Source organism: Tamandua tetradactyla, chromosome 8 (assembly GCF_023851605.1).
Source record: "Tamandua tetradactyla isolate mTamTet1 chromosome 8, mTamTet1.pri, whole genome shotgun sequence".
In the NCBI taxonomy this organism is placed as follows: Eukaryota; Metazoa; Chordata; class Mammalia; order Pilosa; family Myrmecophagidae; genus Tamandua; species Tamandua tetradactyla.
The window spans coordinates 61,232,164-61,354,059 of record NC_135334.1 but is presented as its reverse complement, the minus strand read 5'-3'; the positions used below and the strand labels follow the sequence as shown (position 1 = coordinate 61,354,059).

General features: G+C 37.8%; 1 protein-coding gene and 3 pseudogenes across 2 annotated transcripts; 2 read left to right on the top strand and 2 right to left on the bottom strand.

Annotated features, from left to right (window-relative positions):
• Positions 1-7,324: 7,324 nt before the first annotated feature.
• Positions 7,325-71,887, bottom strand: CCDC90B (coiled-coil domain containing 90B). 2 transcript variants are annotated; one of them, XM_077113422.1, is made up of 9 exons: positions 71,279-71,855; positions 68,555-68,674; positions 66,159-66,262; positions 13,694-13,795; positions 13,080-13,121; positions 12,916-12,987; positions 12,761-12,814; positions 11,395-11,509; positions 7,325-7,790 (listed from the first exon to the last, which is right to left on the bottom strand). In XM_077113422.1, the coding sequence occupies exons 1-9, from the start codon at positions 71,376-71,378 to the stop codon at positions 7,735-7,737; spliced, it is 765 nt and encodes a 254-aa protein (XP_076969537.1). In that variant the 5' UTR covers positions 71,379-71,855; the 3' UTR covers positions 7,325-7,734. The 2 variants fall into 2 exon arrangements, with proteins under 2 accessions (XP_076969537.1, XP_076969538.1); XM_077113423.1 differs by lacking the exon at positions 12,761-12,814 and having other exon boundaries at positions 71,279-71,887.
• On the bottom strand, positions 30,794-30,859 carry LOC143645388 (U6 spliceosomal RNA; annotated as a pseudogene).
• Positions 71,888-83,467: 11,580 nt separating the features above from the next.
• On the top strand, positions 83,468-83,879 carry LOC143643433 (ATP synthase F(0) complex subunit f, mitochondrial pseudogene; annotated as a pseudogene).
• A 36,834-nt stretch (positions 83,880-120,713) lies between these two features.
• The window catches only part of LOC143643431 (unconventional prefoldin RPB5 interactor pseudogene), a 1,453-nt pseudogene continuing 270 nt past the window's right edge, over positions 120,714-121,896 (top strand).

Sequence of the window (121,896 nt, the reverse complement as noted above, 5' to 3'; positions counted from 1 at the left end):
AAGCTACCCTAGTGCATGGAACCTTTGTGGAATCTTACATATTGCCCTAGGTGTTCTTTAGGATTGGCTGGAATGGTTTTGTTGGGGTTTGGCAAATTATGATAGGTAGCAATGTCTAACTGAAGCTTGCATAAGTAAGAGTGACCTCCAGAGTAGCCTCTCAACTCTATTTGAACTCTCCCAGCCACTGATACTTTATTAGTTACACTCTTTTCCCCTTTTGGTCCGGGTGGAATTGTTGGTCCCATGGTGCCAGGGTCCCTGAGAGTCATCTCCCATGCCACCAGGGAGACTTTCACTGTTGGTTGTCATGTCCGATGTAGGGGATTGGGCAATGATTTATCTTGCAGAGTTGGGCTTAAAGAGAGTAAGGCCACATCTGAGCAACAACAAAAGAGGTCCTCCATTAGTAACTCTTAGGCATACCTATAAGTAGGCTAAGCTTTTCCAGTACATACATAAGCTTCACAAGAGTAAGCTTCAAGATCAAGGGCTTGGCCTATTGATTTGGGTGTCCCTAATGTTTGACACAGTATCAGGGGTTTTGATTTGCATTTCCCTAATGGCTCAGTATAAATTTTGAGTTAGGGCTAACTCTGGTTCAGTTCACAACACTTTAATGAAAACTAATTTCTCCTAATGTTCTATTTACAATGGGTTCACACCCACAGGGATGCAGATGCAGTTTAAGCATATGTGTTTGTTGAGGTACATAATTCAACCTACCACATGTACTAAATTTCCTATGCTTATTGGGCATCTGTATTTTTTTTTTTTTTTGAGAAATGTCTTTTCAAATCCTTTACCCATTTTTTAATGGGGGTTGTTTGTCTTTTTGTTGTTGAGTTGTAGGCATTCTTTGTATATTCTGGATATTAAACCCTTATCAAATATATGGCTTTCACATATGACTCTATTTTGTAGGTTTGCACTTTCATGCTAATGTTCTTTGATGCACAAAAAATTTTCATTTTCATGAAGTACAATTTATCTGTTTTTTCTTTTGTTGCTCATGCTTTTGGTGTAAAGTCTAAGAATCTGTTGCCTAATAACAAAGTCCTGAAGATGTTTCTTTATGTTATCATATACTTTTATAGTTTTTAATTTTTGTATTTGGTATGAGGTAAGGGTACACTTTCATTCTTTCACATGTAGATATCCAGTTTCCTAATACTATTTGTTGAAGAGACTATTCTTTCTCGTTTGAAGATACTTGGCATCCTTGTCAAAGATTAATTGGCCATAGATATATGGTTGTATTTCTAGTCTGTTAGTTCCACTCCTTTGGTTTATATGTCTGCCAGTTCCACACTTTTTGTATTTAAAAAAAAATTTAGTACATGTGGTAGGTTGAATTATGTACCTCAACAAACACATATGCTTAAACTGCATCTGCATCCCTGTGGGTGTGAACCCATTGTAAATAGAAATTAGTTTTCATTCAAGTGTTGTGAACTGAACCAGAGTTAGCCCTAACTCAAAAAGCCCAATTTCGAAACTTTCTACAAAGCTACAGTAATCAAAGCAAGGTGGTACTCTGCCTCTCATGGGTTCCTTAGCTTGCATCTCTCTGCCTCTTATCACATGGCAATGACCTTTGCTTTCTCACTGCTGTGACTTCCAGTTTGGCTTTATAAGGCCACCAATAATCCAAAGTAATCTAACAAATTCTATTTGTTGGTATTTTGTTAAATAATTTTGTTGAAGAATTTGCACCTGTATTCCTAATAGATAGTTGTCTGTTTGTTTTCTTGTGATGATTTTATTTGGCTTTGGTATTTGAATGAATGATGCTGGCCTCACAGATTGTGTTAGTAAATATTCCCTCCTCTTCAGCTTTCTGAAAGAGTTTAAGGATTGGTGTTAATTCTTATTTGAATGTTTGGTAAAATTCACCAGTGAATCTGGTCCTGGGCTTTTCTTTGTTAGGAGGTTTTTCATTACTGATTCAATCTCTTTACTTGTTATTGTCCTGTTGAGATCTTCTATTTCTTCTCAAGTTGGTATAGGCTGTTTGTGTATTTCTAGGAATTTGTCTATCATCTAGGTTTTCTAATTTTTTGGTGTACAGTGGTTCATAGTATCCTCTTATAATCATTTTTATTTCTGTGGGTTCAGTAATATCCCCCTTTTTTCATTTCTGATTTTAAGTTATTTGTACCTTCCCTCCTTTTTTCCTTTTCATTCTCCCTAAAAAATTGTTCATTTTAATTTCAAAGAACTAACGTTTGGTTTTGCTGAATCTATTATTTTTGTGTGTGTGTGCTTGTTTTTTTTTTTTATTAGAGAAGTTGTGTGTGTGCTTGTTTTTTTATTTATTACAGAACAATTGTGCTAATAAAGAAAAATTAATCCCCCTTCCCCCCCAAAAAGGGCTTTTATCATTTGTAATAAATGTTCCATACCATTGTAAGGTGTTAATAAGGTAGCCTCTTTTGTTTTGTACATCTTTTTTATTTATTTTTGCTCTAATCCTTCTTTGGATTAGAATTCTGCTTGCTTTGGATTTAGTTTGCTCTTCTTTTTATAGATCCTCATTTTGAAATTAGGTCTGTAATTTTGTGATCTTTCTTCTTTTTTAATGTAAGCATTTAGAGCTATAAATTCCCCTACAGCACTGCCTTTATTGCATCCTATAGATTTTACTTATGTTGTGCTTTAACTTTCATTTGCCTCAAGATATTTCCTAATTTCCCTTGTGATTTCTTCTTTGACCCATTGGTTTTTTAAGAGTATGTTATTTAATGGCCATATATTTGTGAATTTTCCAGTGCTCCCTCTGTTATTGGTCTCTATCTTTATTTCTTTATGGTTGGAGAGGATACATTACATGATTTCCATATTTTTGAATTTTGAGACTTTTTGTGACCTAATATATGGTCTATTCTGGAGAATGATTGATGTGTACTAGAGAAGAATGCATATTCTGCTGTTTGGCAGAATAGTGTTTTATATATATATTTGTTAGTGTAGTTGGTTTTATAGCATTGTTGAAATTCTCTGTTTCTTTGTTCTTTTGTCTAGATGTTCTATCCAATTTTGAAAATGGTGTATGGAAATCTCCAACTATTAATGTAGAAACCCCATTTCTCCCTTCAAATCTGTCAATATTTGCTTCATATATTTTGGTCTTGCCTGTTAGTTGCATGTATATTTATAATTGTTATATCTTCTTGTTGAATTGATCATTTCTCAATATATATTGTCCTTTGTCCCTAACTATTTTTGTCTTAAAGTCTTTTATTTGATAGTAGTATTGGTACCCTGGTCTCTTTTACTTGCTATTTGCATGGAATATATTTTTCCCATACTTTCACTTTCAACCAACTGTGTTTTTGAATTCAAGATGAATCTCTTGTAAACACCTGTAGTAGGTTGAATTATGTATCCTTATGAAAAACATGTTCTTAATCCATGTATCTCTGGGTGTAAACTTGTGTAAAGAGGATCTTTTGAAAATGTTATTTTTCATTAAGATGTGGCCCACAGAATTAGGGTAGGTCTTAATCTGTATCATGGAGGCCTTATAGAGAAGAAACCTGAAGCTAGAAGTCAGAGGTCAAATAGGAGAAGTTTGATGTCAACAGAAACAGGAAGAACAGACACAAGGGGAGCGAGATCACTTTGTAACAGGAGACAGAAATACAAGCCAAGGAACCCCACAGCTAGTGTCAGAAGACTTTGTAGTGCCTTACCTTGATTTGAACTTCTAACCTCAAAACCATGAGGCAATAAACTCATACTGTATCAGCCAACCTGTTGTTTGGTATTTGTCATAACATCCTGGCAAATTGAGACCAGTTTTGGTACTGGAAATTTGGGTACTGCTATTACAAAACCTAAAAATGTGTAAGCAGCACTAGAATTAGGAAATCGGTAGAAGCTGCAAAAAACAAACATCAGGGTTTTGATTTAAAATGCTTAGATTGGGGTGGGCAGAGTTCTTGCCTGCCATGTTGGAAACCTGGGTTTGATTCTTGGTGCCTGCCCATTCCCGCCCCCCCCCCCCCCCCCCCCCCCCACCAAAAAAGCTTAGATTGCTTTGAAGAAACTATCAGTAGAGATGTGGACATTAAAGGCTTTTCTGGTGAGGGCTCAGAAATAAGAGCTGTCAGAGTTTCTGTCATCTTAGAGAATACAAAATTTGTCTCAAACAAAGCTCATAGAAATGTGGACATTAAAGGTATTTCTAGTGAGGCTTTAGAATGAAATTCTATGTTATTGGAAATAGAAAGACATCAGATAGAAATGCAGAACTTGTAAGTGATGAACTTGGAATGTTAGCAAGTTTCTCAAGTTAAGTGTGAAAGGTGCACCCTGGCTTCTTGTTATTTATAATGATAAATAAAGTGATAAACAGAGGACTGAATTCAAGCACCAGAGAACCAGCAACTATGGTTTAGAAAATTCTTAACCTATTCAGAATAGTGTGTGTGATAGTTAATACGATTCAGTTGTCAACTTGGCCAGGTGAAGGCATCTACTTCTGTTGCTGCAGACATGAGCCAATGGTATGTGAACCTCATCTGTTGCTTATTACATCCGCAGTCAGCTAGGAAGTGTGCCTGCTGCAATGAATGATGTTTGACTTAATTGGCTGGTACTTAAGTGAGAGAGCGCAATGTAGCACAGCCCAAGCAGCTCAGCATACCTCATCTCAGCACTTATAGCTCAGCCCAGGCCTTTGGAGATACAGAAAGAAATCACCCTGGGGAAAGTTGTTGGAACCCTGAGGCCTGGAGAGAATTCGGCCAACAGAGACCATCCTATGCCTTCCCACGTAAGAAAGAACCTCAGTGGAAAGTTAGCTGCCTTTCCTCTGAAGAACTAACAAAATAAATCCCCTTTTATGTAAAGCCAATCCGTCTCTGTTATGTTGCATTCCGGCAGCTAGCAAACTAGAACAGCATGCTTTGAGACTAGGACTAGAAGCAGCTCTATCAGGGCCTTAGCTGAGCCCCTGGAATTTGAGTAATATTTGTCACAGCAGCCTGGCAAACTAAGACAGCAGCACATATAGTTGGGTCATGTTTTTTAATCCATTTTTCCAATCTCAGCCTTTTGACTGAAGAGTTTAATCCACATACATTTAAAGTAACTCCTCATGATGCAGGGCTTTGTTTTGTCATTTGCAAATTTTGTAAATCTCAAACCTTTGTTTTGTCCCTCATTTCCTTCCATCACTGCCTATTTTGTATTTAATTGATATCTTGTAGTGAAACATTTTGAGTCCCTTTTCATTTTCTTTTGCGTGTATATTTTTCAGATAATTTTACTTGTGGTTACTACTTGGTTCAAATTTTAATATCCTAAATCTGTAACAACCTTGTTTAATTATATGCCCCTCCTATACTCCTTTGTCACCCACCTTTATGCTGTTCTTGTCACAAATTACCTCTTTATACAGTGTGTCTAAAACCACAGACTTGTCAATACTTTTATGCATTTGCCTTTTAGATCCTGTAAGAAGTAAAAAGTGGTGTTACAAACTAAAAATAAAACAATAATGGCATTTTATAAGTACCCATATAGTTACTTTTACTGCCAATCTTTCATTTATGCTGCTTTTGATCTACTGTTTTAGTATTTTCCTTTCCTATCTGAAGAATAGGCTTGTTTGTTGAAAAGGTGTAGTGGTTACAAACTTCCTTAGATTTTGCCTATCTGGGAATGTCACTCTTTCCCTTATTCTTGAAAGATACTTTTTCATCAGATATAAAATTCCTGGTTAGCAGTTTTTCCTTTCAGCACTTCAAATATGTTATCCCAGTGCCTTCTTGCCCCCAGTTTTTGATAAGAATTCAGCGCTTACTCTTATTGAGGTTCCATTGTACATGTGCTGCTTCTCTCTTGCAGTTTCAAGATTCTTTGATTTTGGCATTCAATAGTTGGATTTTAAAGTGTGGGCATGAATCTCTTCAAGCTTATCTTGTTTGAGGTCGTTGGGCTTCTTGGAGGTGTTTACGCATGTCTTTGAATTTGGTAAATTTCTAGCTACCTTTTCCTTTCTCTTCTCCCTCTGGAGACTCTCATAATGCATATATTGGTGTACTTGATGGTGTCACACAGGTTTCTTAGATTTTGTTTGCTTTTTCTTAATTATTTTTTCTTTCTGCTCAGGCTATACAATTTCGATAGTTTTATCTTCAAGGTAACTGGTTCTTGCTTCTGCCTGCTCCACTCAGCTACTGCACTGCCCCTGCTACTGTACCCCACTTAGGAATTGTAAATTTAAGTTTTTGTGGTCTTCAGATCCAGTGTTTGATTCCTTTTTACGGTTTTTATCTCTTTATTCTTATTTTGCTTATATTTTTTTCTGAAATCCTTTTTTTGTGTGTGTGTGTGTGTGTCCGTGTTTTTCTTTAGCTTTCTTAGCATATGTAAGACTATTTTTAATAAGTCTTTGGTTTGTCCAAAATCTGATCTTCCTCAGAGGGGTTTCTGATATTTTATCTTGTTCCTTTGGACCAGATGTTTCCTGATTTTTTGTATGTATGCCTTGTAGATTTTTGTTGCACAGTGTATATTTTAATATTATCTCAATTTAGTCCATTAGATATGTGGTCCTTAAGTTTGTTTCCAACTATTGATATGGCAGATTTCCTTGTATGCCAGAAGCTAACCAAAACAAACCAAACAAGGCAAAAACCACTTTTCACAGTCTTTGCAGATTGGCTCTGTGTTGGCTTGTTCTCTCCTTCTAAGTTTAATCATCCTACCAGTGAACCTGAAGAAGAGCCCAAGGCTTTCAGCCTTGGGAATTTACCTATTTACAAGGATCTGAGTGCCTGCTCTTCCCATAAAAGTCATTAATCCTGGTTCTAGGTACCTGGCTGTACATCTTAAAGCTGGTAATTCTTTGCCCCAGATCCCTATGATGTGATTGTTTCTTACAGGGAGTAGTTAAATCTGCAGACTACTACTGTCTGCAAGGCAAGTTCTGGGACAGTCAGTCAGAGACAGGTGTCTTGGGTCAGTCCGTGTCACCAGATAGACTGCCACAGACATATATGCACCCAGTATCTGCACAGCAGTTACTATGTGCCCTCCATTACCAGGATGATTAGGGACCCACACAACTGATCCAGAAGGGTGGAAAAGAGCTAGCAAGGGCAGCATGAGGTTTCTGTATGTTTTGATATTTATTGATTGGGCATTCACCTAGTTACTGCAACCTTTTAACTATTTTTTGGAGTTCTAAGAAAGTTGGCTTTGCCAAAATCTGCTAGGTGGCCAAAGATTCTATGTGGGATCAGAATCCTGGAACATCTCACTCTGAAATCTTGGTTGACTGGATTTCTGGTAAGTCACTTTAAAAATCGAATTCACTTTTAAATAACCTTTTATTTTATATGAAAATGTAATCATGCAACAGTTGTCAGGAAAGGTGAATGAATATAAGCCTTTGGAAGTAATTTTTAATTTGTTAGCAATAAAGAAATACTGTATGATTTACATATTCATTCAAGCAACTGTAGTAAAACTCACTGAATAAGTCTATATAAATTATGAAAAGATAAGGACAATATATCCTTCAATCACAAATTAATCAGGTTCTGAATGGCAGCTTTTAATACCACAAAATAAAGACAAACATCATCTCATTGTAAAACACTTCTTTTGAGTCCATATGTGCTTCTGCAGTTGACAGTGTTCAAAGTAAATCTATTCTGGTGCAGTGTTCTAAAAAGTCAGCAGCAGCATCAGTAGGAGTATAAAATAGTAGTTTGGGTGCTATTTCCAGAATCTATAAAATCCCAATGCTATTGCCAGGCAAGTAAACACTGAAGCTGTGAAAAGAAGAAACAATGTCACAGGTCATGTATTCATGATTATTTTACAGAGATAAGCAGAATAATGTCATCTTCAATGTAAATGAAGAACAGAAAGATAAAAAACGAAATCCAACCAATCTTCTACTCTTCCATTCCCTAGAAAACTAAACTAAGTGTAAAGGCAGAAGTAATACTGATTCTTCTTAAAAATCTTCCTGTATTTTAAATAGAATATGGATGAAAATTTAAAATATAGATGGCATGTGATGTAGAATCTATAAACAGTATTTAAAATCATAATTAACATTCGCACTATTAACAATGACTACTTTAAATAATTATAAACTGTAATTTCCCATTTCATAAGTGAGTGACTATCTTTCTTACCTCTGTTAATATATATATATATATTTTTTAGGAACAGAATAAACACCTATATCAACCATGAGAAGAAAATTTTAATTGCCTTTTCAGTATATTTAAAGATAACTTCTCTCATTTGTACGTTCTCTAATTTATGTAAAGTTTACAAATAAAAAATGAAATTTAAATGAAAACAAAAAAATCTCAGTGATGAAGAAAAAGCAGACAAAGAATCAGGGATTTTCATAGTTAAAATAGCAGCTGTTTCCTATGGATAGAAAACCTTTCTGTTCTCTTAGTGTTAAGAAGCTGAATCAGAGTTATGCTTTTAGAGTCTGCCTGGACTCTTAATTTGTCCAAATATCCTTGAAAGGAGTTTTAAAATAGAGACTCTCTGAAGTGAAGGGCAAACTTCTATGATTAAAGACACAAGAAATTAGCCTTTCAAACTAAAGCTGTCCTAATTATAATATAGAAATCTAATTATGTATTACTCCATTAATTCCACGATTTACTGAAACTTGATTAATGACAAATTCATTTCCTTAATTTTAGGAAATGAGATTAAGTCTTTCTAAAATACAGAGGGAAGCTGGGCATTTGAAGAGAAAGAGTAACACTATCAGAGTTTCTTATACTGATAGCAGATAGAGCCAGGATTTAAGCTTAAATGTATCTAAGCTTTTTTTAAAAATACCATTTTGTTATCCTGATTTGTACTATGTCACCTGAAGAATGCAATCTAATTTGTTTTTTTTTTTTTGAGCCACATAGTGCAATTTATATGCTTTGTTAAATAAGTCTTGGACTACCAAATAAATGTTTATAGTAAGAAGGGTAGATATTTCATTCTTTTATTAAAGGAACAACAACAACTGATACTGCATTTAAGTTTCTCTCTTATTTCTGCAGTCAGCTATTGCTTCTCACTGCTGTCATTATGCTAAGTTTGAAACCATCCCAAGTTGCTTTTAAATTTGCTGTTTATCTTCTATGGCCTATCTAGGGGACATCCTACATATATTTAAAATCCTTATTAGAGCATGTGCATGGTAAGTAAACACTCTTAAGCACTCTCTTAGTTTTTATTATGTATCTGCACAATCTTGCAGCTCTTTCCTCACTGACAACAGTGATCCGGGTCAAAAGGTGGTATTTGATCCAAGTTGGACCCTTAAGACTCCTTTTCTGGGACTTTTGGATTGAAAGGGGTCATCCTTTGTTGGTGAAACTGGAATGATATATGTTTAGGAGCTACAGATGGCTATGTTTCTAGCCCATGTGGGAAGTTGGTGTGAAAAATGAGGCAGACATCCAGAGACAAGATATGGAGTAAGTTCTGATTCCAACTATCTCCTGGACATACCTGCCTTTGCATAATTTCAGCATGTACTCAAATTCTCTTCTATCTCTAAGCGAGTTCAAATCAGATGTATGATGCCTGAAACTAAAGACAGTCCTCTCTGATACATGCTGAGAGACTGGGTAAACAAACTGATTATGATTTTAATAAGCGTTTCTCCTCAAGGGATATTGTAAGCTCTTTAATGTTGGGACTGATAGCTAAATGGGGGCTTTTATCCACATTTTTTTCTACCTTTATGCTCATAATTGAATTCATATGTGAATCTCAGATAAGTGGGGTATTATTACATTACTGGTAACTTTTCAGGTATTCGAGACTTAATTTCACAACTCATGGGAATGTAGCATCAAGTTTCCTAGAAGGTTTACCAGTAACAGAAACAGTAACACATATTTGGAGAAGGGTAGGAAAGGAGAAAGAACACCTTCAAGTAGTGTCGGTTAAAAATCCTCAGTGGAAAAAGGAAAGGTTATTTCTCTAAACAATGACTTGTTAATCTCCTTTGTGACTGCCACTAACTTCTATTCTAATAGAGTCTGCTTTGATATATCTCATGAATGAAAGCTCTATGAAGACCATCACCATCTTCAATCTGAAGGTAAAAATTATTTCTATTCTTTATTAAGTACTGTGAAAGCTGAAGCTCTTCCTAATTTAGACTGCTTTCAGATCTATTTTGAAGGTGGAGACAGGTCTCCAAATTGGGGCTACTTTCAAATTTCCCTGAGCATTACGATTGAAATTCTCCAGTCTGGGAGATTTGCTTGAGGAGGGGCTTTCAAAACTTATTGGCCTTAGCATCTTTTGTTCTAATGAATCTTAAACAGAAAAAGTCCAATATTTAAAAAAAAAAAGTTAACTAGAAAAGGATATGTACCAGCTGAACGCCAGTTCCATTCTGTTCACCAGTACTGCCACCCAAAAAACCACTGATGGTATGAATTAAAAGAATCTTTTTGGACAGCAATTAATATGTATCAAAATTTTAAATGCATATAGGAATTTATTATATAGAATAAAGGTGTATGTGTCTGTGTGTGAATTCCCCAGTCATATACACATATATGACTGTTTGGTGCAGCAATGAAGAACTGGAAGCAGAATATCCATCAACAGATCAATAATGGCATTTTCATACAATGGAATATGCTTTCTAGTAAAAAAAGATATCTATATTATATGTATTGATGTCAAAAGATATTAAAACATTTGATTGAATTTAGGAAAAGTGTAAAGTAGACTACAGAATCAAAACTTACTCTAATCTTTTTTTTAAAAGTATATGTAATGTTTATAAACAGAAAAAAATGCCTAGAAAAAATATATATACTATTACTAGTAAATACATATGGGGAGGGGATTTTGAAAGTTTTCCTTTTTATTATATTGCTTTGGAATTATACAGAACATTCTTAACTCCTTTGGGCCCCTTTAATTGGGTCAGGTCATATGGTACTTGAGGAGCTAATTATGTTACAAGTATCTCTGCTCAGTCAACTGGATTCAAGATAGGAGGTTATTTTTTCCTTCCCCTGCTTGCTATGGTTTTTAATATCTACTTTAATGATCTTTCTCTCAAGGCCCACCTAAATCTTTATGGAAGAGAATTAAATAGTTTTCTTCCATTCTGAAAACATTCAGTTTATCCTTGCATCATTTGGCACTTTTATTTTTCTTTGACATCCTATGCTTTTCTTTATTAAGAAGTTGCCTGCTAAACTTGTATTCTAAGATTGGAATCTTCTTTAAGTATTGGAGGGGACCAAGCGAGAAAAAAAGAGCTCCTCTTTTTTTCTTCTGTACTTGTCATTTTACATTGGGAGGTAGGTGCTAACAGGTCCAAAAATTAAATGACAGTGGTTCCTTTTTCTGAAGCATAGCCTTGCTTACCTGCCAGATAACGAATTGTCTCAAGTCTGTTAGACTCCATCAGTGTTTTTAAGGAAGCGATTTCAGTGTCAATTTTATGACTGGTTTCTGAAATAACACTTTTGGTTTGGGTATCCTGTAATAATTAAGAACAAGTTAAGACAATGGAAATAAGTAGGACAATGGAATTTTGTCTCTATGTGTTACAAACAAAAAAGTTTTATCAGAAACCCTCACTTGAAGGCTAATTTTGTATTATAAAAGTCTTAATTGGAGAAACATACTAAAAACACAATGGCAAAAAATATAACATTAAATGAACACTACAAACGGACAAAACACTTTGATATTTGGAGACCATTTTGTAGGGTAACTATTTACTGAAGGTAGACTAAAAGCCTTATATTTGTGACCTAAATATAAAAGAGGATAAACTGAGAAAGAAACGTTTTAGTTGTAGAGCTATATCACTTTAAAGTTCTTAGGATATTATAATTAAAACTTTAAATCTATTCTGCAAAAGAAAAAAATCAAACAGATTTATAATATGAACCAGCATTAATACTACAGGAACTGACAGAAATAAAAATATCTCATGGGTCAATGAACCCTCTACAATGCTACGTGTAGAGGGTTCAAAGGTTAGAGAGGAGAGATAAAATGGCACCAAGAGCTCAGAAATTGCTGATTTTCATCCCCTTTATTTGGCAAGCAATGATTACAGACCAGGATCCTTAGAAGGGCAAACAGAACCTTTCCTTGTATTAAATTATGTGCAAGAAAATGACGTCTCTTTTGTTAGATTGTAAACCAAACGGCTTTAACTTTTAAGAAAAAGACTTTGCTGGGTCACAAAGCTGGATTTTATTCAAGCCAGAGAGATTAAGTAATGATTAAATTTAGGATTACTGAGAAGGTAAGCAATAGTTACCAGCATGGGGTTTAGACCCTAGGTTCTAGCTCCACTACTTACTTACTGTGTGACCTTGACCTTTGCCCCGTGCCTCCTTTTCCAAACTGGTAAAATGGAAAAAATAGTGCCCGCTTCACAGAGGCTGATGTGAAGATTAAGTGTGATAATTTACTGGATTAAGTATGTAAAACAGTATCTGGCACATAATAAGCACTTGATAAATATTTACAATTTTTAAAAATTTTAAGATAATTATTTAATTGAACCCAGGCACTCACTTTTATAAATATATATATATTATGTGAATGGTTCTCACTCAGAGATCATAATGCTCAGGTACTACCATTCACTGGTGGCAGCTTCACTGAAAGTATAATAATTATGAGAATATCATGGAGTCTACAGAACTAGGTTTTAAACATCAAAGCTTTTATACAAGGCAAAGGAGCTGTAAAAAACATTTTTTTAGCTTACTTTTTTTGTAAACTCTGTGATTGTTTCCATAAGTTTCTTTTCTTGATCGGTAAACTAAAGGATATGAGGTAAGCAGTAGGTTAAAATAAAAAAACTAATAGAACTTAAAAGGAATAAGTAATCAAGAAAGTACAATTAAAATAAAAGCATTTTACCATATCTGTTACTCTGCTCCTTTCTAGGTTGATATCCAATTTATTATCTGCTCTAATTCGACTGGTATCATGCTTTAAAGAAAGTAAAAAATATTAAAAAGTGATCTCCATGAAATTTTTTTTCTGAAATTAATAAAATATGCGGTAGGAAAAATTTCACTTACCATCAGCTGCTGTTTAATTTGGTTTAATTCAGTTTTCATTTTCTAGATAAGAAAGAGCATATGCAATTAGCATTAAATTAGATCATTTCAGAAATCCTGAAGCCCTAAATTAGCAAAATTTGGACAACCAATGGATTTCTAAAAAATAATTTCATAAAGGAAAAAAACACAAAAAAGAACCAATAGACCATCATAGTCAGGAAAAAACTTACAAAAAATTGAAAATATATTTGTTTTATAGTATGAAATTCTGCTTAAAAATATTGATTTTTCTAAATTAAGAAAAATTTATCCTAGTTGTATAGTGTAACTTAAAATTCTGACAGATAAGTAGCTGGAAAATGCCATATTACTTTCTGCTGTAAGAACAATAAATCATGAGGTATACTAGAAATTTATACAATGCTCAATAATCTTCCCTTTTATGGGAATTTTATATTCACAGTATAACTTTTTAGTATGTGAGAAATTCAGATTTACATATAAGAAGATTAGGTATGCAGAATATTTTAAGAACTTATAATAAACATGAAAAACTACTGTTTAGTCTTACTAAAAATAGGATATGTGTGAGATCAGCTACTTAATTAGAAATAATTTAAAACTTGTATCACCTCATTCTCTGCTCTCAGATTTGCAAATTCACTTTTCTCAAGGATGACCATGTCTTTTCTGATGGAATCCAAATGAGCCATTAGCTGCTGTACTGTTATTTCCTAGAAATAAAAATAAAAATAACTAAGCGATCTATGGGATGCGATCACTTTACAGAATTGTTTCCATATTAAAATAATTTGTTACAATTCTACAGGTATAATAAAGTAAAAACAACAAAACATAAATAGCCTATATAATATCTGGAATGCCAAACTGAAAAGGAACGTGAGATCTGAAGAAGAAAAAGCATTTCCTAGTGAAGAGAAATAAATTTTCGGTCTTTTTTTTGGGAGGAACCTCAGTCACATGCTCAGCCCTGAGAGTTCCTCAATAAACGATGTTCTGTTTGTTTCTTAACTGACTATATATGTAAGATTTACCATTTTAACAATTTTTCAATTTATAATTCACTGGCATTACTAATTAATGGCAGTGAACTAATTATGTGCACTCAAAGACATAGAATCTAAATATAGGTTACCAGGAGACTGAAGCTACAGAATGGGGAGTGGTTACTTAAGATGTGCAGATTTTTAAACTAGGTTGAATTTCAATGAGTAAAAATGGATAGAAGTGATGGTTTCACATTATTGTAAGTATAATTAACAGTGCTAAACTGTGTGTGGATGTGGTTGGCAGAGGGAAGTTCTGTCATATCTGTCACCAGAAGGAAAGCCAGAGATTTAAACACTAGACTGTATAACACAATCTTGTGGTGGATGATAGCTATGGTTAACAGTACAAATATTAAAAATTTCCTCCATGAACTAGAACTATGTATGAATCTATTACAAGGAGTTACAGTTATATTTTAATATTCTTTCATAACAGTAACAAAGGTACCACACCAATGCTGGGAGTGGGGGGTCAAAAATAGGAATATGAAATGTTTTGAGGTTTCCTTTTTTTCCCTTTCTGGAATAATGAAAATGTTCTAAAATTGATTGTGGTGATAAATGGCACTATTATGTGACGATACTATAAGTCATTGATTGTATGCTTTAGATGGATTGTATGGTCTGTGAATATATGTCAATGATATTGTATTACAAAAGAAAAACAGTTGGTTCTTTGAAAAGGTCAATGAAATTGAGAAACTTTTAGCTAGAAAAAGAGAGAAGAGGCAAATCACTAAAATCCAAATTGAAAAGGGAGACACTACCATCGATCTTGTAGAAATTAAAAGAATTATAAGAGAACGCTATGAAAACTCATATACCAACAAATTACATAACCTAGAGGAAATGGAAAAATGCCTAGAAATGTACCAGTTACCTAAACTGTCTCAAGAAGAAACAGAAAATCTCAACAGACCAATAACAAGTAAAGAGACTGAATCATCAAAACTCGCCCAACAGGAAAAGCCCAGAACAGATAGTTTCACTGATGAATTGTATTAAACATTCAAAAAAGAATGAATGCCAAATCTTGTCAAATTTTTCCAAAAACAGGAGAGAAGAGAACTTTTCCTAACTTGTTCTATGAGGCCAGAATCACCGTAATACCAAAGCCATATAGAGGTACCACAAGAAAAGAAAACTACAGACCACTTTCCCTTATGACTATATATGCAAAAATCCTCAAATACTAGCAAATTGAATCCAACAGCACATTAAAGGAATTATACACCATGACCAAAAGGGATTTATCCCAGGAATTCAAACGTACTTCAACATAACATAAGAACATCAATCAAATACATCGTATTAATAGAATGAAGAGGAAAAAACGTGACCGCCCCAACCTATGCAGAAAAGGCATTTGACAAATCCAACACCCAATAAAAACCCTCAGAAAAATAGGAATAGAAAGGAACGTCTTCAGCATGATTAAAGGCATATAGGGGAAGCTACCCACAGTTAACATCATACTCAATAGTGACAGACTGAAAGAGTCCCCCACTGAAGTCAGGAACAAGGATGCACACTTTCACCACTGCATTTCAAATTTATTTGAAGTTCTTGTCAGAGCAGTTATGCAAGAAAAAGAAATAGAAGGTATCCAAACTGGAAAGGAGGAAGCAAAATTACCTCTATATGCAGATAACGTGATCTGTTCTACAGAAAAAATTCCAAAGAATCCACACAAAACTAGAATAAGCCAATTCAGCAAAATTGCAGGCTACAAGATTAACATGCAAAAATCAGTTGGGTTTCTATATACTACCACAGGATATTCTGAAATGGAAATTAAAAATGTAATACCACTCAGAAAAACTCCTAAAAGAATGAAACACCTGGGAATAAACTTAAATAAGAAGGCAAAGGACCTGTACATTGAAGACTACAAAACACTGGTGAAAGAAATTAAAGAAGATCTAAATAAATGGTGAGACATTTCATATTCTTGAATAATAAAACTTAATCTTATTAAGATATCAGTACCACACAAAGTGATCCTCAGATTTTATGCAATACCTATCAAAATCCCAGCAGCCATTTTTGCAGAAATGGAAAAACCTATTTTTAAATTCATATGAAATTACAAAGATATAAACAGGTAAATAAGTATTGCAAAGGAAGAACAAAATTAGAGATCTCAGACTTCCCAATTTTAAAACTTACCAAAGCCACAGTAATCAAAACAGAGTGGTACTAGTACACAGACAGATATTTAGACTAATGAAATCAAACAGAGATTCAGAAATCCCCACATCTTTGGCCAATTGATTTTTTTTTTTTATTTATAAACGTTTAATTGCTGGAATGTTAGCTTTCACAAGATTTTGGACTTGGAGTATAGATCAATTATTATAGTGTTTAATTTTAAGGAGAGTTTATCCATAAGTAAAATTCACCCTTTTGGGTAATCTGACACCTCTTTCATGGACCATGCAAAATAACTATAGTTTACATGTTAAAAATGAGTAAAAAAGGTAGGTATATGGAGACTGATGAAGCAAATATGGCAACTTCTTAATGTCTGATTCTAGACTATGGGCATATGTGCGTTTATTTTGCTATTTTCTCTACATTAAAAAAAGTATTTTCGAGAAATATCCACACACATCAGTCCAACCATATTATACAATCAATGGCTCACAAGATCATCACATAGTTGTGTGTTCTTCAACAATGTGGCCACTTGATTTATTTTTTTTTTGTATTTTCTTTGATTTTAATTTATGTTCATTTTTGCTGTTCTAAACATTTATATAAATTACATCATGCAGTGGTCACTCTTTTGTTCAAAACACATTTTTCAAATTCAAATAAATGGTTTGTGATTCCTCCATATAACTAGATGTATCAGTACATTTAACTTTTTAAGTGGTGCATAATATAATATTTTATAAACATGCCACGATATGTTCATTAACTTTTCATTGATGGATACCTCTGCCATTAGCATTTTCTAGTTATTATGAATAAAGCTGCTGTGGACCTACTTACACAATTTTCTTTGGGTAGAGTTTTCAGTCCTATTGGGAAAATAATGAATGGTCAGTGATCTCATTGATTCACAGATTAGGTGATTAGTTTTAGAAGAAAAAGCTTGATGATTGGAAGACGGCACAACCACAAAATGAATGGGAGGTCAGGATCAGTAGTCTCATAACCACTGCTTTGTGTTTCCAGACATTTATTTTCTTTTTTTGTGAAAAATAACATATATATATAAATCAATGAATTTCAAAGCATAGCACAACAATTAGTTGTAGAACAGATTTCAGAGTTTGGCATGTGTTACAGTTCCACAATTTTAGGTTTTTACTTCTAGCTTGGCCAAGAGATTTTTGACAAGGATACCAAGTCCATTCAATTGGGAAAGAATACTATCTTCAAAAAATGATGCTGGGAAAACTGGGTAGCCATATGCACAAGAATGAAAGTGGACCTGTACCTCACACCATATACAGAAATGAACACAAAAGGGATCAACAACCTAAATATCAGAACTAAAACTATAAAACACCAACAAGAAAAGAGAAACTTCAGGACACTGTGTTAGGGAATGGCTTCTTAGATTTTATACCAAAATAAAGAGCAAATAAAAGAAAAATCTATAACCAAAATTTAAAACATTTTATGCAAAGAACTTTATCCAGAATGAAAAAGAAAACTTCTGGGAAGATAGCCAAATAGAGTAAGTTGAATTCAGCCTGCTCCAGGGAAGTATTAGAGAAGGGATGGGAGGGTAACTGAGACAGCGATTCAAGAGTGCAACTGACCTGGGAGAGCCTGCTGCACCACACAGGGCAGCCCTGGTTGCAGAAGCCGAGGAACTGAGAAACAGAAAGTTGGAGCCTGGCACAGAGGCATGGAGCCCGCGGAAGTGCATGGATGGGAGCGGGGACTAGAAAGTAAGCCAGGCTTACTTACTGTTTGAATGTGCTACCATCACCAGCGCAGCCCCATGACCCACGACTCAGCCCAAACCCCACACACCTGAACCCTGTCACCTGCTCCCATTTCCCGCACTCCAAGCACCTCCATCCCCCAGCCCCGAACCCATGTACCCACCTCACACCCCCACCCAAGTGCAGCCCAAACCAACTCTCCTGGTACCCCTCCCGATCAATACCTCCCCCTCCCTGTTCCCTGTAGGCTGTTGCCAGCACATAAAGGCTACAGTTGCTAACCTCCACAAACAGGCTACCCCAACTTCCAACCACAATGTTGCATAGCCTCACCCTGCCCTGAGCTCTGAGCATCAGACCCGTGAATGTGCAAGGACCCCCAATCACATCCTTCAACTCTGGGAACCTCAGTTTATGGCAGTGCATGTGCACGGCCCTCAGTCACACTTCTCAGCTCTGAGAAAGTGCTGACCTGCGCTGCCGGGTCACACCTGCCTCAACAAATGGAGGCATAATGCCAGAAGGCATAACACCAACCTACTGCCACAGATCTATGCATGAGCACAAAGAATCCCAGGCCCTAGACCAGTGCACCCACACAGCTACATCCTCCCTGGCCGCTGGGCACCCACACTCACAAGCACCAATGTAACATCCCCAACCTGCGCCTATACCTACCCTGAAACATGCCCCACCCCGTACCTGCTCCCTGCTGCACATCCATTCCACAAACACAAAGCCTTACACTACTGAAAGAAATGATCTCCCAAAGTAAATCAGTCAAGATATTTCCATGTGACGAAAACAAAAGAAGATCACTAAGCATAATAGTTCACACAGATAAAGCTCTGCCTAACAACCAAATTAAAACACCAGAGGAGACACAGATGATGGAACAACTAATAAAAGATGTTCATTTACTTCTACTTAATAAATGGGATGGCAAATGACCTAAAGGAGATCAAGAAGACAGGAGAAGAGCATGAAGAGGAATTTGAAAGAATTAATAGAAAAATAGTGGCTATCACATAGATTAAAGACTCTGTTGACCAAATGAAAAACATACTAGAGACACACAACACCAGATTTGAAGAGACAGAAGAAAGAATAAGTGATATAGAGGGCAGGGTAACTGACTTCGAACTCTCAAAACAGCAAATGGCAAAAAAAATGGAAAAATTGGAATTGGATCGCAGGGAAATGATAGATAAAACAAGGTGCACAAACATGAATCAGTGGTGTCCCAGAAGAAGAGAGCAGTAAAGGGGCTAGGAAGAGTAACTGAGGATATAATGGGGGAAAACTTCCCAATGCTCATAAAGGACATAAATACACAAGTCAAAGAAGCTCAACAAACACCAAACAGAATAAATCCAAAGAGGTCTTCCCCAAGACACATAATCCGTCTATCAAATGTTGAAGAGAAGCAGAAAATTCTAAAAACACCAAGAGAAAAACAATCTACTACATACAAGGGAAATCAAATAAGACTGAGTTCAGACTACTCAACTAGCACCCTGGAGGCGAGAAGGCAGTGGTATGATATACTCAAGATCCTGAGAGAGAAAAACTTCCAGCCAAGAATTCTGTATCCAGCCAAACTGTCCTTCAAAACTGAGGGAGAGATTAGTGTTCATAGACAAAGAAGTCCTGAAAGAATGTATCAACAAGAGACTGGCCCTACAAGAAATACTAAAAGGAGTTCTGCTGTCTGAAAAAAAAAGGTAGGAGAGAGAGGTCTGGAGGAGGGCATAAAATTGAAGAGTACCAGTAAGGGTAATTTAAAGGAGAAAGAGAGAAAGAGAAAAAAGAATATACAGATCTGACAAATAAAATAAAAAAGATAAGATAGTGGAATCAAGAAACACCTTTTCAGTAATAACTCTGAATGTTAACGGACTAAACTTAGCAATTAAAAGATTCAGATTGGCAGAATAGTTTAAGAAATATTTAAGAAATACATCCAGCTATATGCAACTTACAAGAGACTCATCTTAGACACAAGGATACAAATAGATTGAAAGTGAAAGGCTGGAAAAAGATTTTCCACGCAAGCTGTAACCAAAAGAAAGCAGGAGTAGCTATACTAATATCAGACAAAATAGACTTTAAATATAAAGACATCATAAGAGACAAGGACACTGTATACTAATTAAAGGGTCAATTCACCAAGAACATATAACAATCATAAATGTTTATGCTCCCAATCAAGGAGCTCCAAAGTACATGAGATAGACGTTGGCAAAGCTGAATGGAGTGAGATATTTCAACAATAATAGTAAGAGACTTCAAAACACCACTCTCCTCTATAGATAGAAGAACCAGATAAAAGATCAACAAGGAAACAGAGAAGTTAAATAACTTGATAAATGAATTAGACCTAACAGACATATATATAGGTCATTATACCCTAAAACACCAGGAAATACATTCTTCTCTAGTGCTCATGGAACATTCTCCAGGATAGAGCATATGCTGGGGCACAAAACAGGTCTTTATAAATTAAAAAACACTGAAATTATTCAAAGCACTTTCTCTGATCACAACGAGATGAAGCTGGATCTCAAAAACCACCAAAGAACGAAAACATTCACAAATATATGCAGATTAAATAACACACTCTTGTGGGTCAAAGAAGAAACTGCTAGAGAAATCAATAGCTATCTGGAGACAAATGTAAATGAGAATACAACTTATCAGACCTTATGGAATGTGGCGAAGGCTGTGCTGAGAGGGAAATTTACTGCTCTAAATGCCTTATTAAAAAAAGAAATAGCAAGAAAGAGCAATAACCGAGGACTTAACAGCACACCTTGAGGAACCTGAGAAAAAACAGCAAACTAACCCCAAAGCAAACAGAAGAGAAATAACAAAGATTAAAGCAGAGATAAATGAATGGGAGAAAAAAGAACAATAGAAAGAATCAATAAAACCAAAAGTTGGCTTTTTGATCAAATTGATAGACCACTAGCAAGACTGACAAATCAAAAAAAGAGACAGGATGCAAATAAACAAAATCAGAAATGGGAAGGGGTGCGAAACCACAGACCCTGAAGGAATAAAAGAAATCAAGGATACAATGAACAACTATATGCCAACAAACTAGACAACTTAGATGAAATGGACTACTTCTTGGAAACACACAAACAAGGTACACTGACTCAGGAAGAAATAGAAGATCTCAACAAACCAATCTCAAGAAAAGAGATTCAGTCAATCTCAACAAACCAATCACAAGTAAAGAGATTCAGTCAGTCATCAAAAATCTTCCTACAAAGAAAAGCCCAGGGCCAGATGGCTTCAAAGGGGGAACTTAATCAAATGTTCTAGAAAGAACTAATAACCAATCCTGCTCAACTTCTCAAAAAAATTGAGGAAAAAGGGACTCTACCTAACTCACTTTATGAAGCTAGTATCATTTTAATACCAAAATCAGGTAAACATGCTCTGTAAGAAAGGAAAACTACAGGCCAATTTACCTAATGAACATAAATGTTAAAATTCTCAACAAAATATTAGCAAATCAAATCCAACAACACATTAAAAGAATTATACACCACCACCAAGTGGATCAGGAATGCAAGAATGCTTCAACAAAAGAAAATGAATTAATGTAATACAGCACATTAACAAATTGAAAGGGAAAAATCACATGATCATCTCAACTGATGCTGAAAAAGCATTCGACAAAATTCAACATTCTTTTCTGATAAAAACACTCCAGAAGATAGGAATCAAAGGAACTACCTCAATATTATAAAGGGAATATATGAAAAACAGATAGCCAGCATTGTACTCAATGGAGAGAGACTGAAAGCTTTCCCCCTAAGATCAGGTACAAGACAAAGATGCCCACTGTCATCACTATTAGTCAACAATTTAGAGCAACCAGGCAGGACAAAGAAATAAAAGGCATCCAAATTGGAAAGGAAGAAGTAAACTCTCATTATTTGCAGATGACATGATACTGTACTTGGAAGATCTTGGAAGATCCTGAGAAATCTACATCAAAGTTACGTGAGCTAATAAACAGATTTAGCAAGGTGGCTGGATATAATATGAATGTGCAAAGATCATTAATGTTTCTATTCATAAGTAATGACCTACCTGAGAAGTCAGTCAGGGAAAAACTTCCATTCAAAATAACTTAAAGAATCAAGTACTTAGGAATGAACTTAACTAGGGACGGAAAGGACTTGTACACCGAAGACTATATAACATCGCTAAAAGAAATCAAAGGAGATCTAAATAGGTGGAAAGACATTCCCTGGTCACGGAAAGGAAGGCTAAATATAGTTAAGATGTCAGTTTTACCCAAATTGATCTACAGATTCAACACAGTACCAATCAAAATTCCAACAACCTACTTTGAAGACTTGGAAAAGTTATGTACCAAATTCAACTGGAAGGGAAAGAGACCCTGAATAGCTAAAAGCATCCTAAAAAAGAACAAAGTGGGAGAATGAACACTCCCTGAATTTAAAACCTATTATAAAGCCACAGTAGTCAAAAGAACATGGTACTGGCGCAAAGAAAGAAGTATTGACCAATGGAGTCGAATTGAGAGTGCAGAAATAGACCACCAAATCTATGGTCAACTGATTTTTGACAAGGTCCCCAAATCCCCTGAACTGGGACAAAATAGTCTTTTTGATAATTGGGTATAGAAGAACTGGATATCAATAGCCAAGAAAATGAAAGAGAACCCCTACTTATACCCTACACAAAAATTAACTCCAAGTGGATCAAACAGCTAAATGTAGGAACTAGCACCATAAAGCTTCTAGAAGAAAATGTAGGGAAACATCTTCAAGACCTAGTAATAGGAGGGAGCTTCCTGAACGTTACATCCAAAGCACAAGCAACAAAAGAAAAAATAGATAAATGGGAACTCCTCAGAATCAAATGCTTCTGCACCTCAGAAGACTTTGTCAAAAGGGTGAAGAGGCAGCCAACTCAATGGGAGAAAATATTTGGACAAAGATTTGATATCCTGTATATACAAAGAAATCATACAACTCAACAAAAGAATGAACAACTCAATTATCAAATGGGCTAAAGATAATGAATAAGCATTTTTTCTGAAGAGCAAATACAGATGGCTCAAAAGCACATGAAGAGATGCTTATTTCCATTCGCTAAAAGGGAAATGCAGATGAAGACTACAATGAGATACCACCTCACACCTATAAAAATGGTTGCTATTAAACAGGAAACTATAAATGTTGGAGAGGATGTGGAGAAACTTATGCACTGCTGGTGGGAATGTATAAGGATGCAACCACTATGGAGGACTGTTCGGCAGTTCCTTAGGAAACTAAACATTGAGTTGCCCTATGACCCAGCAATAGAACTACTTGGTATATACCCAGAAAAGCTGAAAGCAACAACATTGTAAGTTTTTAGAGCAGACACATTAAGTCCGGAGAGGTGATAATTATTTTTGGATTTTGAGAGGCTGTTTATATATACATATGTATAAAACCTGATATTTACAGATAAGAATGAAGACGATTTGGTTGGGGTTAAAGTAATTCAGAACACAGGGGTAAGGAAGACAGTGTCTATATTTTAGAACTGTACATACTCTTAGACTGAAGGAAGAAAGGTTTATTTGGTGTGGAACTGAAATTTTCTTTTAGTACATAATCTAACTCAACCTATCTGTACAGCTCATTTGAACAACTGAAACACAAGGAGTCCATAATAAGAAAGAGGTCCTTTAATCCTGTATAGATTATTGTAATACTTGAAAACTTCCTATAGTGTATTAAGCAGAGAATCAAACAGTGTTGGCAAAGTCCCTTGAGGGATGGGAGAAAGAATATGGAACTATTAAATCTTACTATCAGGGAATCCCCTGATACTGTGTCAAACTTTAGGGACACCCAAATCAATAGGCCATGCCCTCTATCCTGTGGCTTACTCTTGTGAAGTTTACATAGGTAGCGGGGAAGCTTAGACTACCTACAGGTATGCCTAAGAGTTACTTCTGGAGGACCTCTTTTGTTGCTCAAATGTGGCCTCACTCTCTCTAAGCCAAACTCTGCAAGTGAAATCACTGCCTTCTCCCCTATGGACGTGACATCCAGGGTGAAAATCTCCCTGGCAATATGGGAGATGACTCCCAGGGATGAATCTGGACCTGGCACCATGGGATCAACAATTCCATCCTGACCAAAAGGGGTAAAAGAAATGTAACTAATAAAGTAACAGTGGCAGAGAATTCAAATAGAGTTGAGGGGACACTTTGGAGGTTGCTCTTAAGCAAGCTTCAGTTAAACCTTGCTACTTATCATAACCTGCCAAACTCCACCCAAGACCATTCCACCCAATCCTAAAGAACACCTAGGGCAATATATAAGATTCCACAAGGTTTCCATGCACTAGAGTAACTTCCCAGAGACCTACAACCTCCAGATGGTTCCCTGGTACAGATAAGTCCTGAAACCTAAAGGGCCCTGCCTCTCCAGAACATCAGATAGTTACATTTCCCTACCCCGTATTAGTGACAGACCCTCCCAATATGAAAAAGTTAGAAGGGCGACAGCCCAAACACCCCCAAAGAGAGGGATGGAAAGATCAAAGGTGATATTTGGATGGAGTTATACACTGAAGGTAGGATTTAACAAATAAATATGAATGCTGAATCATTAATTTGATATCTTTTTTAGTCTCTAATATCTTACAACAGCTAGAAGAACCTAAAATTGTGGAACTGTAACCCATGTCAAACTCTGAAATATGTTTTACAACTAATTGTGGTGCTATGCTTTGAAATTCATTGCTTTTTTGTATATATGTCATTTTTCACCAAAAAAGATGGAAAAAAACCTGATTGTCATGATAAAAAAATATTTAAGCCTTCTGGCCTCCTATATTCTGGAGCAGCCAGAAGGAAAATCTGAGAGGATGGTATGGTAGCCCATGACAGATTCTGGGATCTGTCCTGTAACTACTTGTTGAACAGCACTTTGAAAAGTATTGCTTTTTTATTTTTTTGCTTTGTATATGTTATACTATAAAATAATAATAATAATAATAAAAAAGAAAGAATGAAAAAGACAATCTACACAATGGGAGAAAATATTTCAAAACCATGTTATCTGATAAGGGTTTAACATCCAGATATATAAAAACCCAGACAACATAACAGCAAGAAACAAACCAATTTTAAAAAGGGGCAAAATAAACAGCTTTTTTCCAAAGAAGATATATAAATGGCCTAAGCACATGCCTGCTAACAATATCCATTCTGTAACCCAATAATCAAGGAGTAATGTCATCTTTCAAGTCTTATTAAGAAATAAATTTCCCAAGGCATTTGCTGCCATAGATAGCAAGTTGTCAGACAGATCTGGGCAAAGTAAAATGGGAAACTTCTGGGAACAATTCACATGCTAGATGCCATTGAGATCATTCATAGGAAGTCAAAATATTAACATTCACAGGAATTTGGAAGGTGATTCCAATTCTCATTGGGTGAATTTAGGGGTTCAATACTCCAGTGTAGGAAGTAAGTGCAGATATGGGGAAGAGAGCAAGAAAATCAGAATTAGAACTGAAACCTGAACATATGAGAGATCGCTGCGATCTCATGATCAAATTTATTAGATGAGGAGTTACTTCTGGGTGAGTAAAGAAGTGGCTTTTGGAGATCAAATCTACTCCTGGTGAAGATGCAGGGAATACTGTTGAAATGACAACAGAGGATTTGGAATATTATATTAACTTAGTTGATTAGTCTGTGACAAAGTTTGAGAGTACTGACTTCAACTTTGAAAGTAATTCTACCATGGGTAAAATGCTACTGAATAACACTGTATGCTACAGAGAAATCTTTCATGAAAGGAAGAGTCAATGCTGCAGCCTACACTGTTGTCTTATTTTAAGAAATTGCCTTAGCCACCCCAACCTTCAGCACCACCCTGATGAGTCAGCAGATCAACAACAAGGTAAAAAGAATGATTCACTGAAGCCTTAGATAATGGTTAACATATTTTTATCAATAAAATATCTTATGGTGTTGTGCTGGTTTGAAAGGAAGTATGCCCCCTAAGAAAAGCCATGTTTTAATATAAATCCCATTTCTTAAAGGTAGAATAATCCCTATTCAATATTGTATATTTGAAACTGTAATGAGATCATCTCCCTGGTTGATGTGATTTACTTAAGAATGGTTGTTAAACTGGATTAGGGGATGACATGTCTCCACCCATTTGAGTGGGCCTTGATTAGTTTCTGAAGTCCTATAAAAGAGGAAACATTTTGGAGAATGAGAGATTCAGAGAGAGCAGAGAATGCTGCAGCACCACAAAACAGAGAGTCCAACAACCAGTGACCGTTGGAGATGAAGAAGGAAGACGCCTCCTGGGGAGCTTCATGAAATAGGAAGCCAGGAGAAAAAGCTAGCAGATGATGCCGTGTTCACCATGTGCCCTTCCAGCTCAGAGAGAAGCCCTGACTGTGTTCGCCATGTGCCTTCTCACTTGAGAGAGAAACCCTGAACTTCATCAGCCTTCTTGAACCAAGGTATCTTTCCCTAGATGCCTTTGATTGGACATTTCTTTAGACTTGTTTTAATTGGGACATTTTCTCGGCCTTAGAAGTATAAACTAGCAACTCATTAAATTCCCCTTTTTAAAAGCCATTCCGTTTCTGGCATATTGCATTCCAGCAGCTAGCAAACTAGAACAGGTGTATACATTGTTTTAAATATATAATGCTTTTGCACACTTAAAAGACTACAGTATAGTGTAAACGTAACCTTTCTACGCACTGGGAAACCAAAAAATTTCCGTGACTTGCTTTACTGTGGTATTTGCTATATTGTAGGCATATGGAGTCAAACCTACAGTATTTCTGAGGTATGCCTGGACACCACCGAACTGTGTATTTGAAAGTTGTTAAAATGGGAAATTTTAGGTCACAGAATTAACACAATATAGAGAAACAAAGAAACTTTACATAGAACTTTACAACACAAAGAATGAACCCAAATATAGATCATGGACTATAGTTAACAGTATAATAATATTGTTCATCAAATGTAAAAAGGCATCACATCAATGTAAAATGTTAATTATAAGGAAAACTTATTGTGTGTGTATTGGGGGAAGTGTCCTTTGGGAATCTGATACTTTCTGCCTGACTTTTTTATAAACCTTTAATTTTAAAAAAATTAAATAAAGGAAAACAAAACCAAAACCATTTATAGAGTGGCACTGCTATAAACGTAGACTTATAGGTCAATGGAACAGAATTGAGTCGTCTGAAATACATCCATAGATCTATGGCAAATTGATATTTGCATGCCAAGTACGTTAAGTTTAGCAGTTCTTCAGAAAGCTAAGTATAGAACTACCACAAGACCTGGCAATTCCACTTTTTAGTATACATCTAAAAGAATTAAAAGGTAGGGACTAGGACAGATTATTTTTACATAAATATTCATAGTAGTGTTATTTGCAATAGCCAAAAGGTGGAAGCAACCCAAATGTTCATCAGAATATGAACAGATATACACAGTGGAATATTATTCATCTGTAAAAAGAAATGAAGTTCTGATGCATGCCACAACACAATGAACACTGAAGACATCAAGTTGAGTGAAATAAGTCACAAAAATAAACCATACAAAAAGACAAACAGTGCATGATCTCACTTATATGAAATACTGAGAAGAAGCAAATTTCATATGGACATATAGATTATAGGTTATTGGGGTGGGGTGGGCAGGAGGGGGAAGAGGGAGTTCACTGCTTAATGGGTACAGACTTTCTGTTTTAGGTGATAAAAGTTGAGGTAAAAGAGATTGATGGTAGCATAATATCGTGAATGTAATACTACTGAATTGTACACCGAGAGTGGTTAAAATGGGACATTTCATGTATATTTTACTATAATAACATTTTTTAAAAAAAGGATTAGATGGATACCTAGATATTAGCTCTTTCATTATGAACCTTGTATTTGAAGATGAAATAACTGGGGCTATTTCCTGAGAATCCACAAGATGGCAGTAAAAGATTTTATATAGAACTTTATGCATGTATCTAGCCTAGACTGTTAAGCTTTTGAATTGTTTATTGTACTTGATCACAACATTAGAACTGATTGTTATCATGCTGTCAGATTTTGAAAATATAACTCAATGTATCTACAGTAAAATTAAAATTTGAAAATGGAAAAAATGACAAGTGATATAAAAATAATATAGTAAATAAACTGGGGTACTGGCACAAGGACAGACATATAGACCAAAGGAAAATAACTGAAAGTATAGAAATAAACCCACACATTTGATATTTGACACAGTTAATATTTGACAAGGGGGCCAAGTCTACTCAATGGGAAAGAATAGTCTCTTCAACAAATGGTGCTAACAAAACTGAATATGCAATGTAAAATAATGAAAATGGACCCCAACCTCACAATGTACACAAAAATTAAAAAGGATCAACAACCTAAATGTAAGAACCAAAACTATAAAACCCCTGGAGGAAAACAAGGAAATATCTGTAGGACCTTGTATTAGGTGATGATTTCTCAGACTATACCAAAAAACATAAACAGTGAAGAAAAAAAGATAAAATATACTTCTTCAAAATTAAAAATTGCGTGCAATGGACATTCATTACCAAGAAAAGTGAAAAAATAACCAACAGAATGTGAGGAAATATTTGGAAACTATATCTGATACGGGTTTAAATTTAGGGTCTATGCAGAACTCAATAACAAAAGTAATTAAAAAGTGGGGAAAGACCTTTCTCTCAGCCCAACACTGCAAGGAAATTCATTACTCTCCCTGCTATGTGAAACATGACATTCAGGGGTGAAAGTCTCCCTGGCAACATGGGACATGACTCCCAGGAGAAGAGTCTGGCCCTGGCACCATAAGACAGACAATGCCTTCCTGACCTAAAAGGGGAAAAGAAATGTAATAAAATAAGGTATCAGTGGCTAAGAGTTCAAATAGAGCTGCGAGGCTATTCTGGAGGCTACTATTATGCAAGCTTCAGCTAGATATTGCTAATCACCATGGTTCACCAAACCCCAACCAACACCATTCCTATTAACCCTAAAGAATACCTATGGTTCGGTCTGAGATTCTACAAAAGTTTCATGCACTGAGATTACTTTCCAGAACCTACAACTTCTAAATGATGTTCCTCTCCAAGAACATCAATTAGTTCCACCCCCTTATCCTATATTGTCAATAACCCCTTTCCTACAAGAAAAAATTAGAATGGGCATAGCCCAAATACTACCCCTAAAGACTGGGAGAAGATCAATGGAGATAGAGGAGTTATAACAGAGAAGACAGGATTTAATAAATGAGAATAACTGGTGAATCATTATATTGATATTTCTTTTAAGTCTCCAGTGTCTTGAAGCAAACTCCGAAATCTGTTCTGTAACTATAGGTGCTGTTTAGACTCTGTCCCACTGAAAACTAGTAACTTTTTTAATCACTTAGTAAATGGGTTGGAGTAGCATACCCAAGTGAGGGATATGTTACTTCAAGATCCAAAAAGGCCAACCAGGTGGTGTGCCTCTTTTTTGACTGAAGAAGGGGCCAGATTTTACAGCTCACAGAAGGGATAGCATGACATGCTTCACATCACTGAACACCTCAAAATTTGACTGAGGTGGAAGGTCCCTGATTTTTTGTGGGATTTATTTCCCATCCTTTAACACAAATATCTCACCAATAAGACTAGAGTGATTGCTACTTCTTGTTCACTAAATCCAACTATCATAATGTGGAAGGGAAAAGTGATCAAGGTCATTGTGGACTAGATTGTAACAGAAGGCTAGAGGGTTAAATATACCCATGAGGTAGGATAGTTAAGGTGTACTGCTGAACTTGCCAGCTGAAAGCAGATTTCGTAGCACTGAAAGAAAAGCATTTGCCAGATCAATAGCTTCATACTAGGTACCAGGGGATTCCACTACAGGTTCATCTGGCTAAACAGAAAGATGTCTAGTGTTTAATGTCAGAAAGAAGTGGCAAGGCTGTTTCTTCAGGGGAGGCAATTACAGATTTATTGGGAAAAGCAGAGTTAATATCCTCAGACAGGGTTGGAAGGGTGGCTTCCTCAGGTCAGACGACTATAGGTTTATCCAGCAGAAAAGACTCAGGATTTAGGGGTTCAATGCTGCCATTATCATGATCAGCTCCATTCCATGTCTCCATTCCAACTTTCAGGATCCCAATCCTTCTCAATCAGTGCACTCATTTTAATAGCTGACAGGCTCCAAGGTTGTGAATTCAGTTTACACTGTAATTTAGATACTTGCACAGTGAGACTCCAGGTTTGGTGTTAAGAAATTTCAAGTCAGTGGTTACTGACTTCAGGACATACCTTGAAACTCATGTAATTCATATGTTGTAAGAATTTGAATCCTGAGGTTCATCCTCTTATACAAGTATGTGTAGTGTATTAGGAATAACATACTAACCTCATACATTTTCATTTGACAAAAACATGCTAAGGTAGCAAATATAAGGATACCCAGATTCTTTTTTTTTTTATTGACAATGATATTATCCATTGACTTTATTCAGATTTCCCCAGTTTACTTGTTCTCGTGTGTACATGTGCACACACACACATGTAGTTTTATGCAATTTTATCACATATGTAGGTATGTGTACCCACCATCCCTGGCAAAGTATTGAACTATTCCATTACCATAAGATTCCCTTATGCAAAAGGGAGAGAAGCTATAAACAAATAGATACAGAATGAAAAAAAATATGAAACGCTTCATGAATTTGCGTGTCATCCTTGCACAGGGGCCATGCTAATCTTCTCTAGGATACCCAGATTCTTGCTTCTTAAAGGCATTTGGGTACAAGTATCCAGTGGTGATATTTTGTTTATCTCTATTGCCAAATGATGCCATGGACTAGTCTTCATTTCATTGGGAAAACTGATTAGTGCCTTTTTGGTCTAATCAGATCAGAGAAACAATGTGAAAAGCTCCAGAATTCAGAACTGGTTCATCTTTAAGATTCTGTTTCTCAAGAACCTTTTATTCGGTACCAAAATCTGTATTGGTTGGTATTCTCCAGAGATACAGAACTGTAATTAAAAAATAGGTTTATTATAAAGAAGTGATTCATATGACTGTGGGGGATGGCAAGTCCAAATTCCCTAGAGTAGTCTACAAGGTGGAAATTACAATAAAGTTGATGGTAAAGTTGAGTCTGAATTCCTCAGGAAAGCTGACTGACTGAAGTTGAAGAGAAATTCTCATTCCTGAAATACTCAGTTCAGCTTTTAGGACCACCAACTGATTAGATTAGAGCAATCCCCTTTGTTGACTGCAGATGCAATCAGCCATAGATGCAACCAACTGATTATAGATTAAAATCTATGAAATACTCCCAGTCACAATAAACTGGATATCATAACTTAGCCAAGCTGACATATGAAAATAACCATCACACCATCCTTTGAACTTCTTTGTATTCTCATATATAAAGTTTCTTACAGAGAGCATAAAATGGATTTTCATCTAATCTGCTAATCTCTGCCTTTTAATAGAACTTAATCCATTTCTATTTAATGTAACTCCTGATGAAAGATTTACTTTCTTCATTTAGCTACTGGTTCTCTGTATATTACATGTTGTTTCTCAACTACTCATTACCGTCATTTTCTGTAGGTATTTTTGTTGTAAACCATTTTGATTCCCTTTTCTATGTATTTTTTTCTCTTTTTTTGAAACTACAAAATGTTTTTTTATTATTTTTTTTAAAAATACTTATTACATACATCAAGTTTGCTTTGGAAGAGTAGAATCTAATGTGTAGTTATGATCTTTGTGTCTTATTAATGTCTGCCTTGTCTACTTTATCTGTCTTAATTGGACAAATTAGCACTGTGCTACAAGTAGAAATAGGAAACATATCTTTGAAAATCCAAGAGGTCTACAGGTTTGTGTTACAAGCTGTGTGTAGTTGCCATGCATTGTTCATGGCTATGTCAATCATGTAGGTCACTAAAAGTGAGTACCGTTTTTTGCTTCTTATTCTCACTCTGTATTTGGAAATAACTGATCCATTTTAGCAACACCTCCTTGCATTCATCATACAATTTCACAATGGATGGCTGACTTATCGGAAGGAGCTCTTAATCATCAGCAAAACAAAAGCTTATTTCATTTACAGGTTCTATGCCTACAGCATTGGAGCAGACTTACAACGCCAAGCCATGCCAACAACACAGATTATCTCATCATTTTCTTCCACTCAGAAATCAAAATGTCCCTTCTTCATGTTTTTCATATATTCTGTAGGCATAAGGGGACATTTCTCAGTCCTGGTCTGATGAATTGCTCTGGTTGCCCTCAACCCCTTCTTCTTCAAGGCTGATACCAATTTGACACTTGTAAAAAAGCTATCAAAACACAGGTGACAGGGATACTGACCTCTCTCTAAAAGAACATTAGCAAAGTTCATCACTAGATTTCCACCTAAACCAAAATCAAGATTCTTATCTGCCTTCACAGCTGATTCTTCTTGATGTGGCTCAAACCAAACCAGATAACCCTGTATGGTTGTACCATACCACATTTTATAGCCAATTCTAATAGGCTTTCCCCATTCAGGAACTGGTTACTATCAAGGCATTCACACATTGATTTATCAAGGCAGTAATATTCTTCTAGGGGAGCATAAAGATGAAATTTTATTCATTTGCTTTATGAGAGCACTCAATTGTATAAACTTATCATTTTGATCTAGGCAGCTATTATCTGCAAAATGTAGATATGAGAAAATCAATTCAAATCTGTCCCTTCTAATTGCATCTTTAACCAGATTCTGAGCAGCATCAGAGATTTCCCAGTACATTCCTCTTCTGGGATGCCTCACAAATCCACTGGAAAGCAGGACATCAAACACACACTCATTTCCTGAACTGTGACTTCCAAGCTGGCATTTTCTGAGAAGCATAATTATTGGTTTCATTGACAATCAAGTTGAATGTTTCATCATCAACAAATAATTCAAAGAGCTCTACTGGGTTTAACTTCTCACTCTTGAGATTCTTTTTTTTTTTTTTTATTAATTAACGGAAAAAAAGAAATTAACCCAACATTTAGAAATCATACCATTCTACATATGCAATCAGTAATTCTTAACATCATCACATAGATGCATGATCATCGTTTCTTAGTACATTTGCATCAGTTTAGAAGAACTAGCAACACAACAGAAGATATAGAATGTTAATATAGAGAAAAAAAATAAAAGTAATAATAATAGTAAAAAAAAAAACAAAACCTATAGCTCAGATGTAGCTTCATTCAGTGTTTTAACATGATTACTTTACAATTAGGTATTATTGTGCTGTCCATTTTTGAGTTTTTGTATCTAGTCCTGCTGCACAGTCTGTATCCCTTCAGCTCCAATTACCCATTATCTTACCCTGTTTCTAACTCCTGCTGGACTCTGTTACCAATGACATATTCCAAGTTTATTCTCGAATGTCTGTTCACATCAGTGGGACCATACAGTATTTGTCCTTTAGTTTTTGGCTGGATTCACTCAGCATAATGTTCTCTAGGTCCATCCATGTTATTACATGCTTCATAAGTTTATCCTGTCTTAAAGCTGCATAATATTACATCGTATGTATATACCACAGTTTGTTTAGCCACTCGTCTGTTGATGGACATTTTGGCTGTTTCCATCTCTTTGCAATTGTAAATAATGCTGCTATAAACATTGGTGTGCAAATGTCCGTTTGTGTCTTTGCCCTTAAGTCCTTTGAGTAGATTCCCAGCAATGGTATTGCTGGGTCGTATGGCAATTCTATATTCAGCTTTTTGAGGAACCGCCAAACTGCCTTCCACATGGTTGCACCCTTTGACATTCCCACCAACAGTGGATAAGTGTGCCTCTTTCTCCACATCCTCTCCAGCACTTGTCATTTTCTGTTTTGTTGATAATGGCCATTCTGGTGGGTGTGAGATGATATCTCATTGTGGTTTTGATTTGCATTTCTCTAATGGCCAGGGACATTGAGCATCTCTTCATGTGCCTTTTGGCCATTTGTATTTCCTCTTCTGATAGGTGTCTGTTCAAGTCTTTTTCCCATTTTGTAATTGGGTTGGCTGTCTTTTTGTTGTTGTTGAGTTGAACAATCTCTTTATAAAATATGGACACTAGACCTTTATCTGATATGTCATTTTCAAATATTGTCTCCCATTGTGTAGGCTGTCTTTCTACTTTCTTGATGAAGTTCTTTGATGCACAAAATTGTTTGATTTTGAGGAGCTCCCATTTATTTATTTCCTTCTTCAGTGTTCTTGCTTTAGGTTTAAGGTCCATAAAACCACCTCCAATTATAAGTTTCATAAGATATCTCCCAACATTTTCCGCTAACTGTTTTATGGTCTTAGACCTAATGTTTAGATCTTTGATCCATTTTGAGTTAACTTTTGTATAGGGTGTGAGATATGGGTCTTCTTTCATTCTTTTGCATATGGATATCCAGTTCTCTAGGCACCATTTATTGAAGAGACTGTTCTGTCCCAGGTGAGTTGGCTTGACTACCTTATCAAAGATCAAATGTCCATAGATGAGAGGGTCTATATCTGAGCACTCTATTCGATTCCATTGGTCGATATATCTTTATGCCAATACCATGTTGTTTTGACCACTGCGGCTTCATAATATGCCTTAAAGTCCGGCAGCGCGAGACCTCCAGCTTCGTTTTTTTCCCTCAAGATGTTTTTAGCAATTCGGGGCACCCTGCCCTTCCAGATAAATTTGCTTATTGGTTTTTCTATTTCCGAAAAATAAGTTGTTGGGATTTTGATTGGTATTGCATTGAATCTGTACATCAATTTAGGTAGGATTGACATCTTAACTATATTTAGTCTTCCAATCCATGAACACGGTATGCCCTTCCATCTATTTAGGTCTTCTGTGATTTCTTTTAGCAGTTTCTTGTAGTTTTTTTTATATAGGTTTTTAGTCTCTTTAGTTAAATTTATTCCTAGGTATTTTATTCTTTTAGTTGCAATTGTAAATGGGATTCGTTTCTTGATTTCCCCCTCCGCTTGTTCATTGCTAGTGTATAGATATGCTACAGATTTTTGAATGTTGATCTTGTGACCTGCTACTTTGCTGTACTCATTTATTAGCTCTAGTAGTTTTGTTGTGGATTTTTCCAGGTTTTTGACGTATAGTATCATATCGTCTGCAAACAGTGATAGTTTTACTTCTTCCTTTCCAATTTTGATGCCTTGTATTTCTTTTTCTTGTCTAATTGCTCTGGCTAGAACCTCCAACACAATGTTGAATAATAGTGGTGATAGTGGACATCCTTGTCTTGTTCCTAATCTTAGGGGGAAAGTTTTCAATTTTTCCCCATTGAGGATGATATTAGCTGTGGGTTTTTCATATATTCCCTCTATCATTTTAAGGAAGTTCCCTTGTATTCCTATCTTTTGAAGTGTTTTCAACAGGAAAGGATGTTGAATCTTGTCAAATGCCTTCTCTGCATCAATTGAGATGATCATGTGATTTTTCTGCTTTGATTTGTTGATATGGTGTATTACATTAATTGATTTTCTTATGTTGAACCATCCTTGCATACCTGGGATGAATCCTACTTGGTCATGATGTATAATTCTTTTAATGTGTTGTTGGATATGATTTGCTAGAATTTTATTGAGGATTTCTGCATCTATGTTCATTAGAGAGATTGGTCTGTAGTTTTCTTTTTTTGTAATATCTTTGCCTGGTTTTGGTATGAGGGTGATGTTGGCTTCGTAGAATGAATTAAGTAGTTTTCCCTCCACTTCAATTTTTTTGAAGAGTTTGAGGAGAGTTGGTACTAATTCTGGAATGTTTGATAGAATTCACATGTGAAGCCGTCTGGTCCTGGACTTTTCTTTTTAGGAAGCTTTTGAATGACTAATTCAATTTCTTTACTTGTGATTGGTTTGTTGAGGTCATCTATTTCTTCTTGAGTCAAAGTTGGTTGTTCATGTCTTTCCAGGAACCCATCCATTTCATCTAAATTGTTGTATTTATTAGCGTAAAGTTGTTCATAGTATCCTGTTATTACCTCCTGTATTTCTGTGAGGTCAGTAGTTATGTCTCCTCTTCCATTTCTGATCTTATTCATTTGCATCCTCTCTCTTCTTCTTTTTGTCAATCTTGATAAGGGCCCATCAATCTTATTGATTTTCTCATAGAACCAACTTCTGGTCTTATTGATTTTCTCTATTGTTTTCATGTTTTCAATTTCATTTATTTCTGCTCTAATCTTTGTTATTTCTTTCCTTTTGCTTGCTTTGGGGTCAGTTTGCTGTTCTTTCTCCAGTTCTTCCAAGTGGACAGTTAATTCCTGCATTTTTGCCTTTTCTTCTTTTCTGATATAGGCATTTAGGGCAATAAATTTCCCTCTTAGCACTGCCTTTGCTGCATCCCATAAGTTTTGATATGTTGTGTTTTCGTTTTGATTCGCCTCGAGGTATTTACTAATTTCTCTTGCAATTTCTTCTTTGACCCACTTGTTGTTTAAGAGTGTGTTGTTGAGCCTCCATGTATTTGTGAATTTTCTGACACTCCACCTATTATTCATTTCCAACTTCATTCCTTTATGATCCGAGAAAGTGTTGTGTATGATTTCAATCTTTTTAAATTTGTTAAGACTTGCTTTGTGACCCAGCATATGGTCTCATCTTTGAGAATGATCCATGAGCACTTGAGAAAAAGGTGTATCCTGCTGTTGTGGGATGTAATGTCCTATAAATGTCTATTAAGTCTAGTGCATTTATAGTAATATTCAGATTCTCTATTTCTTTGTTGATCCTCTGTCTAGATGTTCTGTCCCTTGATGAGAGTGGTGAGTTGAAGTCTCCAACTATTATGGTATATGAGTCTATTTCCCTTTTCAGTGTTTGCAGTATATTCCTCACGTATTTTGGGGCATTCTGATTCGGTGCGTAAATATTTATGATTGTTATGTCTTCTTGTTTAATTGTCCCTTTTATTAGTATATAGTGTCCTTCTTTGTCTCTTTTAACTGTTTTACATTTGAAGTCTAATTTGTTGGATATTAGTATAGCCACTCCTGCTCTTTTCTGGTTGTTATTTGCATGAAATATCTTTTCCCAACCTTTCACTTTCAACCTATATTTATCTTTGGGTCTAAGATGTGTTTCCTGTAGACAGCATATAGAAGGATCCTGTTTTTTAATCCATTCTGCTAGTCTATGTCTTTTGATTGGGGAATTCAGTCCATTAACATTTAGAGTTATTACTGTTTGGATAATATTTTCCTCTACCATTTTGCCTTTTGTATTATATATATCATATCTGACTTTCCTTCTTTCTACACTCTTCTCCATACCTCTCTCTTCTATCTTTTCGTATCTGACTCTAGTGCTCCCTTTAGTATTTCTTGCAGAGCTGGTCTCTGGGTCACAAATTCTCTCAGTGACTTTTTGTCTGAGAATGTTTTAATTTCTCCCTCATTTTTGAAGGAGAATTTTGCTGGATATAGGAGTCTTGGTTGGCAGTTTTTCTCTTTTAGTAATTTAAATATATCATCCCACTGTCTTCTAGCTTCCATGGTTTCTGCTGAGAAATCTACACATAGTCTTATTGGGTTTCCCTTATATGTGATGGATTGTTTTTCTCTTGCTGCTTTCAAGATCCTCTCTTTCTCTTTGACCTCTGACATTCTAACTAGTAAGTGTCTTGGAGAATGCCTATTTGGGTCTAATCTCTTTGGGGTGCGCTGCACTTCTTGGATCTGTAATTTTAGGTTTTTCACAAGAGTTGGGAAATTTTCAGTGATAATTTCTTCCATTAGTTTTTCTCCACCTTTTCCCTTCTCTTCTCCTTCTGGGACACCCACAACACATATATTTGTGCGGTTCATATTGTCCTTGAGTTCCCTGATACCCTGTTCAAATTTTTCCATTCTTTTCCCGATAGTTTCTGTTTCCTTTTGGAATTCAGATGTTCCATCCTCCAAATCACTAATTCTATCTTCTGTCTCTTTAAATCTATCATTGTAGGTATCCATTGTTTTTTCTATCTTTTCTACTTTATCCTTCACTTCCATAAGCTCTGTGATTTGTTTTTTCAGTTTTTCTATTTCTTCTTTTTGTTCAGCCCATGTCTTCTTCATGTCCTCCCTCAATTTATCGATTTCGTTTTTGAAGAGGTTTTCCATTTCTGTTCGTATATTCAGCATTAGTTGTCTCAGCTCCTGTATCTCATTTGAACTATTGGTTTGTTCCTTTGACTGGGCCATATTTTCAATTTTTTGAGCGTGATTCGTTATCTTCTGCTGGCGTCTGGGCATTTAGTCAGATTTCCCTGGGTGTTGGACCCAACAGGTTGAAAGATTTTTCTGTGAAATCTCTAGGTTCTGTTTTTCTTATCCTGCCCAGTAGGTGGCGCTGGTGGCACACGTTTGTCTACGGGTCCCACCAGTAAAAGGTGCTGTGGGTCCTTTAACTTTGGAAAACTCTCGCCGTGGGGGGGGGGGGGTTCGCAAGCCGAAGCGGCTTGGAAGAGTGCCAGCCAGCCCGGGGGTCCGAACGTGGGGAGGGTCGCTGGCCTCAGTAGCCCGTGAGAGCGCCCGTTCGAATTTCAAAGTCAGCCCGGGGCGCCAAGCGTGGTGGGAGGGCGCCAGCTGCTGCGGCCTGGGAAAGTGCACTGTTCCCAGCTGGACCGGGGAGTCACGTGTTTGGAAGGGAACCCCCCCCCCCCGGTCACCATTCTCCGCAGCCTGGGGATTTCCGATCCAATTCTCTCAGTTGGTCTGGGGGGCCGCGCGTGGTGGGGGCGCCAGCCGCCGCGGCTTGAGGGGACCGCCTGCCCAATTCTGCCAGCTGGCCCGGGAAGGAAGAAGGGATGGACTCCGGCCGCTTTTGCCGCCCCGCCCGGGGAACCCCGCGCCCCTCGGCGAGCTCACCGGAGCGGGTTCTCTCAGCCAGTCAGCCGTTCCAGGATGGGGTACGCTGTCTTTTTTATCTCTGTCGTGGCTCTGGGAGCTGTTCTGTATCGTTTCTACTCCCCTAGTAGCTGTTCTGGAGGAGGAACTAAGATCCGCGCGTCTTACTAAGCCGCCATCTTCTCCGGAAGACTCTTGAGATTCTAAAGTCCAGAATCCAGTGCTAACCAGCTTGGAAAGTTGGGTTTAATTCTTGTCTGGGACACTTGACACCTTAAGCTTCTTTAGAGCCATCTGGGTCTCAGGCTCATTATCTTCCTCCACAACTGAGTCATCAGAAAAGGTAAGACTTTGGAGCATTTCATTCACTTGTACTTTGTCTCTTTTTCTCCCTTTGTGGGTAACGTCTCCTATAGTGTATTCCAAGGATAAGATGTACATCTGGCTCACAAATCACTAAGGTGAGGTTCCTTCAAAGTGTCCAAATGCAAAATTGCCCTTTTGGGAGGCACAGAAGCACTACACAGAAGCATCTGGGGTATACAATCTTTTCTAGGTTTGTTTTTTTTTTTTTTTCACATGGGCAGCACCGGGAATCGAACCCGGGTCCTCGGGCATGGCAGGCAAGCACTCTTACCTACTGAGCCACCGTGGCCCGCCCTTTTCTAGGTATTCATGAGGGCTTCCTAGTTAGTTCCAATTCTTTGGAAGTTTTTGTTTTGCATTAAACAATCCATCTTTAGTCACAACTTCTTCGGTCTTAAGACTGAGACTTGTGATCTCCTGAGCTGAGTTCACATAGAGGTCTCTCAGAGCCAGAATGAGATGTGGTAACTCCTCTGGAGCAAGGGACTTGGCTGCTTTTTCTTGATCTTCACAAATGTCACTCACTCACTTCCTGCATCTGGACCTCTGGAGGTTCACATTTCAAGGCAATTCCCCCAGGCAGGAGCTGGACACTCCAAAGAGATTCCTTGACATTCTGTCACCACCAGACCCATGTTGTGTCCTTAAATGTAGACTGAGGCCTGTTGGTCTATACTCCAAGTTCTGTCTCTAGATTCTCCAGCACAGTCACTGCTCTTCTCTATCCTGTAGATGAGAGCTCTGCACACAAGCCTGAAGTTCACTGGGCAGGAGGGTTAGAAACTGCTCCAGCACCAACAGCTCCAAAATGTGCTCCTTGGTGTGGATCTCGGGCCTCAGCCACTGATGGCAAAGTTCTTGGAGTTGGGCCAGAGCCTCATGGGGCCCAGAAACCTCGTGGTAGCAGAACTGCCAGAAGTGCAGGCTGCAGAGCTCCTGAGTATGGGAGCTGCTCTCTTTCAAGCCACACACCTGCTCCCATGAGGGATATTCCTCTTTTCACCTTTACACAACCTTCTTCATCTTTGGCAGCGGGGACTGACAACGCTTCACACATGGTGAACGTAGATGCTGAGAAAAGGTTCACTTAGCTGTGGTCTATGCTTCAGTAATGTTTTTCCAAGCGTATATGTGGTTGTCAACAAATACTGATAGGCTTCTTGATGAATGCACGTAGACATACATGAGACATCAGCAACCAGGGGCTAGAATTTATCTTATTGAGATTGTACTCCAGTAGCCAGCCCAGCACTTGGCATGCAAGGGACATTCAAATACTCATCTAGCTGCTAGTTAATGGGCCAACGTTCAAGGACATGTCCAGTGAGACCCGGCCGACCTAACAGCTCCCACGCCAGTCAGGGCACCTGGACCAGGGGTCTTGCAGGGCAGACAGTCTAAGCGGTGCTTCCTGAATCTGGGCTGCAGGCTTGATGGCAGCTTCTCTTACTGTCGGGCATTCCTGCAGGAACCCTGGTTTCTCACCCACCTCAGCCCTGCAGGCTAAACCCTGCACAGAGGCCAAGCTGCAGTGTCTTGCCCTCTATGTATTTTTTTAGTTATGTTGTTACTAATAACATCTAAAATTGTTAACAATCTAATTTAAATAACAGATTTATTTTCCATAATATACAAATCCTGTCCTCCCATATTCTGTTACTGCCTCTTTATACATTACCATCTTAGATTACATCGTTATACATTTTATGCCCATTAACACAGATTTATATTGTTTTATGTATCTGCATTTTAATCACATAGGAAAAAACATGTCACATATCAAACCAAAAGTACAATACTGGCTTTTAAATTCATCTATTAAGTTACCTTTGCTAGTACTCTTTAATTTTTCTTATGCCTTCTGTCATATATTTTCTAATGCCTTCTGACACTAGAGTTACTGTCTAATATCCTTTCATTTTAGCCTTAAGAACAATCTTTAGCATTTCTTGCAGGGCAGGTCTATAGGAAATGAATTCCCTCAGCTTTTATCTGGTAATGTTTTAAATTTTCATTTCTTCTTAAAGGATAGTTTTGCCAGGCAGAATTTTTGGTTGATAGTTTCTGTCCTCCAAAATTTAAATGTCATCCCACTGCCTTCAGGTCTTCCATGGTTTCTTTCATGGATTCTGAGAAATCACCAGTTAGCCTTATTCAAGATTCTTGCAGGGCAGAATCTTTCACTGCTTTCAAAGTTCTCTGTCATATATAGGGTCCTGCCCCAAACTAAATGGTGAGATGCTCCCCACAGAACTTTGAACAAGAACTGGCAGAAATATCTTCCTCAAAGATCCAGAACAAAGTTAAAGAACTGCAGTAACAGCGCAAGTATGAATAAAGAAAAAGGCAACTTGAAAGTGGCAGAATTTCCTGGTGCCCTTGCTGGCCCCTCTCAGTGAGTATCCTTGATTAGAGTTCCAGTGGGAGCAATGTAACCTTTGTACAGATGCTGGGTACATGTCTGCTCCAATCTGTCTAGGGGCAGCCTGAAGAACACCAGGCACATGTTGCAGTCTCACTGTCACTGTCCCAGAACTTGGCCTGTACCTACAGAAAGCTGTAGGAGAATAGTCAAATTGTATCAGCTTGGGACAACACAGCGCCAGTGGCTGACATATAGCACCTGGATCCATGAGGATCACGAGGAAACACTGTTTCCTGGTGGAATAAAGACCCTGTGTCAGTGTAAATGGGAATTACTAGGGCTACACATGCATCTCCAGGACAAGATGACAGAGCACTTACTGATGTTTTGCCTCAGGCTGTTCTCTAATAGTCTCCTTCAGAGCTTAGTGCTAAACTTTGAAGGACAGCACTTCCAAACATCAATCCACAAGATCAGGAAGAGCATTTTATCTCCCCCTCTTTTTTTAGCTCCTTGCATTGTATAAAATCTCTATCATCTCTTCCTGGATACAAACTTAAGGACCAGACATCCTACTGTCAAAATTCCAGCAATAAAACATTACAATATCAGTATGTCCAGGTTGCAACCACAAAATTACAAAACATACACCAAAACAGGAAGTTGATAGACCGTGCAAAGGAAAAGGATAAAGCATTAGAAACGGTCATTGAAGTAGACCAGATGTGTGACATACTAAATAAAATACTTTTTAAAAAATGGTCTAAAATATGCTAAAAGAGATAAAGGAAAACAAAAGAACTAAAGGTTATTTGTGAAAATGACTCATAAATAGAAAAGGAACATCTTAATAAAAACATAGAAACCATGAAAAGGAACCAGAGATGAAGACCACAATAACAAAAATAAAATCTTACATAAAGGAGAACTTGAAAAAGGTAATTAAAACCATACAGTCTGAGTGGAAAGATAAAAGAATTAAAAAAAATAAACACATTCTAAGAGATCTGTAGGACACATCAAGCATACCAATAAAAGCATTATGGGAGTGCAAGAAGGAAAAGAAAAAGAGCAAGAGCAGAGAGAATGTCTGAAGAAATGATGGCTGGAAAGCTCTCCAATTTAATGAAAGACATGAACTCCAGTACAATGTTGAATAACAGTGGAGACACTGGGCATCCCTGCTTTGTTCATGATCTTAGAAAGCATTCAGTGTTTCACTACTGAGCATGACACTGGCTATCGGATTTTCATGTAAAACTCTTTGGGGGAGTTTCCTTCTACTTGTAGTCTTCTGAGGTTTTTTTTTTTTTTATCAAACATCTATAATTTATAAATGGCATTTACAATTACCTATATAATTACCTTTACTGGAAGTCTTCACTTCTCTCTTTTTTTTTATCATCCACAATTGCCTTTTCTTCCTTTTTATTTTTTGAAAAATAACATATATACAAAAAAGCTATAAAAATTTCAAAGGACAGCCTCGCAGTTGTAGAACATATTTCAGAGTTTGACATGGGTTACAATTCCACAATTTCAGGTTTTTACTTCTAGCTGCTCTAAAATATTGGCGAATAAAAGAGATATCAATTTAATGATTCAGCATTCATATTCATTTGTTAATCCTATCTTCTATGTATAATTCCACTGTTCTAGTTTGCTAGCTGCTGGAATGCAACACACCAGAGACAGACTGACTTTCAATAAAAGGGATTTATTTAGTTGACGTATAGTTCTTCAGAGGAAAGGCAGCTAACTTTCAACTGAAGTTCTTTCTTACGTGGGAAGGCACAGGGTGATCTCTGCTGGCCTTCAACATCTTTCCCCAGGGTGATTCCTTTCTGCATCTCCAAAGGCCTGGGCTGAGCTGTGAGTGCTGAGATGAGGTATGCTGAGCTGCTTGGGCTGTGCTATGTTGAGCTCTCTCATTTAAGCATCAGCCAATTAAATCAAACATCATTCACTGTCTCCTAGCCAACTGCAGATGTAATCAACAACAGATGAGGTTCACATGCCATTGGCTCATGCCCACAGCAAAAGAACTAGGCACCTTCACCTAGCCCAGTTGACACCTGAATCTAACATATCCCCCATCACCACTGATCTTTCCATCCCTCTCTTTAGGGGTGTTTAGGATGGGAATTGTAAATTTTTCATATTGGAAGGGTCTCTCACCAATATGGGGTAGGGAAATGTAACTATCTAATGTTCTGGAGAGGATGGGCTAGATTTCAGGACTTACCTGGACCAGGGACCCATCTGGAGATTGTAGATCCCTGGGAAGTTACTCTAGTGCATGGAACCCTTGTGGAATCTTATATATTGCCCTAGGTGTTCTTTAGGATTGGCTGGAATGGTCTTGGTTGGGGGATGGCAAGTTATGATAGGTAGCAAGGTCTAATTGAAGCAAACATAAGAGCAATCTCCAGAGCAGCCTCTCGTCTCTATTTGAACTCTGCCACTGATACTTTATTAATTACACTTCTTTTCCCCCTTCTGGTCAGGATGGAATTGTTGATTCCATGGTGTCAGGTCTGGATTCATCCCTGGGAGTCATCTTCCACATTGCCAGGGAGACTTTCACCCCTGGATGTCATAGCCCATGTGGGGGGGGGGGGGGGAGGGCACAATGATTTCACTTGCAGAGTTGGGCTTAGAGAGAGTGAGGACACATCTGAGCAAGAAAAAAAGTCTTCCAGAAGTAACTCTTAGGCATACCTATAGATAGTCTAAGCTTCTCAGGTACTTACATAAGTTTCACAAGAGTAAGCCTCATGATTGAGGGCATGGCCTACTGATTTGGGTGTCCCTAATGTTTGACACAGTATCAGGGGATTCCCTAATGGTAAGATTTAATAGTTCCATATTCTTTCTCCCATCCCTCAGGGGACTTTGCCAATACTTTTTGATTATCTGCTTAATGTACTCTAGGATATATCCAGGCATTACGATACTTATACAGGGTTACAGGACCTCTTTCTTATTCTGTGCTTCCTGTGTTTCAGTTGTTCAAATGAGTTATATAGATAGTTTGAATTAGATTATGCACTACAGAAAATTTTAATTCCAGACCAAATAAACCTTTCTTCCATTGGTCTCAAACAGTATGTGTGTTTCTAAAATATAGTCACTGTCTTCCTTACTCTTATGTTCTGAATTACTTTGATCCCAACCTGTTTGGCTTTGTTCTTACCTCTAAATATCAGGTTATTTATATAAAACTGCCTCTCAAAATCCAGAAATAACAATCACCTCTCCGGACTTAATGTGTCTGCTCTAAAAGCTTACAATTTAGGCCCCTGTTTTCTTATAAGCATTTTCTAAAGGTAACCATGCCATTGTTGTTCTTTTGTTTCTGGCTTATTTTGTCTCACCAGATGTCCCACTGTTCATTCACATCATTGCATGCCTCATGCTCCTTTTTGTAGCAGTACAACCTTTGTTCATAAGTATCACTTTCAATCTATTTGTATCCTTGTGTCTAAAATGATTCTCTTGTAAATATCATATAGCTGGATTATGTTTCTTAATCCATTCTGCCAATCTGTATCTTTTAATTGGTAAATTTAGTCCATTAACATTCAAAGTTATTACTGAAAAGACATTTCCTGAATCCACCATCTTATCTTTTTATTTTGTCAGATCTATACATTCTTTTCCTTCTTTCTCTGTATTCTTTATATTACCCTTAGTGGTGCTCTTCAATTCTGTGCCCTCCTCCAGACATCCCTCTCCTGTCTTTTTTTTTTTTTTCAGCCAGCAGAACTCCTTTTAGTATTTCTTGTAGAGTCGGGTCTCTTGTTGGCAAATTCTTTCAGGATTTCTTTGTCTATGAAAACTTTAATCTCTCCCTCAATTTTGAAGGATAATTTGGCTGGGTACAGTTGGCTGGAAGTCTTTCTCTTTCAGGATCTTGCATATATCATACCACTGCCTTCTCACCTCCAGGGTGCTAGTTGAGTAGTCTGAACTCAGTCTTATTTGGTTTCCCTTGTATGTAGTAGATTGTTTTTCTCTTGCCACTTTCAGGATTTTCTGCTTCTCTTCAACATTTGACAGACTGATTAGTATGTGTCTAAGGGAAGGCCTATTTGGATTTATTCTGTTCGGAGCTTGTTGGGCTTCTCTGACTTGTATATTTATGTCCTTTATGAGGGTTGGGAAGTTTTCCCCCATTATATTCTCAACTACTCTTCCTAGCCCTTCACACCTCCTTTCTCCTTCTGGGATATCAATGGTTCTTATATTTGTGCGCTTTGATTTGTCTGTCATTTCCCTGAGATCCAATTCCAATTTTTGCATCTTTTTTTGCCATATGCTATTTTGAGTCTTCAAAATCAGTTATCCTGTCCTCTATATCATTTATTTTTCCTACTGCCTCTTCAAATCTGGTGTTGTGTACCTCTAGTGTGTTTTTTGTTTTTATGTGTTTTTTTTTTCCACATGGGCAGGCTCTGGGAAATGAATCCGGGTCTCCAGCATGGCAGGTGAGAACTCTGCCTGCTGAGCCACAGTGGCCCACCCTAGCATGTTTTTTATTTGGTCAACAGAGCCTTTAATCTCTGTGATATCTGCTATTTTTCTATTTATTCTTTCAAATTCCTCTTTATGCTCTTCTACTGTCTTCTTGACCTCCTTTGTCATTTGCTATCCCACTTATTAAGTAGAGTTGTATGAACATCTTTGATTAGTAGTTCCAACATCTGTGTTTCCTCTGGTGTTCTAATTTTGTCATTAGACAGGGCTATATCTGTCTGCATCGTGATATGCTTAGTGATCTTCTGCTGTCTTCGTGGCATGTAAATATCTTGATTGATTTGCTTCGAAAGTTGATTTCTTTCAGTAGTCTAAGGCCTTGTGTTTGTGGGATGGTTGTACAGCTGGGAGCAGGATACAGGGTGGGGCACTCACTGCAGTGATTTGTTTCAGGGCAGGTATAGCCGCAGATTGGGGATGTTATGCTGATGCTTATGAATGCGGGCGCCCAGTGGCCAGGGAGGATGTAGCTGTGCGGGTACACCAGTCTGGGGGTCGTAACCCTGGTGTGTGCTGGTCTAAGGCATGGGGCCCCTTTTTATGCATGCACAGAGCTTTGGCAGCAGGTCTGTGTTATGCCTTTGTGGCTTGGGGGCAGATGCAACCCAGCTGCATAGGTAAGCACTTTCTCAGAGCAGGGAAGTGTGGCTGAGGGTGTGCACATGCTTGGTTCTAGGACTGCTGTAAAGTGTGGTTCCCAGAGCTGAATGATGTGATTGGAGGGCACATGCATGGGCCTAAGAGTTCAGTAAACTGATGCACAGAGCTCAGGGAAGGGGGCAGAGTGAGGCTGTGCGACACTATGTGTAGGGGGACAGGGATAGTCAGGGCATGGAGGTTAGTGCCCACAGCCTTTATGAACTGGCAACAGCTTGCAGAGAGCAGGGGTTGAGGTAGTGCTTGGGAGTGGTTCAGGGTAGGTGGGTTGGGCTGTACTTGGGGTGGGGGTGTGAGGAAGGTACATGCACTGGGGGCTGGTGGAGTAGGGGCACCTGGAGCACGGGGAATGGGAGCGGATGACAGGGTTTGGGTGCGTGGGGTGTAGAGTGAGTCACTGGTCACAGGCCAGTGCTGGTGAGGGTAGCATGCCCAAGGAACTTGGCCAGGCTCACTGCCTAGTCTTTGGCTGCCATCTGTGCACTCCTGTGGGCTCCACGCCTCTGCACCAGGCTCCAGCTTTCTGCCTCTCAGTTCAGTGCAGAAGGTGCTCCCAGGTCAGCTGCACTCCCAAATCGCTGCCTCAGTTGCCCTACTGTCCCTTCTCTAACTTTTCTGTGGAGCAGGGCTAATCTTGAGCTACTCTATTCGGCCATCTTCCTAGAAGTCCACCAGAAGTCTTCATTTCTTTATGCTGGTTTGCTCCACTAACTAGAGTCCCTTCCTTTCAATCTGAAGAACCCTTTTTAGCACTACTTACAGGGAAGATCTAGCACTACGGAACAGCCTCAGCTATTGTTTATTTGAGAATGTCTTCATCTCTCCCTCATTTTTGAAAGAAGGCTTGTCATATATAAAATTGTTGGTTGGATATTGTTTTCTTTAAGCATTTTAAATATTTCATCTCGTTGCTTTCTTGCCTCCATGGTTTCTGATGAGAAATTGGCCCTTAACCTTATTGGGATTCCCTTGTATATAACTTGTTGCTTTTCTCTTGAAGCTTTTAGAAATCTCTACTGTCCATAGCACTGTACAGTTTGATTACTATGAAAATGGCCATGGTTCTGTGGAGTTTATTCTGTTTGGGGTTCAGTATTCATTTTCATGTTTTCTATATTCAATTTGGGAAGTTTGCTTCCATTATCTATTTGAACATTCCTTCTGCCCTTTTCTCTATGTATCTATATCTCAATACCTATACTGGTACTCTCTCTCTCTCTCTCTTTTTTTAATAGTTAACAGGAGTATTTTAATACTCTTTCATTAACACTAACAAACGTACTATACCAATTCTATGGGTCAATAATGGGGGGGGAGGGGTATGACAAGATTTGGGTTTCCTTTTTTATTCTTACCTCTCTTATGGAGTAAAAAAATATTCTAAAATTGATCATGGGGTTCTATGTACAACTATATGATAACACTGTGAGCCAGTGATTGCACACTTCAGATGATTTGTATGGTGTGTGAAAACAGTCAAAAAAACTGTGTTAAAATAAAAATTGCCATGTCATTTGAAATTTCATGTACTAGTACTCTTGATGGTGTTCCACAGGTCTCCTAGGCTCCATTTGCTCTTTTTTCTCTCTGCTTCTCAGTGTGAATCATTTCAATTGCTTTATCTTCAAGAACAAGGGTTCATTCTTTGCCACTTCCTATCTGCTGTTAAAATTTTCTGGGGAATTTTTCATTTCAGTTGTGTTCTTCACCTCCAGGATTTTTATTCGGTTCTCACTGAGAATCTCAAAGAGATTCTCATACTGTTCATTCACCATTTTCTCTATATTCTTTAGTTTTTCCAATAAGTTTTCTTTTATCTCCTTGAAGACACGTAAGTTTATTTTTAAGAAGTCTTTGTATGGTAAGTAAAACGTATGGTCCTTTAATTGATGTTTTCTGCATTTTTGTCTTGTTCTTTTGGATAGGTCTCATTTCCTGTTTGTCTGTAGTCTTTTCTTGTCCACTGTACATTTCAATATTTTAAAGCATAAACTCTAGGATTTAGACACTGAGAAGTCTATTACTTAAGTACGTATCCAGCTACTGGTATAACAGATATTTTCTTGAATGACAGGAGGTAATCAAAAGAAAAAAACCAAAGTAAAAAAGCACTTTTCACAATTTTTGTAAATTGGCTTTGCTTTTGCTGGTAGTCTCCTTCAGAGCTTAGTGCTAGTATGAGGAAGATAACCCCAACGGAAATGTGAAGTGTAGGGTTCTCTCTGCTTTATGTGTGCCTGTCTGGAGCCATAGAATGTGCTTCTTTTTCTGGGTTTGAGCTTACTAGTGGCCTCAGGAATGCTCTCATATACAGTTTACAGGAGTCTGAATGAATGCCCCCCTTATTTCCTTTGAAATAGCCTTTCACCCCTTCCTGGGTGATCTCCTGTGTGACTTAATTCAGGTAGACTTATTTGTTCATATACTGCTTTAATGTCTGCAGTGTGCTTCTCTGCTTTCAGGACAAATTCTGAGAGGGCAACCCCCAGAAAAATTTCCTAGTTCAGTTTTTCAGACTTCCTCCAAATAAACTGGCACTTACAGACACCAAAGTATGTGTGTAGGGATTACTCTGCTCCCTTTGGAACAAGGCCGGGGACCCACAATGGGAGCACAAGCTGGCTTCATCCCACAGTGTGGTGGGCAGGGGAGGAGCCAGCAAGGATACCAGGAGATTCTCCTATGGGTTTTCTCAATCAGCATTTGCCTAGTTAATGCAGCCCTTTAACTGTTTTCCATAGATTTGAGGAAGGTTACATCTTTAAGATTCCTCTGCAGCTTTTGCCTGATGGGGGATGGAAAAATGGCTGTAATCAGAGCTGGCCCCCAGTGATGTGAAGTAGCGATCAGTGATTGGACCACACACTCCTGGAGTTTGGAGGACTAGGTCTTTATGTCCTACCATGGCAACTGCAAGCTGTGCCAGGATCCGGATCTACAGTCCACACTCCCAAGAAGCTGGGGGATGGGAGATAGTAGCTGCTGCAGGGTAGGTAATATTTACTGGTATTTATCCCAATTTACCAGCCTCTTTCTCCTGATATTCACTGGATGCTGGATGGTGCTACAGTACACACCAGAGTTTCAAAATAATTGATTCTGACAATTTCTGCCAGATCAATAGTTGTTCTGGTGCAGAGAATGATTCCTGGAGCTTCCTACTCCACTATCTTTCCACAATCATATTGCTTTGAATTTGAGGGTTTTTATATCATCAGAAAATTCAAGGGGGTATTGGATAAGACTCAGTAATCAAGTAGTAAAACAAAATAGTCAAAAATATGGTTTAAATAATTACCTCAGGTTAGAAAATAATTAGTTTTGTTTATATTCCTGGGAATTCTTTCTATATGGGGCAGTAAAAAGAAAATGTCAAAGAAAAGGTGGCCCCTTTCTGATAGATTTACAAGCTTTTACCTTGCTAAAGACACATAGTTTGTACAAATAATGCAAGGCATCTTTACAAAGAAAACATAATGGTTACCACTTAACTTCTTAAAATTAGGTAACTTGCTATGGTGTCTTAGGCACTCCAGAAAAACATGTTCTTAATCTCAATCCATTCCTGTGGATGTGAATTCATTGTAAAGATGACCTTTTGATGAGGTTACTTCACTTAAAGCATGGGCCAAATTAATCAGATTAGTGTTACTTCTATCCCTGGAGGCATTACATTGAAGGCCACAAAGAGAGAGGCCACAAGGATCAAAAGTTGTTGGAAGCTGTATAAGTGCTTACAACTGAAGTACAGAGTTAAGTATCTAAACAAAAATCCCTAAACAAAACAAAAACAGGATCATCAGCTGGAACTCTCAATTTTTTCTGAAGTCACAATTCATGACCAGGGTTGTACTGCCGGGGGTGGGGGGAAAAATTTCATCCTACAATGATTGCTATGGGAAGCAAAGACTGTTTCAAAACTGAGTTCAATTTCAGAACACTGAGGCTTTAACAGCTCCAGACACATGACCAAGAAATGACTTAGCCTTCAAAGGGTAGAGAAAGCATGTATCTTTTCCAAGAATAACTTTTAGATGATGATAAAGTCACACAGAGTAGCAGTTAAAAGTATAGGTTTTAGAGTCAGGCTGGCCGGATTTGAATCCATGAACAATGCATGTCAACAAATTATATAATCTAGACAAAAGGGATAAATTCCTAGAAATTAATAAAATCACCTAAATTGACTGAAAAAAACCCCCAGAAAATCTCAACAAACTTATAACAAGTACAGAGAGCAAATCAGAAACTTTCCACCAAAGAAAAATTCAGAACCCAGATGGTTTCACTGATGAACTGTACCAAACACTTAAAGAAGAATTAATGCCAATTCTTCTGAAATTTCCAAAGAATCCAATAACAGGGAACACTTCCTAATTCACTATATAATGCCAACATTACCAAGGCCTGGCAAAGTCATCACAAGGAAAGAAAATGAAAGACCAATTTCCCTTATGAACATAGATACAAAAATCTTTTAAAAAATACTAATAAACCATGCACTATGACCAACTGGGATTCATCCAGAAATGCAAAGATAGTTCAACAGAAAAATCAATCAATATAATACGCCATAAATAGAGCAAAGGAAAAAAATCCATATGATTATCACAATAGATGCAGTAAAATCATTTGACAAATCCAATAACCATTCTTAATTAAAAATACTCAGAAAACTAGGAAAATAAAGGAGCTTTCTTAATATGATCAAGGCCATTTATGAAAAGCCCACAGACAACATCATACTTATTGACAAAAAACTTAAAGCTTTCCCCCTAAGATCAGGAACAAGAAAAGGATGTCTGTTTTCACTACTGCTATTTAATAATGCTCTAGATTTTCTAGTCAGACCTATTAAGCTAAATAGAATAAAAGAAAATGCATTCAAATTGGAAACAAAGAAATAAAACTATCTCTATTTGCAGATGACATGATCTTATATGCAGAAAATCCAAAGCAACTCACAAGAAAACTATTACGAGTAAACTAATTCAGCAAAGTGGCAGGGTACAAGATCAAGACACAAACGTCCATCGTATTTCTCAACACTAGAAATGAACAAACTGAAAAGGAAATGAGAAGAATTCCATTTACAATAGCATCTAAAAGAATAAAATATCTAGTATGAGGCTATAAACCAGAGAAGGCTTAATTCCTTGATAGGCCAAAAAAACTTCTACAAGTACATCATAAAACACACATGCACATTCCTAAGCATGGTAGCTACCTGTATTAAACTACTGCTACATATCAGAAACTGCAAAGAAGTATATTTACGATCTTGCAAATTCCGTCTTGGCTCTGCACCTTACTTGTTTTTGCCCTTTATAACCCTTTGTAACCTGCTGGGCAGTGTGGAGTGCTGAACAATCTGTATCTGCCCAGGACCAGCTTCCTGGTCTGTAAATTCCCCAATAAAACGTTACTATTTTGCTATATGGGGTGGCCTGCTTTTCAGTCCTAAGTGCCCAACGAACTTTGGCAGAACCTATTCCATAGGTTCATGGTCAGTTATCTAGGAACAAATTTAACCAAGGATATAAGATGCTTGTACACTGAAAACTACACAGCTGCTGGAAGAAATTAAAGAAGACCTAAGTAAATGTCATGACATCCCATATTCATGGATTGGAAAAGTTACTGTTATTGATATGTCAATATTACCCGAAGTGATGCACAAATTCATTGCAACTTCTACCAAAATTCCAGCAGCCTTTTTTGCAGAATGGAAAAATGATTCTTAAATGCATATGGAACTGCAAGGGGCCCTGAATATCTAAAACAATTCTGAAAAAGAACAAAGTTGGAAGACTCACATACCTGATTTCAAATTGTACTGCAAAGCTACAGTAAACAAAACAGTATGGAGGTGTTGAAAATGGGATGGGATACAGGAAAAAATGCATTCAATGCAAGATAGTGTCTATAGTTAACAGTAACACTGTAATATGTTTCCATTGAATATAACAAAAGCATTATGCCAAAACTAAATGTCAACAAATGGGGGATATGTGTAAGGGGTATGTGATTCTTTGAAGGAGAAAAGGAAATTCTTCGTATAGATTGTGATGGCGAAGGCATGGTTCTGGGATCATACCAGGAACCAATGATTTTTTAACTTAGGTTGGATTGTATGATGTGAGAATAAAACTGTTTAAAAATGAACAGAGGGAAACAAGTGCTAGAGAAAATGTGGAGTAAGAAATGTACCCATTCACTGTTGGCAGGGAAGCTGAGAGGTGCAGCCCCTCTGGAGGGCAGTGTGGTGGTTCTATAGGAGACTCGGAGTGGGGGTGAACATATGATCTTGCAACCCCCTTTCCAGGGATATACCTGGAAAAACTGAGAGTGGGGAAAGAAACAGGCATTTGCACACTGGTGTTTATGGCGGCAGTGTTTGCAATTCCCAATGGATGGAGGGGGCCTAATGGGAAAACGAATGAGAAATGGAAAGGGGATATGTGGTATATATATACAACAGACTACTGAGCAGCTGCAAGAAGGAATGAAGTTGTGAGGCATGCAAGTAAGTTAATGAACCATGAGGTCAGTATGTTGAATGAAATGTCATAAACAGACAATTATTATCATGCCTCACTCATATGGACTAACTATAATATACAAACTTAGAGAACTGAAGTTGAGGGCATGGGTTATCAGGTTGGGTCATACTGTAAAAGACCTAGATTGTAAGCTCTTACAGCAGTCATATCTATTCCAGAGTTGTAACTGTTATTTCTAAATTCTGAGATACTGAGTTATTTATGTATAATCTAGTTGTTTCCTAAAACTTCAGGTATTTATGTGACACCTGAGACACAGAGTTAGAGCTCTGAAGCTATGAAAGTCAGCATTATCCCATAACTTTAAAAAGTTGAAAAAGTGATCAGACTTTGACTAGAGATATGAATGAAGTTGATCTGGATAGGACTAAGGTAAATCAGAATACAGGGTAAAGGATAATATGGTCTGTATTTTAAAACTTCAACTTCTGTGTGAGACCAAAGGAAGAGATGTTTATTTGTTGCAAAATTCACATTTTGGGTAGCACATTATCTAATTTGTATGATCAGATTATTCGAACACCATTACATGAAACCTTGAATAAGGAATGAGATCTTGTTGGTTTGGACAGGTTAGTGTGGTGCCCCGATATATCCCAGAGTAATTTGGGCAGAGAATAAAAAAGTATTAGCAAAGTCCCCTTGGGACTAGGGAAAAAGAAGGAAATACTAAACTTTTCTATCTTGGGAATTCCTGATATTCTTGTAAGCAGTGGGGACAACCAATTCAACAGGCTGAGTATCGATCTTGGGGTTTGTCCCTATGACACTTATTCCTGCAAAGGAGAGGCTAAGCCTATTTATAATTATGCCTAAGAGTCAGCCCCAGAGAAATTTTTTTGTTGCTCCAGTGTGACCTTTCTAAGCCAAGTTGGCAGGTGAACTCACTGCCCTTCCCCCTAAGTGGGGCATAACTTCCAGGAGTGTAGATTTCCCTGGCAGCATGGGAGATGTAGATTTCCCTGGCAACATGGGAAAGGACTCCTGGGATGAACTGGGATCCAGCATCATGGGATTGAGAAAGCTTTCTTGACCAAAAGGGGGAAGAAAGAAATGAGACAAAGTTTCAGTGGCTGAGAGATTTCAGAGTTGAGGTTCTCCTGGAGGTTATTCTTACGCATTATATAGATATCCCTTCTTAGTTTATGGTATATTGGAGCAGCTAGAGGGAAGTATCTGAAACTACTGAACTGTATTCCAGTAGCCTTCATTCTTGAATACAACTGTATAGCAATAATGCTTTTAGAATGTGACATGTGATTGTGAAAACCTTGTGTGTAATACTTCTTTTATCCAGGGTACGGAAAGATGAGTAAAAACATAAGGACAAAAAAATAAATAAATGATAGGGGGTGGGAGGAGGGGTAAAAAAAATTGGGAAGACTGAAATACTAGTTGTCAGTGTGAGGAAGGGATAAGGGGTATAGGATGTATGAATTTTTTCTATTTATTTCTTTTTCTGGAGTGATGTAAATGTTATAAGATGATCATGGTGATGAATACTCAACTATAAGATAATATTGTGAGCCACTGACTGTATACTTCGGATGGACTGGATGTGTGTGATGATAGCATGTGCTAATTTGTGACATGCTTTAAAGTCAGAAATTGAGTCCCTCCAACTTTGTTCTTCTTTTTCAAGATTCAGGCTTACCCTTCCTAATAAACTTGAAAATTGGCTTTTCTAATCCTGCAAAATACACTGTGGGAATTTTGATTGGGATTTCATCAAATCTGTAAATATAAATAATTTTGGGTAGAATTAACATCTTAATGATATTTAGTCTTCCAGTTCATGAGCATGGAATGTCCTTCCATTTATTTAAGTCTTCTTTGATTTCTTTTAGCAATATTCTATAGTTTTCTGTTTACAAAAGCTTTATATCCTTGGTTAAATTTATTCCCAGGTATTTGATTTTTTTTGGTTGCTATTAGAAATTGAATTTTTTCTTGATTTCCTCCTCAGCTTGCTCTGATGGATCTGCAACAGTTAAAGTGATCATGTTTTTAATACATTTGACTTACAATAAAGGATTATCTTCTTCTATTAAAAAATTTTAAAGATGGACACCTGTTTTGTGGGCTTTTTGAGTCATAAACTATATTTAAAGGAGGAAAAAGAAATGAAAAAAGGCTACTAGGACCACAGTATGTTCCCTTATTCTCAGGTCCAGAGTGCATAAGAAATCCAGTTACATTCTCACCTATTCTCTATGTAGTTTCAGTGATCTAAATGTATTATAATTAATGTCATGGAACCCATTTATGATATTTTGGGGGAACAGAATTGACATCCCCTAAGGCCACTTTTCAGTGACTTCTGAAGTAATTCTTACGAACTTTTCAAGCAGAACTAACTAAAAGAAAATGAACTCCTTCCATATGGATGAGGATTAGGGAAGACATGAGGCAGGGATGTCATCCGTACATAATAAAAATTATTTTACATTATGATAAAATTAAACAAATATTAAGGGGATTGAAACTTTCTCCACACCAGAACATAGAAGTCAGCCTTTCCTGCTTTAGCCATTAAATGTCGGTTCCACTGGTAATAATAATAATGGCTAACATTTATGAAGTGCTAACCGTGTACTAAGTAAGTACTGTTGTTTTTTTAAGAATGTATGTTAGGTAAGGAGGACACTGTCTATATCTTTGAACTTCACCTACTCAGTGAGACCAAAGAAGGAAAGGTTTATTTTGCCTAAAACCTCAATTTCCTGTAGCATAATCTATCTCAGCCAGTCTGGGTAGATCTTTTAAACAACCTAAACCCAGTGAGTCCAGAATGGGAATGAAGGCCTATAATTCTGTATAGCTTAATGTAATGTCTGGATACATCCCAGAGTATGTTGAACAGATAATTAAAAAGTATTGGTGGGCAGGCTATGGTGGCTCAGCTGGCAGAGTTCTCACCTGCCATGCTGGAGACCTGGGTTCAATTCCCGGTGCCTGCCCATGCAAAAAAAAAAAAAGTATTGGCAAAGTCCTTTGAGGGATGGGTGAAAAAAAATGGGGAACTATTAAACTTTACTACCAGGGAAACACCTGATACTGTCTCAAACAATAGGGACTCCCAGACAATAGGCAAAGCCCCTTAATCTTGAGGCTTTCAATATGAAGCACAGAAGCTAATCCTACCTATGGTTAATGCCTAAGAGTTACTTCCTGAGGACATTTTTTGTTGCTCAGATGTGGCCTCTCTCTCTCTCTGATCTCAACTCTGCAAGTAAGATCATTACCCTCCCCCCTACATGGTACGTGACATCCGGGAATGAAAGTCTCCCTAGCAACGTGGGATATAACTCCCAGGGATGAACCTGGGGTACAACTCCTAGGGATTAACCTGACCCTGGCACTGTGGGATTGACAATGCCTTCCTGACTGAAAGGGGGAAAAGAATTGTAATAAATAATGTGTCAGTGGCTGAGAGAATTTAAAAAGGTTTGAGAGACTACTCTGGAGCCTCTCTTAAGCAAGCTTCAGCTAAATACTGCTCTTTATCAAGGTTTGCCAAATCCCAATCAGAGCCATTCCTGCCAACCCTAAAGAACACCTAGGCCTCTATCTGAGATTTTGCGAAAGTTCTATGCACTATAATTACTTTCCAGAAACCTACAACCTCCATATGAGTTCTAGGTCAGATAGGTCCTGAAAGCCAGAGGGGCCATCCTCTCCAGAACATCAACTAGTTCCATCTCTTTATCCCATATTATCAGCAGTGCTTTCCAACATAAAAAGTACCTCTAAAAATTGGGAGAAAGATTAAAGGGGAAGGTAGAGTTATAACAAAGAAAATAGGATTTAACAAATGAGTATGACTGTTGAATTATTATATTGATATTTCTTTTAGTCTCCAGTGTCTTGGAGCAGCCAGAAGAAAAAATCTAAAATTGTGGAACTATAACCCATACCAAACTCTGAAATTGGTTCTATAACTAATTGTTGCGGTGTGCTTTCAAATTTATTACTTTTTTGCATATATTATTATTTGTAATTAAAAAAATGATCAGGCTATGAAAACAAAAAAAAAAATCAAAACAAAAAGAAGAATGTATGTTAGGGAAATTTGACATGTCTTGACCTGCATATTTTAGGTATATAAGCATATACCTCTTTTAGGTTTACTTAATAGACTATAGTACATACCTGCCCAATGCCTTCCTAAAGGAAGTTGCCTAAGAAGTACAGTGCCTGGTGATCCTGATTGATAATTGCTCTCATTGACTCAGATATAGATCTAAATAATTTCCATACAGAATAATTAATTTTTTTACACTTTTTTATTGTGAAATATAATATATATACAGAAAAGTAATACATTTCAAAGTATGGTATGAGTTACGGTTCCACAATTTCAAGTGTTTTCTTCTGGGTATTCTAATACATTAGAAACTAAAAATAAATATTCATATAATGATTTAGTAGTCATGATCCTTTCTTAAATCCTAACTTCTCTATCACAACTCTCTACCATTTCATCATTTTCTCAATCTTCAGAGATATTTAGGCAATGACCACTCTTAACTTCTTCATGTTGAGAAGGGATGCCAACATTATGGGGTAAGGGAATGAAATTGGTCGATGTCCTGGGAGAGACAGGTACCTCTTAAGTTTCAGGTCTTATCTGGCATAGGAAAAATCAGGAGGTTTTAGGTTTCTGAAAGATAAACTTATTAAGTAAAACTTTATTTATAGTCTTGCATGGAGTCCTGCATTTTCTTTAGAGTTTTCAGGAATAATGTTGGTGGGGTCTTGGCATACCATGGCAATTTGTAATATATGACTAAAGCCTGCATAAGAGTAGCCTTCAAACTGGCCTCTTGACTCTATTTGAAATCTCTTAATCACTGCAGCCTTATTTTGTTACACTATTTTTCCCCTTTTGGTCAAGCAGGCTTTCTTGATCCACTATGCCAGGGTTAGGCTCATCCCTGGGAGTCATGTCCCATGTTGCTGGGGAAGCGTATGACACTGAAAGTCATGCCCCAGGTAGGGGGGAGGGTAATGAGTCTATTTGCAGAGTTTGGCTTAGAGAGAGGCCACATATGAGCAACAAAAGAGGCAGAACTGTTAATTTTGAGAAGTTTCTAAAATAGATTATAGAACTGAATTTGGCTTCAGCTGTAATAGTTACTAGGTAAGTCATAAGTGATTTGGGCAAATTATTTGACTTCTCTGGGCCTCAATTTTCTTAGTTTTAAATTGGAAATAATGAATAAAAACCTCAAAAGAGTGATGTGAGGATGATACAAATATGTAAAATGTTTAGCACAGTGTCTGGTGTATAGGAAGTACTTATGGTAGATGTCATTAGTTTCTTCATCATCATCAGCAGCAGCAGCTAGCAAAAGAGAAAGGGTCTCTTTCATGTATTTTTATTTCTTTATTTCCCAGTCGAGTTCCATAATAGCGTCCCAGTTGAGTCCCATAATAGTTTACATTGTGAATGGATTCAGGATTTGGGAAGAAGCTGAAGTATGTGAATAACTTTTTTTTTGTTCAAACACTCCCACTCCTGCCATGCCCCCCATCCCTTGGTAACCTCTGATCTGCTTTCTATTTCTGCAAACATGCTATTTCTCGTTATCTCATATCAATGATATAATGCAATATTTGTCCTTATGTCGCTTCCCTATTCCACTGAGCATATGTGTTCAAGGTTCTTTCATGTTGCAGCAGGAATTAGAACTTAATTCTTTCTTATCACCAAATAGTATTCCATTGTATGTATGTATCACACTTTATCCATTATTTGATAATGGGAACTTGAGTTGTTTCTACCTTTTGTCTATTGTAAATAATGCTGCTATAAATGTTGGTGTATAGATATTTGTTTGGGTATATATCTTGAAGTAGAAGTATCAGCTAATGTGGTAATCTGGGCTTACTTTCTTAGGAAACACCAAACTGTTTTCCACAGTGGCCGCACCATTGTACATTCCCACCAGCAATGCACTAGAGTTCTAATTACTCTATATCCTGACCAACACTTGTTATTTCCATTTAAAAAAATAACAATAGCTATCCTTGTGGGTATGAATGGTATCTTGTAGTTTTGAATTGTATTTCCTGAATGGCTAATGATGTTGAATATCTTTTCATGTGCTTATTTGCCATTCATAAATCTTCTCTGGAGAAATATTCTTTACTTATTTTTAGGTAAAATTGGGTTGTTTGTCTTTTTATTGTTGCATTGTAAAAAATTCTTTATATAGTTTGGATATTAAACTCTTATCCGATATATGCTTTGCAACTATTTTCCCCACAGTAGATTGTCTTTTCACTTTCTTGGAAATTTCCTTTGAGGCACACGAGTTCTGAATTTTAATGAAGTCAAATTTATTGGTTCATGCTTTTGGCTTCATATCTAAGAATCCATTGCTGAATCATGACTATTTACCTCTGTATTATCTTCTAAGAGTTTTATAGTTTTAGCTCTTATAGGTCTTGATTAATTTTTTTAATCTTTTTTTTTAACTTTCTGTTGTATAGTATAACACATGTACAAAGCAAAGAAATAAAAAAGACAATAATTTTCAGAGCATTCTTCAACATGTAGTTATAAGACAGATCCCAGAGTTTGTCATGGGCTACCATATGATCCTCTCAGATTTTTCCTTCTAGCTGCTCCAGGATAAAGAAGGCTTAAATATTTTTTTATCATCACAGTCAACTTTTTTCCTTCATTTTGTGAAAAATAACATATATATAACAAAGCAGTAAGTTTCAATGCACAACACCACAGTTAGTTGTAGAACATATTTCAGTTTGACATGGGGTACAATTCCACAATTTTAGGTTTTTACTTCTAGCTGCTGTAAGACACTGGAGACTAAAAGAGATATCAATTTAATGATTCAGCATTCATATTCATCTGTTAAATCCTGTCTGCATTGTATAATTCCACCTTCACCGTTGATCTTTCCCTCCCTCTCTTTAGGGGTGTTTGTGCTATGGCCTTTCTAACTTTTTCAAATTGGAAGGGTCTGTCACTAATACGGGGAAGAAAGATGGAACTATCTAATGTTCTGGAGAGGCTGGGCCATCTAGTTTCAGGACTTATCTGGTCCCGGGACCAATCAGGAGGTTGTAGGTTTCTGGAAAGTACTCTAGTGCATAGAACCCTTGTGGGATCTTATATATTGCCCTAGGTGTTCTTTAGGATTGGCAGGAATGGTCCTGGTTGGGTTTTGGCAGGTTATGATAGGTAGCAGAGTCTAGCTGAAGGTTGCATAAGAGCAACCTCCAGAGTATCCTCTCTATTTGAACTCTGCCACTGATAACATTATTAGTTTCACATCTGTTCCCCCTTTTGGTCAGGATGGAATTATTGATCCCACTGTGTCAGGGCTGGATTGATCCCTGGGAGCCATCTCCCACGTGGCCAGGGAGACTTTCATCCCTGGATGATATCATGTCCCACATATGGGGGAGGGCAATGATTTCACTTGCTGAGTTGGGCTTAGAGAGAATGAGGCCACATCTGAGCAACAAAAGAGGTCCTCCGGAAGTAAATCTCAGGCATGCCTACTAGGTAGTCTAAACTTCTCTGCTACCTACATAAACTTCACAAGAGTAAGCCTCAGGATCAAGGGCTATTAAATTGGGTGTTCCTAATGTTTGACACAGGATCATGGGATTCCCTGATGTTAAAGGTTAATAGTTACATATTCTTTCTCCCATCCCTGAAGGGACTTTGCCAGTACTTTTTGATTATCTACTTAATATACTCTAGGAGGTAGTCAAGTATTACAATAATCTATACAGGATTAAAGGACCTCTTTCTTATTCTGGGCTGTGTTTCAGTTGTTCAAATGAGCTATACAGATAGGTTGAGTTAGATTATGTGCTATAGAAAATTTCAGTTGAAGACTGTGCCAGTTTGAAAAGATGTTTGTACCGTAGAAAAGCCATGTTTTGACCCTGATCCCATTTTGTAAAGGCGCCATTTCTTCTAATCCCTATTCAGTGCTGTATGCTTGAAACTGCAGTTAGATCATCTCCCTGGAGATGTGACTCAATCAAGAGTGGTAGTTAAACTGGATTAGATGACATGTCTCCACCCATTCAGGTGGGTCTTAATTAGTTTATGGGAATTGTATAAAAGAGGAAACATTTTGGAGAAACCTAGAGATTCAGAGAGAGCAGAGAATGCTGCAGCACCATGAAGCAGAGAGTCCATGAGCCAGCTACCTTTGGAGATGAAGAAGGAAAACGCCTCCCGGGGAGCTTCATGAAACTGGAAGCCAGGAGAGAAAGCTGGCAGATGACGCGTGTTCACCATGTGCCCTTCCAGCCAAGAGAGAAGCCCGACTATGTCCTCTGTGTGCTTTCTCAACTTGAGAGAGAAACCCTGAACTTTATCAGCCTTCTTGAACCAAGGTATCTTTCTCTGGATGCCTCTGATTGGACATTTCATAGACTTGTTTTAATTGGGACATTTTCTCAGCCTTAGAACTGTACACTAGCAACTTATTAAATTCCCCTTTTAAAAAGCCATTCCGTTCCTGGTATATTGCATTCCTGCAGCTAGCAAACTAGAACACAGACCAAATAAACCTATTTTCCTTGGATCTCAAAGAGTATGTGTGGTTCTAAAATATAGACACTGTCTTCCTTACCTCTGTGTTCTGAATTACTTTAGCCCCAACTGGATCATCTTTGTTTTTATCTCTAAATATCAGGTTCTATATAAATATATAAAACAGCCTCTTGAAATCCAGAAATAACAATCACCTCTCCAAACTTAATGTGTCTGCTCTAAAAGCTTACCATCTAGGCCCCTGTTTTCTTATAAGCATTTTCTTAAGGAGACAATACCATTGTTGTTTTGTTTCTGGCTTATTTTGCCTCACCAAATGTCCCACATGTTCATTTACATTGTTGCATGCCTCATGACTTTGTTCCTTTTTTTAGCAGCAGAACCTTTGTTCATAAGCCTTGATCAATTTTGAGTTGATTTTTATATAAGGTATGAGTTTCAGGTCAAACTTCATTCTTTACATATGGATATCCAGTTTCCTGGTACCATCTGTTGAAGAGACTATACTTTCCTTAATGCACGTACTTAGGACCCTTGTTGAAAACCAACTGGCCATAGATTAGTGGGTCTATTTTTGGATTTTCAATTCAGTTGGTCTATTTATCTGGGTTTATAACAATACCATACAGTTTTGTTTTGTTTTTAGTGTTTTGATCCAGCATGGCTTTGTGCTAATTTTAAGTAGCTAAATTTAAGCTAATTTTAAGTAGCTAATTTTAAGATAGCTAAATTTTAAGTAGACTTGACCTATCTTTTGTGGGGTTAAGTTTCATGTGAACAAACCCCAAGACTGGGGGCTCAGCCTATAGCTCTGGTTGTCCACACTGCTTGTGAGAATATCAAGAATTCAACTTGGGGAAGTTGAATTTCTCCCCACTCTCACCATTCCCTGAAGGGGGCTTGCAAATACTTTTCCAGTCACTGATCAAATCATTCTGGGATTCATCGGGGGATCACTCTGGATATAAGAGTACTGGCATAAGATAGATATGTTAATCAATGAATCAAACTGAGACTTCAGAAACAGACCTTCACATCTATGGGCAGTTGATTTTTGACAAGGTTGCTTAGTCCATTCAACTGGGACAAAATACTCTCTTCAATAAATGGTGCTAGGAGACTTGGATATTCATATGCACAAGAATGAAGGAGGACCCCTATCTCCAACCATATACAAAATGGATAAAAGACCTAAAAATAAGGGCAAGGACTATAAAAATCCTAGAAGAAAATGTAGGTAAGTACCTTCAAGTCCTGTGTTATGTAATGGTTCTTAGACATCACACCCGAAGCACAGGTGGGACTTCCTCAAAATAAAAAACTTTTATGCATCAAAGGACTTTGAAAAGGAAATGAAAAGCAACCTACTCAATGGGAGAAAATATTTGGAAACCCACATATCCAATAAGGGTTTAATATCCAGAATATATAAAGAAATCCTACAACTCAACAATAAAAATTCTAACAACCCAATTTAAAAAATGGACTAAAGACTTGAATAGACATTTCTCCAAAGAGGATATATAAATGGCTAAAAAACAAATGAAAAGATGCTCATCTTCACTAGCTATCAGGGAAATGCAAATCAAAATCACAATGAGATTATCATTTCACACCTACTAAAATGGCTACTATTTACAAAAACAAAATTACAAGTGTCAGAAAAGATTTGGAGAAACCCTCCAGGAACATTCACTCCTTGCTGGTGGGAATGAAAAATGGTACAGCCACTGTGGAAACAGTCTGGTAGTTCTTCAGGAAACTGAACACTTAAGACCGCACAATCCTGCTACTAGGTAATTACCTAGAAGAACTGAAGGCAGGAACTCAGACACTTGCCCACAAATATTCACAGTGGCATTATTTACAACTGCCATAATCTGGAAAGAACCCAAGTGTTCATCAACAGATGAATAGATAAACAAAATGTGTTATATACATATGATGGAATATTATTCAGGTATAAAAACAAGTGAAGTCCTGATACATATAACAACATGGATGAACCCTGAGGACACTATATTGAGTGAAATAAGCCAGACACAAAAGGACAAATATTGTAATCTCACTGATATGGACTAATTATAACAGGCAAACTTAAAGAGAAGCTAGAATATAGGTTACCAGTGAATAGGTTGGGAGTAGAGAATCGGGAGCTGATGCTTAATGTGTCCAGAATTCCTACTTAGTTGATTGTAAAGGTTGGGAATGGATGGTGGTGATGGTAGTACATTATTGTGTAATTAACTGCACTGAATTATATAGGTGAATGTGGTCGAAAGGGGAAGTTTGGGGTGATATTAGAACGAAAGAAGAAAAAATGGGGCTGTATAACACAGTGAACCCTGTTGTGGATGATGGACTGGGGTTAATAGTATAAGCATAATGTTCTTTCATGAATTATAACAGATGTACAACACTAATACAAGATGTTAATAATAACATGGCATATGGGAAAAAAATACACCTAATGTAAATTATGGACTATAGTTATTGGTACTTTTAATATTCATTCTTCAATTGTAACAAAGGTACTACACTAATGCAAAGTGTCAACAAGAGGATATATATGTGAGTACTGTATTTTTTTTTGCATGGGCAGGGACCAGGAATCAAAGGAATGCTGTATTTTTACATGACTTTTACATAAACCTACAACTTCTCTACTTAAAAATTACAATTTTAAAAAATTATTCTAACTTGAAGAAACCAGACACCAAGTACTACATATTGTATGATTCCATTTATATAAAATGTAAAAAATCCTACAGAGCCAAAAATAGATTAGAGGTTATGTAGAGCTGGGGAAGGATAGAGGGATGGAGGGGTGACTGCTAAGAGGTATGAGGTTTTTCTTTTTGGAATAATGAAAATATTCTAAAATTGATTGTGGTGATGAATACACAACTTTGCGAATATACTAAAACCCACTGACTATACACTTTAGATGGACTATATGATATGTGAATATATCTCAGGAAAACTGCTTTTCAAAAGGAAAAAAACATTTAGTAGTAATATTTCTATATCTAATCCTACATTTTAGATGCAGGAATAAATGATCCTGACAGCATAAAAATTTCTCAAACCACTTTTATGCCTCTGTTTATATTATAGGAAAACTTAAAAGTTGATGGAAGAGTTCATTAGTTTACTGAAAATGTAGCTCCATGAAGCTTCAGTATAGCTCAGAGGTTCAGGGGAATCAATTAAATGCCAGGCTTTTTTTTCTTTGTTCCTTTTTTTTTTTTGGTGGATTTGGTAGTCTGCTATGATTCTGACTAAACTAAAATAACACACTCAAATGTAAAGGTAAGTTAAATCTAGGGACTAAATGCTTTTAATTCAAAATGTCTAATTAGTCAGAGGCAGCAGTAAAAAATTATACAAATTTTAGATCCACCATGATCCTTAAAGTAATGGAGTTTTATGTGAGATTCTCATTTTATGTAAGAAAGATAAACCTAATTTCTCTGAAATATTTATCTGAGGAAGGAAGCATAAATGTGAAAAGTTAAAATTTTTTAAAATATAAACAGGAAGAAATAGTCTAAAACATAGTGAATTAATTCATGATTCCACCTACTTTTCAGGGTTATTAGAAGGATTAAATGAGTACTATCTGAGAATATCAGAAGTGCTGGTATATGGCATTAAATATTAATTTAAGGATTTATTTGAGTGTGTCCACTCAAATAAAGCCTCTTAGCCAGGTGATACATATGTCCACCCAGTCATATACGTCTGTACAGTTCCTTCCCAGTTTTATAAAGTCTGTGAAAATTAGCCAAAACATAAATATGATTATAGTAATAATGTATTTTTTATATGGAAAGGTTAGCTTCTACTGTGGTGGGCTTTAGAGGGGAAAAAACTTGTTTCACAAATATTCTACCACCATCTCATAATTCCAACAATATACTTTCACACAATGGAACATTCAACAAAATGTAACCATAATTTTGTTATGAATATTCTAACTCTTTAGTTTTCTAGAAACCAAAGTTTTTTAAAAAGCATTCAGTCCATTTCCATCAGTACATGGAAAATGCAGGTGTATTTGGAAGGTGGGTGGGTGGCCAGAGATGTGGTTATGAAAAAGATTGATGAAATTGCCAGAAGTGATAAAAATGAATGATTACCTGTTGAGCTTGAGTGACCATCTCCTTATAAATAGTATCCAGGCTGACATTTGAAAAAGTGGATAATGCTGATACAATAGTTTCTGCTTGTGCTTTGTCAAATCCTGTAGGAAGCAAACAGGCATTTATGTTTTTAAAAGTGAACATTCTTTTTAGAATAGACAGGTAGAATAACTTTTCTCAACATTTAAAATGTTATACTCTTTTAAAACATATTGGCAATAAAAAATTTGATGTGAAATTATTCTCTAAAAGCACTCTAAAAATTTAATTCTCACTGATCCATTTCCCTGTATCTACATCAGACTGGGTATTACCAGTCTTTTCTAAGTGTGTAATTGGCATACAAATATTACAATGTTACTTTAACTTTTAAAATTTACATTTTCTTGTTTGTGAGATTGAGCATATTTACATACACTTATTAGTTTTATTTTTATATTTAGTTTTCTGTTAACTGTTAACTTTTTCTATAAAATTGCTGCATTTCTTATTGAGTCATAAGAATTCATATATTAAAGAAATAGGCTTATTGTTATGTGTCTTGCTAACATTTTTAACTTTATGGAAGAAATCTCTTGGTATCAGCAGATTTAAATGTTTCTTTGGTCTTATCTGTCCATCTTTCCTTTCACTGCTTTTGAGTCTTTTATCTTGCTTCCTTGCTCTAAGAGTTTAAAAATATTCTATATTCTAGTACTTTTTGCGGTTCTTTCAGGTTTACATTTAGCTTTTAATCCATCTAGAATTTGTTTTTGAATAAGGGGATCACTTATTTTTTCCCAATGGCTAGTCATTTATCATATCTCATTCTTTAAATAATCCTTTTCTCTAATTTGAAATGCCCTCTTTATCACATGCTATTCTAGTTTGCTAGCTGCCGGAATGCAATATACCCGAAACAGAATGGCTTCTTAAAAAGGGAATTTAATAAATTAGTAGTTTACAGTTCTAAGGCTGAGAAAATGTCCCAATTAAAGCAAATCTATAGAAATGTCCAATCTAAGGCATCCAGGGAAAGACCTTGGTTCAAGAAGGCCAATGAAGTTCAGGGTTTCTTTCTTAAATGGAATGGCACATGGCGAACACAGTCAGAGTTTCTCTCTCATCTGGAAAGGCACAGGGTGAACACAGTCAGGGTTCTTTCATCTGGAAGGGGACATAGTGAACATGGTGTCATCTGCTAGCTTCTGCTCCTGGCTTCCTGTTTCATGAAGCTCCCCAGGAGGCATGTTCCTTCTTCATCTCCAAAGAGGCATGTTCCTTCTTCATCTCCAAAGGTCACTGGCTGGTGGACTCTGCTTCTCATGGCTATGTCGTTCTGCTCTGCTCTCTTTGAATCTCTTTCTTTCTCCAAAACGTTTCCTCTTTTATAGGACTCCAGAAACTAATGAAGACCCACCCAAATGGGTGGAAATACGCCTTCAGTTAACCCAGCTTAACAACCACTCTTGATTAAATAATTTCCAGGGAGATGACCTAATTACAGTTTCAAACAATCAAAACTGAATAGGGATTAGAAGAAATGGCTACCTTTACAAAATGGGATTAGGATTAAAGAATGGCTTTTCCTGGGTACGTACATCATTTCAAACCAGAACACATGCTCTTTACCTGTCTACCTATATATTTCTAATTTCATTCTGTTCTATTAATCTATTTTTATATTTCTGTAATATCACATCACATAAATTACTTTTTTTGGTATTTGGCAAGTTTTTTAGTTTGTTGATTTTTTTGCTTTTCTTGCACATTTATATTTCCACACGGACTCTGGTATCAGCTTGCAAGTTCTACTGTTTTGTTTAGTTTTTTTCTTTTTTTTTACATAAATGAAATAATGCTGTGCACAGGCTTTTTTTTTTTTTCAATTTTTTATTTTGAAATATCTTCAAATTTGTAGGACAGTTACAAAAATACAAACCACACTCAGATAACTCCAAAATACCTCTATTTCTCCAGATACCCAGATCTACCAATTTTAACATTTTGCCGCATTGGCCAGACCACTCTAACTATTCATCATTCTATCATCCATTTGTCTTTCTTGAATATAATTTTACTGTACTTTTTTTTTTCTACATGGGCAGGCACTGGGAAACAAACCCAGGTCTCTGGTATGGCAGGCGAGAATTCTTGCCACTCAGCCATCACTGCCCCTGAATCTAATTTAAATAATGTTTTTTTCATTTAACATATATTGAACATTTACCATATCAGAAAATATCATTCAAGCAATACCATTTTTAATCACTGCAAAATATTCCACTGTATGGATTGAAATACTATTTAAATAGTTATTTTTGATATAATAGCAATATTGTCTTGACTAGATAGTTCATTATTATATGAATGCTGTTAGTTTTCTTTTTTTAAGAGGTATCCATATTTCTCACCATGAGCTTCCAAGTCCTGCACCAATGCATGGGTATCAAAAGTTAATTTCCTTTGCTCTATAGGAGTTATGTCCACTCGCCTCACATCATATCCTTCCTTGGTTACAGTGGTTAAGAAGTCTGAAAAAAGAAGATATTGGTTTATTTCTTGTAGTAACCAACAGAGGTGTCACACTTTAGCTTCTAAATCATTCAATAAATATTTCCCTCTTTTTAGTATTCAAGATGTTTTATTTATTAAGTCAGTCTAAAATTGTAATATATGTCATGTTTTTGATATCACTGGCTTTTCTCTAATTAGTGGAAAGTAGAAATTGCCCAACTATATACAACCGCAACTGAAGTCTTTCTCTGTTCTCAAACCACAGTGGTTTTATTTCAGTCTCACACATATGCCATGTGCCTTGCCATCACAGGGCTTTTGCCCAGCCCATATTCAGAAAACTTTTTTCTGTCTTCTCATTTCCCTGCTTCAGGGTTCAGTCTGAATGCCCCTTCCTCCCAAAGCCAACCTGGACCTTTTAGGTCAGGTCTCTCTTACTAAGGTCTTTCACAGTACTCTATAATATTCTTTCATAACACCTCGTACAATTTACACATTTTGAGCTTCTTAACTGTTTGACTTCCTCACTAGTTCAAGGGTCAGCAAACTACAGCCCAAGGGCTACCACTGCCTGCTTGTAAAGAAAGTTTTATTGGAATACAGCCATACTTGTTCATCTACATATTATCTCTGGGTGCTTTTGTGCTACACTGGCAGAACTGAGCAGTTGTGACGGACTGTACAGCTTACAAAGCCTAAAATAATTACTATTTGGCTCTTCAAAGAAAAATGTTTACCAATCACTGCACTAGACTATAAAGTCCTTGAGAGTAAAGGCCATATCTGTTCTTGCTCATGAATGGATTCCCAAAGCCTAACACAAATCCTGGTACTCCACTGATATTTGTTAAATGAAAGGTACTGTTTGAGGTGTTATGGATACAATGATGAATAACAATGTGGTGCTTTCTTTCTCAAAAGATGTAGTATCACGATATATCCATAGAGAATACAGAGGAGGGATACTGACCCTAAGAATAAAGGCTAAAAAAATAGTTGTTTGGAAATAATGCTACAGCTGTATTAAATCTTAAAGAGGAGTTATGCTGACAGAAGGTACACAGCAAAATTCATTGAGGCATGGGCTGCCTTTACTACTCACACTTTGGATTCTATTTACTATGGGTGTGAGGGAAAGTGAGGTGTATACAGAGGAAGGATATGTAGAACATATCTTCCTAATTTGTTCAAATAGTCATGTAATCCTTTGTTCAATTCTCACAATTCTATAAGGTAGGTAGGTATTGACACTGTCCATCTTTACTTTCCACTTTGAAGGGTTTCACTTCTCTTTGGAGGCAATAATAAATTGGAAAAGCAGAGTGATCAGTAGTAGTACAACTTGGATTGACACTCTGGCCCATCTTGAGTCAAGCTGTTTATCAGAAATAGGCCACATTTTACTTTCGAAAAAATATATAAAACGGTATCATTAAATCTAAGTTCTAGTTTTATGTTAATTTACTAGAACTTGAGAGTTGAAATACTTGAATGATATGGCTGACACCATCCTTCTGTCAGCAACTTAAAGAACAGGCATCAAAGTATATATTCCCAAATGCCAGCCTGTTAATATGCGCTAGACTAGTCACACGAGAATTATGAGGATTCGTAAGTTCAATAATAAAACTCAATACAGAAATCCATGGGCCCTTCCCTGGAGACTGACTCAGCAGTTCTGCAGTAGGACCTGGGAATCTTAATTTTTAAAGCTTCCCTTGTGGGTGGGTCACGGTGGCTCAGTGACAGAGTTTGCTCCTGTCATGCCGGAGACCCGGGTTGGATTTCCGGTACCTGCCCATGCAAAAAAAAAAAAAGAGAACTGGACGAAATGATAACCAAGATTCTTTCACATATCTGAAGTGTCAAGGTTTCCAAATTCCTTGATGACTGACACTACTAGGCAAGTTTAAATTACTTGAACACAGTAAACATTCAACACTTATTTCATCCTGATTCTATCAGTGACTCTATAACCATCAGTGACTCTACGACCTTACTAGGCAAACACTTTATCTTTTCTATTTCAATTTTCTAAAAATCCTAGAAGTGTCTTTATACAATCAAGTCAGATGTCCATCTCTGTACACGCTGCAAAACAGAGATGTCAGCATTTGCTTTTTTTTTTTTCTGAATAGCTACATGATAGCAAAGTGACAACAAGGCGGGTGTATCTTGAAACGCATGCTGCAAAAACCTGGGCTTGAGAACCGTACTTAACACAGAGTAAGTTTTGGCAAGCCACTAGAAAAATCAGAATCCCCAGAATCATCAATCCTTAGATGGTTGCTCTAAAGAGATCTGCAAGAATGCAAGGATTACCAGCTCCCTCTAACAGAAAAGGAAACGAGCTCAGAAGACGGGCAGGGACCCGAAGCTTTCAGAGCACAAAGAGTTTTGGTCCTCTTTCTACTCTCTGTCCTTCCCGACCCCGTGTCCTACCAGGCGGGCCTGGGCGCGGAAGCAACTGAGGCAACAAGATCGCTACGCCCCGCGCAGACTGCGGGCAGCGTTGGGGGGCGTGGCGCCCACGCCTCCCACTTGCCCGAGCAGGTACGACATACGAGCATTATTTCCCTACAGTGCAGCCCGGAATTCGCTGAGACCGTGCCTTTTCTCACCTCTCTTTACGGCCGGCGAGAAACGCCCGCGCGGGAAAGAAACCCGGCAGCCTCCATTGCCTTCAAAGCCAAGGAGCCGCCAGGCCCAGGGAGTCCTCATATCCTGTTTCCCGTTTGAAGAAAGGAAGTGGAAATCTGTATAGTCGCGCTCAGGCTTTCGGGAAGGACAGGTCTGGTATCGCAAGGATGCTGGGAAATGTAGTTTTCGGCCTGACGGATGTACAATTCCTAACACTGGCTTTCACCGCAGTACCGAGAAGCTGGGCCGTTTTACAAGTGGACCAACAGTTCACACGCATGATTCAAAGCTGCTTCGGCTTCTCCCACCGCCCTTTCCCGACCCGTGCACGCCGTTACCGCCCTAAGAAAACGGGTCCTTGTTGGAGAAGCTTCCGGCACCCAGTTCTTGGTAGTGAGGTGCAGTCCAACAGCAAGTTCCCGACGATAACCACCAGCCATTAAGCCCTTGGGTTGGTGGGAAACGGAATTGGGTCCGGCCGCACACCAATCTGGGACCTGTAGTTCTCAGCCACTGAACATTCCTGGGAATCGCCCACCCCGAGGCCACTAGAACCCCTGGGAAATGTAATCAAGGGAGATATTCATTCTTGTTCCTTCATCGTCCTGGTTGCTTTGCCCTCTGGTGCACAGGAGGACGAACTTTAGGTTTGACTTGATCCTCTTCAGGGAAACCGAAATTCGTCCATTTCCACGGTCGTCTTAATTTTCAGCCCTATACCTGTCAGACCTCAGTTACCCTAGACTGCTCAACATGGCAGAATGCTGAAAATAAAATACACAATTATGGTGACGAAATGCAATAATATAAGTGAATGTTCTTTGTAAATCCTAAATGGTACTCAATTATTAGGCTTTAGAAGCTTAATTATTCTTACAAAGATGTGAACAGCTATTGCTAGATTTCCCTACCTATATGTATTCAAACACCCCACGAGGGTCTGCTGTGTAACAAACACCATTCTCAGTACTGACACAGGTTAAAAGAAGACTACTACTTGATTTCAAACAGCAAGGACTTGAACAATTAGTGGAGAGGAAGTATAAATAGCTATTTCACTAATGTAAACAAAACAAAACGAAACATAAAGACATACCATTTTCACGTATCAAAGATTTTTTAACAATGATAATGCTCAGTGCTGACAGGAGTGTAATTAATCCCACATATTTGGACAATAGTTCAATAATATATATGAATCTTTAAAAAACGAATAACCAGAATTTCACCTTTAGGTATCTAGCCTAAGAAAATAGTCACATCTGTCAGTTAGTATTTGTATGAATGATGATCAGTATTTTTTTATAATAGTGAAAAATGGAAAATATCTCAATATCCAAAAATGATTCAACAATGCAGAAATGTACCAAGTGGGAATATTATATCATCATTAAGTATTATATTGTGATAACTTAAAAAGACAGGCAAAATTTTATAATGCTAATATATGTGTGTGTATACTTAATTATATATGTCCAGTATGATTTCAATTCTGCTACATAATATGATCTCTGCTCTGCAGGGGCTCATAGCCTAGTGGGAAATACAGAGCATTAAATGGGAACCATGATATTTTTGCTTACCGTAAATGAAATATTGATTATGAATAAAGGTACACCTTTTTATGTGTTAACATGTTGGTTATTATTTATTACTATAAAATTCTCTTCCCAATGCACATACATACTATTGATTAGACACCTGACCAAAGCTGGGCCAATCATTTTTACTTTCATGAAACTGTCAGTTGGATTCAGAGATTCTTAATTGTGTCCTAAAGCTGTATGGAACTATAGCAAGTAAGCTCAGGAGCAAGGAGCAATCATATTCTGCCAAATGGGCCAGGAAAGTACAGAGAAGTAGAGAAAAGGGATGGAGAACCCAGTGCTATTAAGCTTAGCCCTGCCTGAGACCATCCTAAATCTCCTGCACATATCCAGTTCATCCACTGTTGCTATTATGTATATGCTGAAAGTCTAAAGTCTAAATTTATAAAAAATATTTCTTCTTAAATTTGTTAATATTTTCTCTTAAGTTTGTCAAGAAGAATACAGGAGATATGCATGAAGAATAGTTAGCACAGTACCTGGAATATATAAGTGCCCCAAAAATAGTAGCTATTTTTATTAATAATGCCTTTTGACTTTATTCGATGGGCCTTTCATGTTTCTGCATGTCTTACAATCTGGGCCCTGCCTTTTATTATGTACTTTCTTTTTCAAGGATATTTGTATAATGAAGAGCCTGAGAAATATAGTGTCTCCCTCTAGAGCAAAGAGCTTGTTGTTTACTTCCCATTATAAAAGATCAGGTTCTCTAAGCTCAGGGTTCCTCTCTGTAATGCAAGCCACTGCCTGCACAGGTATCCACCTAGGCCCATCTGCGTCCCCTCCATAGGACTCACTGGCAAGGGGAACTGATGCAAATATGCTGATGTTCATGCTTCGTGCTGTGCTGTGAGTAATCAAGTCCTTTATTTCTGGCCAAGAAACCTCACGTCTTTTGCCAGTATCCGTGAAATTGCAATAAATTAACTTGTTAGCTTGCAAATAGGGAAAATTTCAAACCCTTCACAGTTCCTAACAGTCATTACCTTTTGCTGGACTTTTTCTTTTCTTTTTCTCATTCAATTTCAATGACAGAATTATCTAACTTTCAGCTAGGTTAAGGCTAGATATTGTGAGGAATATAAAGAAAAACAATTAAATCCAACAACTATCTGTGTTCCTACTATGTGCAAGGATTTCTGTTCACTCAAGAATTTCTAAAATAACTAGAAGAATAGAATAAGTATATTAATAACTTCCACAAATGGCAGTAATGCTAAACACTGCAGAAAATAAATCCTTTGGTTCAGCTGAGGATAAAATACTTTTTGGTAATAGTTATTAAGAAGAGTTAGGATATGAATCTTGTTTTTAAAGGCAGGTTTTTGTTACACAGAAATTGTAAGTCAGGAGATTCAGGGAGAAGGAGTAGAGTGAGCAAGGATAATTTACTGATTTCCTTGGGCCTTTGCAAATGATGTTCTCACAATGTGATGTACTGTCTCCTACTCTTTACTTCGCTAAATCCTTTAGATCTCAGTTCAAATATCATAAGTTTAGGAAATCCTCCTCCCCCAGGTAGATTTGGTGCTTTTTCTTACGGACTCCTATAGTGACTTGAACTTCCTCTATCTTTGCACTTTTCATTTGTATCCTAAAGGGCAGTAGAGACCACATCTGTCGCCGTACTTCCAGCACCTAAAGTAAGGGCTGGCCCATAATGAACCTTTGGTAAACATGCATTGAATGAATGAATGAATGTTCAAAAACCAAGTCATGGTTTGGGAGGAGAGCTGGTAGACTGGAGCATAAGATTCATATGGGAGTTGGTTGGAATTGAGGGAGATCAAACTGAAAAACAATAATCAAAAAAAGCTAAGGAATTTGGGTTTAATACAGTAGGTTCTCAAGAGATTTTAAAAGTATTTGAACCAAGGAGTGATATGATAAAAGCCAGTTTGAGTTTCTTTCCAGAAAAACTATTTGCCTTTCACTAGCACAGGCTAATGAATCATTTCTCCTCCCAATGTCTGATGAGATGGCCTGGCCAAAAAACACTCTCTGTATGAAAGGAAACTTATTCATCCATATCTCAAAGGACAAGAGAGTATCAGGTAAGTACATTCTTGGTGTTTTCATTCTTGGTGTTTTCATCATAAACGACCTCTTTTATTTTTTTCCCTTATAAAGCCCAAACTTCCCTCTTTATCAATTACATTTATGAAACCATTACTTATTTTCCTACTTTAAATTAATTTGAGACATGAATAACTACCAGTTAGTCAGTGGGATTAAACAGTGCCAATCCAATACCACATTAATAAAATCCCAGCCAAAGGCAAACTACTTGCCAATTTCCTTGGTGATTTCCAGTTTTATCTTCACTGATGGTACAAACTCCTTAGGCATTTTGAAATACCAAAACTCTTTGAAGGATCTCAAACTCATTCCGGTGATGTCCAGAGGTCAGGAGACCCAAGATGGGCATGACTGCATGAGATGGCCAGAGGCCACCCAAAACTGTGACTCTACCTTTGGTGACTTCAGGGAGAGAGGACACAGCCTTGGATCACTCACACTGGTTAGTCTTTTTCTCTCAGAATAGGTGATGTGAAGGAATCCCATTGCATTTTTTCAAGCAGGTGAATGAAACACTGAGAAAGAGAAAGCACTATTTACAATGGGCTTCATTTTCTTCCTTAGCTCAATTGGAGTTTGTGACGCTAGGGGGAGTCTGTGGAAAGAACAGAGGAAAATTCTTTGTCCATATTTCAGCATCTGATTATTGTGTCATCGTTGAGTTAGAGGAACCCACTGTCATGAAAGCTTGGTGTTACCTTATGTTAATATCACATTTTTCATGACTTGACAGTGACCACCACCCCCTCCCCAATTCTGTGGAAAACTTTTTTCCTGATTGTATTAGTGGGCTGTCAATGACAAATCTGTTCACTATAATTAATCAAAGATAAAAATGAACTATTCAAATATTATATACTTCATAGTGTTACATCATAGCCCTCAGTGTCTCTCGGTGATTATCATTTATTCCTTCATCTAATCTTTACTGAGCATTAATTATGGTAGTAGCACTGTGCTATCATGAGGATACAGATAAAAGACACAGTCCAAATTGACTCTGGTCGTGGTTCCACATATCTGTGAATATACTAAAATCCATCAACTTGTACACTTTAAAATGGGTGAAATGTATGGTATTGGAATTAAATCTCAAAGACAGTTATAAAAAAGACTGTTATAAAACAGACATAGTTCTACCATTTTATCAGTCTAATTGTAATAAATACTATGATGAGGGAAAGTTACAAGCTGTTAAATAAATGCATAAGAAAGGCTAATGCTACCCAAACCAGAGAGCCATGGGAAGCTTTAGCTTGAAGGCTGAGTAAAAAATAGCTTAGTTAAACTTGGCAGATAATGGTGTGGAGCATGTTGTGTGCAAAGGCCACAGCACTTGCAAAAAGCCAAGAAATATATATGAGAGAGCCTGGTTCATTTGAGAACTGAGAGAAGGGATAGAGCAATGAGTTGAGGGAAGAGGGGTTCCAATATGAGAGAGCCTGGTTCATTTGAGAACTGAGAGAAGGGATAGAGCAATGAGTTGAGGGAAGAGGGGTTCCAAAGGCAAGGCTGGGGAAGGAGGGGCTGGCCCCGAAGTTCTCTCTTACTTCATCCATCGGTAAAAGAGGAATTGCTGAAGTGTGTTAGGCTGGGGAGTAGCATTGAAATAAATATGATGCTTACCTACTTTTTGCTTAATCCTCTTATCTGAACTTTCTCTTAGCAATCAGGCTAAGACAGGGTACCCTGTCCTAGATACATCTCAGGTATCTCTCTAAGGCATCTCAGGCCTTAGAGAGCCTCTCCTTTCCTGGCTGGGGATGACCTGGCAGAGTCCATAGTTCCAGCCTCAGGTGCCTGATCAGAGAAGTGTTTCTTATTGTATAGCTTGGCTGCTTTGGACCTCAAAGGGTCCAAAGGGAATAGAATTTGGAGCTCTCCTCACTTTTGAGGCCAACTTCTACTCTGAGGCTTTTACCAAAGCCTCATCCTGGGGCAAAGCATGGAAAAGGTTTGTAAGGTCAGATTATGGCCTAGCAGGAAAGAAGCCCATAGTTGACTAGCAATGCCTTCTATGGTGTAGGAGAGAGAAGTGGCAGTCCATTTGCCGTTTCTAGTACATCAAGATCATGTACTTCCCTAAGGCTACCATACCATATCATGCCATTTCCACTGAAATCCACCTTCACCTCCAAATCATATCCCTTCTTGGGATAATGCTGGAAATGTTTCTATTCATTTAATAACAGCTTTAATTTACTTTTTAAAAAACATTATTTCCAATCCTCACAACAATACTGTAAGATATGTTGAGATAAAAACAAGATTTAGGGGGATTAAACAATTTGTCCAAGGATGCACAAGCTAGAGTTTGAACCCCTGAACCTCAAAGAAAACGTTGCATTTTCATGGTTGGTAACAAGTACCTTCATATTCACTGTTTGCTCTGAGCCTCACAACAGTTCTATGAGGTTGTTCTCTGAGTTTGAGGGAACTTGAGGCTCTGAGAGGGGAGGAGGTAGCTAATTCTGATTTCTAGTTCAGGCCCTTTCCTGCCATACTCAGGCTCTAGGGGAAAGACTCTATGAAGACATCTGAAATGGCTGATCTAAAACTACTTTGAAAGAATTTTGGGGCCCTTGGTTGGTTTTACCTCTTCTATTATTACCCAGTTCTCAACCCATCATCATCAGGTCATTTTTTCGATAGCTCCTTCTTCTGCAAATTAAGTCCATTCCTTTTAATTGATCAGTGGTAGCTGCACATGTTGACGATGAAGAAAGCCAGCCTTTGCTGAGCTATATGTCAATTTCATTTTAAAATCTTTAAATTAAATTTGCAGGTTAGTTACCTTCTGGTGGCAAAACCTGAAATAGGAATTCAAATAATAGTAGCTCTCTCATAACATGTGCATTCTCTATGCCAAGTGAAGCTCTAGTCCTCAGGATAACACTGCATGATAGCAACTATTATGCCCATTTTACAAATAAGGAAGCAGAACTCTAAAATGGTTGAATAGGTTAATCAGTGCCACAGAGCTCCTAGTAGTCGGATTTGAACCTTTGCATGTGTAACTCTAAAGAGCATATTCTTTCTGCTACACCTAACAGCCTTCCTCAAGAACCTTCTATCTGACTGTTAATAGCTATGCTGTTGAGATTTTATGGGAACCAAGCATGTGTTGTAGAAGCACAGAATTTTCTGGGATTGTTCTTTTGGACACATGCAGAAATTTCCTCAAACTAGCTCATGCAAAAAGAAGAAAATATTATAAGAAGTATATGGGGGTAGCTCAGGAAACCCAAAGACAGTAATATAGCAGGACCTCAGGAAGGGTTAGAATTGGGACTCAGGGCTTCTAGGAACCAGGGATTCTCTCTATCTCTCGTCACTACTTCTCTGTCTGTTGCTTCCTCTCTAAATATAGACTTGTTTTTCTTGATTCTCAGTGTAGGGGATAGAAAATGGTCTTGCCACAGTGCCTGAGTTTACATTTCCCTGTTCAAGAGAGCAGCCAGCTAAGTCTGGAATCACATAGCTCCAATTCCAAATTCCCAGAAAAGGGACTCTGATTGCTTCCATTGGACACCAAACTTTTGACTGATCAAGTGTGGCTACATGGACAGTCATCTTATACGCACCTGAGACCATGTGGAGGGGAATGGATTGGGAATTCTTGTGAAAGGAATGGATGTTTGTCTGTAGAAGACCCAGAGATGACAAAGGGTATCCTTTACAGATATAAGAGCATGTATATAGGCCAGTTGTTGGAGAATTTGAAATGGAAAAAAATGTGATACTCCAAGCTACCACAGGCAGGTGGGGATTTGGGGGAGACATGGGAAGCCTGGGGCAGAGGACTTCTGGGTATGTGGAAAACTCCTGCACATGGTACTTCATCTGGAAGTTGACTCTTCCCTCCAGAAGCCCAAGTGGTGCATGTAATGCTGCTCAGCTCCACTGCAGCTGCAGAGAGGCCAGCAGGATGGTTAATCTCTTTAAGTTTGAGTCTTTTGTGGATATTGCAGTGGCAAATTAGGAAGAACCATAAGATATGGATGTAATGACTCTATCAGCACTTAAAATTTGACCTTGAAAATGCAGATAGGGAAACTAAGAATGTTTAAAACTAGGAAGTGACTAATTAAAGGCTGACTTGTGTGGGACATGGGCTTCTGGGATCTACAGAAGGATTATAATGCAGTCAGATGACAAATGAAGACATTCTGGCCAGACATAAGACAGAAACCTTTCTTGTATATACATCTGGAGGAGGATCCAAGGTTTTCACCATTCCATAGGAAGATGAGATGGGAGGAGTTAACCTTTTCTCTTACTGTTTGGCATTTACAATTGGTTTCATATATAATTAGGCTTAAATACTTTGCATAGTAATCTGTACATTTTTCATTCCTCAGGTTGGGTTTATTTATGCTCAAGTTTTTGCAGCCATTATAAGTTTTCAAACCTTAAATGTTGCATATGAGATTCTGACGTCCAGAATGGGCAAGCCAGTTATGCAGCTTTGTATTCAAAATCGGATCCTGAATGTAACTTTTTCTGTAATCAGGACCTTGATAAAGATTCTATTTATGTTCTTACCTTCATCAAATGGATGCCAAGATGTCAGTACAGTTGTTGATAAGACAGTCAGCTCTTAAGGTGTGTGGGAACATGTAAAGAGTCTAGTCCTTCTGGCTTAAATTATACAGAAAATTGCCAGATCTCATTCTTAAATTTAGGAGCATAACACAAAAGAGGCATTTCAAAATTATATCTTGAGTCATGCTCCCAGTTCTGAGAAAGTGCTAACCTGCGCTACCGGATCACATCTGCCCCCAACACACAAAGGCATAACACCAATCTGCCTTCACAGTTCTATGCATGTGCACAAAAGGCCCATGCCCTAGACTAGTGCATACCAGGGTTATGCCCCCCAGACCAGTGCACTGCACAGATAGATTCTTCCTGGCTGCTGGGCACCCACGTTCACAAGCAGCAATGTAACATTCCCAAATTGTGCCCATATCTGCCCTGAAACAAATCACTGCACTGTTGTGTCCCACCCCATATCCTGCTCCCTGCAGCACAACCATCCGCAAACACAAAGCCTTAGACTACCAAAAGAAATCAACTCCCAAAAGTAAATCAATCAAGATATTTACACATGATGAAAACAAGGGAACAACACTAAGCATATGACAATGCAGACAGATATAGCCCTGCCTAGTGGCCAAATTAAAACACCAGGGGAAACACAGACATTGGAAGAATTAATCAAAGATGTTCATATAACTCTACTTAATAAAATAAGTGGGCAAATGACATAAAGGAGATCAAGAAGACAGGAGAAGAGTATAAAGAGGAATTTGAAAAAATAAATTAAAAAATGGCAGAAATTAAAGATTAAAGACTTTGTGGACCAAATAAAAAACATACTAGAGGCACACAACACCAAACTTGAAGAGACAGAAGAAAGAATAAATGATATAGCGGACAGGATAACTGACGTTGAACACTCAAAACAGCAAATGGCAAAAAAAGATGGAAAAATTTGAATTGGATTTCAGGGAAATGATAGACAAAACAAAACACACAAATATAAGAATCATTGGAGTCCCAGAAGGAGAATAGAGGAGTAAAGGGCTAGGAAGAGTAATTGAGAATATAATGGGGGAAAACTTCCCAACCCTTATAAAGGACATAAATATGCAAGTCAAAGAAGCCCAGTGAACACCAAACAGAATAAACCCAAAGAGGCCTTCCCCAAGACACATACTAATCAGTCTGTCAAATGTTGAAGAAAAGCAGGAAATTCTGAAAGCACCAAGATAAAAGCAATCTACTACATGCAAAGGTAAACACATAAGACTGACTTCAAACTACTCAACTAGCAACATGGAGGCAAGAAGGCAGTGGTATGATATGTTTAAGATCCTGAAAGAGAAAGACTTGCAGCCAAGAATTCCATACCCAGCCAAGTTGTCCTTCAAAACTGAGGGAGAGATTAAAGTTTTCAAAGAAAACAAATTCTGAAAGAATTTGCAACAAGAGACTGGGCTTACAAGAAATACTTAAGAGAGTTCTGCTGGCTGAAAAAAGAGACAGGAGAGAAGAGGTCTGGAAGAGGGTACAGAATTGAAGAGTACCAGTAAGGGTAACTTAAAGGATAAAAAGAGAAAGAGGGAAAAGAATACATAGATCTGACAAATAAAATAAAAAGATAAGATGGTGGATTCAAGAACTGCCTTTTCAGTAATAACTTTGAATATTAATGGATTAAATTTACCAATTGAAAGTTACAGATTGGCAGAATGGATTACAAAATACAATCCAGGTATATGCTGCTTACAAGAGACTCATCTTAGACACAAGGATACAAATAGATTGAAAGTGAAAGGATGGAAAGAGATTTTCTACCCAAGTGGTAACCAAAAGAAAGCAGGGGTAGCTATACTAATATCAGACAAAATAGACTTTAAATGTAAAGAATTCATAAGACACAAAGGAGGACACTAAATACTAATTAAAGAGTCAATTCACCAAGAAGATATAACAATCATAAATGTTTATGCTCCCAATCAAGGAGCTCTAAAGTACATGAGACAGACATTGGCAAAACTGAAGGGAGTGAGATATTTCAGCAATAATAGTAGGAGACTTCAATACACCACTCTCTTCTGTAGAAAGAACAACCAGACAGCAGATCAACAAGGAAATAGACAAATTAAATAACTTGATAAATGAATTTGACCTAACAGACATATATAGGTCATTGAACCCCAAAACACAAGGATATACATTCTTCCGTAGTGCTCATAGAACATTCTCCAGGATCAATCATATGCTGGGGCACAGAACAGGTCTTTATAAAAACACTGAAATTATTCAGAGGACTTTCTCTGAATACAATGGAATGAAGCTGGATCTCAATAACACACTCTTAAACAACCAGTGGGTTAAAGAATAAATTGCTAGATAAATAAGTAGCTATCTGGAGATGACTGAAAATGAGAATAGAACTTATCAGAACTTATGGGATGTGGCTAAAGACTGTGCTAAGAGGGAAATTTATTGACCTATATTAAGAAATAAGAAAGAGCAAAAATCGAGGATTTAACAGCTCATCTGGAGGAACATGAGAAAGAACAGCAAACTAACCTCAAAGCAAATAGAAGAAGAGAAACAACAAAGATTAAGGCAGAGATAATTGAATGGGAGAACAAAAGAAAAATAGAAAGAATTAACAAAACCAAAAGTTGCTTCTTTGGGAAACTCAATAAGAGATGGGCCAATCACAAGATAGACAAAGAAAAAAAGAGAGAGGATGCAAATAAAGAAAATCAGAAATGAGAAGGGGTGTGTAGCAACAGAACCTGAAAAAATAAAAGAAATCATAAGAGGATACCATAAACAACTATATGCCAACAAACTAGACAAATTAGATAAAAAGAACAAATTCCTGGAAACACACAAACAAGCTACAATGACTTAGGAAGAAATAGAAGATCTCAACAAACCAATCACAAGTAAAGAGACTCAATCAGTCATCAAAAATCTTCCTACAAAGAAAAAGCCCAGGGGCAGATGGCTTCACAGGGGAATTTTATCAAACATTCCATAAAGAACTAACACCAATCCTGCTCAAATTATTCCAAAAAACTGAGGAAAAAAGAATTTTACCTAACTTATTTTATGAGCTAATATCATTTTAATACCCAAACTGGATAAAGACGCTATAAGAAAAGAAAACTACAGGCCAATCTCCCTAATGAAATAGATGCAAAAATTCTCAATAAAATATTAGCAAATTGAATCCAAGAACACACTGAAAGAATTATATACCACAACCAAGTTGGGTTTATACCAGGAATGCAACACATGAAAATCAATTAATGTAATACAGCATATTAACAAATCGAAAGGGAAAAAATCACATGTTTATCTTGATTGATGCTCAAAAAAAGCATTCGACAAAATTCAGCATTCTTTTCTGATAAAAACACCCCAAAAGATAGGAATCAAAGGTAAGTATCTCAATATGATAAACGGAATATATGAAAAAACAATAGCCAGCATCGTACTCAATTGAGAGAGACTGAAAGTTTTCCCCTAAGGTCAGGAACTGTCACCCGCCCACTGTCACCACTATTATTCAACATTGTGCTAGACGTTCTAGCTAGAGCAATCAGGCAGGACAAAGAAATAAAAGGAATCCAAATTGGAAAGGAAGAAGTAAAACTCATTATTTGCAGATGACATGATACTGTACTTGGAAGATCTTGAGAAATCTACAGCAAAGTTACTTGAGCTAATAAACAAATTCAGAAAGGTGATGGGATATAAAAGTAATGTGTAAAAATCAGTAATGTTTCTATACACTAGCAATGACCTAGCCAAGGAGTCAGTTAAGGAAAAAATTCCATTCAAAATAGCATCTAAAAGAATCAAGTACTTAGGAAGGAAACTTAACTAAGGATCTAAAGGACTTGTACACATAAGACTACATAACATTGCTAAAAGAAATCAAAGGAGAGGACTCCAACATGGCATCTGTTGTACCAGTGAAGGAGAAGAAACTCATGGATGTCAAATTAGGGGAGCTGCCAAGCTGGATACTGATGTGGGATTTCACCCCTAAAGGCATTGCTGGAGCCTTTTAAAGAGGTTATTCCCGGTATTACAACAAGTATGTCAATGTGAAGAAAGGTGGCATTGCTGGGATTTCTATGGCGCTGACAGCTTACGTGGTTTTCAGCTACTGCCTTTCATACAAGGAACTCAAACATGAACGGTTGCGCAAGTACCACTGAGGAAGCCAGTGTGGACACACTCCTCATTCCTGACCATGGCCACCTCTGCCCGGGCCCCTCCTTTAGAAACATGATCCTTGGGGAATCCTTCATATATAATTGAGAACTAATGACCAATAAATGATGGTTGGTAAAAAAAAAAAAAAAAAGAAAAGAAATCAAAGGAGATTTAAATAGGTGGAAAGACATTTGTGCTCATGGATAGGAAGGCTAAATACAGTTAAGATGTCAATTCTCCCCAAATTGATCTACAGATTCAAAACAGTACCAATCAAAATTCTAAAAATCTACTTTGAAGACTTGGAAAAGCTAAGTACCAAATTCATCTGGAAGGGAAAAAGACCCTGAATAGCTAAAAGCATCTTAAAAAAGAAGGATGAAGTGGGAGGATTAATATTCCCTGACTTTAAAACCTATTGTAAAGCCATAGTGGTCAAAACAGCATGGCACTCACACAAAGATAGAAGAATTGACCAATGGGATCGAATTGAGAGTGCAGAAATAGACTACCAAATCTATGGTCAACTGATTTTTGACAAGGTCCCCAAATCCCCTGAACTGGGACAAAATAGTGTTTTCAATAATTGGGCATGGGAGAATTGGATATCAATAGCCAAGAGAATGAAAGAGGACCCCTATCTTACATCCTACATAAAAATTAACTCAAAGTGGATCAGACACCTAAATATAAGAACTAGCACCATAAAGCTTCTAGAAGAAAATGTAGGGAAACATCTTCAAGCTCTAATAATAGGAGGTAGCTTCCTAAACTTTGCACCCACAGCACAAGCAACAACAACAAAAAACAGATAAATGGGAACTCCTCAGAATCAAATGCTTCTGTACCTCAAAAGACTTTGTCAAAAAGGTGAAGAGGCAGCCAACTCAATGGGAGAAAATATTTGGAAATCACATATCGGACAAAGGTTTGATTTCCTGTATATACAAAGAAATCATACAACTCAACAACAAAAGAATGAACAACCCAATTATAAAATGGGCTAAAGATATGAATAGGCAGTTTTCTGAAGAACAAATACAGATGACTCAAAAGCACATGAAGAGATGCTCCTTTCCATTCGCTATAAGGGAAATGCAGATAAGACTATAATGAGATACCACCTCACACCTAGAAGAATGACTGCTATTAACAAATAGGAAACTATAAATCCTGGAGAGGATGTGGAGAAATTGGGACACTTATACACTACTGGTGGGAATGTATAATGGTGCAGCCACTATGGAAGACTGCTTGGTGGTTCCTTAGGTAACTAAATATCGAGTTGTCCTATGACCCAGCAATAGCACTACTTGGTATATACCCAGAAGACCTGAAAGCAATGACACAAACAAACATTTTCACACTGATGTTCATAGCAGCATTATTCACAATCACCAAAAGATGGAAATAAACCAAATGCCCATCAACAGATGAGTGGATCAACAAATTATGGTATATACATACTACGGAATATTATGCAGCAGCAAGATGAAATGACATCCTGAAGCGCTATGGATGAGCCAATGAGAACATAATGCCAAGTGAAACAAGCCGGACACAACAGAATAGATACTGTATACAGAATAGATATTGTATGATTCCACTTTTATGACCAATATAAAAGTATAAGCTTACCATACAGAATATAGGGGACTTAGAGATACATAGAAGCTAGAGATGGGTGAACGGTTAGCTGATGAGGTTGAATTCCAATGTAAGGGAATAGGTTTGAAGTGCAGGTGGTTCTGTAGTGGGTCCATAAGTAATATTACCATATTGAGGATGAACAAGATTGAAAAGGGTGTCCCACTGATCAACACTAGAAATGTGAATTAGGTCTTGCAAGAATTACTTCAAAGATAAGATTTGTGTACAGAGTGTTTAAGTCCCGGGTACAGGGGGACAACTGCTATTGCACGCTGTGGGCTATGTTCAAGGAAAACATCAGCCCTACCACAGCAACAGCAGAGGAAAATAATGGGGGGAGGGACTAGAGTTAAGAGGAGGTTTAGATTTCCTATTTGGTAAATTTGGTGTGTTTATTGGTTTTCTTTCTCCTGGGAACAATGAAATTATCTAAAATTGAGAATGTTGATGGACTGTGAACTTTAGGCACTACACATGATGCCTGATGAATGCAGGTGGCTGAAGGATGCACTGACTGAGAAGTAGTTTGGCAAATGATGGCATATGTTTATGAACGAAGGTTGTGCTGCTACAGAAAGTAACAAAGTCGTGAGGCATGCAATAATGTGAATGAACATGTGGGACATTTGGTGAGATGAGATAAGCCAGAAATAAAAGAACAGCAATGGTATGGTCTCCTTAAGAAAATGCTTATAAGAAAACAGGGGCCTAAATTGTAAGCTTTTAGAGCAGACATATTAAGTCCAGAGTGGTGATTACTACTTCTGGATTTCAAGAGGCTGCTTTATATATATAACCAGATATTTAGAGATAAGAATGAAGACGATCAAGTTGGGGTTAAAGTAATTCAGAACACAGGGGTAAGGAAGACAGTGTTTATGTTTTAGAAACACACATATTCTTTCTTCCTCACAAGGAAGAAAGATTTATTTGGTCCAGAACTGAAATTTTCTGTAGTGCATAATCTAACTCAACCTATCTGTATAGTTCATTTGAACACAGAGAGCCCAGAAAAAGAAAGAGGTCCTTTAATCCTGTATAGATTATTGTAATACCTGAATACATCCTAGAATATTATTAAGCAGATAATCAAAAAGTATTGGCAAATTCCCCTGAGAGAGGGGAAAAAGAATATGGAACTATTGAACCTTATCATCAGGGAATTCCCTGATACTGTGTCAAGCTATAGGGACACCCAAATCAGAAGGCCGTGCCCTTGATCCTGATGCTTACTCTTATGAAGCTTGTGTAGGTAGCGGAGAAGCTTAGACTATCTATTTGTTTGCCTAAGAGTTATTTCTGGAGGACCTCTGCTGTTTCTCAGATGTGGCCTCACTTTCTCTAAGCTGAACTCTGCAAGTGAAATCTTTGCCCTGCCCCTACATGGGACATGACATCCAGGGGTGAAAGTTTCCCTGGTGATGTGGGAGATGACCCTCAGGGATGAATCTGGCTTGGGCACCGTGGGATCAATAATTCCATCCTGACCAAAAGGGGGGAAAAGAAGTGAAACTAATAAAGTATCGGTGGCAGAGACAGTTCAAATAGAATTGAGAGGCTACTCTGTAGGTTGCTCTTATGAAAGATTTAGTTAAACCTTCCTACCTATCACAACCTGTCAAACCCCACCTAGGGCCATTCCATCCAATCCTAAAGAACGCCTAGGGCAATATATAAGATTCCACAAGGGTTCCATGCATTCACTAGAGTAACTTTCTATAAACCTACAACCTCCACATGGGTCCCTGGAACAGATAAGTCCTGAACCTAGAGGGCCCAGCCTCTCCAGAACATCAGATAGTTCCATCTTCCTATCCCATATTAGTGACAGACCCTTCCAACATGAAAAAATTAGAATGGCCATAGCCCAAGCACCCCAAAGAGAGGGATGGAAAGATCAAGGGTGATGGTGGAGGTTTTAACAAATGAATATGAATGCTGAATCATTAAATTGATATCTTTTTTAGTCTCCAGTATCTTAGAGCAGCTAGAATTAAAAACCTAAAATTGTGGAAACATAACCCATATCAAACTCTGAAATATGTTGTACAACTAACTGTGCTGTGTACATTGAAATTTATTGCTTTTTTGTATATATGTTATTTTTCACAAAAAAGAAAGAAAAAAGTCAATTGTGATGATAAAAAAATATCTAAGCCTCCTAGTCTCCTTTATTCTGGAGCAGCTAGAAGGAAAAATCTGAAGGATTGCATGATAGCCCATGACAAACTCTGGGATCTGTCCTGTAACTACTTGTTGAAGAGTGTTTTGAAAACTGTTGCTTTTTAATTTCTTTGCTTTATAAGTATGCGATATTATACAATAAAAAAAGTTTTAAAAAACCTGAAACATATATATATATATATATATATATATATATATATTGGGGGGGGAAGTAGGTACAGGAAGACATTTGTCACATCTGGCTCTGAAATATGAAGCCTGTCATCCTAAAACATAAGCAGTTATTTCACAGAAAGTTTCAACAGGGAGGAGAATATCTTACAACAATCTTCCCCTTGCCTACAAATGATCAGACTGTAATTATCACATTTAAGATGTAATTGCTCCAACTGTAGCAAAATGGGTTGTTTCAAACCCCCTTTCTTCTGCTGACATTTATAGAATTGCTATAATGGTGGAACAGTGCTTCCAGAACAGCTTGCTTTAAGCTTTTTCCTTTTATGTCAATCTAGCTAAGGTCAGGGAGAAACACCTGGAAGGAAGGAAGGGAGGAAGGCAGGAAGGGAGGGGGGAAAATATACAAGTTGGGAAGCTTATAGGTTCTGGACACTGTGCTAGGCACTTGCTCTCATTTCAGTTAGCTAACAGAGTCCCAGGTAGTTGGAACACAATGAAAGAAACGATGAGTTGGCGGTGATTGAGAGTCAGCCAGGTGAGCAGTCTGTCTGGGAGTGCTGTGGTCCTGAGCTTCAGTCTGGTTTTCTTTCTCTGGAGTAGAGAGTAGTAAACAGCAGAGAGCCTATTTTAAGTAGATAAAGAGAGTTTAGATAAGATGGTTGTGATGGGTGGTGAAGAGAGCTCAAAGGGACCAAGGAATTCACTTTTCTCTCTCTAGTTGTAGAGTGCTGTGGCAATGGGGCAAATGGCAGGGGCATAGGAATGGCGACAAATAAGACAGAAGCAAGATCTGGAAGGACTTTATATGTTACACAGAGACATTTAGATTTTTTCCCTAGGATACTGTTTCAAGAAAGAGAATGATATGACCTAATTTGGAATTGGAACCTTATTTTGGCTGCCCAGTTGATATGGGAAGGGGGTGTGCAGAGTACGAAGGTGCTTCATATATCTTAGGTAAACTGAATTGTCATAAAAGAGTGTGGGATTTAGAGTTGGGGAAATAACTCTGGAAGATATAAAGCCAGACCAGTCTAAGACGGTATGTGAGACAGATTCCGGTTAGAAGCAACAGAACCCATCCTACTTGGATAAGTAGAAAGGGGTTTATTAAAGTGTTTATGGTTCACAGAATTGTTGGGAGGGCTAAAGAAACAAATCTAAATTGAGCTTCCAGGAATGATTCTGTTAAATCATACTGCAGAGTTGTTGCCTCTGCCCAAATCAGGAAGCTGCTGCCATAGCTGTTGGCTCTAGAACCAAGTCAACTTGACTCTGATCTACACAAAAATATTGATGCATCATCCTTTGTCTCTTTGCCCATGCAATTCAGTTCTGAATTTAAGTCCCACAAGTGCGTTTGATTACAGAAATTAAATCAAATTCAGAATCTAGAGGCAAAGAAGTTCTGAAATTTTATTTTTTGTTTTGCAGACTTTGTAAAGAGGCACCCTAGAGGCATCTGAACAATCAGTCCACATATCCAGCAGAGTGGGGCTACTAGAAAGATTCCCAGAATGTGGATTTAGCATAGGAAGCTACATTCCTCCACTGTTGCAGTAAATATTCAGCACGTTTGTTAAGGCCTGCGCTGGGGTGGTGGGGGGGAGGGTGTGCAAGAACACCATTCCTGCCACTGAGTCACTGACAGTCTAAAGGAACAATATAGAGATGATCAGGACAAAACTATCACACCTGCCCCAGCACAGCAGAGACTGGGTGAGGGTGGTGCTTCAGGTAGTAGTTAAGGGACATCCCCTAGACCCTACACACTGGAGGGCAAGCCTGGCAAAGGATAAGACTGGGCTGATTCATACTAACCAGCATGAGGCTGAATTCTCAGAGATGGATAGGACTTAGAAGTTATTTAGTCCAACCCCATTGTGATTGCACTAACTTCCTCCTTTGTAACATCTCTGAAGAGTGATCGAAATCATTTTTTAAATTTTATCCAGACTCTTAATTTACTTTTATTTTTCAGTTTCTTATTTTATGGGTCAAAACTCTATGGTACATTCCCTTCCAGATAAAATATGTGAGCAGGTGTAAGCATAGTAAATTAAGTAACTGCAAGTTTAAAAATGTTAATAAAATCAGGACACAAAAGATTCATAAGGGTTTTGTTCCCACAGCAGATTGTTCATGTGTCAAATATCTGGGGCTATAAATTTATGGATGTGAGACCTCGTTGAAGGACATAACATAGGAAAAGAATCATTACAGAAAGAACTGGAGAGAACACTGCTCAAATCAGAAGGGAACGTGTGTAGATAACCTTCGTTTGTAATAATGGGCCCAAATTGCCCCTACTTCAGTTATTTTATTTCATCGATAATAATACTAGGTCTATGAGTCCAAATCTGAGTCCACATTCAAGCTCTGAGTGGTCCTCTCATCCTTCAGATGGAGCCAAGCAGTAAACTAATGATGCTGCTCTAGAGCGGCCTTCCCCAAATGCTGCGCCAGCTTTATAGGGCCACCAGCAGTATGAGGACTTGATTCAGCTTCTAATCGTCAAAGGTTGTGTGAGAACAAGAGAATGTGATGTTTATGGAAAAGAGAAGTGGTAATACAAAAAACAGATACGTTAGCCCAGCCCTAGGTTTCAGAAAAAGTTGAAAGACAGAGACATAATGACATGGGAAGAGAGGAATCCTTTAAATACAGTCAGACAGAATAGAGCCTAAAAAATTTTTTTTTCACGTAATCTATGCATAAGACAAATTTTCTCATTTTGTATGAAAAGTGATACAATTCAGTGGTATTAATTACGTTCATAATGTTGTGTTACCACCACCACCATCATTATCAAAACTTTCTCATCACTCTAAAGAGAAACTCTGTACCCATTACGCAAAAACTCCCCATTCTTCCCTACCCTGGTTCCCAGTAACCTCTAAACTTTCTGTCTTCATAAACTTGTTTATTCAAGATATCGTATATAAGCAGGATCATACTATAATTGTGATTTTGTTTCTGGCTTATTTCAGTCAACATAACATCTTCAAGGTTCATCCTTTTTTTTTTTTTTTTTCTTGTTTCAGAAGTCCATTTCTTTTTATGGTTGAATAATGTCCCATTGTATAGATAGATCACACTTTGTATTTCCTTTCTCTTGTTGATGGACATTTGGGCTGTTTCTGTTTGACCATTGTGAAACAACTTTTTAATGCAAAGATGTAAGTGGAGACAAGGGACCGAACAAGGTAACCCCAGAAATTGACAAGAGCAGGAAGCCATTGTCACTGCTAGGCCTGAATGAAGGAGAGGAGATAGTGGTCTTGGAGTCTGGTTGAAAGTTAAAGCCATGAAGGGGTTGCCTTGACAGGAGTTGTGGCAAAAGAGGAAGGCAGACATTGCCAGAACTGTAGTGTGGGAGAACGGAGGAGACGGGGAGAAATAAATAACTGTGACCTTTCACTCCAATTTTCAATTTCCTGCAAGTTGTTCCACTAGCTGAAACTGTACCCAGCTGGAAGCCAGAGGGTAAGAGACCCTGGATGATACAGTCTCAGGTATCAGCCCTGCAGGGACAGAGCAGGGCAAAGAAGAGTAGAGAATAGGTCAAGGATGGGAATGAGGGCAAGCAGCGTATAACTGGCATAACATTCTTGCTTTTTCCTCTACCCAGTATCTGATTCTCTTCTATTTTCCATGTTCCTGAGAGAGAGAGACTCTGATTAATTCAGTTAATTACCATTGTCCCTATTTGTGTAGAGCTTTCTTCCACAGCCTATCAACTGTCTGTCCTCAAGTAGTTGGCCTCCTTCCAGTTTGTTCTGGCCAGAGGAAGGACTGGTCAGAGGCTCAGAACATGGCCACATCCCTCAACAGGTATGCTGGTTTGAAACTTGTTATTTACTCCAGAAAAGCCATGTTTTTTAATCCGATTTTCTAGGTGAAGACCTATTATTTGGGTAGAGACCTCATGATTAGGTTGTTTCTATAGAGATGTGACCCACCCAAAATTCAAGGCAGGTCTTAATCCTTTTTCTAGCGTCCTCTATGAAGAGAATAAAAGGCAGAAAAAATAGAGCTGATACAGGGCACAGAGAGATGAAACCAAGACACAGATGCTTAGAGAAAACACCCCAGGGGAAGCCAGAAAGACACACAGGAGCTGAGAGAGCCATTTGAAACCAGAAACCAGGAGAAGGAGAGCAGATGTTGCCTTGTGCCTTCCCACATGTCAGAGAAAAACTGGACACCATCAGCCATTCTTCAGAGTCAAGGTATCTTTCTCTGGATGCCTTAGTTTGGACATTTCTATGACCTTAGAAGGTAAACTTGTAACTTAATAAATCCCCTTTGAAAAAGCCCATCTATTTCTGGTATAGTAGATTCCAGCAGCTTTAGAAAACTGAAACAGCAGGTAACATGAGGAGGGTAATTTTCCTCAGAATTGTCTGTAGTAGACTGAGCTTTTCTAAATGTCATGTCAACTTTATAGCGCTACCAGCAGTGTGAGAGCCTGACTTAGGGCCACCGAGCTCTCCTAGAGGGTGCCAATATTACATGGTCATAGTCAGCCTTGTTTCTGGCTTGTTGAACATGAACTATTGCACCTTTTAGAAACATTTTTGGCTGCATCCTTTGGGCTGTACATGCTAGAGCATAGAAGTTCTGAGATGAGAACTTCTAAGAACACATGGACTGCTCACCCAGGATCAGACAGTAAGTCAGCCCATCCAGCCCAGTTCAGATTCTAGAGTGTACTCAGCAGGAATTCAGGAATTCAGGGGTAGACTCATTTGGCTGAATGCCCTTGCCTAGGCTCCTGGAATATTGGTGATGCTAGATCTGAGTCTTGTCATTTAATAGCAACTGGACAATGGCCTGAAACTGGTACATTTGTCCAGCATTTAAAGTAGAGACAAAGGACACTCATCCAACTCTTTCTGTCCTTTTCCTTTCTGAGGAGCTATGTCCCCATCTGACTTTTGCAGACAGTACCTCGGTAGGCCTGGCCAGCCTGTGCAGCTGCAGAATTTTCTGCTGGGATGCCACTGCAATGAAAATGGAGAGCTGTTTCTGAGGTACCTGTAGCTCATTTCCCTTCTAGTTTTGGGTGGACAAGCCTGCCTTGAGGGGAAAGAGAGAAGGAGAGGCAGAGGCAGCTTTTGATGTCAGAGTTCTCTACTTACTTAGTCTCCTTATATCTCAAACATCTTTCTACCCTTTCTCCCCTCAGCATCAGCAGAAGATTGTGATTGGCAGCTGGGACGGAGCAGCACCCAAACCTGTGTTTTCCTCATGGAGCACCTGCAGTAAAGCAGGTTCTAGCTCCTTGAAACAGCCCCAAGCTTATCTTAGCATCTAAAGGGGCAAGCTGGGATGCTTCTTAAAAAAAAAGACACATTTTACTCTATTTTAATAATTATATATTATCTAATACTTTATTATAAGTGTATCATTTGTTTGGGGAAAAGCTTATGGGAATCTATAGGGTTGAAAATGAAATTATTCCCTAATTCCATTCCCTAAAGATAACCACTGTCAAACAGTTTGGTGCATTCCCTTCTTATTTTGGTGCAATCTGCTTTTCTCATTTATCATTATATCTCGGACATCTTTCTAGATCCTTACATATTGCTCTATTTCCTACTTTATAGTAGCTGAATAGCATTACATGGTGTAGGTATAACATTATTCATTAACTGGTATTCCTATTTATGTATACTTAGGTTACATCCATTTTTGTTTGTTTATTACTACTATACACAAAGAGTCAATGGATATTCTTGTAGATGTTTCTCAGTGCACATCTGAGAGAATGTCTATAGGAAAAATTTCTGGCAGTATGGTCAAAGAATTTGCATTTTTAAAATGTTGCTATTTGCACTTCAAAAAGATGTACTCATTTTCAGGTTCTTATGAGGGTACTCATTAAGTTTCACCCTCTGAAACTGCCTGATTCAATAGCTCCTGAGTTCTCCAGAGATTTGCATAATCCTCAATAGCCCTTTCAGTGCTGGTCAACACACTGTTGTATGCCTGGCACAGATATTACGTAGTCATGGGGTGCTCAAGAATGTCTAAAGATTAAATAAAACTCCATCCCCATCTTAGAGGAGCTTACAAGTAGAGGAAGAGACGAGTAAATAGAAATTATAAGACAATGTGACAGGTATCAAGATATGAATAAAGTACTGGAATAGCATAGAGGAGGGAGCAACTACCTCTCTAGAGCCTTTTGGTAAATCTTTTCCAGGGGAAATGGGCCTTGAAAGGTAAATAAGGTAAATAAGAGTTTCTTTACCTGAAGAGGTAGGTAAAGTCATGATAGGCAGAGAAGCTAGTGGGAGCAAAGGTCATGAGTTGTGTGCTATCTGGAGAATGGTTCTGTTGATCTGTAGGATGTTTGGGGGGAGTGGCGAGAAATCAATCAGGAGAGGTGGGCCACATTGAGAAGGATCTTGAATGCCATAGAGAAGGGAAATACTTAGATTGGAATGCAGAAGCACTGGAGGGTAGATAGCCTGGATCCTGGAGGTGTAAGGAAACTGCAGAAGTTCAGGTGATAAAGGATTGAATTAGGGTAATGCTGCTCAAGTCAGAGGTGAGAGGGTTGGATGATTGAGGAATACTTGCACATATTGCTTTGACATCTCAGACTACCAGTATTTGGCTGATTCGGGCCTAGAGGCTGTCATCTGGGGTGAGCTTATTAGCACTACATGGCTAGTAAAATTGTACTGATTTTGTTTTGTATGTAGGTACAAAATTTCAATCAACAACTCCCAAAACTACTTCTAACTGCTTTTAATACCAACAAATACTGCAGTAACTCAATTCAATTCAGACTCTTAACTACCCAGAGCTAGGCTGAACTCCACAGGGTAAGGGCAAGCCTCTACAAAATTGCCCTTCAGGCACCAATCACAAGCTCAGCTCCAGGCCACCCACACTTCTGACCAACTGGCTACTAAATCCGCTTTCCCACCACCTCCTTGGGTTTGATAATTTGCTAGAATGACTCACAGAATCACTGAAAGTGCTATACTTACAATTATAGTTTTGTTATAGTAAAAGGGTACAAATAAGAAGCCAAAAGAAGAGAAGCATAGAGCAAAGTCTGGGACTGGGACGATCTCAAACGCAAACTTCTGCATCCTCCTAACACAGAGATGTGTCTTAGCAATCATGGAAGCCCACTGGAATTTCAAGTGTCCTCCATTTATATGGGCTTCCACTACATAGACATGATGGGTGGGATTGGTGCCCATGTGAATGAACCCAATCTCTAGCACCCCTCCCCTCCCAGAGCTCAAGGAAGTCGTGCTGATATGAGGTGTCTCAAAGGCCCAACTCCCTAATCACCTGGTAGGCTTTACAATGTGGCCAACCCCTACCCTAAGATTGCAGGTGAGGCTGCATCTCATCAGCACATGAACTATCAGATGTGGCCCTGGGCCCGCCAAGAATAACAAAAGGGGCTGCTATTATGGGAAATTACAAAGTGTAGAAGTTACTTCCCCAGGAACTGGGGACAAAGACCAGCCAAGTTTTTCATTATGCTACATTTAGCTTTACTTTGTCTTGAAAGGAGAAATCCATGAGTTGGGAGAAATGTCAAATGTGATAGGTCTGAGTGGAATGAGCAGCAGAATTACTTGGGTTAGCCCAGTTCAAAACTGCTCTCAAGACCAGAGCAGCTCACTCTCTGTATCAGGCAATTATTCGCTCATTGATTAGGAACCCTCACATGACAAGAACTACACACACAATGGAGAGGATGCAGTGGAGAAAACCAAAGGTGTGAGGAATGGGCCCTGTGAAAGACCAAAACAGGAGTTGATTACTATGGACACATATTCATTCATACATTCATTCATTCATCAAACCTGTGTAACTGAGAAGTTAGTATTTGGGAGATGATTATGATCATTCAATCATATAGACATTTTTTTTTATTTTCTGGTATATTAGACAGAGGAAATTCTCTGAAATCTCAGTATAATCCAGCTGCCTTGATTTCTGAGAATGACTGTATAGTTTTCATCTTATGATCTTGTGATTGTAAAAACCTCATGACTGACCCTCATTTGTACTCCCTTTCTCCATTTTCTGTTGCCGTAGTTTTTCTAACTTAGAAACTTGTAATCACAAGGGCAAATCCTCTAATGCTAATGGAAGAACTTGAATCAGCTCAGAACTAATCACAGACTTGGTTCTAGCACAGTTCCACTCCTTTACATTTGTAAATTGTTTCTGTCTATACTTGTTATTGAGATGGTAATAACTCCATCTCCCCTCCTTTCTGCTTGTACTTGCTATCAAGGAGATTCCATCTCCTCTTGTGTGAATCCATAAAAACCTTGAAATCCTATGATTCAGAGACAGATTTTTAGGCAGATAGGTGGTATGATCTCCTGCTTTGTGCCTAGCAATAAACTCTTCTCTCTTTGAAACGCCGGAGTCATGGGGTTGTGCACTGGCAGTTAGTTATACGCATCAGGCAGAGAATGCACTGCTTTTGTCTGGTATCACCTGTATGACAATCTGCACTATGGCCCTTGACACTCCGGGAGCAGCTGGTCAAAAGAGTAAAAAAAAAAAAACTTGCAAACAGTTGGTTCAGTGTAGTCAGATCTAGTCTTCAATAAAACAATGGTGTTTAAGATATTTGTCCTTGGGACTTTCTTCTCTTCCCCTTTTCTCCATCCTACCCTACCCATGCTTCCCCATGAAGCTGGGTTTGTGCACTATTCTTATTCTCAGCTGACTGTCAGCTCATCTCCATTAGAGCATCAACTGATAATCAAAGTATTTCTATTAATAGCTTAAGGCATGATCCATTCTGAAATATCTTTTCCAAAGTTTAAATTCTGCCCTTAGACTGCTCAGTAACTTTCAGACTTTGGGAAAATCATTTAGCTTTTCTGAGCCTCATTTTAATCACCTGAAAGTATGAGTCATCATAAATTGTGCTCTGCCCAGTAGGATGCAGAAGTACTTTGAAAATTGTCAAGCACAATATAAAAGCAAGGGACTATAATTGCTCCCTGTGCTCTCTGTTGCTCAGAGACAGAGACCTGGATTCTCATTATCTCAGGGTGTTTAAAATTCATACGCTGCCCCTTTCTTTCCTGCAATTCTTAAAGGTGAACCACTCCTTGTTTCATCTCCCCAACTCTTCTCATCCCCTCCACCTCATCCCCTACCTTGACATGTGTTGTAAAATTGCTGTAAAATGACCTGAACAAATTGGAGGCAAATTTGGCAGACTATAATTTGGATGCTCAATGCAATCTATTTGTTTGCTTAATCACAAGCTACTGATATGACCAATATGCAATAACCAGGTTAAGGGTACCTAATGCATTTAAAGATGGAAGATACTAGAATCTTTGAAGTCCATTCTTAGACCAAGGACCAGATGGTTTTTTTTTTTTAACATGGGCAGGCACTGGGAACTAAATCCGGGTCTCTGCCACTGCACCACCATTGCCCGGGTGGGTACTTTTAATGAAAGGTCTTGGAAGCTGGTCTGAGGTGACCTCAGTGGAGGATCCAAAGCCATTGGCAGGAGGTGCTGGTTGTGCTGCGACAAGGACAGCCGCATGTCTTGCAGCACAGCATGGGAATTGGGGCTGGAAGTCAGAGTGACCGGGTGTCAGTCTGCTTCTATCTGATGCTCACCAGAGTGGCATCTGCACTGGGTTTTTACTTCTCAGTGGTCTAATCAGTAATGTCCTTATCAAGGGAGTGTCCCTCTTGTAGGCTTCAACTAAGTCCATATCATGTCCTTGCACTAATGTCTGGTTATCATTTGTTATAAAATCATATATTTTTTTCTTAATTTGCTTACATTCTAATAGTGGTCATTTTGTTTGCAACATTATGGCAATTCAAGATCAATATTATCGTTTCAGTACACAATACACTGTGTGCCATCCACACCCCCTTGTCCCCTACCCGTTAAAGGTGTGCTCTAGGGCTAGTGAGGTTGAACTAATTTTTCACAAAGAAGATACCTGTTTGAAGGGAAGGGTAAGACTTAGAGAGAAATTACTGAAGATTTCTATGTAGGTAGCAGGATAAAAGCAAATAGACTTGGATTAAAACAGGAGAGATGAGATTAAACATTGGGAAGAGTAAATGTGGTTTTAAAGGTTGGAAGACGTAAGCGTTATCCATTCTGACCAACTGTGTAACTTTGGGCAAGATACCAAGGCTACTTGCTTACCATTTACTAAGTTATCCAGGCTCTCTGGGCCCCAGTTACCTTCTAGAAATTTTATTGAGATAATATAGTGCAAATATCAAGATGAGAGGAATTGACTCTCCTTTTCTAGAACCTGCTCTGATGTGAAAGAGGAAGGTAGCTCTTTTTTTGATAATTCATGGGGTAAGAGGATGAGTTAGGTAACTAAAATTCTGAAATTTTACAAAGCCCTTATGGAAAATTTATATTGCATGCAGTATGGAAACTTGGTGAAAAGCTAGCTAATAATTCTGAACTGAATGTAGTTGTTCAAGTGTTGAAATGCCATTACTTCTGCTCAGTTGGAGGAGATAAGAAACATTTCACTGGTGGCATCCCACATATGATCACCTTGAACTCTTCCCCATAAAATGTTTGACAAAAAGAAAATTTACTTAATTAGCCAGGACAAAGAAAACTCAGAAGGAGTTCGGGATATCTGGCTTAAATATGAGGAAACTGAGATAATACTTACCATTGAGAAGGGTGTCTTCACAGAAGGAAGGCAAATGAAAGTTTCAACTGATTATTCATGTCAAAGGGGGAATTCCTCTCATTAGGAGAATTTTTGCTGTGACATTTGCAGGTCACTCTCATTGAGTGGGATAACAGAGGATATGTTGTGAATGATGATGATGAAGATGATGACTGTAATGGAAGTTGACCTTCTCAGGGCATGTAACAAGTGCCAGGCCCTCTGCTAAGGGCTTTACATGGATTGTCTTATGGAATTCATGTCACCAAATGATGCATTATTATTCTCACTTTAGAGATACAGAAATTGAGGTCATTGAGTCTAAATATTTTGCTCAAGGTTACTTCTTCAGTAAATGAGCAAACCCAGGCGGTCTCAGCCCAGAACCAACAATTATACATATTGTCTTTTAGTTTTAAATTATTTTCTAGTGCCTGCTCTAATCATTAAATAAGTTGTAAGGTATCTGAATTAAATTGAAGTAGAGTATGGTGACATCCTTTATTTTATTGCTGCAAGATGGCTGAGTTTTAAATCTCCTTTTGAAAAGATTCTCTGAGCTTTCAGATCAAGGCGTCTTATATTCCTTACTGCTAATTCTTGGAACAATAATGCAAGGTAGTATTATCTCATTTAACAAACAAAAAAAAGAAATTGAAGCTCAGGGAATTTAACTCAGTGCTTCTCAAACTTTGATGTATATACAAATCATCTGGGGATCTTATTAAAATTGGATTCTGATTTTAGGTCTGGGGGAAGTAATCCTGAGAGTCTGCATTTCTAACAAGCATCCTGGTGATGCTGATGCTGCTAGTGCAGAGACCACATTTTGACAGCAAGGTAAGGAACCTTCTAGGGATCTTATATGATCGTATATAGGAGCTCCTTAAACCCTAGTGTCTTAACAATATCTGGCTTCTAAGGTGTGGTATTGGTTATACTGAACATCCGTAGTTGCCCTTTGGTAGGACAATCAGCTAGACAGGAATCTAGACTCTGCCAGCTCTAGATTCCCTTCGTCATGTCCTTTCACCTCTCTGACTCTAATTTCTCTCTGTATACAAAGTTGGGGGTAAATTACATGACTTTTAAGAGCCCTTACTTTTCTGTGAGTCTCCAAATTCTATGGTAAATCATAAATAAGAAGAGCCTGGAAAAAGCAGGCTGGATCCCTGGATGAAAAGACGTATACACAAACTAGAAGGTTGAAAGGAGTCACCTTAGAATACAGACTGTTCCTGAGAGAGCTTCCTGTCCAGGCCCAGGAGAGAAAACATTCTATCTGTGAACAACAGAAATAATTAATGCCCATCAGGGTACTGATTTTCTAAAGGACTGTGATTTAGCATGAGACACCCATGGAGCTGGAGGGTCAGACACTGCAGGATGTCATTTAAACAGCAGGGATGGAACAGTTATTGGCTCTCTCAATTTGTGTGCCCAGAAGGCCATCCTGCCTAGTAAGGTAAGAATTTCCTTCTCATCCACCATGGGAAGGAAGGATGCCTCATCTTATATCCAAATACCCTAAGGCAGATGGGAGTGCTCACTGAGACTCAGTTAAGGGCTCAAGTTTTCAAAAACTTTCTTCTGGAAAGCAAGGTGGGGTGTTTTTAAGGAACCAATCATGACCCAGATAGAGACATTTCCTCTCTGACTTGCTCCTCATAGGGAGAACTGGGAATGTAGGGTTGAATCCCTGAGACTGGAGCCAGCTACCTCAGGACAGAAGCAGCAGTTAAATGATGCAAAATAGCTGCTATTGTTTATATCATTTAATATATAAATTGTTTATATCATTTAATATACAAAACTATCCTATGGGATAGATATTATTAAAACTGCTTTAACCCATCAAGAAACAGAGGCTCAAGGGGGTTTAGTTGCTTTTTCAAGGTAACCCAACTTGAGTGGGATTCAAGCCCAGATCTGATGACTTCAAAGCCCCTGCTCTTTCTGTTTTGCTACACTGTTTATTTCTATAAACCATATTTGAGAGTTGGACCAAGGGTCACTTCAGAGAAGCTTTATTTGTTTTCATGTCCTGGAGGGTTGACCTTGGCCCTAGACACATTAGATAAATCGAAAGGAATAGAATAGAAATGAGGGGCAAAGGTGGGAATGAGATAAGGGAGACCAGAAGATTCGCTATGTCTGGGGTTGTATGCTGGTTTGAAACTGCTAGGTACCCCAGAAAAGCCATTTTCTTTCAAACCTTATCCTCACTTGTGGATATTGTTTAGAGTGGAACCTCTGATTAGTGTGTGCCATGGAGATGTGACCCGCCCAATTGTGGGTGTGACCTTTTGATTAGATGGAGATGTGACTCCACCCATTCAAAGTGGATCTTGATTAGTTTACTGGAGTCCTTGAAAGAGTTAACACAAGGAAACGTTTTAGAAGAAAGCTTAGAGGCAGGCATTGGGAGATGCTTGGAGTGCTGACAGACATAGCCCAGGTTCTAAGGACTCACAGATGTAGCCAGAACATGAAGAGAAGAAATCTCTGGCCCCGGGAGATGCTAAACTAAGAGATGAAACCCAGAGTTTTGCCCTGGAGCAGCTAAGTCAGAACCCAATGCTTAGAGAAGAAGCCACTAGAATCAGAAGCTGGAAGCAATAGAACCAGGAACGAGAACCAGCAGATGCCAGCCATGGGCTTTGCTATGTGACAGACATCAGCCTTTCTTTGGACTCAAGGTATCTTTCTCTGGATACCTTAGTTTTGACATTTTAAGATCTTAGAACTATAAACTTGTAACTTAATAAATCTCCCTATAAAAGCCAATTCTGGTATTTTGCATTCTGACAGCTTTACCAAACGAAAACAGGCTGGGATGCCCAAAACTCTGATCCAAGTCTCTTGATGAAAAGGATTTTTCACCTTCCAGGTACTTACTGCCCAAGAGGTAATACTGAATTTCTTGGCTCAGGGTGAGCTGTTGCTTTTGGTTCTAGATAAAGCTGAAATTTCCTTATACTTATTTATTTCAATTACCTCTGGTTGCATTTTAGTCCCAAATTATATACATGGGATTCTAATCTCTCTTGCACTCATTCTTCATCTGATTATCACAATGAAATACAATAATCTTAAAGAGTTTGGGTATGTGTCTGCCTGAGATATGTGCAGGTTAATCATAAGACAGACACATCCCATCTCTCCAGGGCAGAGTTGACCTAATTGGGGAGATTCAGCCTGATTTTCCACAGTTCACTACAAAAGGCTCAGGGATAAATTTTGACATGAGGAGGCCCTGATTCAGAGAAAAGAATTCACAGATGTAAAGCCTATTCATCATTTAATTACCAAATATTTACTGAGTCTCTAGTATGCTCCTAGTACTATGCTTGGCACCATTTTGGGCAGGAGCGAGAAGGAGAAGGAACAACAACAAAAAAGTAGACTAGTCCATGCCTAGGATAACCTTTCTACTTATCTGACTTCAGTACAAGAAAATTGAGAGGATAATTGAAGTTGAGATTATTAACAGGTAAGGTGTACATTCATTTGGCAAAACTTTATGAGGTTTCTTCTAGAAGCAGGCACTGTATAAGGCATTGGGTAAACAAAAAAGGTATTATTTTCCTGGGGAGCTGGAGTCTAGGAGGAGATATTTATTAATAAATGAATAGGCCATTACAGAAACTTATTAGCTATTTAGTAATGTGATGCCCTGTACTAGACTTTGTCTTTTGAATTGAGGGTACTAAGATGAATAAAGACTACTCCTTAATGCTTTAAGGAGATCATATTAACGGTGATGACAAGCATGTAAATAGATACATTTTAATACGTATATGAAACATGGCCCATGGAAGTATGAACCAAGTACCATGCGGACTCAGAGAAAGGACAATGTACCTCTGTATTGAAGAAAGTATGGGTGGCAAAGATGGGCATGATCAGGGAAGAAGGAAAATTTGTTGTGTGAGGATGAAGGAGTACACACTTGCCTGATGGCAAGGTGTTACTAGAGGAGAGACAGCACACGAATTGTTATTGTTATACGAAAAAGCCTTAGGATGATGGCACTTTCAAGTACCTGTCCAGGTTTGGGATGAGTAAAGTGAAGTGGTGAGAGAGAAGCTGGAGAGGCAGACAGGAACCAGATTATGAAGTACCTTTAGGTCAGACATTAAGGAGCTTGGATTTTCCCTAATAAACAATGAAGAAACACTGAAGGCTTCTACAAAAAGAAATGAGTGTAATGGCTTTGAAATGTAAGGGGAAGATAAGACTTCAGGCAAAAATACCTGTTACTGAATGTGGTTTGACAGTAGGCATGGGGATGAAAAGTAAGAAACTATGTCAAGAAATATAGGGGAGTTAGTATTTTCGGGACTTGGGTATGTGAGGTGGGGGAGGAGAGAAAGGCTCTAGAATGTTTCCACGCATCTGATTTGAGAAGTTGGTACAGAAGTCTGAAATGTGAAAGAGTTGGTACAGAAGCCTGGAATGTAAAAGAATTAATTTTTTTTACTCAAAATGTTTTGCTAAAGAAATGGTTCAGGACTTTTTAAGAGAAATGAGGGCTTATTTCTGTTGTTTATGCCAGGGTGTATTGTTCAATAGTAGTGTTGTTTGTTTATTCCTTTGTGTTGTTAGATGTTGTCCCTTTTAGGCTTCTGTGGTTGAATATTAGAGAAAGTGGGTTATACGTGTGTAGTTCTCACCAGTAATAAAATTGTCCTCCTCACACTATGGCTTCTAATTATTTTATTGAGGCTGGGGTCATGGTCTGGTGGATTTTTTTTTTTTTAAGTTACACAGATGCTTTATAATTGTTAGAAATGCTTCTCAGTAACGTTGATCATTTGAGATAAGAGGGAATCTAAAAGGATACTAGCTCAAAACAACCACTATTTAAATTTCATATTTAGGAGAAGTAGGTTCTTTAGTGGGCCACTGGAGGTGGGAGGCTAAAGAAGGGGTAGGGAGAAAGTGTATGTGCATGCTAATGAAGTTAAGTTGGGGTTTTGGCTTGCTAAAGCTGATGAAATGCAATATACAGAAATGGATTGACTTTTACAATAGGGATTTATTAACTCACAAGTTTATAGGTCCGAGGATCATATGGCAACTCTATACTTAGGTTCCTGAGGAACTGCCAAACTGTCCTCCATAGCAGCTGTACCATTTTCCAATTTCTCCATATCCTCTCCAACATCTGCTTGTTTAATAGTGGCCATTCTAGTAGGTGTGAGATGATATCTCACTGAGGTTTTGATAAGCTGAGTACCTTTTCAGGTGCTTTTTAGCCATCTGTACTTCCTCTTTGGAAAAATGTCTATTCATGTCTTTTGTCCATTTTTATATTGTCTCTTTATTTCTGAGTTGTAGGATTTCTTTATATATTCTAGATATCAAATCCTTATATTCCAAATATTTTCTCCCATTGAGTTGTTAACCTTTTCACCCTTTTGATGAAGTCCTTTGAAGTACTGAGTATTTGATTTTGAATTCCTGTTTGTTTTTTCTTTCATTGCTTGTGCTTTGGGGTGGGAAGTCTCAGAAACTACTGCCTACCACTAGGTCTTGAAGGTATTTCCCTACATTTCCCTCTAGGAATTTTATGGTACTGATTTTTATACTTAGATCTTGGATCAATTTTGAGTTAATTTTTGTATAGGATGTAAGATGAGGCTCCCCTTTCAGTTTTTTGGTTAGGAATATCCAATTCTCCCAATACAATTTATTGAAGAGACTCTCCTGTTTCAGTTGAATGGACTTGAGAGCCATGCCCAAAACTAATTGACCATAGACATGAGGGTCTATTTTTGAACTCACAGTTTGATTCCATTGATCAATATATCTATCTTTATGCTAGTGCCATGCTGTTTTGACCATGTTGGCTTTATAATATGCTATAAAATCAGGAAGCATGATACCTCCCACTTCATTCTTCTTTATCAAGATGTTTCTGGCTATTTAAGGACCATTGTCCTTCCAAATAAAATTTATAATTAGCTCTTCCATTTCTGTGAAGTAGTCTTTAGGAATTTTGATTGGTATTGCATTGAATCTGTAAGTCAATTTGGGTAGATTTGATATCTTAACATCTAGCATTCCAATCCATGAACATGAGATATCTTTCCATTTATTTAGGTCTTCTTTGATTTCTTTTAGCAATATTTTTTAGTTTTATGTGTACAAGCCCTTAACATCTTTAGTTAAGTTATTCCTAGATATGTGATTCTTTTAATTGCTATTGTAAGTAGAATTTTTTCCCTTGATTACCTACTCAGATAACTCATTATAGGGTATAGAAACATTATAGATTTTAGTGTGTTGATCTTGTATCCTGCCATTTTGCTGAACTCATGTATTACCCAAATAGCTTTGTTGTGTTTGCTAAAGTTGCCAGAATGCAATATATCAGAAGTGGATTGGCTTTTATAAAAGGGATTTACTAAATTACATGTTACAATTTTAAGTCTGTGAAAACATCCATGTTAAGGCATCAATAAGAGAATAACTTCACTCAAGAAAGACTGATCATGTCCAGGGCTTCTCTGTCACACGGGAAGGCAAATGGTGACATCTGCTGTCCTTCTCACTCAGCTTCTGGTTTCAATCATCTCTCTCAGCTTCTGGCATCTCCTGGGGCATTTCCTTCTGCATCTTCAAACATCTGTTATGTGGTTTCATCGCTTTGCTATCTGTGTTGGTTCTTCAAGCATCTGTGCTTTTTCCAAAATGTCTCACTCTTAAAAGAATTCCAGTAAGCTGATTTAAGATCCAACTTGATGATCTTGGCCAAGGTGTGGCTTATTGAGGTGTGGATTTAGTTCGTCCTCCAGAGCAGCTAATAAATAGCCACGGACAGTACAGAACAACTGCTGGGGCCACGTCAGTGACCGGACACACAGCATACCCCAGTCTGGACCAGCTGGACTGGCTGTGAGCCCTCCCAGAACCGTGAGTTCCCCAAACTGCAGCAAGCAGCACCCTTCCCCCACAGGCTGCTTCCCAGAGGGGAAAGGAAAGAGAGTTTACCAGCAGCAGGGGGTGAGCACAGCAAAACTGCAATTGTAAAATAAATTAACAAATTCTGACAACTAAAAATAGGCCCCAAGCTCAGCTGGAACCTCCAGTAACAGCAGAAGTCACTGGTTTTTGCCCCGGTGCAGAGGGGGCAGGGCTGACAGAAAAAGAAAAAAAAACAGAGATTTCACTGGATTTGAAAAGGTCTGGGCCTGGAAGGAAAGGAGGGGGCACAGAGGACCTGGAGATACAAAGAGCAATGTACCAACTTAAGCTCTTGATTGGTAAACCCAAAGAATGGGGGTCCTGCTCTGAAAAGGATTTTTCTCTTCAGTTTTGGTGGCTGTGTTTCTATGGCTTGACTGCTTTTTGGATACAGCTACATGGCTTCTTGGGCTCCACTGCCCCAGGCATAGGCAGAATTAAGTTTTTTGAGTGTTTGTCTGGAGCCTGTGCCTTCCGCAGGAGAGGGGTGGGGCCCAGCCCAGATAGAATCCCTCCCTCAAGGAGTTCAGATTCCAGGGTCTGGAAAAGTGAAGTGATTAAAACCAGACTACAACCTCTCTTCTGTCTCCATCACTCCCCCAGCAGGGAGAGTCTGCTGAAGTAAAAGGTACAGCATCACCTTATGCTGGTGGGACCTACAGGCAGACAGGCACCACATACTGGGCAGGACAGGAAAAACAGAGAGCCCAGAGGCTTCACAGGAAAGCCTTTCAATCTGTTGGGTCTCACCCTCAGGGAAAAATGACACAGATGACTCTTTCCTCCTGAAAGGAGGCCAGTTTGGTCTGGGAAAATCTGCTGGGTTCTATAATACCTAAGCAGACCCTCCTAAGTAGGGGAAAAAGGCATCATACAGGCAGGGAAAGAAACAAGAAAATAAGAACTGAAAAATTTTGATCTGTTAAATACAACCTAAACTACAGGTCCAGAATAAGCTGAACTGGATGTCAAGGAACAGATAGACAACAAAGTCATCCAGCAAGAAAATCCTGGGTAAAAAAGGTAAAAACAATCTCCAGAATAAAGTAATTAAGGTAATTAAATGCCTAGACACCAGCAAAAAATAATTAATCATACTAGGAAAACTGAAGTTATGGCCCAGTCAAAGGAACAAACCAACAATTCAAATGAGATACAGGAGTTGAAACAATTAATTCAGAATGTTCAAACAGACATGGAAAACCCCATCAAAAAGCAAATCAGTGAATTGTGGGAGGATATAAAGAAGGCAAGGAATGGTCAAAAAGAAGAAATCAAAGGTTTGATAAAACAAATCACAGACTGTGTGATTGTGAAAACCTTGTATTTGATGCTCCTTTTATCTACCTTGTCAACAAACAAGTAGAACATATGGAATAAAAATAAATAATAGGGGGAACAAATGCTAAAATAAATTTAGTTTGAAATGCTAGTGATCAATGAAAACAAGGGGTAAGAGGTATGGTAGGTATAATCTTTTTTTTTTCTTTTCTGCGTTCATTTTATTTCTTTTTCTATTGCCTTTTTATTTCTTTTTCTGAATTAATACATATGTTCTAAGAAATGATGAATATGCAACTAAGTGATGATATTGTGAATTATTGATTATATATGTTGATGTTTTATTTGGTTTGTTAATTTTTAATTAATATATAAATTAAGAAACAAAAAAAAACAAATCACAGAACTTATGGGAATGAAAGGCACAGTAGAAGAGATGAAAAAAAAACAATAGAAACCTACAGTGTCAGATTTCAAGAGGCAGAAGATAGGATTAGTGAATTGGAAGATGGGACATCTGAAATCTGACAAGCAAAAGAAAACATAGGGAAAAGAATGGAAAAATATGAACAGGGACTCAGGGAATTAAATGACAACATGAAGTGCATGAATATATGTGTTGTGGGTGTCCTAGAAGGAGAACAGAAGGAAAAAGGAGGAGAAAAACTAATGGAGGAAATTATCACTGAAAATTTCCCAACTCTTATGAAAGACTTAAAATTACAGATCCAAGAAGTGCAGCTTACCCCAAAGAGAATAGATCCAAATAGACATACTCCAAGACATTTACTAATCAGAATGTCAGAGGTCAAAGAGAAAGAGAATTTTGAAAGCAGCAAGAGAAAAGCAATCCATCACATACAAGGGAAGCCCAATAAGATTTCTCAGGAGAAACCATGGAGGTGAGAAGACAGTGGGATGATATATTTAAATTACTAAAACAGAAAAACTGTGAACCAAGAATTCCATATCCAACAAAAATGCCCTTCAAAAATGAGGGAGAAATTAAAACATTTTCAGACAAAAAACCACTGAGAGAATTTGTGACCAAGAGACCAGCTCTGCAAGAAATACTAAAGGGAGCACTAGAGACAGAAATGAAAAGACCAGAGAGAGACGTGTGGAGAAGAGTGTAGAAATGAAGACAATTGGGAAAGGGAAAAAGAAGGAAAATTAGATATGACATATAAAATCCAAAAGGCAAAATGGTAGAAGAAAGTACTTCCCATACAGTAATAACACTAAATGTTAATGGATTAAACTCCCAAATCAAAAGGCGTAGGCTGGTAGAATGGACTAAAAAACAGGACCCATCTAAACGCTATCTTCAGGAAACACATCTTAGACACAAGGATAAACATAAGTTGAAAGTGAAAGGTTGGGAAAAGATATTCCATGCAAATAACAATCAGAAAAAAGCAGGAGTAGCTATATTAATATCCAACAAATTAGACTTTAAATTTAAGAGAGTTAAAAGAGACAAAGAAGGACACTATGTATTAATAAAAGGAACAATTCAAAAAGAAGACATAACAATTATACATATTTATGCACCGAGCCAGAATGCTCCAAAATACATGAGGCAAACACTGAAAACACTGAAAAGAGAAATAGACACATCTACCATAATAGTTGGAGATTTCAACCTCCCACTCTCATCAATGGATAGATTATCTAGACAGAGGATCAACAAAGAAACAGAGAATTTGAATAATACAATAAATGAGCTAGACTTAACAGACATTTATAGAACATTACATCCCAAAACAGCAGGATATACCTTTCTCTCAAGTACTCATGTGTCATTCTGAAAGATAGACCATATGCTGGGTCACAAAGCAAGTCTCAATAAATTAAAAAAGATTGAAATCATACAAAACACTTTCTCAGATCAGAAAGGAATGATGCTGGAAATCAGTAATAGGCAGAGAGCCAGAAAATTCACAAATATATGGAGGCTCAACAACATACTCTCAAACAACCAGTAAGTCAAAGAAGAAATTACAAGAAAAATCAGTAAATATCTCAAGCCAGATGAAAATGAATACACGTCATATCAAAATTTATGGGGTTCAACAAAGGCAGTGCTAAGAGGGAAATTTATTGCCTTAAATGCCTATATCAAAAAAGAAGAAAGCAAAAATCAAGGAATTAACTGTCCACTTGGAAGAACTAGAGAAAGAACAGCAAATAACCCCAAAGCAAGTAAAAGGAAAGAAATAATGAAGATTAGAGCAGAAATAAATGAAATTGAGAACATGAAAACAACTGAGAAAATCAACAAAACCAGAAGTTGGTTCTATGAGAAAATCAATAAGATTGATGGAACCTTAGCAAGGTTGACAAAAAGAAGAAGAGAGAGGATACAAATAAATAAAATCAGAAATGGAAGAGGAGACATAACCACTGACCCCGCCGAAGTAAAGGAAGTAATGAGAGGGTACTATGAACAAGTTTATGCTAATAAACTCCACAATGTAGATGAAATGGACAACTTCCTAGAAAGGCATGAACAACCAACATTGACTCAAGAAGAAATAGATGACCTCAACAAACCAATCACAATTAGAGAAATTGAATCAGTCATTAAGAAGCTCCCCAAAAAGAAAAGTCCAAGGACCAGATGGCTTCACATGTGAATTCTACCAAACATCCGAGAAAGAATTAGTACCAATCCTGCTCAAACTCTTAAAAAAAAATTGAAGAGCAGGGAAAGCTACCTAACTCATTCTACAAAGCCAACATCACCCTCATACCAAAGCCAAAGATATTATAAAAAAGAAAACTACAGACCAATCTCTCTTATGAATATAGATGCAAAAATCCTCAACAAAATTCTTGCAGATCGAATCCAGCAGCATATTGAGAGAATTATACACCATGATCAAGTAGGGTTCATCCCAGGTATTCAAGGATGAGTCAACATAAGAAAATCAATTAATGTAATAGACCTTATCAACAAAACAAAGCAGAAAAACCACATGATCATCTCAATTGATGCAGAGAAGGCATTTGACAAAATTCAACATCCTTTCCTGTTGAGAACACTTCAAAGGATAGGAATAGAAGGGAACTTCCTCAACATAATAAAGGGGATATATGAAAAACCCACAGCTAACATCATTCTCAGTGGGGAAAAACTGAAAACTTTCCCCCTAAGATCAAAACAAGACCAGGATGTTCACTATCACCATTGTTATTCAACATTGTGTTGGAAGTTCTAGCCAGAGAAATTAGACAAGAAAAAGAAATACAAGGCATCAAAATTGGAAATAAAGAAGTAAAACTCTCGCTGTTTGCAGATGATATGATATTATATGTTGAAAACCCTGAAAAATCCATGCAAAGCTACTAGAGCTAATAAATGAGTACAGCAAAGTGGCAGGTTACAAGATCAACAGCACAAAATCTGTAGTATTTCTGTACACTAGTAATGAACAATCTAAGGGGGAAATCATGAAAAAAATTCCATTTACAATTGCAACCAAAAGAATAAAATATTTAGGAATAAATATTCTTCCTTGTCTTTTCCCCTTCTCTTCTCCTTCTAGGACACCCATGATGCATATGTTTGTACATTTTGTGTTGTCAATCATTTCCCTGAGACTCTGCTCAAAATTTTTTCCTTTTTTCTCCATTTGTTCTTTTATCTGTTCAAATTTATTTGTTCTGCCTTCTAGCTCACTGATTCTTTCCTCTGCCTCTTCAAATCTTCTGCTGTGTGTCTCCACTATGTTTTTAATTTTATCTAGAATGTCTTTTATTTCCATATTGCCTGTTATTTTTCTATGTATTCTTTCAAATTCTACTTTATACTCTTCTAGTGTCTTCTTACTATCCTTCATTTTTTGAGTTGATTCAGGAGATTTTTTTGAACTATTTGGATTAGTTCCAGTTTCTGTGTCTCCTCCAACTTTTTGATTTGTTCCTTTCGGTGAGACATTTTTTGTTGAGTTTAAGTACGACTTGTGATTTTTGACTTATACGTGCTCATCTGATTATCTTGATGGGTCTCTTACGAAGGTTGGTTTCTCTGTCTTATCTAGGATTTACTTGTTGCCTGGGTTTGTATTTGGGCACTGCTTTGACAACTGGGTCATCATTATTTCTCACCTAAGATGAGACTAGGTACTCATGCATGGGTGTAGACCACCTCTGATGTGCCTGGGATAGGGTCTGGAGAGGCTCTGAAAAGCCCTGCTGTCTCACTGAACTTTCTGGCCTACCAAGGAGATCGCACCCTTCAGTAACTTATTCATCCTCAAAGGCTGTTTACCACCTGAAGCCCCACAGTGTCTGACTGGGTGGGGCTGAAATTACAGGGCTTTTGCACCTTCACTTTGACAGCCAAAATATGGCTTAGTGGGCAGGCACAGTAGGTCAGTGGCAGAGTTCTCGCCTGCCATGCTGGAGACCCAGGTTCAATTCCTGGTGCCTGCCCATGTAAAAAAAAAAAAAAAGGCTCCGTGTGGGGATATATCTCCTCTACTTGGGATGCAGAGTGGAGGACACCTACAGCTGCCCCAGTCTGCAGCCATCCCCCAGGCAAGGATTTGGTTGCCTGCTGCTATTTCCCTCAAGGGTGGGGGATGGGCACCAGAACTCATGGTTGAAAACACAATCTCTGCCCACATTTTCTCAGACTCTTTGTCCCTCACTGACCTGGGTCTTCAAATGTCCTCCCCTGTCCCCGGGTCCCCAAACTGGTGAGCCAGACTGTTTGTGCCTAGCTACTTGCTGTTTTGGGGAAACAAGTAGATTTTGCCATTCCCTCCCTTGTCCTCTATTTTGGAAACTCCTTTTTGGTACTCTTTTGCATTCCAGCCTCCCCAGTGACTTGTGTTCTGCTTTGGGTCCTGTGGGTTTGGGTGTCTACGTCTAGATATAGATGGGGATCTCTCTCACTGCTGTGAGAGATTTTGTAGTCTGTGCCTCTTATGGGAGGTGGGAGGGATCCTGGCTGCTGCCTCTGAGCACTTCCCACACTGTATGGGAGTGTGTGAGGTGAAGGGGAGAGGACTTGCCTGTCCAGGATGAGAGTTTATATTTTTCAGATTCCTCAATTCAGCATTTGTAGGATTCTTCTCCTCTCTTTTACTATCCTCTAGGTTCTGAACAGGTGAAATTTGTCCTTTTTTTTTTTTTTCTGAATCTCTGGGGAGAGGTTTTTAGTAGTTGTCTTACATCACCATGTTGATGTCACCCCCTCATTGCTTTTTTTGCATTTGCATTTTAGAAACTGTAGGAAGTAAGAAGTAGAGTTATATACGAGAAATGCAATATAATGCATTGACATTTGTAATTACTCATGTGGTTACCCTTAGGGGAGGTCTTTATCTTTTCTGCTGTGTCAATCTTCTACCTACTGACCTTTTCTTTCAGTCTAAAGAACTCCCTTTAGTGTTGTTTGTAGGACAGTCCTATCGGTGGTGAACAAGCTCAGCTTTTGTTTATCTGAGAATGTTTTAATCTGTCCCCTATTTTTGTAAGACAGTCTTTCCAGATATAAAATTCTTGGTTGGCAGTTGTTTTCTTTACACACTTTAAATATCTCATCTACCTACTTGCCTTCCTGGTTTCTGAGGAGAAATTAGTAATAACTTTTATTGGGGTTCTCATGTATAGAGCATGTTGCTCTTCACTTGCAGCTTTCTCCTTGTCCTTGATATTTCACAGTTTGATTACTATGTGTTTGGGTGTGGTTCTCTTTGAGTTTATCATGTTTGGAGTTCTTGAAAAGTCATATTCAGGTTTTTCATTAACTTTGGGAAGTTTTCTGCCATTATTTCTTTGAGTATTTTTTCTTCCCTTTCTCTCTTCTCCTCCTTCTGTGACTCCTATAATTCATGTATTGGCATGCATGTATGATGGTACCCTATGAGTCTCTGAGGATCTGCTTGCTTTTTTTTTATTTTTATTTTTTGAAAATGGGAGAAACTAATGAGAAATTAGATTTATTTGCAGTCTGAAAAAGAAGAATAAACTTATATTTGAAAGATGACAGAATCTAATGCACTCCTTTTTTTCACAGCACATCATGTAAGCTATGTGTTCATCACAATAGATTTTTGAACATTTTGATTACTGCCCCAAAAATAAAAATAAGAATAAAAATTAAAAATAAAAGTAAAAAGGAACACCTAGAACATCTCAAACATTTCATTCCCCCTGCTGTTTATTTATTTTTTGTCTTTTTTTTTTTATTCATTTGTCCATCACTGGATAAAGGGATTGTCAGTCACAAGTTTTCACAATCATATGAATGCTTTTTTTTTGACAGCAAAAAATAAACTTTTATTCTTGTAAGCCACTGAGATTTGAGGATTGTCACCACAATATAATCTACTTTTACTCCTGAGAGGAAAGAATTCCACTACAGGTCAAAGACAAAAGTGAGTCAAGTTGCCATTAGAGTTTTAAAACTGTCTTTTAAGTGGCAGAATCTTCTTAGATGGCTTCCTTCATTGTTTTTTCTTATTTTGGTGATTGCTTCACATGTGATTCTATTTCAATGTCTTCTGGAAGAGTCTTGTGCAATAAATAGGGGAAGCATGGAGCTGTTGTACTTTTGGAAGCTTCAGCTGGAAAGCCTTCTTGGGATTAGGGTAATGTCCAAGTAGGATAGAGGGATGGAGTGCACTAATTAAGTCCTTAGGAAAAGGCTCTTTCTGTGGATTAATTTTTCTGCTCCTTCTAATCTTTGTGGGAGAAAGACTTCAAAGACCAAAGTCAAGATGGGATCCTAGGGAAAGGGCTTAAAAAGCCATTTGAACTCTCTCTTGCTTATAGAAAGGATTTTCAAGATCATAAGTAGTATTGTCAAGTTTATCATGGTAGGGGGCCAAATTAGAATTTAGGGCCCAATTCCTAACTGATCAAAGAGTGGTTATTTTCCCAGAATGTCCACCTTGCATTGATCCCTCAAGACTTAGCCATCGCTAAGTGGTTGCCCAAGGATTTAGGGATTTAGGTTCTTAGTATCTCTTTCATTGGAGACATAACAAACATTGCAGATAGTATTTAAGTATTTAAGGATAGAATAGTAAAGGGAGGCAAGAGGATATATTTCATTCAAATTCTATTTAAAACAATCATTTAATGAAGGATGAGCAATTTCCAAAATTTGTGTTCTAGTCTTGCCACAGAACTGAAACTATTCCTAAATTCCTTTGGAACTTAGGAATATTTATGTGAAACAGGACACAGGAATTTTTGCATTCATTTCTACATGATATTGACATGAATGTTGACATATTTTGCCATTTTGGTAATATGATTTAATGGTTAAAAACACTAATCAGACTACCTGGGTTTGAATTCTTAATTGACTGTATGACTGTGGGAAAGTTATTTAAACTCTGTGCCCTCACCTATAAAACATACTTATCCTGCATGATTATTATAAAAATTAAATTATGCATGTTAAATGCCTTCTCACTAGACTGAGCCTAACCTTATTACCACCCATACTTCACAATGGAAAAGCTGCTGACCATATAATTGAAGAGGGGAACTCATACATTATCCAAGGTAGCATTTCATTCATTTCCAGTTCTTTTCTTCTTATTTATTCAGATTGACTAAGTTACATATTTGTTAGAAGGACTGTAAACAAAATTACAGCTTGCTTTAAGCCTTCTTTCTTGTTATAGTTCCCTCACCAGCTGTTTGGTCTCCAACAACGAAGTTGGAACTTCACTCAAAAAAGGGTGATCAGTCAGGAACACCTCTGTCAGCTGGGAAGTCACATAGCTGTTGCTGTGGAGGTTCCTTACTTTGCTTCTCTGGGGCTGGTTTTCATCTCTTGGCTTCCCTTGGTTCTCACCAGGTTCTGGCTAGCTTAACATCTCATGGCGACCTCTGTTGGGCTCCAAGCATCTCCAAACATCCGTGTCTCTGCTGTCTGAAGCAACTGTTCTCCAAGTGTCTACTTCTGTTTCCTCTGTCAGCTCTGAGGCTTCTGTATTTAAAATGATCTATAGTTATTCAATCATCTTCAAGAATCAAGGCTTTTGGATTAAAATTCAACAATTTCAGATATTTCCCACTAGCTACTCCAATACCCCTGAAACTGAAAAGGGATATTTATATACTACATAAAAATATCCTCCAGAATGACTTCTCAACTCTATTTGAAATCTCCCAGCCATTGAACGTTTATTTTGTTTCCTTTCTCTTCCCTCTTTTTGTCCAGAAGTTTTCTCACTCCCATGTTGCCAGGGCCAAGCTCATCCCCAAGAGTCACGTCCCATGTTGCCAGGGAGATTTACACCCCTGGGAGTCAAGTTCTATGTAGGGGGGAGGACAGTGAGTTTTCCTGCAGAGTTCACTTAGAGAAAGAGGCTACATCTGAGCAACAAAAGACATTCTACGAGGGGTGATTCTTAGGCATAATCATAAGTGTTTTAGTTTGCTTCTATAAAAGGAATTTATTAAGTTATAAGTTTACAGTTTTAAGGCCATGAAATGTCCAACTAAGGCATCTATCTAGAGAAAGATACTTTGACTTAGGAAAGGCTGATCTGGGAAAGCACATGGCTGGTGTCTGCTGGTCTTTTGGCTTCTATTTCAAACTTGAGGTTCCTTGGGGACATTTTTCTTTCCATATCTCCAAATGTCTCTGTCTGTGTTAGCTCTGAAGCATTTTCCAAAATAGTTCCCTCTTAAAGACTCCAGTAAGTGACCCACCTTGACTGGGTGGAAACATCTTCATGGAAACCATCTAATCAAAAGGTCCTGCCCACAATTGGAAATAACTTTCCATGAAAACAACTTGATCAAAAAGATCCTAACCTATAATATTAAATCAAGACTAAAGAATATGGCTTTTCTGGGGTACACAACAGTTTCAAACCAGCATAGTAGGACTTGCTTTTCCTTTTTGGGAATAATTTTCATAAGGGTGAGCCCCAAGACTGAGGGCCTAGACCATCAAATTGGCAGTCCCCAAAGCTTGTGAGAATATCAGGTCTTTCCCAGGTGGGGAAGTTTGATATTTCCACCCTTTTCCCCATTCCTTCAAGGGGACTTTGCAAATACTTTTTAATCTTCTGCCCAGAATGCTCTGGGATGTACTGGATCATATACCAACCTGTACAAACCAGTAAGTTCTCATTCCCTATTTAAGGTTTCTTGCAATTATGATGTTCAAATAAGGTGACCATACAGGTTAAATTAGATAGTGTGCTACCAAAAATATAAATTTTGTACCAAATAAATACCTCTTCCTTTAGTCTTCCACAAAAGTTGAAGTTTTAAAATAGTCATTATCATCCTTTACCCTTTAGTCTGATTTACCTTAGTGCTACCCATATCTGTTTCATTCATATCTCTAATTGAAGACTGATATCTTTCTCAGTCTTTTTAACAGTTGTTGTCTGGGGTAATGCTGACTTTCTTAGCTGCACAACTCTATCTCTGAGTTTCTGGTGTTGCACAGATATCCAGGGAACAACCAGTTTATACACAAAAAGCTCATCATCTCAGAATTTAGAAATCACAGAACTCCAGAATAGATGGGATTGCTGTTAGAATTTATAATCTAGCAACCTGTACAATAGGGCTTTACCTGATAACCTATGCACTTAGATTCAATTCTCAGGGTTTGCACATTATACTTAGTCCATATTAGTGAGTTGTTTAATATCTATTTTCTCATTTCTGGCTTATTTCTCTCAACATATGTCCTCAAGTTTCATTCACCTCATTGCATGCCTCACAACTTCATTCATTCTTACAGCAGCTCAATTGTCCATTGTATGTATACACTCAGTTTACTCTAGCATTCCTCTGTTGATGTACCCTTAGGCTACCTCCATCCTTTGCAAATCTCAAACCCCTCTGCTGTAAACACCAGCGTGCAAATATCCATTTGTGTCCCTGCTCTCAGTTCCTCCAAGTACACAACTAACTACAGGGTTGGAGGATCATATGGCAAGTCTACCTTTAGCGTCCTGTGGAACCTACCACACTGCCCTCCGCAGGGGCTGCACCATTCTACTTCCCTACTAACAGTTACTAGGTACATCTCTCTGTCCTCATTTTCTCTAGCACTTGTATTTCTCTCTTCATTTTTAAATAGTTTTAACCACACATCATATAATCAATGGTTCCTGATATAATCACAAAGCCATGCCTTCACCTCCACAATCTATATGAAGACATTTCCATTTCTTCCTCAAAGAATCCCATCTTCCTTCCCCATATCCCTTACTTATTGACATTTAGCTTTGGCATAATGCCTTTGTTACATTCAATGGAAGCATATTACAGTGTTACTGTTAACTATACACCTTAATTTGCATTGATTGTATTTTTCCCCAGTATACCATTCCATTTTCAACATTTTGCAATGTTGATATTCATTTGATCTCCCTCATGCAAAAACATTCTTATATTTGTATATTTAATCACCCTCATTGTTCACTCTAGGCATCTCTGAGTTATACCATCCCAGTCTTTCTTCTTTGTCTTTTGTTCTGGTGTCATACATGTTCCCTGCCCTCCTCCCTCAACCATAATCACACTCAGCTTCATTCGTTGTACTTACAATATCTTATTACCATCAGATAGTATTGTGCTATCCATTTCTGCAATCAGTTCTGTTGAACATTCTGTATTCCTTCAGCATCAAATACCCAATATCTACCCTCTTTTGATCTCCTTATGTCTTGTGTTCTCAACTTTAATGCTCAAAGTTCACTAATTAATGTTAGTTCATATTAATGAGACCATATATAGTACTTGTCCTTTTGTTTCTGGCTAATTTTACTCAGCATACTGTCCTCAAGTTTTATCCACATTGTTACATGCTTCATGACTTTATTCTGTCTTAAAACTGCATAATATTCCATCATATGTATATATCACAGTTTGTTTAGCCACTCATTTGTTGATGGTTATTTAGCCTGTTTCCATCTCTTGGCAATCATGATTAATGTCACTAGAAACATTGGTGTTTAAATGTCAGTTTGTGTCCTTGCCTTTAGTTCCTCTGAATATATACCTAGAAATGGGATTGCTGGATCATATGCAATTCTATACTTAGCTTTTTGAGGAAACCACCCTGTCTTCCAGAGCCATTGCATCACTCTACCTATCTTCCATACAAAATGAACTTGTGCTTCTTTCTTCTTTCTCCACATCCTTTCCAGTATTTATCATTTTCTGTTTTTTTTTTATAATGGCCATTCTAGTAGGCATGAGATGATATCTCATTGTGGTTTTGATTGGCATTTCCTTAATAGCTAGTGAGTTGAGTATCTTTTCAAATGTTTTTGAGCCATTTGTATTTCCTCTTCTGAAAAGGGTTTGTTCATATATTTTGCCCATTTTAAAATTGGGTGGTCTTTTTGTTGTTGAATTGTAGAATTTCTTTATATATTAAGCCCTTATTTGATATGTGGCTTCCAAATATTGTCTCCCATTGCATAGGCTGTCTTTTTACTTTCCTGACAAAGTCCTTTGATACATACAAGTGTTTAATTTTGAGGAGATCCCTTTTATCTATTTCTTTTCTCATTGCACACACTTTGATTGTAAGGTCTAGGAAACCCCCTCCTTTCACAAGATCTAGAAAATATGTCCCTACATTTTCTTTTAAAAATGTTATGGTCTTAGTAAACCAAAACACTTAACTATACTAACAAAGGAAAGAAAAGAAGATGCAAATGAATAAAATCAGAAATGAGAGGAGGAGCATTGCTACTGAACTCATAGAAACAAAAAGGATCATAAGAGGAGCCTATGAACAACTGTATGCCAACAAATTAGACAATCTAGATGAAATGGACAGACTCCTAGAAACCCACAAAAAAACCTACAGTGACTCTAGAAGAAATATGACATCTCAACAGACCAATTACAAGTAAAGAGATTAAAGAAGTCACCAAAAACCTCCCAACAAAGAAAAGCCCAGGAGTAGAAGGCATCATAGGTGAATTCTACCAATCATTCAAAGAAGAATTAACACCAGTTCTGCTCAAAATCTTCCAGAAAATTGAAGAGGTGGTAACACTACTCAATGCATTCCATGATGCTAACATTACCCTGGTACCAAAACCAGATACAGAAATTATAAGAAAAGAAAATTACAGATCAATTTCTTAATCAATATAGTTGGAGAAATCTTCAACAAAATAACTGCAAATTGAATCCAACAGCACATTAGCAAAATTATCCCATCTATGCAAGGATGTTTCAACAAAAGAAAACAGTGAATGTAAAATACCACATTAAAAAATGGAAGGGGAAAAAAACATGTGATCATCCTGATTGATGGAAGAAAGGCATTTGAAAAAAACAGTATCCTTTCTTTATAAAACATTTGAAAGACAGGAATAGAAGGAAACTTCCTCAACATGATAAAGGGCATATATGAAAAACACATTATAAACATCATACTCAATGATGAGAGACTGAAAGCATTCCCTCTAAGATTGGGAACAAGGCAAGGATGCCAACTCTCACCACTGTTACTTCAGCAAGGTAGTGGGATAAAAGCGGTATTTCTATATACTAGTAATGAGCAATACGAGGAAGAAATCAACAAGATTTCCATTTAAAATAGCAACTAAAAAAATCAAATATCTAGGAATTCAACCAAGGATGTAAAGGACTTGTACACAGAAAACTACAAAACATTGCTAAAAGAAATCAAAGACCTAAATAAATGCAAGGACATTCCATGTTCATGGGCTAGAAAACTAAATATCATTAAGATGTCAATTCTATCCAGATTGATTTACAGATTCAATTCAATTCCAGTCAAAGTTCCAGCAGCCTACTTTGCAGAATTGGAAAAGCCAATTTTCAAATTTATTGGGAAAGTTCAGGGAAATGTTATTGAATAGCCAATAACATTTTGAAAAAGAAAGAAGTTTGAGGACTCAAACGTTGTCTGAAAAGCATATTACAAAGCTACAATGGTCAAAACAACATTGTACTGGCACAAGGATAGATATATTGAACAAGGAATCAAATCGACAGTTCAAAAGCAGACCCAAGCCTCTATCACCCATTGATATTGGAAGGGCTGCCAAGTCCACTCAACTGGGACAGAGCAATTTCTTCAATGAATGGTGCTGGGAGAACTGGATATCAACATGCAAAAGAATGAAGGGAGACCCCTATTTCACACCTTATATCAAAATTAACTCAAAATCAATCAAAGGCCTAAATATAAGAGCCAGTGCCATAAAACTCCTATAAGAAAATGTGGGGAACATCTTCAAGGTCTAGTGACCTTACAACCAAAGTATAAGCAATGAAAGAAAAATTTGCCAGAATGCAATATAACAGAAATGGGTTAGCTTTTTAAATGGGAATTTATTAGGTTTCAAATTAACAGTTCTAAGACCCTAAAAATGTCCAAATAAAGTCATCAACAGGAAGATCTTCTTGGAAGAAAGGCTGCTGGCATCACAGGGTTCCTCTGTCACAGGGTTCTCTCCTGGGTTGGCCTCTCTCTCTCTCTCTTATGTAAGCTTTTCTCTGGATTTCATCTCTTAGCTTCTCTGGCTCTCTGAGTTTCCTTTGCCTTTTATCCTCTTACAGAGGACTCCAGCAAGGGGATTAAGATCCACTTCAAATGGGCTAGGTCACATTGCTGTGGAAAAAAAAAAATCAAAAGATCCCACCCAGGCCTGGCTCCCTGGACCCCTAAGGTGACTCCAGCTCCCAGAGGCCTGCAGGTCCAAGCTTGTGGCATGGGTGCTGGTGGTGGCGGTGGGTGACATGTGCATGTGAGATGCAGTGGCAGGCAGCAGGGACATGAGCAGCAGCCCCTACCACAGTAGGCAGCATGTGTGCAGCCTCCTCAGCTCTAGAAAAGCTATGGATGAGGGTGAGCATGTGGGTACTGGGCAGCTGCTGGTGATGCCACCTCCATAAACACTGGTTTAGAGCTCATTCACTCCACTGAGCCCGCCGGCTGGCTACACCCTCCAGGGTCCCTGCCATAGATGCCCCGATGACCCCTGGCCCCAGGCTGATGCTTTCACCATGGCCTTGGTGCCACTGTGTGCCCCAGAATGGCACGGCTTCACAAGGAGCAGGAAAAGGTGGTCATTCTGCCAAGAAAAAAACCCAGCATTGGAAAGAAGGTAGATAATGACTATAACTCCCTTCAAGAAAGACTCAGTACATTGCCTGATGAGTTGTTTTATGATATCATGGTACCATTTGGCCCCTTTGCCTTCATGCCAGGAAAACTTGTCCATGTTAATGAAGTCACTGCTTTACTTGGGGACAACTGGTTTGCAAAGTGCTCAACAAAGCAGGCTGTGGGCTTAGCTGAGCACAGGAAAGAACATATAAGAAAAACAATAGATGAATTTTAAAAAGCGATGAAAAATTTTGAATCCAGGGTTGAATTCACAGAAGAATTGCAGAAAATAAGTAATGCTGCAGATGATATTGTTAATGTAAGAAATTAAAAGTGATTTTTAATTCAAAGTAAAAATACTGAATTGCCCATAGACCTCACTCCAAACCCCCAAATCAGATATTTTGGAAGCAGATTTTTCTTCAAGTGATGTAAAATCCAATGATCTGCTTGCTGATGAGGAACTGTGGGTTCAAGCTGAAGAGCTAGAGCAACAGGAAAAATTGCTGGGTGTATTTGATGGTCAACCTGATTTTGGGATTTTCAGATAGAGAAGATACAACTTCTTCTGAAGAGGAAAAAGATCAAAACCCACACAGGAATGGGACCCATCAATTAATAGACTCTCTTACTCCTATCAGTTGTCATGAGGATTTTACAAATTCAGAGCTCTTCAATGGTCAAGCGAATAGTTAGTTGCATTGTTCTGTGAATGGTTCAAATCCCTATCCTAGTAAAGGCGGTGATGACAATGACGATGGTGATAATGAAAATGACCACGATGTTCGGGGGGTTGGAGATTTGAACCTGAGAGGGTCCAAATAAACACTGGGAAAAAACACTACTTTAAAATTTAGTGAAAAGAAAGAAGAAGCCAAATGTAAGTGAAAAAACAGCTCTGACGGGTCATTCTGCCCTGGAGCTGCCTACCATTAGGACTCCTGCTGACATTAACATTAATTTGTGGAGGTTGTGGAGAATATGTAAATCAATCCCAAGGTCTAAAACAGAGAGAGCAGTGCTTGTAGTGACACCAGTGAAAGCAGTGCTGCTCAGTTTGATAATAGACAGGCAGTTCTGGGGAGTAAAAGCTGTAAAGAAGTCACTTG

Bases quoted from the DNA above. Each gene is read 5' to 3' on its own strand.
- CCDC90B (XM_077113422.1), bottom strand. From the start codon at position 71,378: ATGAGGACTCCCTGGGCCTGGCGGCTCCTTGGCTTTGAAGGCAATGGA. The intron at 12,815-12,915 runs GTAAAATGCTTT...CATATCCTTTAG, and splicing joins GGAGCAGAGTAACAGATATG to TTTACCGATCAAGAAAAGAA. The intron at 11,510-12,760 runs GTAAGCTAAAAA...TAATTATTACAG, and splicing joins TCACAGAGTTTACAAAAAAA to GATACCCAAACCAAAAGTGT.